At 43.4% G+C, this 125765-nt stretch overlaps 2 protein-coding genes across 6 annotated transcripts; one reads left to right on the top strand and one right to left on the bottom strand.

Moving 5' to 3' along the window:
- Positions 1-4074: 4074 nt before the first annotated feature.
- Positions 4075-67227, bottom strand: Farsb (phenylalanyl-tRNA synthetase subunit beta). The gene is made up of 17 exons (XM_006972125.4): positions 67088-67227; positions 59485-59540; positions 57083-57237; positions 55167-55236; positions 53969-54084; positions 50471-50621; positions 48440-48548; positions 46593-46663; positions 44926-44987; positions 43996-44047; positions 40015-40076; positions 39585-39792; positions 39065-39145; positions 34773-34865; positions 31372-31489; positions 19961-20116; positions 4075-4627 (listed from the first exon to the last, which is right to left on the bottom strand). The coding sequence occupies exons 1-17, from the start codon at positions 67143-67145 to the stop codon at positions 4476-4478; spliced, it is 1770 nt and encodes a 589-aa protein (XP_006972187.1). The 5' UTR covers positions 67146-67227; the 3' UTR covers positions 4075-4475.
- Positions 67228-67440: 213 nt separating this feature from the next.
- On the top strand, positions 67441-113087 carry Mogat1 (monoacylglycerol O-acyltransferase 1). Of its 5 annotated transcripts, none has more exons than XM_042260056.2 (6): positions 67441-67657; positions 97198-97376; positions 98036-98240; positions 101885-102059; positions 104150-104349; positions 112865-113087. In XM_042260056.2, exons 2-6 carry the CDS (start codon positions 97218-97220, stop codon positions 113017-113019), a joined length of 894 nt encoding a protein of 297 aa, XP_042115990.1. In that variant the 5' UTR covers positions 67441-67657; positions 97198-97217; the 3' UTR covers positions 113020-113087. The 5 variants fall into 5 exon arrangements, with proteins under 5 accessions (XP_042115990.1, XP_042115989.1, XP_076406104.1 ...); XM_042260055.2 differs by having other exon boundaries at positions 67441-67849; XM_076549989.1 differs by lacking the exon at positions 67441-67657 and adding an exon at positions 73630-73990.
- Positions 113088-125765: the final 12678 nt, after the last annotated feature.

The following is a 125765-nucleotide window of genomic DNA, read 5'->3' as shown; positions in this document are numbered from 1 at the left end:
GGCTGTGCTGAAGGCTCTGCTGTTTCAAAGTCATATGGCAATTCTTCATTCCTCGCCAACATAAGACTTTAATAAATTAGTTTGGACTTCCTATACATCCGTTGTTTTCTTAAAGTGGGGGCACACCTGTAGTACAGACTTCCACACTTACATGCATACTAAGAACGAGAGCTGAATGTGGGCCATGAATAGAATGTTAAATTCTTAAAAAACCATAGCCACATGAGACAAGCGAGCTCCATGGAGCCAAAAATTCCTCTTCCCTTCTCCACGCCTGTCTATGTGGCGTGCAAAACCAAACAAGAAAGGCGACGGTGGCGTGAGGAGTCCCGGCTGTGACGCTTTTTTACCCACTCGACACATCTGCCAACCTTGCTGCTTCTCCTCTTGCTAGGACGCCAGGGTCCCCTTGGCTGGAGCAAAGCCAGATTCTTCCCGTGAAGGTGTTCAAAGGCGGCCAACACTTCCCGTAGGAAGCCCGACTCGGTCCTCTCCTGGAGGGCAGGGTAGGGTGACAACTTGATGCTGCCTTAACACCTGGTCTCGCAAGGACTTCATAATGTGCCCAAGAAGCCGTGGCCAAGAGAGGAGGGGCCGCTCGGGCTTCTGGTCTGCGGCAGCTGTCACCTGGAAGCCATATGGGTGGCCCCGAGGGGGACAAATTATGCAGAGCCCCCGAAACACACACCATCTTGCCCATCTCAGTTCAACACTGATAAAAAGCTGTTGGAGGGCTGAGATCAAAGAAAGACATCCATTGCGCCCTATACAGATCCTAGCCCTGCGCCTCCTAGTGACCCAAACACCCAGTTTTCGTTGAGATCTTGGGGTAACACCACCCATTTCTGTCCGGGTGTTAACTCCTTACCTGCCCAGAACCAAGCGAGTAGTTCACCCAGACTTGCCTCCAGTGAAACTGCCCTCTCGCTGGCTCTCAGGAAGGGCTTGTTTGAAGGAGACCACCATAGTCTCCTCCTTCGTGACACAAAGTGGCTGCTTCTGGGAGGTGAATTCCTTTGCTACCAAGCTTAGTATCAAAAGGGCTCCTTGTGTCCTTATCGTCACTTCTGTCTGAAAGGGCTAACTTCATAAAGTCTGACAAGGCCTCTGATTTCTCCCTCAGCTGCGTCCCCCACCTCCCCACATTCTTGAACTAAGCTGTTTCTAACACTTTCTAACACACAGCCATGGCACAGCCCTAGGCTGGCATCCATCCATAAACAGAAAAAAAGGGCAATCCTGGAAGACACTCGACTCAGCACTGAAGTACTCCCAAGAGTAACCACATGAGCATGGGTCTTGCTTTGGCCAGACATGATTCCACTCGACCCATTGCTGGAGGTAATTCAACCAAGTCTGGCTGCCATGTCCACCGCCATCCTTTCTGCTTTCGGGAAATTCGGAGCCAAGCAGACTATCTGAACTCACAGTCTGTCACGGACACTGGGCCCGTTCTGTGCCCACTTGTCATCTTGTTCAGCTTGTCACGAAGGGTTTCATTCCTCTGCTTTTGCCCAAGGAGACCATGCTCCCCACAGCAACTTCCGGCAGGTGTCTTAGGGAGCTGCTGGTGTTCCCAGAAGTGGACCGCTACCCTGAGTTTTATAATGCAGGCCAGTCTCTACTTCTTTTTATTTCTTCACCTGCTGAGGCCGCCAAGATAGCACAGAGACAGTGGCTCATAAAGAACAGAAGTTTCTTTCTTACTGTTCTGGAGAATGAAGGTTCAAAATCAAGGTGGCTTGTAGGAGCCACCATCTGGCCTATGCACACAGGACCTCTTTTTCACGTATGCATGGGGCAGGGATGGGAAAGCAAGTTCTCTGGCATCTCTCCTGAAGGTTGCTAATCCCACCAGGAAGGCTTCATCCTCAAGACCTCACCTAGCCCTAACTATCTCCCAAAGACCTCATTTGTAAGAACCACCACACTAGGCATATTGGAGAAGGGCATTGGGTCCACAGTAATATACATCAAGCTGCTCCAAGTCCTAATAACGTAACCAGCCAGATCTCGGGGGTTATCAGATGGGTCAAATGCTCTAAATGCAAAGTTCTATTTTGCTTAAGGCAATTAATGTCCCTTTTCAGGTCATTAGCCTCCTTTTGGTAAAAACATATGCAAGAGTCAAAGTCAATACCAAAGCATCGGGGTTGTTGATACCAAACAAGTCCAGTTAAGAGGTCAGTACAAGGACAACCCTCAGCAACGTTTCCCTCCCAAGCCACTGCGCCTCTCTTGCTTAGAGCAGAGGCAGCAGTGTGACTGGCTGGTTTCTACTCAATGTACTCCTGTTCAAAGGTTTAGATACTCATTATGTGTGTATCTGGTACCTGAGCCGGTCAGAAGGTACTGGAGCCCCTGGAACCAGCTTGCAGACAATTGCGAGCCATCACATAGCTGGAAATCAAACCCAGGTCCTGGGCAAATGCAGTGCTCTTAGCCACCAAGACATCTCACCAGCCCCCATCATCTCTTTTGATTCCTACATAAATGAGACCACGTGCAGTCTTTTATGTATGGCTCCTTTCTCTTAGCATGCTTGGACTCATTTGTGCTATCAGGAATTCATTCCTCTTAAGAACTGCATGCCCTTCATAGAGTGGGCTATGTGGTCTGTGGCTACTATAAATAATACTGAGTATCTTGCATAAAAACTGTTGTATGATCACATGGATGAAATAGCTAGATGATGTTTCAGGTTTCAGGAAACTAGTAAACTACTTTCCTGGCTGGATCATTTTATGTCCTCAACAGCAGTGCCCAACAGTTCCACTTGTACCACTACCATTTGATCCATCATTTAAGCATGAATCTTTAACATTTTTTAAAAATATGTATTGGTGTTTTACCTCCATTATGTCTGCATAGCAATTATGTGCCTGGTGCCCTTGGAGACCAGAAGAGAGTATCAGTCTGGAATTACAGATGGTTGCGAGCCGCCATGTGGGTGATGGGAAATAAACCGAGAACTTTGCAAGAGCAGTCAATGCTATTAGGACCTCTCCAGCTCCAACATTAGCCATTTTAATGAGTATGAACAGTTTATCAATGTGGTCTTTATTTGTATTTCAATGAGGGCTAATGGCGCTGGATTTTTTTGGGCTGCCAGCTCACAGAAAATGACACAGAGACTTATTATTAATTATGAAAGCTCAGCCTATAGCTTAGGCTTGTTTCTAACTAGTTCTTATAACTTAAATTAACCCATTTCTATTCATTTACGTGCTGCCACGTGACTCGTGCCACTTACCTCTCTTCCTGCATGTCTTGCTCCCTCTGCGTCAGGCTGGCAACTCTACCTTTCTTCCAAAGACCTCTCTGTCCCCAGAAGTCCTGCCTAACCTCTTCTTGCCTAGCTATTGGCCATTCAGCTCTTTATTAAACCAATCACAGTGACACATCTTCACACAGTGTAAAGGAATATTCCACAACACATTAATAACTTTATCTTACTAAGTTATAGAAAAATGCACACACATATGTATGTATACACATGTGTGCATGCACACACTGTGCTGACTGGTTTTTATGTCAATTTGACATAGGCTAAGAGTCATCAGAGAGGAGGGAGCCTCGATTGAGTAAATGTATCCATAACATCAGGCTTTAGGCAAGCCTGTTGTGTGTTTTCTTAATTAGTGATTGATGTAGGAGGGCTCAGTTCATTGTGGGTGGGGTCACCCATGGGGTTGGTGGTTCTGGGTTGTGAGAAAGCCTTGGTGTTGGGGGTAAGCCAGTAAGCAGCATGCCCCACCACCCATGGCCTCTGCATCAGCTCCTGCCTCCAGGTTCCTGCCCTGTTTGAATTCCTACCCTGACTTCCTTCAGTGATGGGCTATGATGTAGAAGTATAAGCCAAATACACTCTTTCCTCCCCAGCTTCCTTTCGGTCATGGTGTTTCAACACAGCAACAGTAAACCTAACTAGGATGGACAGGACACGGACACATGGACACACGGACACGGACACACACTACAGTCATATACACATATATTCACACATAAATCAACTTTAAAAAAAAAAGACAACTTGAAAGGCTGCCACTGCTTGACCATAACGGATTCTTAAAATTTTTCTTAAAGTACTGATTTTATTGATTAATACATGTCAAGTGTAGAAAAGGCTTAAACATGTACAATGTGTGTTTTATCAATCACTTGTTTCATTAATAAGGAAAACATGGAATCCTGCTACACTGGAGTCATGAGTAACAGTGAGACTCTCATGTCCAAGCAATACTTCCACTTGCAGAACTCACCCTGCCTGTCCAGGGCACCTCCCCCCAGTGCAGTGCGTAGATACACACTGGCTGTTCCACAAGCTGGCCTAATGCAGCTACTCCAGGCGCCAGCTAGCACATCTCACTTTATTAAACATTAAAGCACAAATGGATGCTCCCTGTAAGAGGGCCGAAGGACACCACAGGAGGGAAAGGGACAGTAGAGGCAGAACCGCACAACCGAGACCAGTTTCACAAAAACGGCTCTATATTGATTTCTAGAGAGGAACAGGGCATGGTCAGCTCAAATTTGGTGATAACATCGGGATGAAGGACGCCAAGCTTCCCGATGCTTTGACCCCGGGCAAAGATTTCAGCACACCGCCCAGGGAAGAATGCAGAACCTGAAACAGAGGGAGAGAAAAATCAATGTTTCTTCTGGGGGAAAAAGTCAATAGCCATTGAACACTAAAAGCCTACAGGTCTCCTTTAAAAATAACCATTCTTCTTAAAGCCACTGGCTAGGAAAATGTGTCCTCACACTTTCTAGTAGTAAGAAGCACTTACTGCGTTACACCAAGAAACTCCTACAGGAAAAAAACAAATCAGGAACAAATATGAAAATGAGAGCCTATACTTCTGATCATGGGGGCTGAGCTGGGAGGCTGCAGGAGTATCACCAGAGTCTTAGGGGAACTAAGTCCCAGAAAGGACACAGGGGAAAGCAACATGAGCCTGCACGGATGGAACACGCTGAGAAGCAGGCTTTCCCACACCAGTACGCACGTACTCCATTCTCTCCTTATGTCACCCTTCACCTTATTACACAAGAAACCCACGATGAAACACCACCGCCAGAGATGTGCACACGTGATCACAGGCCTGAACAGAGCCCCCTCCGCATGTTGGGAGTATCGTCTGTAAAGCCCCAGTGAAGGCCCACCCCATGCCAGCCCCACACCAGTCCTAGCTGATTCTTGTTTTACTTCAAGGCAGCAGAGAGCTTTCTTCATCTGCTGCCAGAGCACGGCTCCAGCCTCCCACCCAGTAACCATCCTTGAGGCTCAACCAGCTGAAAATGAACCAACAAGCCCGGAGGTCCACTCCCAAGCCACTAAATAACCAGTGCCACAGAAGGCTTATCAGCGCGCTGGACTCTGCTGTAGTTCAAAACAATGCTGATTCATTTCTCTCAACACCCACTTGAAAAGGGATCAGGCCCAAGGCTCCTGAAGGATTCAAGCAAAATGTTTACTGGCTTGAACTATAAATACCCAGCAGAGCTGAGCCACAAGCCTGCAGCCTGCCACTCAGGGCGAGTGCATTATTTATGGGGGAGCAAACTGCTGTGTCTCTAATAGCTCCAAGGTCAGCATAATTAACACAGAGTTGGATGGGCGGATAGGGGAATCTGCTACTGTTGAGTTGATACCATAGAGACAGACTTACACAGACTGCCCAGCACGGAGAGATACTTGTTTCTATTCTCAGCAGAGGACAGGAAAACACTTCTGTCATTCTGAACCCCAAAGCAACAAGGCTAAGTTTTTTTTCCCCACATCTCATCAAGCTCAGTGACTGCTTCACAGTCGAAGCAAGCTGTCCATTTACGTGCTGCAGCTGGCTCTGTGCACTATCCACACCCAGAGAGGGGTGAGGAAAACAACGTATAAAACAACTCAGAACCCAAACTGGACAGATAACAGAGAGCCTGGCAGGGACAGTAGTTCCGCTTGAATCTGAAAAGATGACACACTTTCATCCTGTCAAATGAAAATATAACTTAAAAGACAACACTACCCATTACTAACAAAATTAAAAAGACAAGACTGTCAACTCCACCCCAACAACAGGAAAATGGGAAGGGAGGGAGGGAGGGAGGGAGGGAGGGAAGGAGGGCTCGCTGTCCTAGAGGTGGAATGAAAAGGACTTTTCAAAGCACCCCAGCGCTGCGGTGTGCCCAGACCACTCCTCCCTGGAGACAGAGCTCTAAGCACACACGCACTACCAGGCAAGGGCTCTGGCCTGTTCTGAAAGGCCACCAGGAGAGGAAATGCCCAGACCTTCCTGACAGCCTTGCTGTACCAAAGGTTCTCTTTTTATCTATTTTCAATTCCAATTTGATTGGATTCATTTTTACTGAAGCATAAAACCAAACTATTTTAGAATCTAAGCCAGATGTGCTGGTTCTGACAATGTTAGCAAAATAAAGCCTAAGATAAGAAATCAAACTTTTACCTCATATAACATTTTGATTCAGCATTTTTTTTTTTTAAAGTAAAATTCAGTTATATTCTTCAGTTGCCAGGTTTACTTCGCCTATAAATTTGGACCAATCAGCTAGGTACATAGTAACAAAAATATTTATACCAGTAAATGTAATTTTCTCTTTTTCCAGAGAAAAACAAAGAAAATTCATATTCAAAGCTAGGTAACATGTTCCTAAGTAAAGAGTATAAAAAATGGGCCAAAAGTCACAAGTGCTGCTCCAAGGTCCTCGGCCACCAGGCTCCCCACTCACAGCAGCGTCGAGCAGCTCTCTCTGTCCTGCCGAACTGCACCCCTGGACTTGTGGGGACGACTCTGTCTTGCCCTGCCATTTTCCATTCTCCACTTCTAACACGTTCAGATGACGGGTGAACACCTACCTAGGAGTCGCATATTCCCGTTCAGTTAGCTCAAGCTGAGGTTCTGTTCTCCCAATACACAAAGTAAAAAGCATGCAAAGGGGCCTTCTGACACCAAGGGTAGAGAGGACCTTAAGAAACAAACCCTCCACTTGACTGATGGTGTAGGTGAACTAGAAATGTTGGTGTAGGGTAAAATTACAAAAGCCGAAGCATTCTCAGTATTTTTAAAACTTAGAGAGCAAAGCAAACTCCACAGGCAGAACTGCCTCATAATGAAAAAGGGCACGGAGCCCACGTCAAGGGTCCCAGGCCTTCTAGATGTGAGAATGCCGTCAACAGAAAAGACCGCACCTCTCATCTTAAAAGGAAGAAGACACAGTTTATTCTGGAGCATTTTGAGTGACCATTGCCTGGGAACACAGATTTACGTTACCCCAAATTCCATGTTTTAACATGGAAGCAGTTTCACAGGGTTTTTATAGTTTTACAGAACAAAGAAAGTCATAAATCAAGGCAAGCTTAAAATGTATTGGTGGGTACACCAGAGAGATGGGTACCTCGAGATGGCGGAAGCTTTTCTATAGGCCTAAAGTATTACCTGATGACACTCTTAGCATTTGGATTGGTGGAAGCTGGTGTTCTGTTAACAGCTTCTAAGAGGTTTTGATGTATTACCATGAGGTGTTAGTTCAGATACAGAGGTGGGCATGGAATGGCTGCTCCAGAAAGCTAACACTAGCCCATGATAAAGTAATTAATTAGCCTCTGAATCTACAAAAATTCCAGTCTCTTTACACTACTGAAATTCCAATTGGTCCACAAGTCTGCAGACACACAAACTCCTTGTGGGAGTTTTTCATTTACAGCCAGACAGTTTCTTCTCGGGAATTTTCATTCACAATGCCCACTGCTGGCCAAAGGAAGTGGTCCAGCTCAGTACCCAGGTAGATGGATATGACCCAAAAGCTCCAACTAACCTAATATATCATCAATTCTGTCTGAAAAGACATAACATCACATCTGAAGGCCACGGCCTAGGCTTTCAGAAAGTCAGACCTGGACTGCAGTCAAAGCCGCCTTTATCAAATCACACACACAAATGTGTTTCTGGAGAAAAGGTAACATGCTGTGTTTACAGCAAGCACACTGCCCACCACCTGTGAACGGGAACTAACATGCAGAGGCTGGGGTCCCCTCACTCTCTTCTACTGTGTAAGAGCACGATGAAAAGGTCCAGTGCACCAGCTCCAACCCACATCTGCGTGAATTCCATGCCACGACAAACGCAAGGCTTTACGTGAAATCTGGCCCGGTTATCACTTCTAAGGCAGAACACATTTCGGGAAAATGTTGCTCTCTATTGCAACACACACGGAAGCCCAGATAAAAGAAACACCAGTTAGGCACAAAGAAGAGCTTAATTTCCCAAACTTAGTGGGGTGTGAATAAGCCCCTTAATTAAAGTCTTTGTGTCCTTAGGGTCATCCCTGGGCCCATAATCTAGCGCAGCACCCCGTCTTTAGCGCGTTTTCTGGCTAACTGACCATCAAAGCGTTTGGGAGTGCCTTCTCTTGCCCGTTGCCAAACACTTTCCACAGTTTCCTTTCGCCCCCATCATTTCAGAGCTGTATTACAGCCTGGAGTTGGCAGGAGCTTTCCACACGCTCCCTCCTTCCTTTAATTTCATGAAGCATCGGAAGTAGAAGCTTTCAATGATAACTCAACAGACCCCTCATCTGAGAGCACCAAGGGGTGTGTGTGTGTGTGTGTGTGTATGTGTGTATGTGTGTGTGTGTATGTGTGTGTGTGTGTATGTGTGTGCACACACACGTGTGTGTGTGTGTGTGTGTGTGTGTGTGTGTGTGTGTGTGTATGTGTGTGTGTGTGTGTGTGTGTGTGTGTATGTGTGTGTGTGTGTGTGTGATACCAAGCAGGAGGCCCTCCTCCCACACTCCTGCCACTGGTTACTCCTTAACATTTTATTTGACATGCTCTGAAATATCAGCTGCTCATTTAATTTCACTCTTCCTTTTCTTCATATTGTCAATACATACTTTAGGATTCAAGCTCACAAGTGACTGTAATTGGGTACTTATTATCCAAGTGTAAAAAAAAAGAAAAGAAAAAGAACATCATCAAACAACAAAATGAACAGGCAGAGAACGCTGGTAAAGTAGTGTGCTGTTGCTAATAACAGAAATTATCCTCATTAGCTTTCACCACACATATCCTCAGATTCAGGTATGAAATGGAAAATGTATTAACTGTAGATACCAACTGAATATTTCTTAAGTCTGTTCAAAATGACTGATTATATAATATGGATAAAAGAAAAAATATGTTACTAGTCTAACAACTTTATTGTTGGTGCCTATCCAAACCCTACGCACTTCTCAAAGGGTAAGTAAACAAACAAACAGATAAATAAATCCTACTCAATTACACCCTCCACGCATGCATGCAGAATTTCATTCTTGTGGGGCCATTGTTCTCAGGTTTTAGAACAAGCAGATTTTTGAGGACATGACAGAATCATACGAGGGGAAAGAGGTTCACCATAGGTAAGTATTAATTTGTAAAAGAAAAGGCTTTAGGGCTCTAAGGAGCCAAAGCATCCCAACCAAGATATGAACACAAAAAACACCTTTTTCCCCTGATCTCAGTGCACTCAGGAGAAAAGGCCTCTGCAAAGACCATTTAATTTGTAAAGGGAGACTGAATAATTTCCGACTGGTAATATAAAACACCCATTTTCTCCCAGATGTATACAATTCTTCACCTTGCATTTGAAGTGAATATTTATGGTACCTAAAGTCTATAAAGAGAGGGGACCTAATCCTTTGAATTTAATGGCCATCTTTCATCCCTTTCTGAAGATCAAAAGAAAGAAAAACCCCTTACACAACTTTACAGTGCTAATCCCAACACACCTGCAGACACCATTAACTCTTACAGGGAGGCAGTGGGACTAGAGAGAATTGGAACTTACCAACTCATGGCTTGGGGAGGGTGCCAGGATCAAGACCCGGCACCATGTGCTCTACTACAAATGAGGCCAGGGACCTGGGACCTTATTCTTAAAAGAAATCAGCAAAACCCAGATGAGAAATGTCCTCAACAGAGAACCATCTTTTGTCAGGCATGGTAGTTCACACCTGTCTTCACTCAGGAAGCAAAAGACTGCCAGGTTGAGACCAGTCTGGACTCCTCAGTGGACAATGTCAAAAGGATATATGCCCCTTTCATTCACTAAAATCTTCTTTTAATGAAATATTTCAAATTCTAACACCCAATCCAGTCTTTGCTTCCATGGCTGTCACTTCCTAAGAGTTAACTTTATGAGCAGAGAGGGGAAGGTGCTGGATCCTTTCTGCTCAGACAACCCCCCCCCCCCACACACACACACACCATGAGAGTAAGATGTCTCAGAGTGTGGACCTGTCCAAGCCCTTTGCGCAATGTAAGTTACAGATGGGCAGAAGAGAAGCACCAGGAGATTAGGAATCTTGCCCAAGGCAAGCAATACCAGAGGCTGGAGTGCAAGCCAAAGGTGAAAAAGGGCCACCGGCAGATGAGGCTGCAGCATGATGCTCATAAGCTGCTGGTCAAGCTGCCCACCACCTCATGTCTGCGAACATCCTCTGCTTTCCAGTAAGTAAATCCATAGAGTTTAAAGAGGGAACAGAGCAGAATGACAGTGTGTCACCTCTAACCTTAGCACATACCCAGTACACTCTGTAATGCTATTAATACAACAGAATACTAGCAGCATTACAACCCACAGCACTCATTTGGGGAAATAAAATTACATTTAAAAAAAATACTGATTTTTAAAACTTGTAAATTAGTGTTTTACCTGCATATGTGTAGGGACACAACATTCATGTCTTAGAGGTCAGAAGAGTTACAGAGAGTTCTGAGCCACCTTTGTGGATGCTGGGAAACGAACCCAGGTCCTCTAGAAGAGCAGCAAGTACTCTTAACCGCTTGAGCCATCTCTCTTGCCCCAGAACTGCATTTTTTTTTCTTTTCCTTTTCTTTTTTTGGTTTTTCAAGACAGGGTTTCTCTGTGTAGTTTTGGTGCCTGTCCTGGATCTTGGTCTGTAGACCAGGCTGGCCTTGAACTCACAGAGATGTGACTGGCTCTACCTCCCAAGTGCTAGGATTAAAGGCGGCTCTGTGCCCTTCATCCTGGTATGAGTCGGGTCTTTATTGTACTTCTTACCTACTTTTCACTATAATCATCTTTCCTTTTGGACCTCTCCAATTTGACTGAAGGACCTTTCAAAGTTATTTTGCCTTTTAAATATACAAGTGGAAGGATGATCATAAGATACTGTTCCCTCAATCTCTTCATGAACTTCAAAAGGCATTTACAATAAAATATGGGAAATTTTGGAAGTTAATTAGTACAATTTAATAAAAATCACAGTAATAACTGCAAAACGGTAAGCACAAATAACCTAGGAAGCACTCTGTGAGGAAGCTGAAACCCAGTCTTCGTTACTGTGGTCAGAGTAAGCAGCGACTGTCTGGGAGACTGGAATGTGCTGCTAATGGGCACATGGGGACTCCTTTCTGATCTCAGAGTGGGCAACACTTCCCAACAAAGAAAGTCAGATTCCAAAGGAAAAATGAATAACTGACTATATGATGTTTAAAAGTTGACATAAATGTGAAACTATGTTAACATTTGTTCATACAAGGTCCAGGTCAAAAGTTAGTGAGATGCCATTTCCCATCTATGAGACTGGACACAACAGAAAAAAAAACAACCAACCACAGGACCTACAATTTCGTATAAACAAGGTCTTCTTGTCTACTGCACCTACAGTGTGAGAATCAAAGGTCTAACAGATGGGTATCTAGCCAAACTTAGTGCAATAACAACATACCCTTTGTCCCAATAACTCCATACTTCCAGGAATTATTCCCAAAATCCACAGGAAAATCATCAGAAAGCACGAGCATAAGGCTACAGTGCAGTACTGACTGGAAACAAGCCACTGTTCACCAACAGAGAACTGGTCCAACTCTGGACCACGGAAAGGAGCAGTTCACCTGAGCCAAAGAACAAGACCCCACAGGCTGCCTCTGCATAGGCTGCTGCTGGGACAAGAAGTCAGCTATGGAACAGTACACACAGCATTGCCCGCTCAGGTGAGAAGGCAGAGGTGTATACACGTACATGTGCACTTATGTCTGAAAGCAAACCACACAAGGATAAAGGAAAAGAAGAAGGCTGAGGTCAGTGGAGCACACATGTAATTCCAGCATCTGGGAGGCGAAGGCAGAGGAATCATGGGTTCAAGGCCAGTCAGTTGTGGCTATGTAGAAACACTCTGATTCAAAAGACAGAACAAAAGCCTACCAAAAACCAACAACGGCAACAACAAAAAACACAGGCTTGGAAGGCAGGAAAGGAATCAAAGATGGAACAAAAGCTAAAGATGATTATCTAAACATACTTATTCAGTAGGTTACATTCTGAGAATAAAAAGAAGTGACTAGTTTTTTTAAATTATTTTAGCAGTCATACAGTTAATACTACTAGAATTTTCATTTTGAAACTATAATGACATAAATAGCCAGATGAGTGTAAGCCAGCAACGATGAATATGTGTTAAGAACCCAGAGTTTCAGTGTAAACTAGAGGAACTGTAAAGTCAAGTATATTCGTAAATGTCCTCAAGTGCTGAATGTGAACTGAGAACACCCATGCTGGGGTGAGGATGTAGCTCAGTGGTAGAGTTCTTGCCTAACAATCTGGAAGTCCTAGGTTCAAGGCCCAGAACGAAAAGGCAAACAAAAGTGTTCTATTTGAAAAACTTAAAACTAAAAGGAACAAGTATTTTCTGCATCTCCATAATCTCCATACACCAAAAAGCCCAGGAACAGAGCTGCACTCAGAAGCAGAGGACAACGACAGCGTGCACACATGGTGACCTGAACTTGATCTCTCACTAAAAGGAGCCAGGGACCCTTGGACGCGTAGCTGACTCCAGTCCAAGGTAGAGCTACTATGAAAAGGGGTCTGGAAGCATCCTATTTCCTTCCCCGTCACAAAAGCCTGGCTGCACATGACCATTCCCCTCCATTTATAGACTTCCCTTTCTGTTTCCCATACAGTGTGGCCCTTACATGGATGAGGGAGACAGAAAAACCTATCTGGATTCGGCAGAGAGGGATGCACTCAAGGTCTCAGATGAGGGACAGAAGGCAAGATGGCACTCGGGACGAAACAGAACCCTGCAAGAACAGCTGGTGCTGGGTAGTGCAAACTCCCCAGGGAGAAGAGGGTGCTGAAGAAGAGTTTGTATAGAAGGTATTGATCTCAAGCAAGGCAAGAATAAGGAGGCCAGGTCCCCTCAGTCTCCTGTTTGCCTCCTTTAAAGCTAAGGTCAGCTTGACAAAAATTTGACTCAATGTTTAATTCCTCTCCCTGGGTTTTCACCCAAGCAATACTGACATGGAACACAGCAGATGTATGCAGTAGTTGTGTTACAGAATCCAGAAATATGTGACTATGATGGGAAAACTACCAAAACTGTTCTATATCGAGGCCACGCTGAGCTGATCATGGTGGCACAGGCCTGCCTGTGATCCCAGCTTTCAGGAGGCTGAGAAGACGGTCACAAGCTCAAGGACAGCCTGGTCTACAAAACAAGATTGTGTCTCAAAACCCAAACAAGACAGGAAATGAGACCCACTGAGAGGAAGCACAAACACACTAAGGGACTTCCCTGTCCTGTGTGGGCGCTTCTGTTTCTTCTGACACCTTTATGTGTGCCTTAGGCTTTGAGACCGAACTAAAAAGTTCGTATTTTATCACTTCATTTAAAAAGTTCTGAATGTATATTTGTCAAATGTTAAAAACATAACACTACAAAATATCTATCAACTAATTCAATTACTTTCTCATTTATTATCATGGAGATATTCATACTTTTATGAATTGCATAGGTAATTTGATACACTGTTATTTACATGAGTAAATAATATTTAAAAATTTCAGAAGAGGTCTGAGGACAAGCATGCAGTGACCTGGGCTCAATCTCAAGCACCCCATAAACTAGGCATGGTGACACATGCCTATAATCCTAGTGCTCACTCAGAAGGTAGCAGCAGCAGGACCTGGAGTTTGGGCAGGGAAAGGACTCAGTGGGTAAAGGTGCTTATCACCAGGCCTGATGCCCTGAGTTTCATCCCCAAGGACCCACACAGGGGAAAGAGAACTGATTTCTACAACAGACATTGTGGTATGTGTGCCCCAGACCTCCCACAAGAATAAGTAAAGAAAAAATATAGTAGAAGGATCAATAATTTAAGATCTTTAGCCCAAGCAACAAGTTTAAGGACAACCTAGGCTATGAGACCTGCCTCAAAAATCAAAACCATGCAACATTAAACAAAACAAAAATAAAAACCAAACTTTTTCAGCAGATATAAACCTAAAAGTAAGTAGTTTTTAAATTTGACTTCCAAATTATAAGTTTAGCTTGGTGGTGGAGTATTATCTACCCATAAAGAAAAATGGAATTGATCATTCACCAGATAATGGATTGAATCTCATTTTAAGTGAAACAAGCGAGATTCGGTAAGATAAATTCTGCATGGTTTCTCATCCACAGAATCTAGCTTTTAAAGAAGATCAAAGTACTTTGTGTATTGGGCTTGTACAAAGATGCATAATCTATTGTATAAATAAACAATTTTAAAAGTTTAAATTTGTTTGGTCAATGTTAACTCTCCACTGAACAAAGCAAAGCAAGTTTTACAGAGCACTTGCTTAGTATGTGACAGTCTGTAGGTTTGACCCCAGTGGTGCATGTATCCACATACATAGAATTATTAACTCTTATAGATTTTATATACACAGCTATACATACAGCACATAAGCAATACACACACAGTATATCTACAGTATTAAAATTTAATCAAATTTGAATAAGAAAAAAAAATGTCTGGCTAGTAACTGGAGAGACTAGAAGGTATTCTTGATGCAGAGTCAGTCCTGGGTAGATCTGGGCAGCACCAATTCCTTTTCTCAAGCTGGGGTATGCTAATTCTCTTCTTTGTCTGAGGATAGTTAAGAAAATCCATCAGCCCAAATGGATGCACTTCCTCATTTAGGATCACGGTATGAACACTGGGGATTTGAGACCAGTTCTCCCTTCATTAAGTACAGCCACTGAAGCAGTTTCCTCCTGAGAGCCTGGGACCTGATGAAGGGAGGCTTTACCATCCCCAGGAAGAGCATTTCCGACAAAGGCCTGAGAGAAACCTCTTATTAACAGAAAAGATCTATGTGCTATGTATCTCTGTGTCATACACAGGAGCTGGCCTAAGCAGAGGATAAAGAAACAGTTCTGAATTTTGGAAAAAAGAGAATGTCTAAAAAAGTCTTTAGGAGATATAGTAATAATCATAATAATCACAACAACAACACAAAGCTTGCCACACTGTGTTACAACTGTATCAGAGCACTGAACTAAGCCATTCAGTGTGGGATTTGTGATTTATACAATTTTCAGAACAAGAACACATTGAAAGAAAGTTAAGTAAGTGTCCATGAGTGGGGAGACCTTTACTTTCTGCACAGAGGTGAGGCGGGAACAATGAACACTCATTCACAAGTAAGGCAGACTGAGTGAGTCCTGAGCGGGTCCTGCAGCCCTGCTGCCCTGCGGCCCTCCCAGTCTTTCACCACTTCAAAGCAAATGGACGGTGCAGGACTGGGAACCTCACCTGCAGCCGTAGACAACTGCAGAAGAGGTCCCTTTGTCGTAAGATCCCAAGCTTTTAAACTTTTTACCAAAGCCAATGCCTTAACAGACTAGTCTTGGCTGATGGTACTGAGTGTGGGTATGCTCTCTAGAACCCCTGTATTATACCCCAGGATGCTCTGTGTAAACCAAACTATAAACTGAACACCTTGACTTCAACAAGCTAGTCAACAGGTACTTTCCCACTGAATTTCCAAGCTCATATTACACTAAGACAGAGTGACAAGGGAAACAATTTCACCCATATATTTTAGCATCTGAGATCTTTCACAGGTGTCCTGAAAGGGGAATAAGGTCATGACCTCAGGTCAAGCCAATGACCACTAGGTGTTACTGTAACAGAAGGCACCTAATAACCAGGGTGAGTACATATGGTGCTGGGCTACATGTGGGCATGACAAGGTCATTTTTCATTTCCTGAAATCAATTCTGAGCAGCATGAAAACTCAAGACTGTCAAAACTAAAGCTCTGAAACCTGTCTGTTCATCAAGGATCTTGTCTCAAGCTAAACTGAACTTTCTGCAGAATTGTAAAAAAATCAAAACTGAACTAGGTTAACAAGCTAAGGAGGAAAAACCACATGCTGGAGTCAATGAGGCAGTCACAAAGCCCACCACATTCGACAAGAAATTATTTTTGCCACTGATTTGCCCAGCAACCACATTACTGTTCTAAACACAAATATGTTGAGAATTTTCCTTGCCCAGAAGTGGTTTTTTAAAAGGCTAAGTGCATCTTAACATACATAATTTAGTTTGCAACAAACCACAGAAATGAAGGGAAAGCTGAAAAAAATAAAAACATATATTTGCTATAATGATCTGATCAAATGCCACTAAAAAACTCTGTGCTGAACTTCTGAAACCCTTAAAATGCTCTGTAGTCTGCTAACAAGTAAAGGCTCTTTTTTTTCCCTTTCCACTCAACTTGACCCCATTCTATCATCCACTTGATGATCGACATCACGTTATGGTGAAAATGAGAACTCTGCATGATTAGCAACCATGGTTTTTCCCTCTGGCTGCGGAGCTGCTACTACATGATCATTTGGTTACGGTCTATCATCATCGCCTTCCTCGGGATCGATGTGATGATCAGCCAAACGAATTTCCAGATTTCCTTCTCTCACAGTGGGCAGGGCCAACTTTCTTGGAAGATTAAGCTCTACTCTACTTACCTTCCCAGCAAAGCAGCACAAAGGGAGCTTGGTGGTACGCATTAAGAGACAGAAAGAGATAAGGCCCAACTGATAGGAGGAAGAAACTCTACTAAACTGACTAAGCCAAATTATAACTGCAAAGCCACTAGGGATCTTTAATTATTAAAAAGTAAACCATATGCTGGAGTAATAGAAGACAGCTCAATAATCAAAACTGGCATGAAACAGTAGTTCTTACTCTGGCCGCACCTGCCTTCCTCTGAAGATCCTTTCCTAACATATACATTTTTCCTACCACATATACACACACATAGATAGGTGTGTGTATGCACATATATATGCATGTATATGAAAAATAACAGTAAGCTTGAAGAAAACATATAGATAAAAATATTCCAACAACTAAATCCCTGTGCTTACAGACTGACTCTGGAGTCTGGAAACCAGTTCTTGTTCCTTAGTTGTGGTTTATGTGCATACATATCACAGAGAGGACAAATCCTGGCTTTCTGCTGACTTATTTGGACAAGCCATTTATTTAGACCTTGATTTTTCTGACCATAAAAAAGATAATCAAATTTGTCATTAGATAATCAAAACAGACTAAGAAATCCCTATGAAAAACAAAGAACCATTATCTAAAATGGCACTAACTGTCCTTGGCTTGGTGGCTCTTACAAAAAGCATCCTAAGAAAAGGCACCCAGGAACTAGGCCCATGCCCCAGAATCCAGGGAGCTGGATGTGGCCACTGATGGTGATAGTAAACAAAAGTAATTTCCCTACTCTTTGCAAGAAAAGCAGTTAGACACGTTAGAAAATACTGATCCAGGCTACCCATGTACAGAAGTTCTATCAAAGCTTTTCAAAGTCATAAAAGTTTAAACTTTGGCATTTGAGAGCCAAATGTAGATTCAAAAAGAGAATTAAATCTGAGCCTTAAATACTCATGAAAAAAAAAAACAAAACAAGTAAGCTAGGTGTGGTTGCTCCTACCAATCATCTCTGCACTCAGGAGGCAAAGGAGAGAGGGAGGGCTGAAAATTTAAGGCAAGCTTAGGCTAAGCAAGCAGATCCTGCATCAAAAAGCCAAGGGCTGGGGGTGCAGCTCAGTGCAGAGACTTTGCTTCAACAGCCCAAGGTCCCGGGTGTATTCTCTAGCACTGAAAAGAAGGAAAAGGGTAACAATTTACCCTAATCAAAGGCACATAAAGACTTACAAGTAATGAAGAAAGCTGTAATTGCTGGGTGGGTGTGGTGGCATACACTTTTTATCCTAGATTCAATAGGAGGGAGAAGAAGCAGATCAATCTCTGAGTTCAAGCCAGACTGGGCTACATAGTGAGTTCAGAGTTACACAGTGAGACTGTCTCAAAAAATGAAAGAGGGGGCGGTTATAACTTATGGATGCATTTTGTAATTTAAAAACAATTTTGGGCCAAAATAGCAGATTATCTGCTATTAGGGAAGTTAGATGCTGATAAGTTCTCTATTGCTTGAACTTTAATATTCACAGGATTCAAATGACCTAAGTCTAGAATTACAAAAATGTAATGTTCAGATCAACAACTGCTGGCTTGTCACACAGGGCTCTCAGTGGTATGGACTATGACTATGGACTAGGAAATCTCCAGCATCACACTGGCCACTGCTGCTCTTGTCTTTAGTGGAGCCTCCATCAGGCTTCTCAGTCACATGGAGCACTCAGCACTGCTGTATAGCACACTGCAAAGCCTCCCCACCATTTCTTCACCACTCTCCACGCTCCTGACCCAGCCTCATTGCTGACGCATTAACCCCACTGAAGTGCGGACATCTACCACTCACCTGCTTCAAAAGAATCAGTAGCTTCAACACTTCCCTCTAGCTAGCTGAAGCCCCTTGCCAGCATGTAGAAGGCCTTCCCAGCTTGGAGTCAAACAAATGGTACTCTACGACACACACATCCCACAGCACCCACCTGTAGACCCTGGCTCCACCTATTCTTTCCTATCCCTATCACTTCCCACAAGCTCACTAATGTTTTGATCTTGGAGTAGATTTTTAGAATGGTAAGCTGCTGACTGACCATGGACAATGAACCCTGGAGGCAACTGGTAGAGAAGTTTGAACACAAGTAACCAGGCCCAACTCCTACAACTTGCCTTCCCTTAATTCCTTCACTTGTAAAGCCCAGATGTTACACTGGATGGACTCTATGATCCAGTCCCAGCACTGGACTCTGTGATGTAAGCATAACACATCTTTACTGGGTCATTTCTGATGAAAATGCCTAATTTCTTCTACTACTAAACCTCTCAATTTAGCTGAGCAAATAACCCAATATAGCTATATATTTCAGAGCTATTTTCAAAACATGGCTCAAAATAAAAATGAAAACAAGCCACAATTAAAAAAAAAATCTGAGGATTAAGAAAAACAAATATAGGTAAAACCCCAAAATATTTACTCACCAAATCTCACTATAAATAACTGCTGAGTAATACTTTAAAAATGAAAGTTGTGGTGGCAAGTTAGGATGCCAAATGCAGGCATAAAAAACAGCAAGGTGAAGAGCAGGAATAAGTGATCAAAAATATTTTTCTTCAATTGTTTCTAGGTCTCTTGTCAAAGAAAATAAACTTAGATTCAAGCTACAGGACGAGGAGAAGCAAAAGCTTCCGACCTCCTCAGACAAGGACAGGCCAGCACGTGAGGGCACATGTAGTGTTGAGTTGGCCTGGATGAAAGGGATGAAAGCCAGAGACTGGCCTGGGCTTTGGGCAGCAGATCCCACCTTGCACCTTGATTAATGAGTGACATTTTTCGTAATAGCTTTCTTTTCGCCTTGTCTCAAAGCTTCAGCCATGCAGCTGAGTACAGACTGCCCCTCAGGCCATCTGAGCCTGCGGCCCGGGCTTTCTGGCTCACCAGTGCTGGCAGCACAGTGGTGCCGGGGTTACTACAGCTCAGCTAGTGCAGAAGCAACACTGTGCAGCTCCTAGCAGTTCTGAAAAACAACTTCCTGAGGTGCTGCAGGAAAAGGGAGGGAAAGTTTCTAGCAACAACTAACAGTTCATTAGAATAAAGTTCTCTCCCCTTTACTGCCCATCCTCTCTAAATCAAAAGCAAAAGAAACAAACAGGACTTTATCAACAACAGGATGTGGCCTTTGCATCTTACCTGTGGATGCTTTGATCACATAGCCCCCCTTCTCCTCACTGGGAGGCACATCGAGCAGCTGCATAATTCTGTCCAGCAGCCCGTGGATGATCTCAAACCCAGGGTTCTTGTTGTAATAAACAGCACAGAGATGCCTGTAGTTTTTCGCACCTACATCTAGAAAAGCAAAAAGGGATTGATCATCAGGTCACGGTAACCATTACTTAAGAAACTGGCTTATCCCAACCAAACGTGAACAAAGCTAACAAAAAAGAGGTAACAGATTATTCGGCATGAAGAGAAGCATTCAGCCTCAGAAATTCACGGTCAGATCAAACTTTTCAGCCACCAAATTCTCAAAGATGTTTACTTTGGAGGGGGAGGAGTGTTGGCCCCAGGTCCAAAGCTTCACTATAGAACCTGCTTGTAAAACTTGCTGTAAACACTCTAGCAAAATGTACCAGTTATTGCTTTATATTCTTTATTCATGATACCACCTAAATAATCATACTAAATACCAAAAAGGCTTCTGCAGAAACACTTCCTATATTATTTCCAATAAGGAACTAGAGACATAGACAGGGATGAAGAACAGCAAGTCACTTCTCAGAGTATTTTGGTGGCTGTGAGGAAGCCTTCTGTGAAAGCTTATCTTAATGGACAAGAGCAAACACTTACAATAATAATATAAACAAAAACATGGAGACAGTGTGCCAGGGGCTGAACTTAGGACCCCTAGATCCTCTATTTTTAAAGAAGGCCAACCAGTTAAAAAGGAGAGCAAACTAAATTATGTTGTTAAAAGAACCCACATAGGTTGGAAAACTATGAAGCAGAGCAAGGCAATGGCTATCGGTCAAGTTAGAGGGAGGCTGCCCCAGGATAGGGAGGTACTGTAACAGATGCATCACACCAAATGCTGAGGCCCCCAGCAGTCCACCTCTTAGCCAGGTTGGAGTTACAGTATTGTCTGTTTTATAACCTTTAAAAAGCTGTGTAAGTTACACTTATAAAATTCCATATAAACCTTCACAATTAAAATGTGGAATGAGAGGCTGGACAGATGACTCAGTGGTTAAATGCACTTGTTGCTCTTACGGAGTGTGGTTTGGTTCCTAGCACCCACATGATGGCTCACAACCATCCAGAACTCCAGTTCCTGGGAATTGGACCCCCTCTTCTGAACTCCAAGGGCACCAGGCACGTATGTGGTGCACAGACAAACATGCAAGCTAGACACTCATACAGATAAAATAAAATAATCTTTTCTTTACATGGAAGCAGTAAAACAAAAGATATGAAGCTATTATGGCAAGAGAAATAGCACAGCAGGACAAAATTACATGAACCCCTATGTAAGGTATTGAAGTCTTCTGTGTGCAAGGCAAGGACACTACCACAAGCTCACACCTCACAGTCACATGGTCACAGAAACAGAGTGAGAAGGTGACCTCCAGGGCTGACGGGAAGGAAAGTGGAGAACTACCACTGCTGGTCACAGGGCCGCAGCCAGGGGCGATGAGAAAGACCCAGTGGTCTTCCACACACGAGTATGCAGCACTGCTGCTGTGACGTGCACTTCAGAGCTCAGGAGGAAGGTAGCTTAGCTGTGTTTTAAACAACCACAACAACTTCTACAAGCGTGGGAAGGATCAAACTATACAAACATAGCCATAATCAGACAACGCCACATACTGGGGAAAAAGACTCCAAAGAAACAGATCTACAGGTTATGTTTGAATGGGATCATTTTTTTTCCACTTCTATTTCAAAATCTTTCCATGATTAATACAATACCTTCTATAAAAATAAGACAAATAAGAATCACAACTCGAGATGAACCCCAATGAAAACTGGATAATGAACCAAAGTAGTAGAAACACAGTGAGATACTAACTACCACTGGTAAATCCTCAGCAACTGTCAAGGTCTTAACACGCGGCTGACTAGCTCTCAGAGGCACTGTACTGAGTGAAAGCAGCCAGCCACAGAGGCTGGAGGATGCATGATCCACCCATGCCAAGGTGAGCAAAGCAGACTTGGAGTAACTGAGACTGGACGGCAGCTGTGTGGAGTAAGATGTGGCGAACGTGGCTAAAATGGGAAAACATGGGGGGGGGGGGTTTCAGGGGGATGCTGCTGGGGATTTCACAGTGGTGCTTTAAAAAGTACATAGCACATAAAGGAAGATTTAAAGTCAACAGCATCATTTAGCTTTAAAACTGGCATATAACTTAGGTATATACCACAACCCTTCAACAGATCCTAAAGCCACACAGCTCTTACAAATTCTGAATGCATTTGGCCTCACTGTGCTTTTTAAATTAGGGAAAAAGAAAGAAGATAACATCTGTCTTTGGAAATCAAGTGAACACAACAAGCTGCTTGCTTCCTGTGCACATGGACTGAACAAAAGCTCTTCTACAGCTTTTCCACAGGGGAGAGCTACTAGCCATGGCTGGCACAAACAGCAAGACACTGCCACATTCACAGCACTAGCAATCTCGGGCCAGGTACGGAGTGTCTATCAGCCAACCCTCAGTGTCGTTATTTAGCTCAAGACCCTCCTCAGCCAGGATTACTACTGCTGGGGAACAGATGGAAGCCAAACCTCAGGCAATTAAGTCAAGTTGCCCGAAGTCAAGCTATAGCGAGGGCTAATCATTATCAATTCCACAGCTATGAAGTTACAACCCAGGCCCTGCTCAGGACTGACTAAAACCCACACCCTCTCCACTACCCTACAGTGTGCCATAAAGGCTTTAGAAGGGAAACGGTATAAGGGTAAATGCATGTGTGACCATATATAGCTGTTTATGTATGTATAGTCAAGGATGTGCATTCTTGAAACATTTTTGGTACAACGAACAGATGTTTTACTTCTCCAAAGTTTTCGTGATTCTCAAGAATTTCATTTAAGTCACTAAAATAAATTATTTTTTTTATCTGGAATTTGTGTCCATCAACAGTACGTTAATTTATGAAGATTATATTCTGAGTAAACTTCCGAGTAAATAGACCCAGAGAAAGAACTGCTTCTCACCATTTAACACCTCTTGGTGCACACTATGCTTAAGGCACTCTAGTTTTCCTTAGATAGTGGAGGTCAATGGCACTCTGGGGCTCACACAAACTCAACACTTATTTTCTGAATACACAACTAAAGTTTGGAAAAAGAGGTCAGCACAGGGAAGCAACTACCGCATCAGGCCAGGAGCACAGAGTGGGCATATTCCAAGGCAACACAAGGGACAGCTGAGGTAATGTGACTCCATATTGCCACCCCTCATTGTTGTTTCCATCTTCCAGGACAAAGAACTCTGCTATCCAAAGTCTATAATCAAAGGTGCGAAGAGAAGGATCAATATTAAAGGCAGGCAGGCAGAAATGCCGGGTAACCCAGCAACACGCACAAACTGAAGTGAGGTCTAATTCTGCTGCAGGAACGTGAACACACACACACACACACACACACACACACACACACACACACACACACACACATTCTGTCTCTCTCCTCCTGAAGGGAAAAAATTAAATGAAACAGAACTAAATTATCCCTTTCATACTACTGACTTGCTTCTGGGTATTCCTGCCATGTGGTACCCATTTGTTGGTGTCACATGCTTCCACTTTAACACACAGGCACGTATTGAAACGACTTTGTAGTTCCATATTCGCTGTGAGAGCAGGCCAACAGTAAGGCCACCATTCAGAGAGCTTACCAATGCAAACGAAAAGGCGCTTGGTTTGGGGAACCTTTGCCTTGGACTACTTTTTCCTAATTTCCAAATTATTTAAAATGAACATTTCTGATAACAGTCAAATATCTAGACCAAAAACATAGAATTTTTTAAAGCAAATTAAGTGCTTTGAGTGACTGCAGAAGAAAAAAAAATTTAAAAATTTAAAAAGTTTAAAAAAAGAGCTGGAGATGTGGGTGGTACATGCCCATCAGGGGCATGAGAAGATCAAGGTTATTCTTGGGTACACAGTGAGTTTGAAGCTATCCTAAGCTGCGTAAGACCTTGTCTCCAAAAAGATAATAATTAAAATCAAAGCTTATTCCATTTAATAGAGGTTTCAAGATGTTTACAACATACCTGTAGAAACATTAACTTCTAGGTTTAATTTTGCAATAAGCTTACAAAAAGCCACTGACTTTTAGGACTATGTATTAACCTCATTATGGAGGTGCCCCCTCCCCACTCCACCGCTGACTGCTTTTCACGTTCCTCAAAGGTCCGACCCTCAAATTCCCACCTCCTTGCCTTCTGCGCAGAGAGGCCATATTACATCACTGGAAGTACCGACCGCATGCCACAAAGTAAGAGCTATTGAGACTTCGTGCCGAAGCTAGGGTTTGCTGGAAATGCCTCAGTTCTTTATAACTCAGTTAACAGACCTCTTGTGTCATGCCATCAAACAATCTGCTTTCTCAATGGGCCTGCCAAGCATGTCAGCCTAAATTATACGTGTATTTCACAGACTTCAAAGCACTGCCCGGAGAGAGCGGATCTAAACCACCCAAAGGAGGATGGCTAGATGCAGTTCTGTGAGCTCAAAGGATACCAAACAAATGACTTTTTTTTTTTTTAAAGAAAAATAAAAGGGAATGGTACATGATGTCTCTAGCATGTGACTTACACAAATTTTCTAGGCTTTGGCATAGGCTCCCATGTAGTATATATCCTGTCTGCACCAATGGTTAGAGGTGAATTAGTGGTTTCTGGTAGCATATTATCCAGGGCACAGAGTCTTCCTTACTCTCACATGTACCCAGAAGCCTAAGAAAAGATGTTGTTAGAAAGAAAGTGGATGTGGAGAACAAAAAAAGCTTCTAGAATAATCTAGGGCTGGATATTGTGCTCAAGCTAGAGATGAACAGTTAGCTAGCCTTGGAAAATGAAGCAGATCACTCTTTTCTAAGTCTGGCCTACCTCTGACATTTCAACACCAGCACCTACAGAACCATACCTCATGCTACAAGTTTACCTCCTAAAGAATTTGAGCACAATCTAAATGACCTACAAAAGCCCCAAGAATCCCACGAAAACACAACACCTTGAAAAACCACAGCTGACACAGGGAAACAAGAACCCTGATATACTCCTGATAGGACTATAAATAAATAAAATGAAAACATGGAAATGCAAGAGGCTAAATGGGGAGACCGGCAGCAGTGAGACAGGGACAAGCAGCGGTGGTCTGAAAACACATTGCACGCATGTATGAAAATGGCATAATGGCCTTTAGTCCCAGCACTTGGCAGGCAAAGGAAGTCAGATTTGAGGCCAGCCTGGTCTACATAGCAAGTTCCAACCCAGGCAGAGGTACGTGTTTCAAGAAGAAAGGACAGGGAGGAAAACAAGAAGAAAATGGCATTGTGAAGTCCATTCTATAGGTATAATTAATATATTCACTATAGTAACATATGCAATGTATTAATATATGCTGGGTATACTGGTTCACACCTGTAATCCTACTACTCAGGAAGTGGAAGCAGGTTGTAAGTTTGAAGAAAGTCAGGGTCACATAGAAAGATGTATCTCAAACCAACCAAAACAAAACAAAAAAGAAAAAGCAATCAGTTAAAAATATTTTAGAAAAGAATTTACTAAATTGTCAAATATTTAAATGTGTACACTTAGGGACTAGCAAATTGCATTTCTAAAAACATGTATTTGTACAAGAGAAAATGATACTCATTGTAAGACATACTTTAGGAAGTCTTGTAATCTATACATTCATCCTCATAGTAAGAACATTCTCTGCTTCCATATGGTAGAATATTATGTAAGAATTAAAAACAAAATTGATAGCATGCATTCAGACAGGCTAGACCATGTAAGACCACATTTGTGTCTACTATAAAAGCTCTACAGCTACACACAGAAGTGCAAAATATGGCTGCAGGTATGCATGAGGTCTGGCAGTGAATTCTAGGTGTGGAACAAGGGAAAAGTTGAAGAATCTCCCTCCCCTCACCCCCGACTGTAAGACAAGGTTTCTCTCTATATAGCCTTCTGTCCTGGAACTCGCTCTGTAGACCAGGCTGGCCTTGAACTCACAGAGATCCACCTGCCTCTACCTCCCAAGTGCTGAAATCAAAGACATGTGCCACCATTGCTTGGTGATCTTTTTTTTTAATTAAAAATTCTTAAATCAATAACACACATTCATGAAAATGTAAGAATATTATAAATATATGTTCAATCATAAAAAATACCAACAACTTCCCTAAAATGCCTCTATATTGCAGCACCAAAAGTCACACTTTTCTTTTAAAATGATGCTGAAAAGCCAAGAAACAAATATGAAAAGAAATCTCTAAAATTCTCAGTGCATACAGGGAAAAAAATTATATTCCTGAGGGTTGGATTTTATTTAGTTAACATAAACCTGGAATGGATTTTTATCTATTAAAAAAATATAGTACTGGATGCATGACAGGGTACATTATACTCACGTTAGCAGATCTTAACTATGTGGAACCAAGCACACTAAAATAACTTTCTATATTAAAAATGATTTATTTACACAGCTAAGATGCCATCACATATGCGAAGGATGCTACTTCAAAAATTGTTAACGTCAGTCTCCTTACACCCATGTTTTTTGAATTATTAATTGGAAATTCTACATGCCAAAAATATGAACTGGTGAAATTAAATTAATCCAGACTGATGACATAAGCCCTCTTCAGAAAGCCGCATTCCACATGTGGATGCTGGATAATCTTCCATTATCTGAAGCTCCAGAATTGATGGACAATGTCTCAGAAGACAGGAACTCACAAGCCTATAACAAAATGTTCTTACTGAGCCTTTACAAACACATAGTTATATCAAAAGTTCTAAAGACCTGACCTGTTCCTTCACTCCGTTAACCAAAGGCCTTATGTCTGCACCCTATATTTAATATTCTGTAATGCAAGACAGAAGACACTCACACCCATGTTTGCATGTGTATGTACAGTAAGCTGAGGAAACAAACACGTAGAAAGACCAACAGTTCGGTTCTGTGGCAGCCATGGTGCTCAAGGGAGGAGGAAGAAACGAGAACCCTGAAACAGATCTTGCAATTAAAGGCTTCAACCCAAAATGCTCTATGTCCACATGCATTGAGGAAGGTAAGGAAAAACAGACCATCCTCTCACTTAGAGAAGCTTATGGCACAATGTCAAAGTTTGGGAACTATTTAACTGGAACCTGGAGGCAGGGGAATGGAGTTCAAAGCAGGATTGCTAAGCGCTCTTGAGGATGGAGGAAGAAGGTCTAAGTAAGTCAAAACTTAGAATGATCATGCTTCGAGAAGAAAAGAAGGGTATCTAGAGCCCTGGGTAAGTGCTCTAACCCACTCCACTGAGCACAGCAACTACTCAGATCCAAACTTTCTGAAATGCTGCTGCTGAAACCAAGTGTAGGCAACTGATTCTGAGATTTGGCCACAGAGGCATGCCACACTGAACCGTGGATTAATAGATCCTGCTGGTCGGATCTTGCTGGTAGAAATCACTGAGACCCTTTACAAAGCCCAGCTCATGTTCTTAGGCTCTTGTTTCATTTTAGACTTAACCCTCTTTAACCTAGAGACCTGCTTTCTTTGGTCATTTCAGTGAGATTCTGGCAGCTTCCCTGAGCACTGAGGGACGATCTGTGGCTGCAGAATTCAACTTTGTTTAAAAAGTGGAAGACTGGATTGTGCAAAATGAGCTAGCTTTTCCAGGCAGACGGTCCTTTGCTTATCTCTGCAGTTTTTCTGGCTTTTAAAAATACTTTGTTTACAATATGGTTCTTCCTGGCATTGAAATGAATGCGCTATTAACGTCTGAAACCAACCGGTAACTCACACAGCAGCCTCGCATGGTCTCCATTGCTACCCTCCCTGCTCCAAAACTGAAAAACTTACCCCAGGGCAAGAGTCTGCACTCAAGTTTCTTGTTCCAAAAACACATGCCACTCTGCCCAACAAAAGGGATAAATCAGCTTAGTCCCCTGAGTCATGACTAATTTTTAAAAGTGTTACAGCAACTTCGGCTCTTGAGGCTCAGCAAATGCAGTGGCTGGCTCGGCCTCAGACAAGCCAAATGGGCCTGATTTACAGGGGAAGTCTTAAGGCTTGAAAAGTGTGCCTGAGTCAGTTGCAAAACTGGCAGCCTGACAGCCTCGTTCATCACGATGGCTAGTGAGAGGACTCCACAGGAGAGGGAATGTTCGACTAGGTCAAGCAGGAAAATGGCAGTTGTCTTTTGCCTGTTCTCAGAGGAACTTGAGACAGACAGGAAAACATGGAAATCCACACAAGACTCTACTTCCATTTTCATTTCAGAAGCCGTTTGCTAAGCAGACACTGACGTGAGGTTTAGGAGTGCTAGGGTTCCTGGCAGATGGAGCTCCATTCTCTACATTCCCAGGACAGTCTGCTCATTCCCTCCAAACTGAGCTTGGCTAAGCTGGGTGCCCTGTGAGCTCCAGGGTCCTGCCAGTCTCTGCCTCCTTCGCCCTGAGACTACAGGCACAGGGGTTCTGAGGATCCAAACTCAGATCTTCAAGCTTGCTCGGCAAGCGCTCTTAAAGTCGAAAATAGTTTCTACTTTTCTATCACCATGGTGAATGAGACAACCTGGCTCATGCTTGCTACACATCTTCACTAATAATTTGGGGATTGCTCACTAAGGAGAATTTGGGAACTTTCATATTAACTGGAAAATCCCTTGATCATTTAACTATTGGTGGTTTCAATTTTTTTTACTAAAAAAGTTTCATTTAGGAACACATGGCTTAGCATACATCTAAGAGAGAGATGACTTCTAGCTTGTCACCCAAAAAATAAAGAGAGAGAAACATCATAAATCACTCCAAGAACAATATTTCTGTGATTTATTTTTAAAAGTAAACTCTTATATTAGTATGAAAGGTAAAAAAAAAAACAAAAAAAAAAAAAAACCCACAAAAGAAGAAAATCCTATGACACAAAGTCCCTTAGAGGTTAGGATAAAAATCAAACTCCATTGTCTGAACAAAGCACAGTAACACTGCTGGCCATCCTGGACTTTCAAGCATATGGCAAAAAATGGGCATGACCCAGGCCAGCAGCATCTGGCCCTGGGACGGCCACCACCCTAACAAGAAGAGCAGCCACCACTTACTATCTGGCTGAAACTTTCCAAATGCAGTTTCGCTGGATCCTTACAGCAACTAATAAAGTAAGGGCTGTTATTACCCCATTGTACAGATGAGAAGACAGCCACAGAGTTCAAATAAACTGTACACCACAGGAAGCCTGACTAAACTCACGCCTTGCAGCTGCAGTCTGCAGAACCCAGAGTCCCTGCTGCCCCCGCTCCAGATGCTGTAGACCCTTTCCTGCAGGCCAATGACTAGGAGAGAATCCACATGCACATATTTAGAATACTGCATCAGAAAAGGTTTTGTTATGAAATAAGATCCAGGTCCACTTAAACAGAAAACATACTTCATCTCAATGAAAGGAAATGCGTTTTCACGATCGAGCAATTTACTTCCCTTGATTTCTCAAATGCTATTGATACGATGGAAAATATTAAAGAAAAAGAATAAGCCAATGCAAGACAAAGGGTCAAGTTGCACTGAATGGAAATGAACCATGAAGAAAACAGTAGAACAGTTTTAACTAAGACAGGCACAACAGAGGTTGGCTAGAGAGACGTTCTTCCTGATGAGAAAAAGCTCAACAGAATGCAAATATCTGAGCTAAAACACATAACAACAAAAGCCATGTCAGGCACACGCACCCAGTCCTAAAACACAACAATGTACTCCTCCATGGCTACAGGCAAACTGTGCAGCCAGTGCGGGATCCTCACTGCCCCTCACTCTCCCCCTCGGACTGTGAGCACACCCAGCCCTGAAGAGCCATTAGTGAGCCCCGTCAGTCACTGCAAAGGGCCCACTGCTGAAAGAGTGTGGCTACCTAATCCTGTATTTATAATTACAAGGACCCCAGAGAAGATCAAGGCACTATGAGGCTCAAAGAATAAATGTGGAAGAAAACAGTCAGAATGAACAGATAAATGCAACCCTGCACTTTCACTGCCTATACTCATGGGAAGCTCAATTCTCAAAACTCTGCACCTAACACTAAAATAATAATAATAATAATAATAATAATAATAATAATAATAACTTCCTATTTTTTTGTATAGATTTGCCACCACAAGAAAATTCTACAGACTACAGCCTGGACTTAAGAACCACTCATAATCATAAGGACTGATGTATGAAATCAAAGAACCAATGAAGGCTAGCAGCAAAGCAGTCACTTGAGGCACTGCTCACCCAGGGACCACAGCACTTATAGGTCTAGACAACCAACTGAACTTGAGTTTGCATTAGAAAGACAGACTTCAGGAAAATCAGGCTTCCAAAACTCTTAAATTTATATTTATTAAATAACCATGCATTCTAAGTGTTGAACCAAAATACTCGCAGACTAAGTTAAGAACTCTGAACTTAGATATTTCAAAGGGAAAAACTATAAAACGCATTCACAATCACTGTTACAACAACAGTGTGGGGGCCATCAAAGCCCGACGACAATGCCATGCTGTGTGCCAGAGTGAAGGAAAGAAAGTCTTCGGAGTGCTCTGGTGACCCTCTGTCCTTCCTTCCTTCCCCCTCCCAGAGGGCCGGGGAGAGGGGTGTACTCAGGTGAGTTCAGGGACCCATGCATATTCACATCACGTGTTGCCACTGAACTACATTTCCTGTTCTCTCTATGGTGTTTTTTAAGGTAAAGTTTCATTAGGGCTCCTCATAATTATTAAATTCATTTTTTTGTTGGTTTTTGTTGGTTTTCGAGACAGGGTTTCTCTGTGTAGTTTTGGTGCCTGTCCTGGATCTCACTCTGTAGACCAGGCTGGCCTCGAGCTCACAGAGATCCGCCTGGCCCTGCCTCCTGAGTGCTGGGATTAAAGGCGTGTGCGCCACTGCCTCCCACAAATTAATAAATTCTTTAAGAACATGTGCTTTCCATTCCAGGAAACGAGAGACATAACCACCAAAGCCTAGGCACCAAAGCCTAGGCACCAAAGCCTAGGCACCGCAAGCATTCAGATTCAAATAAGTCAATCACTAAAATCAACTGATCAAATGGCGGGAGGGGGGCCTGGGACACTTAAATGGGGTATTTAATAAGAGTGTGACTTTTTTATTTAACAATAAACATACAGCTGTGGTAGAGCTTAGGTTTAGAACTGCCATCTCAAGACTGTGCTGATAAAATGATGTACTAACTCAATTGACACTAAATACTAGGAGGAGGGTGATAGCAACGTGGAAGAAAGACACATGGTTGCATGTACATGTGTAAGCATGCTAACTTCTCCACAGAGCTGAAATTCACACAATAAAAATGCTTAAGTATGCAAATCACAGGTAGCTCACTCTTACCTTTGCTAGAATCTTTTACTACAATGTCAGAGATTTCAAACAGTTTGAGAGGAAGTGGCATCTTCCGGTTTGCTGCAATGGTCTTTAGAAGGCCAGGAAGAAGGGTAGTACGCGCCACCTACAGGAAAGATGGGAATTTGCACTGACTTGAGAACAACCAACAAACTCACTGTTGAAGGAGACAAAGCAGGCCAACTCCCTGGCTTCACAGGAAAACTCTTTTGGACAGAGCAAAGCCTAGATGTCTGAGTCACTTCAAATTTTCAAATCCAACTCACTGAAAGAACTGAAAATATTCTCCATTCCAAATTAACAAAATAAACACCAATAAATCTGATTAAAATCAAAGTGAGAAGCAAACACAACTCAATGACTATTCATACCTAAAAACTGGTTTTTCATTATAATTTTAAAAATTAACCTGAGCTCTCAAGGTTGTACATATGAAAAATTTTATATCCTATCTCCTTCCACAAAGTAACTGAAGTAGCCCAGGCTGGACGCTCACATTCAGTCTATACATGGCTCTTACATGATTTGAACTAGCTCGCTCAATCATTCTTACTGAGTCTTTTACTTCATAATTGACCTTTACTTACTATTCTCAGCTTTCCTCTCTTTCCCATCCGTTTATAGTAAATGTAAAATAAAAAAATAAATGTAGTTCTCTGATCCTGGCATGGTTATAAGCCTGTAATCCCAGGGCTTTGGAGACTAGATAGTGGGAACTGTGAGTTCAAGGCTAGCCTGGGCAACACAGTTTAAAGTCAGTTCAGCTGCTTAGCAAGACCTTGTGTCTCCAGCCTACCATAGTCAAGAACACAGAATCCCTGCACTGGAAAGCTGAGCCAAGGAAGAAGACTGTGATGAGTTCATGAGCAGTCTGGGATATACGGTGAATGCTGGGCCGGGAAGACCCTCTCTCAACTAGGAAGCAAAGTGGTTTCCTGACTTTTAGCTGTTGGACCTGCTTTTTACCTCTCACACTGGAGTACCCTCCTTTCTACATAGGATGTGTTCCAGATGCTCTAGTATCTTGTATCTGATATCAGAGACCAAGCCCATACCTTGGTACCAATAATGACACTTAGCATCTCTGCTGGGCATAGTAAGAGATGACTTAGGAAGATTAATGGCAGCGTAGTAAAGGTTAGTTAACACAATCTCTTGTTTCAAGATATCTTACATTATTATAGATCTTAGCAAACTCATTATACTGTTTCTTGGGTCTAGGGTATTTTACTCCGTAAATTAGAAATTGTAACCTTTTAAAGGAGTATTAACTGTCTGGCCTATTGACCATGTGGGTACCAGGGATCAAACTCAGGTTGTCAGCCTTGCTGGTACGCTTCCACTGTGCCATCTTGCCAGCTCAAGTACTACACTTAAAAGATAATTTTTCTCTAACCAGATGTGCTGGTGTGTGTCTGTAATCTCAGCACCTGGAGGTAGAGGCATGAAGATTAGGAGGTTTCAAGGTCATCTTCAGCTCTTACAGCTCGGCCTGCCTGAGCTACATGAGTGACTTAGAGTTTCTATTGCTATGATAAACACCATGAACAAAAGCAGAGGAAAGGGTTTCTTTCTTTTCACACTTCCAGTTAACAGCCCATTGCTGAGGTAAGTCAGGGCAAGAACTCAAGCAGGGCCTGTTCTTTTCCTGTGTGATTCTTAACTGTGGGTTCTTCTCCGACAGTGGATGTGCTATAGAATGGGCAGGAGAAGAGAAACATTATTTAGGGAAACTGGATTTTATCCCGATTATTATAAACAAGATTATCAAGTATCCTCCCTTGTCCCGGGTTAGCAGTGACACTTGATAATCTTGTTTATAATAATCGGGATAAAATCCAGTTTCCCTAAATAATGTTTCTCTTCTCCTGCCCATTCTATAGCACATCCACTGTCGGAGAAGAACCCACAGTTAAGAATCACACAGGAAAAGAACAGGCCTATACCCAAACTGCAAGCCACTTTACACTTAATTTCACCATGAGCAAGAACAACCTGCTCAGTGCACTGGTAATGGCAGAGTGGGAGGTGAAGCAGGCTGACGCAAAAGCTGCCAGTTTTAAGGATACTCTGTCATCTCCAGAGTACCTATCCAGAAAAACTGACTCCTGAGTGTGCTAAGTTGCAGCTATTTATGGCAGCAGCTAATGCATCTCTGATCTGCTGTTCCTCCATTTATATAAAGCAGAGCAGACAGGACACAAACTCTGAAGAATGTAACAGTTACAGAAATCTTGAGAAATACAAAATTTGTGTCACACTCAATAATGAAACTGAGGGAGGGAAATACATTTAGCTTAAACAAATAAAAATGCACCCAGATTCAATGAAAATGTGCTGAGTAAATATCTGTATAGCTCATTTGCCAGAACTGCTGGTAAGCTTAGGTGACAGTGAAAGACACAAAGCATAGTCCCATGTCGCGAGATATTTGTACACTGTGAAAATGCAATGCTTTATTGGTGTAATAAAAAGCTGAACGGCCCACAGCTAGGCAGGAGAGCTAGGTGAGACTTCCAGGCAGACAGGAACACTGGGAAGAAGAAAAGCAGAGTTAACAGCCAGATGCAGAGGAAGCAGGATGGGCAATACAGAGCAAAGGTAACTGAGCCACATAAAAGAATGTAGATCAAAAGATACGGGCTAATTTAAGTTATAAGAACTAGTTAGGAACAAGCCTAAGCTAAGGCCAAGCTTTAATAATTAATAGTAAGTCTCTATATTGTTATTTGTGAGCTGAGAGCACCAAAAAAAAAAAAAAAGAAAAGAAAAAAAGAAAAAAAAAATCCACCTGCAGTCAAAAACTAGCGTAATGGCTTATGGGGATTGAAGGAATACATTTTACTCCATTTACTACAAATAAATGGGAAAGAGAGGAAGCTGAGAATAGTAAGTAAACATCAATTATGACGTGGAAAATGCAGGTAAGAGTGGCTGAGCCAACTAGTTCAAAGCATTTAAGAACTAAGAATAGGCTGAATGTGAGCAGTTGGGAGTCCAACCTGGGCTATGCAGTGAGTTCCAGGGCAGCCTGGGGTACAGTGTAAGACACCATCTCAAAAACAATAATAATAATAATAATTAATAATAAATATTATATATTTTTTAAACAAGCCAACTTCTACCAAGCACAAGGCTCTAGACTCAATACTAATACACACACACACACACACACACACACACACACACACACACACACGGGGGGGGGGGGTGGGGGGTGGGGGGTGTCAGCAGGGTAGGGCTGACCAACTGCAAATTATCTAAAGAAAGTTCATTAAAATGTTCTAAGGATTCACCCCAATGTACAATAACTGAAGAAGAGAGCTTTCCTATGTCCTTTACCACAAACTTGACTTTTACCCCAATTCTTATCTACTTAAAATTCTTACCTGGAACTCAGCAGTTTTGGGATTGCTTATGTGAACTGCCTTTGTTTCAGAGATATCCAAGCCGAGTTTATCAGCAATATCTTCTTGGGAGCACTTAAGAACATGTAAAATAGATTAGTATGGGCAATGGCTAACTCAAAATTTAAAAGTATTTAATGCTATCATTCAATTTACAGTGGTTTCTTAGCAATGCACCTTCTTTATATAAATCAGTAAGTTAATAATAAGCTAAGAGTCTTATCTATTAGGTCTGACAATAATTTATCATTTGTAATTCACCAAGCTTAGGCCCACAGAAGATACAATTAACCACGAAAAGCTCTCTATGATGAGCTATAGCCACAACATGGAGCTGGTTAACATTTCCTGTAGAGATGAGGGTTTAACCCACACCCAGTCCTTTTTGTACTAGGCCCGCATTGACCTTTCCAGTCTAAGTTCCTGATTCCTATCTGTTTTCTGAACACTACATTTTTGCCTGCCTTTATGTAGGCAAAAATGTCCCAGTACCACATTCAGGCCAACCCAAGGCTCTAGCTACATAAGTGACTTCTCTTGCACCTCTTATGTAAAAATATCTCTAGCAGTACCATTAAGAGTCCCTGTGGTGGTTTGAAAGAAAATGGCTCCCAAAGGAGTGGCACTATTAGGAGGTGTGGCTTTGTGGGAGGAAGTGTGTCACTGTGGGGGCGGGCTTTGAGGTCTCTTTTGCTCAAGCTTCCCTCAGTGTGACAGCCAGTTGACTTCCTGTTACCTCTAAGTCAAGATGTAGCACTCTCAGCTCCAGCATGATGTCTGCTTGCATGCCGCCATGTTCCTCACCATGACGATAATGGACTAAACCTCTAAAACTATAAACAAGCCCCCTCAATTCAATGTTTTCATTTCTAAGAGTTGCTGTGGTCATGGTGTCTCTTCACAGCAATAGGACCCTAACTAAGACAGTTCCCTTCCTTGGTTTCCTCAGGCTTCCTGACTCCCAATGCAATCCCAGAAAAGTCTGCACTGATTTGGGGCAGGCTGTGGAACTGGGAGAATTCACATGACTGAACTCTGCTCACTGTTCTTTGAGATGCTCACCATTTAACTTTCCCTACACATGGCCCATGTAGCTCCTAAGACAAGTAAACTGCTTCATTCTTATCCACGGGCAGAAACCAGAGCAGTAGGCAGACGTTAGAACAAAACTCACTCTTAGATCCAACAAATCTAGTGAGGATCAAGATTTAGAAATAATGTATCTCCAAGGCCTGACAGAAAGTACTAGAAATATATATAAAATGATCAAGTGATGACAACAAATCACCACAAAAAATAAACAATTACCCCATTTTTAAAAATAATTAAACACTTAACATGAAAAGCTAGTGCCGCCAAGTTCCTCGAGGCTTATCCAAACTTTAGGCAATATTGGTCATGGAACTGTTCTAAAAGGCATCTTCAAGTAGAGGCCTTCAAAGCACTAAAGAGCTGTTGTTTGCCAGGCACTGGACCAGTAGGAAGCCTGGAGCTGAGAGAAGGTAAACAGCCAGCTCACCTGAGAAGAATTCTGTCTTCACTGCATCCTAATGCCTGCCCTAGCAACTCCTGCCTGAGCTCACTCAAGGCCCGGGCTGGCACTGATTACCATCCTACCTCAGCCTCCTCAGCGCTGACATTACATCTGTGCTAGTGTGTACCGCCAGACCCAGCTCTGCCATACTTTGTTGAAAAAGTCTTCAAACTGTAACAGAACAGAGTCCACACTACTGTGCTCCAGAGAGAAAGCCTGAACCATACTGAAAAAACACCACTTTGTCCAGTGCAGAGGGGAGTTTTTGTAACAAGATTTAAATACATTGTGATCAGTCATTTTACAAATGCATTTACATTACCTACCGGCTCTCAAACAGAACTAGCTCTGGCTGTGTGAAAGGAAAAAAGGCTCCCCAGACACAGGTCAACATCCCAATGCATCTGAGTGACCTTGTGCTTCATAATGTAATGGGAAACAATCAAGACAATCTGAAGCATTTTCAATAAGCTTCCCTCAAGTGATAGTAGCTAAGGCCTAGGAAGGAAGATGGTCTTCAATATTAGCATTTATGTGTCTACTATAAGGTTAGGGAATAGAACAAGTATAAAAGCCATAATCATAGCCGGGCGGTGGTGGCACACGCCTTTAATCCCAGCACTCAAGAAGCAGAAGGTAGGCAGATCTCTGAGTTGGTGGCCAGCCTGGTCTACAGAGTGAGTTCCAAGACAGCCAGGGCTACACAGAGAAACCCTGTCTCGAAAAACAAACAAACAAAACCCACAATCATAAGTGTTACTCTTAAGGTTAAAGTAGACATTTAATTCTAAAACTGAGTCAATTTATAAAAGAAAATATTACACCTAGTATGCAGTATTAGTAAAAAAAAAATCCTAATGCTAAAAAGTGAACTGCTTGTTAAGAAGTCAAGGACCAGCTTTGGAAGACTGTCATCACTCTTGGGCAAACTGGATTTAACAATACAGACTAGCAACGTTGAGCTGTTTAGAAAATGCAGAACTTTATAGATTTTTAAATTTGATTATTTATTTGTTCATTTTATGCACATAGGTGTTTTGTCTTGCATGTGTGTCTGTACACTACATGAGTGCATGGTGCCCACAGAAGCCAGAAGAAGGTATTAGATGCCCTAGGACTGGAGTTACAGATAGTTGTGAGCTACCATGGGGTGCTTGAAATTGAACCTGGGTCCCCTGCAAGAGTAGCCAGTGCTCTAAACCTCCAGCCCCTATAAAGACTTCTAACAGGAAACTTTATGTGAGATCTGTCCTCTCCAGCCCCTCACTCCTTTCCTCCCAGACAATGAACATAAATGTGTGACTGGACAGCTGAGCAGACTGCTCAGTATGACACTCGAGGGCTATAATTCAGTCACAAGCTTTGGCTCATACCAGGCCTGGGCTGGAATCTTGGGCGCGTACCTGTGGTTGCATGGGGGATGGAGGGACTGACAGAGAAGTTATTCTAGCTGCTATGGAGGATAGGAACACTTCCTGAGAAGAACTGGTACCATGTACATACAGTCATCAGTGGGGGGTGAAGCCTCCCTGCAGAGCAGGCCCTAGGCAAGAGGCAGCTTCTGTGCTCCTATAAGATACATGGACTCAATCACAAAATCAAAAGGCACTAATAGAAGGCAGTGAGAACTACAAGCCAAAGTCTTAACTGCAGTTAGTTTGGGGAAAAAGAACAGAATCACAAGTGGAAACAGCAACTTTGTATTTTATAAAGTTGAAATCCTTCAAAATGATAATGTATTGTTTCCTCTGTCACTGTGTATTTTAAAAAAGCACACACATTTCTCAATGCTAAGTTTTATACGTCACTGTGTGTAAAATGGTGACTGCTCACAAATGGGAATGAATGTCTACCCACGAGAGAGAGGCATGGCACTCTAAGGCTAGTGCACACGAGCTGAGGGGTCAGGCACTGGGCCCCCAGCCCTGACTCTGAGGACTGTTGTGTGCACTGTGTCAGCTCTCCCCTTTCCAGCTCCGCTTCCCACAGGTGCAGTGCCTGCTAACAGATGCTGCCTCGGACCCATCACCTAATGTTCGGAAGGGTTAGAACCTCAGGGCTAGGGCTGGGCATCAGGAAGCGAGGCAGCTGCCTCATCCACAGGTTGTTAAATCGAGCTCATTGGGCTAGCCAAGAGGAGTCTGGGCACCGCGGACATTCTCAGCCAGGGGAAACCATACAAACTACAGGCACATTTACTGCTTTCAGTGGTCAGCCTGAGGAGAGAGAGAGAGGCCAAGTTCCTTCTGATTCTGTAATAACATTCATTTCCTGATTTAGGCCTTTTATGTCAGTTTTTCAACTCAAAGCAAATGTTTGTGAACATGTTCAAAGACAAAGAAATAAGTCTAATGTGGAACAGTTCCCAAGACCTTAACCAGGGCGGCATCTAGTGGGTACAGCCACAACCAAATTAAGACCGAATATTCTAACCTAACAAATCTTTTTATGAAATTCATTGTGCACCTTCCACACTTACATCAAATATAAAGCACATGGTCATCTGTCCTTCGGATTTTTTTTTTCCCTAGGCTTTCACAGTCTTCTATGACTAGTCAAAGAAAAACTCCCCATTTTTCTTTACTAAAAATTGTACGATCTCAAGGAACAAAGTTTCTCTTTCAGAATCTGGAAGTTTCAGCAGGCTAGACTTTATAGATTCACATAAGGAATCACAGAATAGACAATTCAGGGATTCCAGGAAAACAGTCAGCCAGCCAGAAGTGAGTTGAAAACGTACCAGAGCAAAGGTAAGTGCCTCAGTGAAGCCGGCAGCCGCCATATCGAGTCTGAGGAGTTCTGTGAGCTTGTTGATAGGAACCTGAGAGGAAAGCAACACACCACACATCTCCAACCTGCTGTTTTCTTTAGCAGATTCCTGCAGAACACACCCCTCAAAGGAACCAACCCCTCCCCTCCCCAGCTAACACCCCCATCACAGCTAGCCAACAGCCTCCCACCCCGCCTCGCTCACAGGACAGCATCTGCCTTCGGGCCCAACTGAGAAAATGAATCTTCCCGTTAAAGAGATTCAACAAGAGCGCCACACTTGAAAGCTGTCCTTCTTCAAAGAACTAGTCATCACAGGTTCTCTAATCATCTGGGCATCTGTTTCGTGTCCTTCCCCTAGCAAAGGCCTCCCCTAGCAAAGCACATCCAAATGCTGCTTAATTCCCGGGTTCTGTTTGTCTCCAAGCCTTCCTGGCATTCAACAGTCAGTTGCTAACAAGAGGAGTGTTTATTTAAAGGTGCAATCTTACTTGATTAGCTATGGTGTATGCTTTCGGCAGAGTCATCTGAATGTTGTTATATCCATAAGCAATAGCTGCGTCCTCCACAATATCACATGCATGGATAACGTCCGCTCTGGTGGGAGGAATTTCAACCTCAATCTGATTGCCATCACCTATGACTTCTGACTTCAGACACATCCTGGTCAGGAGCTTGGCAAGGTTTGCAGGAGATTCCCTAAAAAAAATGCACAAACCATAAGCTTCACTGGAGTAGGTGAAACACGCTTACATTCTGTTCCAAGATAGTTTCGACCTGAAATAGTAACCTCTCTTTCTGAATTGTTAGGTATCAAATATCCTAGCTTACTATCAAGCATTCTTTCAAGAAAAATAACTCGCTGTATACTTTATGCTTGAATTCTCTTCTCTCCCACCAGAAATAAGTTTCAAAGCATACCTGATTCCAACTTTCTTATTAATGAAATCAGCTCTCACCATCTCCTTTCTGTAAGCCAGCTCCTGAGAAAGAAAGTTTGAAAACTTAATCATCAGACGCAGTTTTCTAGTCTTTCTTAGTCAGTCAGTTGTTGCAGCTCTGTTACCCATCCAAGAGACTGCTCTTAGAGCCATACTCTGAAATAAACCTGAGGGGGTTTTGTTTCAGTTTTGAGAGACAGGGTTTCTCTGTGTAACAGCCCTGGCTGGCCTTGAACTCCGCTTGCCTCTGCCTCTGTGCTGGGATTAAAGGCATGTGCCACCACTGCCCAGACTAAACCTGAGGTTTCGAAATATTATTATAGAACCAATTTGTTAAACCTGATTCATGTATGAATATTTTCCGTCCTAAATTATTTTTTTACTGTTTGGAAATAATATAAATCCCGAACATTTTTCTTTTACAAGGTCATCCCACTCCTACAGTGCAACACTATCATACTGTATCATTTCTAAGATGTTTACAAATGTTTGGTCTTATGCAGTTAAAGTATATGACCAAGGGACAACAATCCAACTGTCATAATGTACCATTCATTGTACTAGTGAGACCTAGGGAGCACATATCTCAGGTCAGCCAAATGGCTCTGTGAGTAAAGGAGCTTGCTGCCATATCAGATGACCTGAATCCCACACGATAGGAGAGATGTCTCCTGCAAGATGTCCTGTGACTTCCACTTGGGTGCTATAGTTCATACACCCTAAATAAACACAATCAATCAATCAATCAATCTATCTATCTATCTATCTATCTATCTATCTATCTATCTATCTATCTATCTATCTATCTATCATCCATCCATCTATCTATTTCCTGGAACTGAGAGTCTGCTCTACCACTGAGCTAAATCCCCAATTCCCATAATTAAATTTTTTAAAAGAATAAATTTCTGTTACCATTTCCCAAGTAGAAAACCACTATGATGTCCCCAGACCTGCCTATCAATCTGCTCCAGGAGACAGTACAGTGGCTGGGAACATGTCATAAGCTGCCATTCACTCTCCTTCAAATGGCACACAACCTTACTATCTTCAGTGAAAGCACACATGCATGAACCCGAGGCTCTCCACCACCTTTGCAAACAGCTTACGAACACTTACCCACATTATCCTCGATGTGCACACTGTTAACGAGTGCACACAGTGCACGCATGAATAATGAAGAGAGGAGGCAGACTAGCTTCAAAGCTCACACTGTTAATTACTGACCTCCAAACCCTTACTCCTTTCTAGGTAGCAGCAAGACTAGTGAAAGACAACAACCTCCACGGTATCACAGACAGAAGGAGTACTGCCCCTTGGGACATCTTACTCTGTGAACAACCCCCACCCCCACCCCGCTCTGGGGTAAGTTTGCTTTCATGAGGCTATCTACACAAGGAAAAAGCAAACAAAACTTTATATTTCTCCTCTTCTTTACAAAAATATATACTGTTTTATTAAAACCTGATAATTCCTCATATTAAAAAAAAAAAAGAAAGGGAACTTTGATGGAAAGATGATCTTCACAGGACCCAAGTTCAATCCCCGGCATCTACATGATGGTTCACAACCAACTGTAACTCCAGTTCCAAGAGAAGAGATTTGATGTCCTCTTCTGGCCTCTATAAGCACTGAATGCACATGGTGCAGATACACATGCAGGCAGAGCTCCCATACACATAGAATACTTTTTGTTTTTTGAACAATGTTCTTCAAATTAGACATTTAAAAAACCATTATGAAGTTGTGCACACCTGGGTCACAGCACCGAAGGGGCGAAGCAAGAGGATCATGAGTTTGATGCCAGCATGGGCTAAGGTTCTGGTCTCAGGAAAAAAAAAAAAAGCAACCAGAAATTCTTCCTTTGTCCACATGCATGGACTTGGAATGAAGCACTGAAGATTTTCCCACCACACAGACGCCACCTATTTTTTCATTTCACAAACCCCTCAGATCCAGCCCTGGGGCTGGATATCCTGTTGGGACGGCACTGGACTTGCTCTCTTATAATGGGTAGCCCTGAAATGTCATCTTTAAAAAAACCTAAGCCCTTTTCTGTCCCTCATCTTAGCAACGCTGCTGTGTTGCTGCTGTTCCAAGCTCTGCCCTGGCACCCATGAGGCCATGTCCCAGTGAAAGCCTGGGCGCCCTTTTTTTTTCCTTTTTCTTTCTTTCTTGTTTTGTTTGTTAATAAAAGTTAACCAACAATCACCATTACAATGCAAATCAAGTGAACATCTAGTTCAGTAGTTTAGTCCTTGCCTTACATTTGTGGTACCCTGGGTTCCATGCCCAACATTAGAAAAAGCCCAAATAGAAACTACAGAATCTCGCAGGGCAGCGGTGGCACACGCCTTTAATCCCAGCACTCGGGAGGCAGAGCCAGGCGGATCTGTGAGTTCAAGGCCAGCCTGGTCTACAGAGCGCGATCCAGGACAGGCACCAAAGCTACACAGAGAAACCCTGTCTGGAAAAACCGGAAAAAAAAAAAAACAACTATAGAATCTCTAAATCAACAAAAGCTGATACTGTGATTTCAGCTGTATAGTACTTACCCACTTGCTCCATGATAATCTAGAAATAGGATGTTGGGGCAGTGAGATGGCTCAGTGGACAAAGGTCCTTGCTACATCAGCCTGGCAAACCCCAGAATCCACGTAAAGATGAATAAAGAGAATAACTCCACGACATTGTCCTCCAGCCTCCACAGACATCGTGCACATGTGCGCACGAGTGCGTATACACACTAATAATACCAAAAATTTCTAAAAGAATACCATACTAAACACTAATGTTTTGAGGAAGGGTAATGTTTTTATCTTAGCAGACATTATCACACTTATAAAACTATTTTACTGGCTGGGAGAAGTAGAGAAAGGTACTTTCCACCAAGTCTAATGACTTAAGTTCTATTCCTGGTATCCACGTGGTGAAAAGAGAATCAACTTCTATGAATTGTGGGGCACGCACACTCATATACAAATAAATGTAATCAGGGGCTGGAGAGATGGCTCAGGGTTAAGAGCACTGGTGCTCTGGGATCCAAGTTCTGTTCCCAGCACCCACATGGCAGCTCACAACCATCTGTAACTCAGTTCCAGGGATCTGACACCCTCCTCCATAACACTCATTAAAATTTTTCATTTAAAAAAAGCAATTTCATGTTCTGATTCACTTCATAAATGACAGAACAGTTTAAAAAAAAAGAAAGAAAGAAAAAAGAAAACTCTCAAAGGAACACAAGCTGATCAGAGAATTGTCTCACCGAGCCAGAATTATAACTAAACGACTGTGATAACATTCTATTCAAAATGACCACCTTACAATGGATATGGTGTCATACTCCAGTTCTTGGGGAGGGAGACAGGAGGATTATGAATTCAAGAATAGCTTCAGCTACATAGTGAATTCAAGGTCAGCCTCAGCTACAAAGCAAGACCCTGTCTAAAAAGCAACCAAAAATAAAAAATAATGTCTTAGGTGTTTTCTACCAAGACCCAATGTTTAACAATAACTGCTTACTTCTAATCCAGTCTGAATACATTCAGAGTCACTACAGTGACGGTCCTCAGCAATTTACAGATTCCAATGTGAACATACTAACCGAGTAATCATAAAAGGGATGAGACTAGAAATCACCCAGCTACCTAGGAGATCACAGTATTATGGTACCATGTAATACACCATGAGGACAGCTACAGTCAGGCATCTGCACTTAAATCCTTGCCACACTTACTAACAGACACTCTATTAAACATTCCAGGCCTCACCATCTCTCTACAGAAAGGCAGCACACCACTCCCCCACACTGAGAACTGAATCCCTGAGACACGGTGCAGTGTGTGTTGCAAGGCTGAGTAGATGTACAGATGGATTAGTCAACACAGAGAAACAAACACTCAACAACCACAATGGGTAATATAGCCAGGACTACCATTATCATCAACTTTTAAGAACTTACTGGAAAGGTACTTGATTTTCCATTAGGAGAAACTACTTCAACTGCTTCAACTCTAAAAATAAAAGAAAATAGGTCAGAAATAAAATGCTTCATAAATGAGCTATAAATTCTTCAAATGCTTATGATTACTAACTGTTTTATAACTCCAGCCGCAACATGTTTGATCACTCACATCCTAACGTCGTCATTTTGACCAACCTTCCTACATACTATATTCTTCTACCACTCCAGGCCTCAAAGCTCCCTTCCCCCATCCCTTTAGGCAGTGGCCACCTGGAAAGCCTATTTCCCAGTGTGGAAGACATGCATCCTACATGGACTCTTTAACAACACTGATGTATACCCCAAACTTGACCAGGATACTATGCTGCAAGACAGGAGCTAACACATAAATCCCTGAAATACAAATGATAAAAAAAGAAAACTTCCTAACTTCAGTCATTTTTATTCTTACACATTTACTGTGAATTATAACTGAGAGTCTAGAATAAGCTGATGCTAATAGATAGTAAGGACATGCAGCTCTGTCATATACTACTATACCTCTATTTAGCTATTCCTCCATCTTTCCATTCTCAAGCCTACTGGTCGTTAAATACCACTTAAATTTCATTGCTTCCATGAGGTCTTGCCAGACTGGCCTTATAAACACCAGAACGCATACTGTTTAGAGCTCTGTCATCTCCCCAGATGTTCTAGCTACAGGAACCACATCTAAATCTACGCACTGACAGACCTTAGCTGTATTCATTCCTTGAAGCTTATATCTACGCTAGACATATAAGAGTAAAGCCTATGTCCCAATCAGGGTTTTATGTATGAATGTTTTGCCTGCATGTATATATGTATACTAATTGTTAAAAATAGTACAGGAGGCGTTAGAGCCTTGGTTTCAGAGGACTGGTCAATGATGGTGCTGAGTCAACTTACGTAAACTGATTTTCACAGTATTCACTGAACATGGTGACAATAACGTCAAGCACGATTTTTGCCTGCAAAAGAAAACATAAATATTATGGCAATTTATAAGTATATTCTCACTCAATTCAGATGTAATGAATATTTATTATAATTTAGTGTTCAAACACCTAAAAATGAACCCTTATATACACATTCTAAGAAAGGAAGTAGAATAAAAACTTAGGAACAGGCTTGTTCTTATCTTCAGGTGTTCTCTATTTATGCAGCTCTCTGAGAGTTACAATCCATGACTGAGACAAATCGTTTAGTTCCCCCAACCCCAACCCTGGATTATGAGGTTTCAAGAGAGACAAATGGCTAGTTACTGAAGTAAATGTTATCAATTTCGTAAGTCTCTGAAGCCAGACTGCTGGATTCCTGGCTCAACCACTTACTAACAATGTGACTTCAGATGATCTACTTTATTCTCTCTGCATCTCAGTTCTCTCACTGGTTAAGTAGAGATAGTAACAATTCCGACCTTTGTTAACTATAAGAATGAACACACAAACACAAAGTACATGGAACATCCCTAGGCAGTAAGGCCCTCTAAGTTCTTGGGCTAAACAAACCTTACGGGGGCTGGAGAGATGGTTTAGTAGTTAAGAGCACTTGCTGCTCTTACAGAGCACCCAGCTCAGTCCCCAGCACCCACATGGCAGTTCACAACTGTTGAAGGCAAGTCCAGTTCTAGGGAATCTGGTACCATTTTCTGGCCTCTGCAGCCACCAGGCATGTATGCAATGCATATATACACATGCAGGCAAAACACTTGTACACATAAGATAAATAAATCTTTAAACAACAACAACAAAGGCAAATAGTACACACAGTTAAGAGATACAAATCAAGTGCCTCCAATAGTCTCCAACGCTGCAGATCTAGGGGAGAGTCTCCTCAGGGTCCTGTTTCCACATGCCAGTCTCCTAATGCTACAGGATCTCTCTTCATTTGCTTACTACATACTCTCTCAGCTTTACTTACCATGTATAAAGAACAAAGCTTTCCTAGCAATCGAATCCAACATTTGTAGGAATTGAAAGTGAGCAGACAACTAGTAAGCTACACAGTCTAGATAGTCAGGGATGTCAGCTATGAAGTCACTAGGGATAAAAGTCCGTTTTACCCAATTCTTCTGGTTGGTTGGTTGGTTGGTTGGTTGGTTTTTCGACACAATGTCTCAAGTAGCCCAGGCTAGCTTTGAACTTATGTAGCCAAAGAAGACCCTCAGTTCCCTATCTTCCTGCCCCTCTCAAGGGTTGGGATTCTGGGCATACCACTTTCTTTTTTTGAAGAAAAACTTTCCACGTACACAAGAGCACAGACTATTCACTTAAATTAAGCTGATGAAGTAATACAATTGCAGACTCTCCAGTCACAAGTCCGTATTGCTAAGCCAAGAAGCATACACTTATTAAGTTCCTAGCACTGGAAAGACATTAGTTGTTCATTAAGCGTTTGTAAATTAATGCAAGTACCATAAACAAGCTGTAGATTATCCACATCATTTTAATTTTTTAAATTTCAACAATATGTTCCCACCTCTTATAACATTTTAAACTTTAAAATCAGTCTTGGCCTAGAAGTAAAATGTATCTTGTCTAACGGTATATAAGTTAACAAAAGATTTAATTTACCTTAGTGAGGTCAGTTCCTGTGCATTCAATAAATATATTCTTAGTATTTACTGTTATTTTTGAATGATTCCCTGTAAACAATAACAAAAATTTCAGAGACATGAAATAATACAAAACTTAATTTAAAAAAAAATCACTTTTAAACTTAGAAAACAATCTAAATACCCTAGAAGTAAGGGGATATACAACTTTTTTCCTTTGATTTTTATAGACAGGGTATCATTAGCCCAGGTTAACCTAGAATTCACTATACAGCCCAGGCTACAGTGATCCTCCTGCCTCAACTTCCCAAGTACTGAGATTACAGATAAGAGCCACTATGCCTGGCTCTAGGATATGTCTATTTTCTTTATACAATTATTTATTTAGTGTGATGCCATGGCACATGTGTGGAGGTCAGAGGACAGCCTCAAGAGTTGTTCTCTTTCCACCATGGAGCTTCCAGGAATCAAACAGAGCTCAGCAGGTGGGAAGCCAAGTGCCGTCATCTTCCACTGAGCCATACCACCTGACCTGGGATATGAGACTTTTAGGCTCCCATTGCAAACTGGAAAATACAGATAATCTTTACCATCCTATAACATAATTGCAAACAATCCCAGTACTCAGGAAGAAAAGGCAGGTGGATTTCTGGGAGTTTAAGGCAAGCCTGATCTAGACACCAGTTTTAGGACATCCAGGGTGATGAGGAGAAACCCTGTGTCAAAATAGAAAACAAACAGCTACAAACAAATCACTAAGGTTCAGAAAGATTAAACTACCCAATCATGATCACAAACTATGAAGCATAAGGTTAAGATGAGTTTGGATCTAGTTAACTTGGTCCACATCCTTGACCAGGGACTGTGGGCATCTGCAATCTCAACAACTCCTTGTCATCCCGAGTCAGCTAACCCTCCTTCTGGTCTCCCCAAAGACACACATCTGCAGCTTAGCCATGACTAAATCCACTAAACACATTTAAACTGCTTCATGAGCTCCTTCACAAAGGAATTAAGAGTACAACATTTAAATAACAGTTTTAGTTTATAAAATTACAAATCAGAGCTTGAGTTCAACAAAGAGACTTGCTGTTAATACTGAAACACCTAAATAAAAGTAAACCAAAATTTCTCTCTTTCTCTTCTTTTACCCAAAGGACCAGTGCACTTGCCACTTAAGCCTGGCAGCCTGAGTTCAATCCTGGAACCCACGTGGTGGGAGGAGAACAGACTCTTAAAAGCTGTCCTCTGACCTCCGCATGCCATGGCATAGATGCTCATGCACAAGCCCAGCTACATACGATAGCCAGACACTAAAAATATCTAAAACCCTGAAGAATGGGACAGAACCCATAGATTAGTATCAGAACATCCTTCACATGCATAAATATTTTTACAGTTACAAATTAAATGTACACCCTATGTCATTCTAAATAATATCGTTTACATAAAAATCAGCAGTTAAACTAAAGGTTTGGAAAAATATATACAAAAAACTTTTAAAATAAAATCTATGGGGCCGGAGAGATGGCTCAGTGGCTTAGAGCACTTGTTGCTCTTGCAAAGGACCTGGGTTCTGTTCCCAGCACCCGCGTGGTGATTCATAACCATCTGTAACTCCTGTTTCAGAGGATCTCTGTTCTGGCCTCCAAAGGTACCAGGTACAAATGTGGTGCAGAGACATACATGCAAGCAAAACATTCAAACACATAACATTTTTTTTTCATTTTTAAATAATAACATCTTCAAAAGACCTGAGATTCAGATCTAAAGTTAATGACTGCCTCAGTCAGCCTATTGAGAATTCCACAAAAGCACTAAACAGAAGAAACTGCAAAGATCCATGCTCTTTCTGAACTTACTCACCATTTATAATTGGAGGCATCGAGAGGACCACACCATTGCTGTCATAGATAACTGGGTACAGGGGCTTATTTTCAATGATATGTAAATAATGCTTAAGGTGGTTGTCAGTCTGAAAAGAATTAAGTCAAACAAAATGATTTATTTCTACTTTAGCCAGCTGACATTAATCTGTTATTAAAAAAAAAAGTCAGAAAAACATCAAAAATGTTCCAAATGACAGGAAGCTATAAACTTACAAACTTTTCCAGTATAAATGGGTATCTTAATGTTTGCATACAGTCTCTCCTACTGTGAGATGAGGAACTGGTCACTTTCCCAGAGTGAAAATAGATTGGCATTGGCACTGCTAAGTCATCACAAACAAAATGCAGCCATCACAAAATTCCAAAAGACAAATTAAGTCACTGGTAAGTTAAGAGAAATTGTACAAGATCTACTTGTCATTTTCAATGTTAAATGATGGCTGAATCCATCCTCACTGTTGAAGCTCTAAGATGCTAACAGGGATAGATATTTTATAATGGTATTCCTCACATACACAAAATAGCTAAATTTCTAATTATACACACAAGAGTGTTAATTCAACACAAATGTGAAAATTAAAAATAGAATATAGTTTACTTACTGGCTCTCAGTTCTTGAATAACCCAGACATAGCGGCTTATGCCTTTAGTCTCAGCATTCAGGAGGCAGAGGCAGAAGGATCCTCATGAGTTCAAGGCCAGCCTGGTCTAATAGTGAGTTCCAGGACAGCCAGGGTTATATATATAGACACTGTCTCAAAACAAACAAACGAGCAAACAAAAAAAACAAAAGCTAACAATAAACAAAACCAGCCAGGTGGTGGTGGTGCATGCCTTTGATCCCAGCACTTGGGGGGCAGAGGCAGGCAGATCTCTGTAAGTTCGAGGCCAGCCTGGTCTACAAAACAAGTTCCAGGGCAGGCCCCAAAACTACACAGACCCTGTCTCAAAAAACAAAACAAAAAACAATAAACAAAACCAAATTGTGATCCAGGCCACAGCTACTTAAACTGTGGGTTACAACTTTATATGGGCCACATGACTGAATATAGATGTTAACAAAAATTTGGCAACAGTGAAAGGTTTTTAAAGACACACCAACCAAAAACTAATTCAAAATCAAACATGTGATGAATGTGATGTGTTTCTGGCAGCGCTTACCCAAGCTGCCATGCCTTCAATGCAGTCTGGCTTCAGAACACATAGAAAGTAGGGGCATAGCATCCCATATGCACCTCAACCCAGACTCACTACTATTGCATGCTATGATCTGCAGTGATTACACTGAACACAGAAAATCGGATCTTGTAGAAACACAATAGTTTAATTACGGAGAACAAAGACTTTATGAACTTGAAGGTTTCCTGCCTCTGCCTCCAAAATGCTGGGATTCCACACATGCACCCCTTGCCAGCTAACAAAGACCTAATATTTTCTTGTTATTCCTTAGCCCATATTAAATTATTTATCCTTAGATTATACTGTGTCAGAATGAATTCTGGCTTAGGAATAGAACAGGATTCTCAAACATTTCTTAAATTTCTTAATTCTCTGTCATTCTGTGTTCAACATTTACATGAAGCATTGACAATTATAAATCAAAATATCAACTCTGAAAAATACTAAGATGCTCCACATCCTACAGTATCAAATATTTGATACTTTATTTGTAAGGTAAGTATAGTGACTCCCTCAAAACCATTGTTGTAAGCCATGTATGTTAACTGCAAATTGAGAAGGAACACACGAATGTCTATTTTATTTTTGGTTAAAAAACAAAAACAAAAAGATACTGAGCCAGTGAGACGGCTTAGCAGGTAAAGATGCCTTCCTCCTACAAGCCAGGCAACCTGAGTTCAATCCTCAGAATCCATTCTGGAAGGAGAAAACCAACTTCTAATAGGCCTCTCTCTGACCTCTATATCCAGCCATGGCGTACGTGTACACACACACACACACACACACACACACACACACACACACACACACACACGGAAGACTTTTTTACCTTGTATATATTCATTAGTTCACAAGCTGTATACTCCTTGGTCTTACTAAGAGGCTTGAATTTGATATCTGAAGGACGTTTCGCAGTGAAGGTAAATGGGCCTGATAAAGTGTCCAAGTCATGAGTGCCAATAGCGACCAAGGCTCTTTTTCTAAACGTTCAAGGGCAAAGGAGGAGGAGAAGGAAATGAGAGCGGGAGATCTTAATATTCTGAAGATAACAGACCATACGTTTAAAATTGTATTTTAAACACTTCCGTAAAACAGCCCATCGCTGCTCTACATCTTCATTGCAGTATAACAAATTCTCAGTCATTAAAATAGTGAGAACAAAACGTTCAATAGGAAGCACATGCTTCCTCTAATTATTACGTTCAGATAAAATGTATAACACTAGATAAAGCTGGGGGTGTAGCTCATGGGCAGAGTTCTTGCCTTGCATGCATAAAGCCCTGGGCTGAAGCCCAGTACTGAACCAAAACAAACAAACAAACAAAAAGGTATAGGTAATTAAAAACTGGAATAACTATGGCTGCACTGGGCAGAACTACTAGCAAGTAGAAAGCATTTGTTATTCAATGAGTTAGTAATAAACACAGAACTACCATATGATGAAATACATGGGTCAGTGAGTTTAGATAAATGAACAATTGTCAAACCCATGGATAACAAAGTAGAAACCAATCAGACTTTAAAAAAAAAGGAAAAGGACAAGGACAATGTTTGATCTATGAAAATCAAGGGTGGGGGGCAAGGAAACCTTTAGTCTGTGAAAGACTAATAAAACTAATAAGCTTCTACACAGACCAAAGTGGGAATTGCAGAGGAAGCATTGCAACAGACAGTACAGGCATCAAAGACTAAGGGGGCATTAGAAACAACTTCGTGGCAATCTGTGATAACCAGAATGTCAAGTTCCAAAACTCTCTGCAGACATTACTTAGGAGTTACTGACTGGCAGGAACTGACTCTGTCATGCCTGAGGATTAGGAGGTGCTGCTCTCTTCTCCCAGGTAGTTAAAGTTCACCATTTCCAGAAACAGTAAGTAAGACAGAGGTTGAAGTGGAATAAAATAAAGCAATGCCTCCTGACGCTGAAGAGATTTTCAGCCAAGTACAGGGGTTCACACCTCCAACTCCAGTGCTCAGGAGGCTGCAGTAGAAAGATCAAGGCAAGTTCCAGGCCAGCCTGAGCTACAACTCCACAAAAAGGAGGAAGGGAAGGAGGGGAGAATTTTATAGTAAATATGTCCAAAACACAGAATCTGCCAATCACTTCCTAGCTTTCACTCTTGTCAAATCTTGTACCTTTTCTTTAAAAAACATCTTCTACTTTGCTGCAGGCAGGCTGTTCCCATTTTATTGTCCTTGCCTGCTGCATTCTTACAATGTACAACAAACTTTTTCTTCAAAATAAATTCAGTTTATTTCCTATGATTTTGCTTAGTAATGACAGATATCAGCAAGCTCATACATAGATTTTTAATATAAAAGAGTAAGAACATTATTTGGGATCCTAGGAACATGTTTCTATTAACTGAGCAAAGACATTTTACAAAGAAGAAAATACCTAAGTACTAGCTGCCAAGTTTGATTTATAGTTTTAAGCATTTTTCACCACTGAAGAAAATATCTAGAGTTCTCTTCCCATATATACCACATATACATCCCTTCATGTCAGTGCAGCTTGACGAGATTCAATTATTAAGAAATAAAAATTTGCTTTTCTATCTTTTTCAGTTATTTATTTAAGAATATGTAATGTAACTGTCAGTATTATCTTTGGATCAAAATAATTTGTTTCAAGATCAACACAAATTAGCTAAAACTACAGTTTCTCACCATTAATAAATACGTAATTTTCTTTTTGGTTGTTTGTTTAAACAGGGTCTACCCACGCAGTCCCGGCTGGCTTGGAATTAGCCTAGCCTTGAGTAGACAACGAACTTCCTGCCTGTCTCCTAAACGCTAGGATTACAAATGTGTCCCACCATACCCGGCTATGAAATCCATTACACTTCCCCCTTTTCTAAGACAAAGGCTCCCTATGTAGCTGGCCCCAAACTCAATCCTTAGACCGGACTGAAGTACTGAAATGACTTCCAGAGCTCCCATTCTTACCTTCCCTGACTGCTAGGGCTGGGGACTAAAAGGTTTAAAGATCACTGCACTAGAGAAAGCGGCACAGGAAGCGATGTGCCGGAGCAGCTCAGCAAGGCTCAGGCCAGGATGTTCGCCTAACACGAGTGAGGCCCTGGGACTGGCATGCAGCACAACCAAAACAGACAAAATAAAGCAAACTCTTGTCACTTAAGTTCAGGTTGCTTCATTTAATTTTTTTTCTAGTGTTGTGATCAAGCCTAGGCCCACACTACATGCTAGGTCTATGTTTACCCTTGCTCAAGTTCTATGTGTCAAAATTTAATCATACTTATTCAAAAGTGGACCAAGCAAAGAAACTTTTTCATGTTCTAAATGCCAGACTATCCTTCCAATTACCATGGTTTCCATTTGGTAATGGAATCTATCAATAAGGATCTGAACAAGGTTGGGGGAATATAGCTCAATAGTAGAATATTTGCATGCACATGGACCTTGGTTTGACTTCCAGCATGCATAAACAAACAAATCATACTTACAAACATAATTTTTAAAATGATTTGAAAGAAAATAAACAAGAAAACCTCTAGGAATAAAAATCCTCTACATACCACACATATACCACTCTTACTATTTCTCTTTTTATTTATGTTTTATGCATGTCTCTGCATATACACAAACATGTGTAGGCTCCAAGCAGCCCTGAGCTGTCAGATGATCTGGCGCTGGAGTTACAGCCTCATGGGTATAAGCTGCAGCATGTGGGTGCTGGGAACCAAAAGCAAGAGCAGCAGGTCCTCCTACCACTGCACCATCTCTCCAACCCCACACATACCAGTTTCAAACAGTAACAAACATCTATCTGGTACACAAAGTGAAATCTCCCGTGACCTCCTTTAGAACTGTTTTGAAATATGATCTGCAGAAGAAGGCAGTGTGGTGGTTGGAATGAGAATGGCCCTGTACGCTCACATGTTTGAGTGCTTGGTCCCCAGGTAGTGGAATTATTTGGAGAAGATTAGGAGGTGTGGCTGTGCTGGAGCACATGTGTCTCTGGGGGTGAACTTTGAACTTTCAAGAGCTCATGCCATGCTCAGTCTCTCTCTACTTGCTATCTGTAGACGAGGATGTAAAGCTCTCAGCACCATGCTTGCCCGTCTGCCTGCCATCATGCTCTCGACATGATGACCACAGACTAACCCTCTAAAATTGTAAGCAAGCCCCCCAACTAAATGCTTCCTTTTACTGTAAGTTGTCTTGGACATGGTGTCTCTTTTCAGTACTACAATAGTAACTAAGACAAGTAGATCCATGAGACAAGGAGATGGGAAACAGAAGGGATGGAAAGGAAGTAGGAGAAGGGAAAGACCAGGAGGAAACAGGACGAAGCCCTACGAACCTGCAAATGTTCTGGTGTAGCTTCTCTTGAAGTTCAATGAAGCTGTCATATCGATCTTTAGTGAACTTGATATTCCGGAGAACTGCAGCTACCGCAAAAGGGCGTACTTTAGCTGTCTGGAAATCAGAACACCATCAGGACAGTTAGTACTACAGCCTTCCTTTGTCGACATTTCACCACAGAAAAGTGGTTGCACTCCTGACAGGGTCACAAATTTTGATTCAAACAGACATATATACATGTAGTCAATCAATGGGGAGTTAGGTGGCAAGCAGGAGATAAAGATACTATACAAGCCAAATTTACATTTCAGTACAATTTCTGAATACTATATAATCAAGAAGAAATAAAAATAATTTGTTCATAGGCCTTACTTTTACCAAAAGAATCCCTCATTTTACCTTTATAAATTTTATTAATTATATTTATATTTATAAATGTGGTAAAATTAATTTACTACAATTTAAACAACTATATCTGAAATATGTCTTATCTGTTTAATCAAAATTTTCTTTTTGTAGCAGACACTGAACAGGGCATCTCTCAGACCAAGCTAGTGCTCTACCACTGAGCTACATACATCCCAACCCTCATGCTTTTACTTTGTTTTGGTTTGGACTTTTCAACGGTTTCTCATGTACTCAAGGCTAGCCCCAAACTCACTGCACAGATGATGCTGGCCTTGAACTCATCTTCCTGCCTCCATCTCCCAAGTTCTGCAATTACAGGCTTGCACCACCACACCTGGCTCTCAAATGTGCTTTATAATAGCAATTGACAGTGTTTTCTTTCATTTCTTAGTAGTAAACCAACAATCTTTTATTTTATTTGATATGTACAGGTGTTCTGCTGCATATATGCCTGTTCCTCACATGTATAGTTGGTGCCCACGAGGCCAAAGAGACCATCAGACCCCTGCAAATGGAATTACAGATGGTTGTGAGCTGCCATGTGGTGCTGGGAATGAAGCCCAGGTCCTGTGGAAGAGCAGCCAGTGCTCTTAACTGTTGAGCCGTCTCTCTAGCCCCGTAAACTGACAATTTTTTAAGGTTGAGAAACTGAAAACACAGCAGTCTTAACCCCTGACCACAGGAAATGACACTGGCAGAAAGGCTGGTCTTGCTGCTTTTTCCTTCACACCTTATTCACACATTCATAAAGTGGGGGTTCAGGGAAAAATAAGAACTTTCCTTATTACCTCTTCTGTGATAATCAATTTCTGGATTTCTCCCTGAGGAATTACTCGTTTATATACTGGAGCTTTTATCCTAAAATAGTGTTAAAACAAAGTTACTCAAAACAATAAGACTATTTGATAATTACATCTTATGCTTGTAAATATGAAGAAGTACATATATAAAATCAATAGAACTGGGGATATAGGTTATAGTAAGTCAGCTTTGCTGAATATTAAAAACAAGGAAACAAAAAACTGCAAGCTTCCTCACATTTACAATTGTCCAAAGATGCACAGAATACTCATGGTAATGAGTCTCTCACTGGAGTCCCAGCAAAGACCACAAGTCCATTAACAGAGCCACTGCTCAGGGGCCTGGACTAGACCATGTTTAAGTTTCATTGCAACCCAACATTCTCAGTTCCTAAGAATACAGAAAGCTCATCGAAACTGAGAATAATGCACCCCAGTTCTGTCCAAAGTTACTGAGTCAGAGAAGGCAGTGTGACAGCTTGGTAACTGGTGCAGTCTGAAGGCATTTCTGGGCACCTTGTGTCACCTGAAGCCAGGTACTGCTCTAAGTCAGTACCTCTACAGCCCACTGAGGAGTTGGTTGGAGCTCGGATCCTGGCTCAATGGGTCCTGACGGCTGAGCCTACACTTGTAACAAGCTTTCTTGTGACGGAGATGCTACTGGCTTATGGGCCACACCAGTAATTGCAAAGGCTGAAATCGTGTCCTAACTTTCTCTAGACATAAGCATTCCTAAGGTGTTTATTGAAAATACAGACCCTCGACAGGAATGGCTGCACGTGTGTATAATCCCAGCATCCAGAAGGCAGGGACAGGAGGACTACCATGGAAACAAGGCCTGCCTGATGTGCATACTAAGTTCCAGGCCAGTCAGGGATATATTAAAAAAAGACACCTTTTTCCACACATACACATTAACAACTATATCCATGAATTATAAATAAATAAATAAGTAAATAAATAAATAAATAAATGATCCTGACCCATAGTCCTAAAATCCAGTCATTTTATTGTCAAGTATGAAAGCAACTGAACAAACCCCAAACTCAAAACACTTAACCAATTAACCAATCATCATTTCAAATATCTACATTCACCCAAACACTTTGTAAGTTCTGAATGTAGCCCAGCAACCAAAGGCACATTCTCTTTAGCAACTGACGAGATGTGTAAGTAAATAAAAAAAAAAAAAATTAATTCTGATGGCTCTATTTTCATCTTCTTCATCTTATATTTTTATTGCCTTTTATATTGCATGCTGGGTTTGAAGAGCCTTAAAAATCTTCATTACAGCCAGGCGGTGGTGGCGCACGCCTTTAATCCCAGCACTCGGGAGGCAGAGGCAGGCGGATCTCTGTGAGTTCGAGGCCAGCCTGGGCTACCAAGTGAGTTCCAGGAAAGGCGCAAAGCTACACAGAGAAACCCTGTCTCAAAAAACCAAAATCTTCATTACACATCAGGAGACTAAAACTTAGAGAAGCCACAGTTAGCCTGCCCAAGTCCATAGACCCACCATAAGATATTCACAATTCCCACAAGGGTCTCTACCCAGGGCTCCTTATGATTATTAAGGTAAAGGGAAATAAAGTCCACTGTCACCTCTACTTTCCCCTCATGCTTCAATAAATCTAATGAACTATCCGCTGCACCAGAATTACTGAGGGAAACCACAGAACCCTGCTGAAGGACTTTCAAGGCAACCCTAAGATCATGTATTCCCAGCTTTAAACTGTTTCCCAATTTTGAAATGGCTACAGTCCACATGACTCTTATCTTCCAATCACCATTTATGCTGACCTAAAGCTTTGTTACCCATATGAAGTTTTTCCTAGAAATTTAAGCCTGATTGCTGATAACGAGGGGAGAAAAGAGGAGAGTCGATTTAGAAATGCACAGTTCCTTACCTTTCTTTGAAGACTTGGAGTCCCCGAGCCAGTCCTTCCAGACACAGGAGATCGTATCTGTTGGCAGGGACGTCAACCTTGTAAAGTACAACATCTGAGGCCCCCTGTGCCTTTACATTACCTTGCTCCTTACTTATGATTTGCTTCTCAGAGGTCTAAAACAAACCAAAGAAGTTTAATAAACTACAAAATATCTTTTCTGCAACAAAACAAAAAATGCTGCACATGTCATAATCACAGCAGACAGAAAAATACTGTTTTTTCACCCCAGAACACTATAATCCATCTAAAGCAACATCAGCCAACAGTGGCCTACCCGCCAAATCATGTACCTCACCTGTTTTTGCAAACAATGTTTTACTGGAACACAAATAAACACAATTACATATATTATTACCTACTATCATACACTGAGACAACTCAGTTATGGCAGAGACAATAACCTCTAAAGCCATACGGTATCTGCCACATCACACACAAAGTTTTGCCATCCAAAGGAAATGGAAGACATCGTCCAGAACACAGAGGACAAAATAAGCGTCCAAAAGGTCCAGATGAGTCACATGACAGAAACAGCACTCCCGCAACACCCTGGCAAGTAGCCCCACAGGCACACACGCCTAGAAGGAACATGAGGACAAGAGTGACAGTCCATCCAGAGAGCAGAGCTGTGTGAAAACTGGAACGACAACAGAAGCAATGGGAAGCCACAGAGGGGGCAAAAGGAAGGAGCCAAGGAGTTCACCACGGCCCGATCTTGATGCAGCAGCAGAGCTTTGTAGACCTTAGGCATGTTACAGCAGAGAACAACAGACGTTTGAAGATGATGGTCAGCCAAAAAGTTAAATTCCACTCCTGTTTTTATATTTATATTTACAACAGCAGGGCACTATAAATACATTTAAGAAATTTTCAATCATACCGACTCAAAGTTAGAGTCAACACGTGACCTTAGCCAAAAGATTGAACAGTGGTAAACGTTAAATTTCAAGCGTTACTGTTAGCCTTTATGTGGAAATCCTACTTAATGGGAATCCCATCAACAACCTGCCAAAGTAACAGAGGGAGTTCGGCAACACGCCATGCTTTTTGCTTGATATGACACCTTCCTGCGGCCATACACAGACTATTCAAGCCTGTCCACAGTAATTACAACCTGTTACCTGGGGAAAGGAAGATCGTCAGCAAGCCGTGCAGAGGGGGACAGAGGAGGGCGATGCACAGTGACATATGTATGAAAATGTCACAATGAAACCCACTGCTTCATACTTAAAAACCGGGGGCAGGGGGGGGATAATTACAATCTGTATTTACATGGGTGGGGGACCTCACTTTGGCTACTAGGAACTGTGGGCTTTGTCATCCTTGAGAAATCCATGGGTCCACACAGTGCTGGGACTGTTTAAGGTTGTTCCAGGCTCTAAAACACATCTAACCTGGTACTCAAACTTAAGAGGCAAAATTGAAAAACAGAGAAAATGATAAAAATGAGGAAAGAAAGAAGAGGGGAAAGGAAAGATGAGAATGGAGAGAGGCCAAAGAAAAAGAATTAAAACTGAATCATGTTTGATTGAAGCAGTAATAAGATGAATGTTTTTCAGTGAAGAAAGCTAAGATACCCTGCCGGGATGGCAGATACCAGAAGAGTTCTAAATGAAGAAATAACATGGTAACCAGAGAATTGAAGGTATCTGAATAAAAAGTAGCCTGATACTTGCAGGGGGCATCAATGTCATTTTCAGACTCGGTTCATGAAGTTCATATGTGAAGGCTAAGCTTGGACTACTACCTGACAGAAATCAAAGAGCCTGCAATACATTTCAGAGCTGGAAGGGGTGTATGATCATATAAAGCAAATCATCTGTTTCTCAAAAATGAGGCCTGGCAAGATAAATTGTGAATTCAAAAAGGTAAGTAATCCTCCCGAAATCCCCACATTGCCAGAGTCAAAATATAAGTCAATAACATAGCAAACTCTTAAAAAAAAAAAAAAAAAAAAAGCTCATACAAACCAATTGGTTTTTCCAGTATCCTGAAAGCAAATACATACAAACAACATTATACAAAGTGAGGTTGTATTTATATATTTGGAAATAAATGTATGTGTGTGTATACATATATGTATGTAACAACAAAAAAATAAGCCATGTATTTAAGAGAGGAAGGATGGATACATGGAACAGTTTAGAGGGAGGAAAGGGAAGGCAGAAATGATATAATTCTACTATCATCTCAAAAACAAGAAATTATTTTAAATAAAGCTTTTCTTAAGGGATAAAATTTACAATGCAAATTTGTCAAACAACAACAACAAAACCTCAGGGCTTATTCAACAGAAATAAGAAAATACTTTTTAAAATGAGCTCATATACAGAATATCTTTTAAAAAATCTTATACATACAATTTCATCAAGTTCCAGGCCAAATTCAAAACATAGTTCGTCAAATTCTTCATCAGCTAGAAAGAAAAAAAAGAATGTTAATTTTAATGTGTTCTGTATGCATGAAAACTGCATATGAATCTATGACTCTCACCTACTGCTTAATTTCCTAACACTGAACATTCTATCAGGCATCAGCTATCACTATAAAAACAGAAAGGGGGGCTGGAGAGATGGCTCAGAGGTTAAGATCACTGACTTCTTCCAGAGGTCCTGAGTTCAATTCCCAGCAACCACATGGTGGCTCACAACCATCTGTAATGAGATCTGGTGCCCTCTTCTGGCTTGCAGGAATACATGCAAGCAGAACACTGTAAACATAATAAATAAACAACATAATAAATAAATATTTTTAAAAAAAGCAGAAAGGGTTGCCTGTGGGTTTTGTTTTTGTTTTTTTATTTTGTTTTGGGTTTGTTCGTTTGTTTTTTATTTTTGGAGGGGTTTTCTGTGTAGCCTTTGCTGGTCTGTAACTCACTCTGTAGACCAGGCTAGCCTTGAACTCAGAGATCCACCTGCCTCTGCCCCCTGGGTGCTAGGATTAAAGGCATGCACCACCACTGCCCAGCTGCCAGGGTTTTTTATAAAGCTAAGAAACATACTTAATAGCCTGAAATAAAATGGGTCTATAACTGACAAAATTCTCTTATGTGCTTTGCTTTTTCACCTAATATAGCATCTCCAGGGTTTTCAGGTTATCGAACACTGAACACACAGCTTCAAAGCCACCACATAATAGTGAAAAGCTGGAGAGATGTCTTAAGTTCCAAGGTAAAGGGTCGGACTTAGGAAGTCAGAGGTTCTGAGCCCACTCTCTAGCATCAAAACATTAAGAAAAAATTTGCCTGATGCAAACATCAAATAAAACAATTAAAGGGCTGATTACTCTATAGTAATATCAACTACAGAATTTGGTTACCAGTGCTGAGATGTCTGTTCAGAGTCGGGGTAAAAAAGGATCATTAAGCAGAGATTAAAGGAGAAAGCAGACTCAAAATCACAGGACCTATAATTACAAAAGAATGCCACTAAATCTTAGTATTCATTTAAGAATCTCTCAGGTAGCCTGATACTTGTTTTTGGAACCACACTAACCAGGGTTTTGACTTCTACCTCACTCATGAGGAGGACTCAGCACCTCACGTAAACGTCACCAACACCCTAATCTGTAAAGCAACCTTTTGCCGCCATTTTTAGCATGGAACCTTAAAAAGATGTAAATGGAGCTGGTATAGTACCCTGAAACACAGTGAGTCTGTAAAAACTAATACTTCACGCTGGGCGGTGGTGGCGCACACCTTTAATCCCAGCACTTGCGAGGCAGAGGCAGGCAGATCTCTGTGAGTTCAAGGCCAGCCTGGGCTACAGAGTGAGTTCCAGAAAAGGTACAAAGCTAAACAGAGAAATCCTGTCTCAAAAAAAACAAAAAAACAAAAAAACAAAAAACAAAAAAACAACTAATACTTCCATGCCTTATTTCACTTTGCTCTAATACAATACAGCATTTTCAAGATCTTCATTTATCCAACATTGAACATACATCAATTACCACTATATTCTAGTGAAGAACTAGATGTCTTTGATTCCCTGATCCAGGACGAGAAGTTGGCCTCGGTGGCATAATGAATGTTCAGTATGTCACAGGCCCTAGGTTCAATTCCCAACATCAAATTAAAACAACGAAAGACTTGTCTGATCTAGACATCAAACTTCAATTCAATTTAACAAATATTTACTGCCATTACGTGCCAAGCAACAGTACTAGATGCCAGGGCTACAAAGATAAATTACAATTCCCGCCTGAACTACTTCCTTCTCTTGCAAAGGAATCCTAAGTGTATATAAACATAAATAAATACACCCAGTCCAAGGCGCAGGGGTAGCACAGAGATCCTCTTTGGTTCACTTAAAGCTACATAAAGGATGTCTTCACCAGTCAAAGCTTGGAGGGAGTGAATCAAGTGCTTTCAATATAGATAAAGAATCAAGTCTGTGTTGGGAAGAAAGAGGATACAAGGAGGAAAAGGCAGCTCCTGACATGCCAAGGGACTTGCCCTCTGTCCTACCTGCAGGCAATGGGAATTGCACTCAGGAGCTTTTCAGATGGGCAAAACGGGATTCGATTTGGTTGTTTTTTGTTGTTGTTGTTGTTTTGTTTTTTTTTGTTTTGTTTTTTGTTTTTTTTTTTGCTTTTTCCCTTTTTCATCCTTGGCTCTAGATCTTCATTTTATTTTTTTTGGTGTTTTTCCGAAACAAGGCCTCACAGGTAGACCAGGTCAGCCTGCCACTTATATATACCAGGGCTGGCCTCTGACTCCAGATCCTCCTGCCTCAGGCTCGCATGTTTTTCTATCAGTCGTGAGGCACCAAGCTTGGTTCCCTACATCTGCACTAAGACTGGTGGCAGGGTGGAGGATGACTGAGGGAGCCTCCTACAAGTGAAGTGCAGAGGTATTCACTTAAGCCAACAGTGTATAGAGAAGAAGGTACATAAGAAATGTTAGAAGCTGAATGTGTAAGGCTCAATGGTTGGCTAATTACTGGAGGAACAGTGAGTGAGTGAGCAAGACTAGGATGGCTCCCAGCTCTCTGGCTTAGGTGAAAAGGGTAATGCCACCATTAACTTGTGTATGTAGTAACTGAGGTAGCTAGCCTCCAACATGGCCTGCAACGATCCTGCCTCTGTGTGAACTTACATATGATGCAATCACATGAGTTAGCTAGGAAGCAGATGCTCAGGCTCAGCCAACCCTTGAGGTGACTGCAGTTCTAGATGACAGCTTGCTTGCAACCTAGCAAGAGCCCTAGAGCCAGAATCACCCAGCTAACCCCCTGATTCCTGTCACTCAGATATTGTGGGAAGCAACAAAGGCATATTTTTCCTACTCCTAAGAACTGGGATAATTTGTTATGTAGCACCAGGTAACTGATACAAATCTTAGTCTCTGAAAGGGAGTAGTCCTCTAACAAAACTGTGAGAATGACTCTGGAATCAGATGACAGGCTTTGAGGACTGCATGAGAAAAGCCAAGGGCCTCAGAAACACGATTAGCTGAAGACTCGTGGGCACGAGTCAGGATGCAGGGAAAGGCAGGGAGGACAGTGAGGTAGTACTGCAGGAAAACAGAAGGGACTCTTGTTACATAAGGGAGAAATGTGACCGGTACCATTCCTGCAGGTACATGGACTAAGAAAACGCACTTACCTGATGTAACTGAGACTTGGGATCAGTGCTCCAAGAGCAGCCTGTTTGTTGACTAGTTTGATTTTTACCACTTATGTAAGAAGAGATTAACATAGGAAGAGCTATTAAACACAAAGAGCCAGGATGTTGATCAGTAAAAAGTTGGGCCTTCCAAATGTAAAGCAATCCTAAAATTAAATAAGTTCTGGGCAGAGACCAAATCCTAGGCTTAAGATAGAATCAAGGGTATGACTGAAAACCTTCAGTCAGATCAAAGGCACAATTCATTCAAACAAAAGGTGCAATAAAGAAATTAAGGATGCACCTCACAAATCCGATTAATAAAACAATAAAGCTTAATTAAGAGCACGGTATGAAAAAGCCCAAAGTTCTGAAACAGCTAATTTCAGAGGTTTTTGGAGTCTGTGGTTTTTAACTAATGAAAAGGAATCCAGTAAAAATTCACCAAAGACCCAGAAAGTTTTCAGAAAAAACACTTAGGCAGACATAGCCTGCTTGAACTGAAAGGGGCGGAAACAAGACAAAAGGAAGTCTTTGAGCCCCTAAAATTCTATTAACAGGAAGTAGACTGAGAAAACTAATCAGCTGTGAAGCACATGCTTTCTGGGGATACTCAGAGAGTGGAAGCAGAGCCTAGAGGGCAAGGAACAGCGCCATGGAGAATTATCCCAGGCCTGAGACCTAATCAAGACCATCCAGCATTTGCCATCCGATTTCAGAACTGCCATGGACCAGTGGCTCCTTTTTGAGTTCCAATTTCTTCCCTTTAGTAGTTACCCCAGGCCTGTCCCTCTATGGCATCTTAGATGGATGAAGGACAACCTACCATAGTGCTTGAGCTTCTCAGATCTCTAGTTAACTCATCACAAGATGCTAAAGTCAGAGAACTACATCCCCAGTCCCTTATCCATCTGAAATGATGTGATTGTGAACTTTGAGCTGCTGCTGTAAGATGACACTTCTGGGCCAAGCACGCTTTGCATGTGGATGAACATGAACCACATGGTGGTCAGGGGAGAGATAATGATACCAGTGATACCTAACTGCTTATCTAGTTCCCTTTCACACCAGGTCAGGATTGGTCTGTGTGAGCAAGAACATATGGGGAAAAAACAGCACTTCTGAGCAATTATCACTCATTGAGGATACTAGTTGAGCTCTCCCATCCACCTGCTCTCTCAGAGTTCCCCTTCTGGGACAAATTGACAAAAGCCAAGGTAGAAGGAACTGAAGCCTCTGGCCAAAAGTCAAGAGATAAACAGGGCCTGCTTAAGAAAACTTAGGGGGCAGAGAGATAGCTCAGCAGTTTAGAGCATCTGTTGGTCTTACAGAGGACCCAGGTTTGATTTTCAGAACTCACATGGTGGCTTACAACCAAAAGTAACTCAAGTTCCAAGGGATCTGCCTTCTTCCTGCATCCACAGGCACCAGACATGTTCATGGTGCCCAGCAAAACACTTATATACATAAAATAAAATGTGTAAGTCTAAACGATAATAATAATAATTTTAAAAACAACTTAGCTGGGTAGTGGTGGCACATGCCTTTAATCCCACTCAGGAGGCAGAGATAGGCAGAAGATCTCTTAGAGTTAGAGGGCCAGCCTGGTCTACAGAGGGAGTTCCAGGGCAGCCAGATCTACAGAGAAACCCTGTCTCGAGAAACCAAAAAAAAAAAAAAAAGAAAGAAAGAAAAGAAAACAAACACACGACAACAACTTAGAAGCAGTTTCTCCAGCCCCAATGAACTCTTGACCACAGATCTGCAACCTGGAGTAAGATTCAGACCAGGATCTTGATTCTTGACCATCAGAAACTAAATAACAATTATTGTTATAACATGCAAAACTTTTGTCAGCTAAATGGCAATGAATGAGGCAAAGCTATTTCCTCTATTTCTAAGGATGTGGGACAGTTCCTGCTCACAACTGTAACTGTATCACTTGGGAGACTGAGTCAACAGGATGGCCACAAGTTTAAGGCCAGCCTGGACTACAGAAGAAGGTTCTGTCTCAAAAGAACAACAAAAACCTACAAACAAGCAGATCAAGATTAACAGGGAATGGGTTATATCTGAGAGTACATCTTTAGAAAACTTTTTCAAAAGTTCAGTTGCACATATAGATCTATTAAAATATACTGAATCTTAATTATGTCTTATCCCTTTAAGCTATATATATTTTTAATTTAGACAAAAGAACAAAAAACAAAGTCATGAATAATTTCCTCCAATAAAAATGGTAGACCTAAAAAACTATCTGCTTGTGTGGCACACAGATGGCTCTGGCAGTACTTACTACATACCAAACTAGAAGAGGGCCCAAACTGGGAAGCAATGACAAGAAACCACTTGCCAAGAAAATGAGTAGCAAAAGAAAACAACTGAACAGAAAGGCAATCAAAAGATCAAGACCGACAAAAAAAGACAGCGCTGCTCCCAGGAAGGCAGAGGAGACAAATGCTAAGTAACAAAAAAACGAGAGAGAAATGTGCTCTACGAAAAAAGACATGGAAGGTGACAGTGACGGCTGGAAATAACAATGGGATTTCAGATGGAGAGCGACATTGGCGGGGTCTAAATGAGGAAGGGAAATGTAAGAGCACCAATGAGACATCTGAAAACAAGAAGAAAGAGGAAAAGGAGGTAGACACAGGGGGGACCCACACTTCATTTGCAAACTAGATGGTTTGGTGAATGGGCTTTTCCAACTCCAGCCGCCATTCGACTGGCACTTAAAGAGAAAAGAACACAGTGAAGAGTCCCACTAACCCATCTGATGTACATCTCAATAACATGAAGGGGAAAGAGTTTCCAAAGATCCTATAGTTAACAATCTGTGTGGAAAAACCAAGCTGATTTGATCATTCACCATTTGAAAGTGGGGAAAAAGCAGACAGAGAATTCATTTAAATATTATCTGACAATGGCAAACAGGTTATAAGTCCCATTACCTTTTAAAAATTCAGATAATTTCTTACTTTTCCAGAGATAAGGACCTGGCTGGGAACTGATTATAAATGTGTGAAACTCACCACACACCATCTTGTGTAGTTGAGATACAGCAAATACCACTAGAGAAAATATGGTGTAGGGTAAGTGAGAAATATAAAAAAGCATGGAAAGTGGTTAAGAAACTAGGGCCACGTTCCAGAGGCAAGCTATTTCCTCTACTGCTAAGGATGTGGGACAGTTCCTGCTCACAACTATAACAATATCCCTGTTGGGAGAATGAGTCAAGAGGATGGCCACAAGTTTAAGGCCAGCCTGGACTACAGAAGAAGGTTCTGTCTCAAAAGAACAACAAAAACCTACAAACAAGCAGATGAAGATTAACAGGGAATGGGTTATATCTGAGAGTACATCTTTAGAAAACTTTTTCAAAAGTTTAGTTGCACGGTGTCAGTACTATGTTCTTAAGAGCAGCTGTACCCCTTGCTAAATACATCATTAAATACATTTAATACCCCAAAAAAGGGCTCTCATAAGTCACTTGTTATGACCTTTAAAGCTGATAATTACAGGATGGGGCAGATATCATTTCAACTACTACATCTGTGTAGGAAATGATAATTTGCTTAACATTTACCTCCCTTTTCCTCCAATGGTTGAGTTTAGAACTGAGAAAGAAATGAAGTGTATTGTGAATACTAAGTCCACAGAAGAGGCTCTGTTCGGTTCTCAAATGAACGTGACCTGTCAAATGCTGCTCCCACACACCCCATGGTTTCCTTTCCTAGAAAACACTCAGCATTTCCAATAAACCGTCTTACTGGCGTACTGGTTTGTCAAAATGAGATCTCGCGTGGCATGTGCACAGCTGTACTCTCTACCAGTGCCTGGCACGCAACGGGAGCCCGGTCAACACTACACAAAGCGGATGCCGGGCTTGGTGGCACACGCTTGTTATCCCAGCACTCGAGAAGCTGAGTTCGAGGAGGCGGGTTCGAAGGAAGGCAGCCCGGCCCACGACTTTCTCAAACGTCCCCCCCTTCGCTGTCCATCTGTGGTTCCAGCGAGCTGGCCCACACCGGGGGTGCAACCCAGGGAGGGCATCCTTCCTACTCGGTGTCCCGACACCACAGTCGGTGCTAAGGCACGCAGTAGGAGCTCTCTCTGAATGGATCACACGGAGCTCCCGACACGGGCGGATGATGATGCAACGGCAGCCGCGGGAGAGCGGGTTCCGAGAAGCTACTCCAGCCCCAGCCCAGCTTCCTCGCCCGTCAACCGCACCCCTGCGGACTCCCGCCCGGCAAGACCCAACCCCGCGTGGCGGCATCAGCGCCGCCAGAACGCCCTTCCGCCGGGCGAGTCAGGCTCCCCCAGGCGCCGAGCCCCGGCCACGGGGCGGGCACTCACTGTAGCTCCGGCCCAGGGCTTGGAAGAGCAGGTCTCGCTTCACGCTGACAGTCGGCATGGCGAATCGCGGGCACTGCGCCTGCGCCACGTGCGGGGCCTCAGCGGCCGTAGGGCGAAGGACCCGCCGCTCCTCTTTTGGGCTGCCTCACGAGATGCCTGTGTGAACCCAACAATTTGCACGCCCGTTTTTTCAGCTGGATAGAAGAAAAAATGCCACTCTCTGGGTCATTGAATATAGATGTGTTATGTTGCTAACTGAAAGGCTTGGAAAATAGGCATAATTGGGTGAAATTACCTCTATTCCGACAGGCAACAGTACGGATCGGCCCGGATGGGGTGGGCGGAGTGCTGGAGGGGCGGGTACAGAGGTGGCCAGGGCTCCCAGGTAGAGAATCCTTCCCTGAGGTGTTGAAAAGCGAGTTAACCCGGTGCAAGGCTTTCTGGAAAGAAGAATGTGCAAATACGGATGGCAAGATCTGTGAACAGGCCAGTGTGGGCTTCGTTCTCTAACCTTGAAACTCTACAGATGTTATACCCGAGCTTTGCTTGAACGCAGCAGAAACCTTAAAGGTAGACGCTGTCAGAGACCCCAGAACTGCCCACTGTCAAATTCTGTACTCAGCCTAAGGCCAGCACGAGCAGATTTCCTCCCTAGATCAAGCCTGAGTCAGAGTAGATTAAACAGCGGCACGCAGAGATGTCAGGACTTCATCCCTGGAGCCTGCAAATGCTACTTTATGTGGTACAACGCCTGTGTGGAGAGTAAGTTAAGGGTTTTGAGATGGAGCTTAGCCAGGGTTATTAAGATAGGCCGTAAATGCAAATACGTGTAGCCCTGATAAGTGGAAGGCAGTAGTTGGAGTAAGGTCACTATAACAGTAATCCCAGCACTCGGGAGGCATAGCCAGGCGGATCTCTGTGAGTTCGAGGCCAGCCTGGGCTACAAAGCGAGTTCCAGGAAAGGCACAAAGCTACACAGAGAAACCCTGTCTCGAAAAAACTAAAAAATTAAATTTTAAAATAAAATAAAAATTTAGTGACTGTCAGAAACTGGAAGCGACAAGAAAAGGATTATTTCCTAGCAAATGGAACAGCCCCCTAAACACTTTGAAACTGCTTTTGGGTTTCTGGCCTGCTCCAGAATTGAAATACAACAGATTTCTGTCTTGTTTTATTTATTACTGTTTTCATTTTGAGACAGAGTCTCAACTCTGTAGCTCAAGCCATCCTGGAACTCATCCTGTAGCCCTGGCCGGCCTGAAATTTTCAGTCTCCTGCTTCTATCCTGTCTTGAGACGGCAGTATGAGTCACCTCACCTCAGGCTCAAGTTTCTATTTGAAATCAAGTTTGTGGTACTTTCTTTCAACATCCATAAAAAACAAATACAGCAAAGCAAAGTACTAATAGTACCTCCCTTTAAGAGATAAACAGGCATGGACTGTGGGACTCACCCAACCTGTAAGGCAAATCAGAGACCTTGCTTCCTCAAGGAAACTCTGCCCTTTCTACCATGCAGCAAGGGCTTCTGCTGCCCATTTCTTGAGGAAGCAGAAGCAGGACCAGATTTAGACCACCTTGACTCTTACTAGTTTTTCAATGTAGTAATTTCCACTTACAGCAAGTACCACGTGTAGCTTTCTGCCCCCAAGGTACTGCATGTTAATATGTTCTTTGGGACACTCACTGCAGAATTTTCCATGGCCATAACCTCAGTTGTCTTATCTATAAAATAGAGATGGTTATACATACCTTAGAAAATTAATGTAAGGGTTAGAAATGATTCTCCTAATTAACTAGCACAGATCTTAAGTCATTGATCCTGGAAATAGGTCAGGCATCATCTTTTTTATCTTTCCTCATCAATTTCCTGCTCTCAAAATGTCTGTGACAAAATCTGTCTCCATCTGTCATCTCTCTCCAATAATACATCACGCCTTTTCTCATTACATACAGTTACTGTGTGCCTTCCTTGTGACTAAAAAAGTCATTAGAAGACTCTAGGGAAATAAACAAAAGTAGCACATGAATGCTCATCACAAATGACATTAGCTGACTGATAGACAAGATAATTGGGGAAAAAACTGAAGTAGTACATCACAAAATACAAATAGGTGTCGTTGTTTTGGGTCCAACCTGAAAGATGAAATGTTGTTACAGTAATAGGCAGTGAATGCATGAACATAAAGATATATTTTCCAGCATATATAAATGGTGGAGCTGTAAGATAAAATAAAAGCCTGTAGCAACAAATGTAAACCAGTTAGTTCTGAGTATGATGGAATGAGTGAAGCCTAGGAAGGTGAGCAGTAGTGTTCACACGGAGAAATAGAGTGAGCAGATAGAGAGGCAGGATGGACAGACAGATGTAGTGGCCCACGCAAATAAGGAGGCCGAGAAGTTCTACAATCTGTTGTCTACAGACTGGACACCCAGAAAAGTGCATAAGTTGGCTTGAAGGTCTGAAAGCAAAGAACCTCTCTGAGGGTTTGAGGAACCCCATCTGAACATCTGAGGCCCAGGAACACGGAGGGCTGGAAGAGGTCAGTGTCTTAGCTCAGTCTCGAAGAGAGTGATTTCCCACTCCCTCAGCTCCATGTGCTGTCCAAGCCTTTGATGAGTTGAACGGTGCCCACTCACATTAGACAGTACCTACTCCACTTAGTTCTCCAGCTCAAATGCTCGTCTCTCAGAAGCACACAACTAAACATTGGACCAGTTATCTAGGGATCTCTTAACTCAGACATGTGACCATACAATTTACCCTTGGGCTAGAGAGATGGCTCAGCCGTTAAAGGCTAGGCTCACAACCAAAATTAACCCTCATAATAAATTAGAGGTTTAAAAATACTGCTTTGTTTTACCTGATATGTTACCATAGGTGTATTTTAAGAAATTATAGGTGGGTATGGGCAACAAAGGTCGTAAATGATGCTATTTGAGGAGTCAAAGAGGGGTAATTCTTGATATTTTTCTTTTAAGGTTTGTTTCCCCACAGAGAGTTATTTATAAAGTTTCAGCCCAGTTTAAATTATTTTTTCTATTGATTCTGGATTTTAAGTTGTATTTCTAAAAGTTTTCCTCCACACAATTTGTTTAAAATCATGTTTTCCTCTTTGAGTACAACAGTAGAATTCTTTTCCATTGAAATCTCAGATCTTTTTTGAAATTTGTTTTGGTTTTTGGAGTTAATGAACAAGCCGGTTTTATTTTCTTTTCAAACAGAAATGCCAATACCACGTATTAAAAAGCTTCTTTTCCCCCTCCAGTTTGTAATATTGCATATTAAATTTCCACATATATTTGACTCTACTGCCAAAGTGTCTGTTTCAATGCCAGTACCAAGCTATTTTAATGATTATGGTGTCATTTTCCAAATCCCTCCTGGGAACCAATTCCAAAGGCCAAAGAACCACATTGTCATTTAGTTACACCAGTGACCCTCCTTCTCTAGTTACTTTTCACATTGCTGTGACCAAAACTACTCAACAGAAATAATTCAAGGGAGAAAAATTTAGTTTTGGCATGCTTTCAGAGGGTTCAGCCCGTCATGGTGGGTGAGGCATGGAGAGGCAGTTCAGTTAGCTTCATAGAGTGCCAGGAAGCAGGGAGGGAAATGTAGGTGCTCTCTTAGCTTTCTCCCTTCAGCCTTTCACTCTGTCCAGGTCTCTAGCCCATAGAATGGTGCCACCCACATGCAAACAGATCTTTCCCTCTCTGGAGTCAGCCTTCACAAGCATAGCCAAAGGTGTGCCTCGCCATCTCCTAGGTGTTCCAGTCAAGTTAACAATGATAATAACTTTCTTAAGCATGTTTCTCTTTCATCATGAAATTCCAGTATTGGAATTATTCTAAAGAAACAAAATAGTGCCAGGCAGTAGTGGTGCATGCCTGTAATCCCAGCACTCGGGAGGCAGAGGCAGGTGGATCTCTGTGAGTTCGAGGCCAGCCTGGTCTACAGAGCTAGTCCAGGACAGGCTCCAAAGCTACACAGAGAAACCCTGTCTTGAAACACCACCACCCCCAAAAAAGAAAAGAAACAAAATGGTATCATTTCTTGGTAATATAGGAAAAAACCTGAAACAGTGGGAACATCTAATGGCGTGGCTTGATTAAAAGTATTTTGGTACAACCTAATATGAAAACATTAAAAATAATGCAGAAGGCCATGGATTCAGCTCAGTGGTAGAGTGCTTATGTAGCATGCATCACATCTCTGGTTTGAAGCCCAACACCCCAAAGTAAAATATAAGTAGAATAATGTTGACTATTGGGGTGGTCAGTGTTGTCAACATGACAGAATCTGGATGGGCCCCTGAGCATGCCTGTGAGGGGTTATTGACTGTGATGTAGAAAGACCCATCTTAACTGTGGATGGGACTATTTCTTGGGCAGGGGATTCTGGACTGTATAAAGTGGCGAAAACCAAGTGAGCAATTCATCCCTTCCTAGTTCTTAATTAGGGATTCCATGTTACCAGCTGCTTCAAGCTCTTACTGGCTTGACATCCTGTCTTTGATGGACTACCTTGAACAGTGATCTAAAATGGACACTTTTCCCTTAAATTGCTTTGTCAGAATATTTTATCACAGCAACAGGGAAAAAAGTAAGATAACCATGTGCTTGTGGTACACACATGCATATATTATGTATGTGTATAGTACTGGGAGACTTTTTTTTTTTTTAAAGAGAGGGTCACTCTATGTAGTCCTGGCTGTCCTGGAACTTGATATGATAGAGCAGGTGACCTGGAGCTCATAGAGATCCACCTGCTTCTGCCTTCCAAATGCTAGAAGCAAAGGCATATACCAACACAACCCGATGTATGCTGAGAAATTTTTAATGTAAAAAACTCTTCAACAAATAGTATAAAGACAATTATTAAGTATTATGCTTAAATGATTAATTTTGTCTAAATGTATGAATATGACTGAAAATAGACTAGTGCATGATATACACCTATGTGTTATTAATAGCTGTCTCTAGGTGGTGCAATTATTTTCATTATATATTTTATAGTTTACAGAACTGTAGTTAATAGTTATTGCTTTTATTATGAGGAAAAGTGTCATCATGAAATACAACACAATCATGCTTATTTCCTTTCCATGCCCAATCACTGGTAGACAGTCTCGGTCTCATTGCCACATAGGCTCAGGGACTGATTGGTTTTGCCTGTCAGTGATTTAATATTCATAGAAAACATTGCTGACAGGAGTGTGTAGCTGTGATGCTTGTGGCTCAGAAAGTAGTTGAGAAAGTGATACTGTCAGGTATGAACTTCTTTCTGCATAGGACCTAGAACACAGTACATTTTAAACTAGAGCAGAAGGAGATTAACACAACACAGATACTGCATATGTTTTCATGTGTGTGGTGTCCACTGCCAGCCTTCATTCCCTCGTTCATAAAAAGGACACAGCACTTCCTCTGATGACAGTCAGAGGAAAGTATGTAGAAACCATTTTAAACTTGCAAAGTACTATTTGACTATTAGATATTTACACTGAAGCCAACAGTCCAAGTGATCCAAAGCTATAACCTCTCTCTAATGTTAAGTCAAATGGAACTTGATCTACTGTCTTCCAGAAGTAAGACGGTGCAGGCAGGTTATACAATTTACTCTAATTGTGTAGTCTATACTCATTGTGTATCCTTACTACCGGTAATCAAAACCTCACATGCTCTATTTTCTAGGCATGTAACTCAGTAGTAGAGCACTTACTTCCCCAGCAAGTATGAGGCCCCCATTCCATCCTGAGTACCACAGACAAAAACAACCTATGCACATTCCCTTAACCCCAACTACTCATTCAGGAAGCTACAAGACTGTGATTTCAGTGTTAGCCTGGGCAACACAGTGAGGCCTTGACCCTAGAATAAACCCCAAACTAGTTCTCAGTGGGAGAAAATGACTGACAAGATAGAAGGCAAATGAGTGGAACCTCTTTAAAAGGCTGAAATCCCTGGCAGTTTTTAAGACATGTGTATCCCTTTATGCTTCCTGAAACGTGCTTTTTCAACAGGAAGATGTTCAGAGTGATAAAGCTTACAGCATTGCCAGCTGGAAAGTTACAGTTGAGAGTCAAGAAATACATAGATAGCCTATAATGTGGGGGTCCAAAACCATATTAAACAGTTGAAGAGCAGGAGCAAGGGCTCAAAGGCTAAAAAGTCTTGCTGCCCTTCCAGAGGACCCAAGTTTGGTTCCCCGCACTCCTGTTGGAGTGCTCACAACCAACTGTAACAGCTCCAGAGGATATGACATGGTCTCCTTCCAAAGGTTTGCATGACACACATAAACACATAAACAAAATTAAGTCTTGTTTTAAAAGTTGATACTTTGGGCTGGAGAGATGGCTCAGCGGTTAAGAGCACTGGCTGTTCTTCCAGAGGTCCTGAGTTCAATGCCCAGCAACCACATGGTGGCTTACAACCATCAATAGTGAGAGCTGGCGCCATCTTCTGGCATGCAGGCAGAATACTGTATACATAATAAATAAATAAGTAAATCTTAAAAAAAAAAGTTGATACATCATCATGAGAGAATTGGACAGAAATTCTAGGATTTTTTTTGTAAGCAACAAGGTTAAAATTTGGTATTTTGAAAAACTCACAGTAATCATTGTTATCATGTCTCATCATTCTAAGCAAAGTACCTGTGGTGTTTGGCCTATTTGGTGGAACTGTTTGGGAAGTATTTGGAGGTATGGACTTGTTGCAGGAGGTGTGGTACTGGGCTGGGCTTTGAGTTTTCAAAAGCCCAGGCCAATTCCTGTTTTTTCTCTCTCTGCCTCATGGTCGTATTTCAAGATATAAGCTCTCAGCTACTGCTTCAAAGCCATGCCTGCCTGCCTGCTGCCATGCTTCCCACCATAATGGTCGTGGACTCACCCTCTGAAACTGTAAGCCCCAGATAAATTCTTCTATAGGTTGCCTTGGTTGTAGCAACTCTTCACAGAAATAGAATAGTAATTAAGATGATTCCTGGCATAGGTTTACATTGGCTCACAACCCCAGAGCATCAAGCTCAAGATCCAGCAGGCCCTTTTGTTTTCTGGTGGGAGTGGCAACTCATGGGAGAGGGCAGGAGTCTACAATGAGGTGACAGTTCACATCTTGAGTCAGGGAGGTGAGGAAATAGCCAGGGTGCTACTGTTTAAATTTGAAATGTCCCCTAAAGGCTCATGTTTTGAACACTGGATCCTTCGTTTATGGCACTAGTTTGAAAGCTGTGGCGCCTTCATGAGATGGGACCTGGCTGGTTTGAAATAGGTCCCTGAGAAAGGACCTTTGAAGGTATGCATTCCTGGTTAGACCCTGTGTTTTCTGCCTCGTATTCTGGGCCATGTGAACAGTCATCCACAGGAGTTCTTGCTCCAATGCCTTCCCAGCCATGATTGACAGACATCTCTTAACTAAATAAACCTTCCCTCTCTTAAGTTATTTACATTAAGGATTTTGTCACAGTATGTACAAAAGTAAAAAAAAAAAAAAAGAAACAAAACAAAAACAGAAGGTCTTACAATCTCCTTGGAATTTATGCCACAATAGTTAGAGACGTACCAGACCTTACTTCTTCAAGGTCTAGGCACCTCCCTTAAGTATTCCGCCCCCACCAGGAACCAATTCTTTAACATGGATCTCTGGGGGACATTCACCCATACCATAGCAGGTATACTATGGAAAATAAATCAGGAGATAGTTGAGAGAGAAAATTTCATGGTGGGGAGACAAGTGAGGAGGTTGCAGTAATATAAGGGAGAGATGATAGTGGCCAGGACATGGGGGAAAATATGTGTAGAAGAAACACAGCCATAAGATGATGATGGTGGTGATGGTGATGATTTTGACGATGATGGAGGGGCATCGGGGAAGGCAACAGTTCATATACAAGAAGACATAAACAACCAGAAAGACACAAGCTCTAGTTCAACCCCTGAGGGAGCTCACAGAAATTTCCTTCTGAGAGCTGAGTTTGCCTGACACAGCAGAGCTGCATAAGGGGATGATTTGACCATGGACAAGGCTGCCAGGTGGTTGGAAGGGTCTGCACGTGGCTGTGCCTGGGGGGAGGTTTTTTGCGCTTCCCCTTGGCGTTCTTTTAAAAGCCCTTTGGCAGAGACAGTCAGGGCCCTATGGATTAGGATCCAGGCCCTCCCAAGGCTATCCTGTGTTTTGTGTTTCTCTCTAGCTATATTTCTACCTAACATTTCCTGCTGCTTTTGCTCAAGAATACCCTGGGGGAAAGTGGGGGTGGGATGGCCCCCCACAAACCTCATCTTCTGGATTGGACTGTGTCAGATGGTTCTGGCTGCTATATCAATGAACCATAGGCATAGCAGCGGATAAATAACAAAGTTTATTCATCACAGCTCTGGAGGCTGGAAAACCCAAGATCAAGGTGCCATTGTTGAGTTCTGATAAGAGTCTGTGGGTGTATTGCATACAGCTGAGTTCCTCATGAGTACTCACACAGAAAGCATAAATGAGCTCCCTTAGGCCTCTTTCTTTGGGACAATATCCCATTCATAACGACTCTTCTCCTAATTGCTAATCAGTAAGATTGCTCAACAGGCGCCTGACACCAAGCCTGACAACCTGAGTTCAACCCCCAGAAACCACACGGTGGAAGAAAAGAACCAATTCTTCAAATTGTTCTTTTATCTCCAAATATATGCAATAGCATGTGTGCACACATAAACATGCATACACAAAATAAAATGTAATAATAATTAAAAGACATAATTACCTCCCAGTTACCTTCACCTCTTAATACTATCAACTTGGTAGGATTTCTGTGTGAATTTTGAGGGAGATGCAAATATTCAGACCATGAAGCAAACCTTCTCAGAAGCTAGAACTAACAGATGGCGGCTGCTCTGTCCCACAGCTGTTTAGTTACTGGCTGCCGGTCTCAAGAATGTGCCTGCACACAGTTATGCCTCCCCAGTCTCTCCTTGCCCCTGACTTGATTGGCTTGATGGTGCTCCAAATTCACAGGTCTAGTATAACTAAAAGTGGTGTTGTCATGGGAAGAATGCAATGACCATAATAATTTTTAGGAGTCATAGCTTATAGTGCCATGATATATGATTTAAAAGAGCAACCAGGGATCGGGCGTGGTGGTGCATGCCTTTAATCCCAGCAGTTGGGAGGCAGAGGCAGGAGGATATCTGTGAGTTTTAGGGCAGCCTGGTCTACTTAATAAGTTCCAGAACAGCCAGGACTACATAGAGACTGTCTCAAAAAGAAAAAGGCAGCCAGGGAAGGACATGCTTTGTAAAGTGGTCCTCCTGGTATTAGCAACACGCTAGTTGAGGAAACAACTGAGGCTAGTCCCTTGGAGCTTTCAGAGGAGCCGTGAAAAGGATTGGGATTGAGGATCTAAGTCCTCGTGAGAACTCTAGCAATAGAAAAACACAGACAGAAAGACAGATTGCTACAGAGAAACCCTGTCTCAAAAAAAAACAAAACAAAACAAAAAAATAGAAACATGGTTCTGTTCTTTCCTATCTTAACCCATCCTGGGTGGAGATTTGCTGGGCTTTTCAACTCAGTTTCTTCATTAATAAAAGGAATAAACTTTCTCCAGAAGGTCCCTATAGGGTTGAAGTCAGACATGTGTCGTAAAGCATGTGGCACCATACATGGAGGTGTAAACACTCAGTGATGTTCATATGTTGGATTTTGAACTGCAACCCCCTCTTTGAACTGCATTTCTCCAAATATCGAGCCACTCACAAAATAAGATCAACACCCAAGAAAGAAAGAACGAAGCAGTGGTTCTTGCCAGACTCAGAAAAGCTGAAACTGTTGGTGGTTATTATATGTAGGTTTCATTTCACCAAAAATGTGGTCTCCCAAAGGAGGAAGATGTGGATTTGGTGGGAGTCGGTGTCTCTGCTGGTTCGGCCACAGTTGCTTTGCTTCACTTTATTTTATAAACTGGAAGGTTTCAAGTGTTAAAAAATATTTCTGTGGGAGGAAAAAAGGTCTGAAACCAGTGTCTTAACTTTTCTTAGCTTTTCTTCTTATCAATTCTAGTCCTTAAAAACAGGGCTTGAAGGGCTATAAAGAGATCTAAGCTTACCAATGACCAGTAAGTAGCTGGTTGTTCTGGCCAAACAATTCAGTTTCTATGCTCTCAGCTTCCTCTTCCATCAAGTGTGTAGCTTGGAAGGATGATGTCAAAGGTTCTTGTTGAAGGATAATATCAAAGGTTGATATTTGGTGATAGGGGGTGTTGTTTGGTTTGTTTTGGTTTTCTTGAGACAGGGTCTCATATAGTCCAAGCTGGCTTCAAAATTATTACATAGCCAAACATGACCTTGAACTCCTGATCTTCCTTCCTCATCTCCCAAGTGCTGGAATTACAGGCATGTACCACCACGCATGGCTTCCTATTAGTGTTAATTCTACAGATCAAGGAAACGTATAAGCAACAATTGTTTGAAGAGTTAAAACCTTCTCACCATTTCAACCCAGTAAACACCCAAGTCCAGTGCGTACACAACACAAACACAGATGGACACACACTGAATGGCCAAAGACTGAGTAATGATTTAATTGTTGATTAAAGGAAGATGGAGTCAGGTGTAGCAGCACACACCTTTAATTGCAGCACTTAGAAGGCAGAGACAGGTGGATCTCTGTGAGTTGAAAGTCAGTCTGGTCCACATAAGTGAGTTCCAGGCCAGCCAAGGTTATATAGTGAGACCCTGTCTCAAAAAACCAAACCAACAACATGATGATAGGCCGATGAACTGATTGGCCCTATTAGTTCTGAGGATAGCTCCAGTGGACTGTGATAATATGTGGTTGAGCTGGAGAATTTAAAAATAGTTGCTGCTCACAGTATCCATAATAGCCAGAATCTGGAAACAACCTAGATGCCCCTCAACCAAAGAATGAATTAAGAAAATGTGGTATACAGTGGAATATTACTCAGCTGTTAAAAAAAAGAAACAATGACATCGTGAAATTTGCAAGCTAATGGATAGAACTAGAAAATATCATCCTAAGTGAAGTAACTCAGACTCGGAAGGACAAACATGGTATGTACTCACTCATAAGGGATAGCCAGACTACAACCCACAGCTCCAGAAAAGCTAGGAAACAAGGAGCATCCTAAGAGGGATGTACAGATCACCTTGGGAAGGGGAAACAGAGGAGATCCCGAAGAGTAAACTGGGCATGAGGGGTGGACAATAGAGGGTAGAGGATGGGGGATGAGAACATAAGGGAATGGAATGGTCAAGCTGAAGGAGGGACAGAGTGGGAGAGCAATGAAAGAGATATCTTGATAGAGGGAGAAATTACCGGGTAAGGGAGAAACCTGGTGCTAGGGAAATCCCCAGGAATCCACAAGAATGACCCCAGATTAGACTACTAGCAACAGTGGTGATGGTGCCTGAACTGGCCTACCCTGGTATTCAAATTGGTGAATATCCTAACTATCATTATAGAGCCTTCATCCAGTAATGGTTGGAAGCAGATGCAGAGATCCACAACCATGCACCAGACCAAGCTCTGGGAGTCCAGTGGAAGAGAGGGAAGAGGGATTATATGATCAAGGGGCCTCAAGACCATGATGGGGAAATCTACAGAGACAATTGAACCAAGCTCAGAGGAACTCACGAACTTGAGACTGACAGCTGTAGAACCAGCATGGGACCAGATTAGACCCTCTGCATATGGGAGACAGTTGTGTAGCTGGGTCTGTCTGAGGGGCCTCTGGCATTATGATTAGAATCTAACCCTGGTGCATGAGCCAGCTTTCTGGATCCCGTTACCTATGGTCAGACACCTTGCTCACCCCTGATAAATCGGGGAGGGGCTTGGTGGTCCTGCCTCAACTGGATGTCCCAGGCGTAGCTGTCACCCTGTAGAAGAACTTACCTTGTTGGAGGAGAGAATGGGGGGGGGGAGCAGGAGGAGGGATGAGAGGGGATCTGTGGTTGGTAGGTAAAGTGAATAAATAAATAAATTGCTGCTCTACCTGAAGACTTGGGTCCAATTTCCAGTACCCATATGACAGTTCACAGCTGTCTGTAACTCCAGTTCCAGAGAATCTAATGCTCTCTTCTGTCTTCTGTGGGCACTAGACATACATATAGTGCACAGATAGACAGGCATGCAGGCAGAACACCTATAGACATAAAATCAAAATGTAAAAAATCCATTCACACTTTTAAAATAGAAATAAGTCTTTTAAAAAATATAATGGTTCTTGCTGATCACTACGTTGCACACTGGTAGCCCCTTAGCACTAGGGAGACAGAGCAGGTGAATCAGGAGTTCAAGTCCATGAACACATGGAGTTCAAGGCTCACTTAAGCTACAAGAGTCCCTCTCTTAAATCTGTCCCCCATACTCAACAAAAGATTTGATTGTTATTTACCAGCTGATTTCTGTGGGGTAATGACAAAGGCATTGTCAGTAATATTCTAAGTGATTAGGACCAGGATTTTTAGGTGTTCGGCTTCTCCTACTGTTTGTGTTTTTCATCCTTGTCTCAATCCATCTCTGTTCTGCCTAATTTCCAGGACAGGGTAAGCCATGGTCTTTAGCACTTGCCCTACAACAGCCCCTGACCCCCCCACACACAGGTCGTTTTAATTTTTGAGACAGTATCTGGTGTAGCCCAGGCTGGCCTCTACTTTGAGCCCTGATTTCCTTAGCTGCAAAGCAGAATGGATACTTTGAAGTTTTGCTACTGAGCCAGGTCCGACCTAGCAAGAGATCTTCACACTGTGGGACATAGTTTATAATCACAGTATCCCCACCTAGCATCAAAGATGGTTTAGAAAAAAATCAGAGAAGAAAACAACTCTTCAACCAGAAAAACAAAACAAAAATAACAACAAAACCAATTTTGCCAGCAAGAAGTCATAAGTGGCTCCCTTCCTCTTTTCCAAGGAAGACCTTTGCGCACACATTTCTCTTTGCTTGGCAGATCTCCATCAATTAATCATTTAAAACTCAGGTCAAGGGCTGGAGAGATAGCTGAATTGTTAAAATGCTTGCAAGCGTGAGGATCTGAGTCTTGTGCCCAGAATCAGGTAAAAAGTCGGGCTGGGGAAGTGATAACAGAGGATTGGGGGGCTTGTTGGATAGCCAACGTAGCCAGCATAGCCTAATTGGGTGAGCCCCAGGTTCCAGTGGTGCTATCTCAACAGTAGTCTTGAGAAACGTATCTGAGGCTGACTGTTACTCAGGTAATCGCTAAGAAGGACCGGCAGACACAAGAGGTCAAGTCCCTCCAGATTCTGGATCTTTCAGTCTTGTGCCCATAACAGGGTCTTGAAATTATATACTATTCAGTTGTGTGGTTATTTTGCTTAGATTTGTCCTTTCCCCGAGAGTTATTTTTCTCTGCGAACAAGATAATGGTAATTTGGTAGGCTTTCAGTAAAAATGGATTGAGAGAATGAATGAAAGAAAATTACCCAAGATTTGTGTAAGAATTTTAGGACGCAAAAGAAAGCACACACACACACACACACACACACACACACACACACACACACGCACGCACGCACGCGCGCGCACACACACACACACACACACACACACACACACACACACACCGTGAGGTGAGGGTAGTGTGAAGACCTAGACCAATAAAATTAAGTCCCATGTCTACCTCCAGCTGGTGCTCTAAGCCCCAAACAACCAAACTAACCATTCCCCAGTTGCTAGGTTCAAAGGAAGGGGTGGGTTTAAGGGCGGATTCTGGAGCCCAGCGGGGAGTGGTAGATCACATGAACAAATGGGCAAAGCCAGGTGGAAACCCAGGCCCTAGTGGGAGGGTTTCCCACACACACAAACACACACACACACACACACACACACACACACACACACACACACACCCCAACCCCCGCCCGCTGGAGCCACCGCCTCCGGGTCAGTATCAGTACCGCAGACCTTGTGGAAGGTGCTGTCCTCCGGGTGAGACCATGAAGCTCGAGTTCGCCCCACTCAACATCCCGCTGGCCCGGCGCCTGCAGACCGCTGCGGTTTTTCAATGGGTCCTGAGCTTCCTCCTGTTGAGTAAGAGCCCGGTCGGTCGGTCGGTCGTGTCGCCTTCTCTTCCCATGCACAGTTCTCACCCCACTGGTTCCCCGTCAGCCAGATCACATAGGGCATTCACCTCCAACGGTTTGGATTCTTTCTCACTTATGACAAATAACTTTGCCAACTTTCTTTTTCTCTTCCCTTCTTTCCTTCCTTCTTTCCTTCCTTCTTTCCTTCCTTCTTTCCTTCCTTCCTTCCTTCCTTCCTTCCTTCCTTCTTTCCTTCCTTCCTTTTTTCCTTCCTTCCTTCCTTCTTTCCTTCCTTCCCTCCCTTTTTTTGGTTTTTCGAGACAAGGTTTCTCTGTGTAGCCCTGGCTGTCCTAGAACTCTTTGTAGACCAGGCTGGCCTCAAACTCACAGGTCCTCTATCTGTCTCTGCCTCCCAAGTACTAGGATTAAAGGCATGCTCCACTATGCCTAGTTTATGCTATTTTATTTATAAAGTGAGGTGTGTCTTACTTACAACACAAGACACAGGTTTTAAATATACAGCTGGGTGAATTTGCCTAATTATAATCCCCCAAATATAGCCATGACCCTATCTAGAAAATGGGTGTTATAGAAAGTTGCATTTTAGCACCTCAAAGGCTGTCAATTTGTTTCTGGATCTCGACTCTTAAATGGGTAAGTAATGCCTCTAAGGTATTTAAAACCTGAAGTCTTTGCCTCCTCGATCTCAAGACAAAGAGCTACAGTTAGTTTTCCGTGTTTAGCCTTAACTTTTCCAGTTACATCGGCTCCTGGGTGCAGAATCAGGCTTTTCTGCCTCGACCAAACTACCTGGTTGGGTCGGGTTGTTTGTGAGTCCCCTGTTTAGAAACAAACCATCCAGGGTTGCGTTCCGGAGTATTCTCAGGCTAAGGCAGTACAGGAACCAGATCTCTGTGGACAACTCCTGGAGGAAGCCTGTCCTTCCTGTGCTGTGCTCTTGGAGAAAAAGAGGACTAAGAGCTTCCATGGCTAAATTTGGCTAAAAGCAGAACTCGTTCAGATGGGCTAAGACAGTGAACTGCACACTGGTTGGGCCAAGTGATAAGAACAACATTCATTGCATTCTGCTTTTGCACATTGAAAGTCGTTCCATTTGCTCAACGCACTCACAGATCTCAACTGTGACTGCATATGAGGATCTCTTTCAAAAAAAAAAAAAAAAGCTCCTTAAACACTGGGGTGCCCAGGTGCCAGCCCTGGTATTTCTAGCTCATTTGTCTTGGAATTCAGTCTTCACTGAGACTTATAAAAACAAAAACAGAAACAAAACGCTCCAAGCTTGCAGCCAGGGCTTATGAAAAGGCAATTCAAAGCATTAACTAACTCGTGAGGTCCTCAGAGCCCAAACCCCCAGAGGCTGGGCTGGTGACAGAGCATTCCATTCTGCTCTGGACCAAGAGCCGGAAGACATGCTGGGGACACTGTATCCAGCGTTCAGTACTGCCACTAGGTCCGCAGGCACCTAGGCATGCCATCCTCGCAGTTAGGGTGAGGCAAGGATTCTTTGTGCTGTCTACACAGCAATGGCAACTGAGAGGCAAAGCAAGTTCCTCCAGGTCACACAGTAAGTGAAAAAGCTGGATGCAGACAGGATTTTTCTGCCCTAAGCCCCTGTCCCGCCACGGTATGCCTGGCGCTCAGAGAGTCCACTGTCCTTTCCTTTCATGGCCGTTATCATCGGTCGCATTTGTAAATGTCTGCTGTTGTTTGAGAGACGTCTATGTAGCCATCCCAGTGGGCAAGCCCAAAGAAGGAGCACCCAGCAGCTGCCTGACCAGGGATGCCCAAGAGGACTTGCTTCGGGACTGTTTCCACCCGGTCAGCCAAAGTAGAAGCCACCATCCACATGTCTGAAAGTGTGGCCTCATGTCATCTCCTTAGCGATCCAATAAGGGTGGGATTGTCGCCTTTCCTCTTGTCCCAACTATTGCCCAGGGTCATGGGGCTTGGTTGTTTCAGGGAGGACACAGGTGCTACATGCAAGTAGATTGCATTTTCAGACACAGAAGGTAGAGAGAAGGAAGTGGATCTACCTAAGTGTCTTTCTTTTTATTTGCCTGGTTTTGCTTTTTTTTTTTTTTTTTTAAATTTAGATTTGTTTGTGGGGGGGGGGGCACACATGCCACAGCATGAGGTGGAGGTCAGAGGCCAGTCTTTACCTTTCCACCATGTTTGAGGGTGTCTCTTTGCTGCTCTAGGGTCAGGCTAGCTGGCCCGAGAGCTTTGGGGAGACTCGCTTGTTTCTGCCTCCCATCTTGCCATGGAGCCATAGTGCTAGGATGACGGATGATTGCGATATTGCATCTGACTTTTATTTGAGTTGGGGAGGGGAGGGCATTGCCGCTCTACACTGGGAGTTTTTACCTAGCCAGCCATCCCCTCAGCCCTAAATTATCAATCTTTTAGAGATTGGGTCTGAATGAAATGGGCACTGTAAAGAAACCCAAACAGCTACTTCATGGATAAAAAGGGGGAAAGTTCATTCCAAATGTCTCTCCGGAAAGCAGAGGTGGGTGGAATTTGGGGGGTGGGGGGGTGGATTTCCAGGGCTTTAAGGGAACAGGTACCTGGGAGGAGGGGAACCTGTGAGCTGGGGTGGAGGGCTTTGAAGTGTATTACAGGCACTTGACAATGGGGTTTGAAGGAGCCTAGAAGCTAGCATAGACCTTTATATGTTAAAAGGAACAACAGGTGTGTGATCAGAGATAAGGAGAAGGATTCCTTTTAGCAGGTAGGGACTATTTTCTCAAGTCCCTGAGGAAATGCTGGCTCCTGTCTAAAGGCCAGACTTTGGGAAAAGGGATTTCGTGGGACCAGACAGTCCAGCCTTTTGTTGATAATAAATAAAAAGGGGCCACATAATCTTTACTATGGCTACTTCCTGCTGACATTGGGGTATTGTTGGGGGCCCAGGAAAGCTGGAACGCTGGCCAAGGCCTTGGAAGAGCAAGTTGTTTCACTCACTGCTCTGGCTCTGCTGGACCGTCTGGGGTTAGGGAAGTGCGGGCCAAGCTGAGGCCCTCTATAGGTTGGACCTGGGGACTAGCCATCCTGGATGCAAAGGCTCAGGATGGCAAGTGATGTCAGGAGGCCTGGGGAGATTCTGTCAGAAGCATCTGGTTTACTAACCATCAGGTGGTTTTGCTAATTCTTTACTGAAAGAACCTGAAGAGACAGGAAGTGATCATAATTACAAGGGGCATGGAAATCAGTGGGCCAAAGAGATTTAAGAGCCAGGGGCCCCCGGGTGATCAAAATGAGACCTCTGCAAAGGAGCTGGCCCTGGAGGCCTTGGAGACCTTTCTGGTTGTGTAAGTCTCTAATCAGTTCTTCCCCCTGGCCAGACTGGTTGACATGGTAGCAGCATCCTTCTTTGAGGAAGAGATAAGTGCCCCACCCCACCTTCAGTAGTTAGTAAGTTGAGGGCCCTTTGATTTTGAAGGACCACTGAGGCCAGAGAAATGAGCTGGTTTGGGAGTCATTTCAGAGTCAATATTGACTCATGGATGGTATGTGTTAGCTGGGTGGATATCTGTTGAGATAGGTACAGACTGTGACCCAAGCCGCCCACAGCCAAACCTGTAGCAGCCAAACTAATCCCAGCCACAACAGGGGAGAAGGGGCTATGGCCTGTCAATCCCTGTGTGAAACTCTGAGGAAAGTAGAGAATTCTCCTTCCGTGTGTAAGGTGAGCTGGGGAGTAACAGTGGAGAAGCAGGGACCACGAGTGGATTTGTCTATACACTGGTAAAGCTTGAATCAGCACCAAAAGAGAGCTCCTTCAGGGGCTAAGAAAGTTCCTGAAGTTGGTACTGATGAAGAGCAGGACTGAGAGCGATGGTCACCTGGTATCTCCAGAGAGCAAAGAGGCACCAGAGGTGATGAGGGGGAGGAAATGGTTTGGGGGTTACAGAATGTAGAGTTTAGGGTTACATGGGTGTTGCTGGAGGTTACATGGGTGTTGCTCCAGCTTCCACCAAGCCCCGCAGTCCCACAATCCACGTATAAAATAATCACTCAGATGCTTATAATACTTATAAACTGTATGGCCGTGGCACGCTTCTTGCTAACTGTTCTTTTATCTTAAATTAACCCATTTTTATAAATCTATACCTTGCCACGTGGCTGGTGGCTTACCAGAGTCTTTACATGCTGCTTGTCCTGGCGGTGGCTGCAGTGTCTCTCCTCCTTCCTGTTTCCCCAATTCTCCTCTCTCTTTGTCCCGCCTATACTTCCTGCCTGGTCACTGGCCATCAGTGTTTTATTTATATAGAGTGGTATCCACAGCACATGGGTGAGGGATTGTTACAAGGGAGCACAAAGAAAGCATGAAGGTGCTTTAAGGGCCACCGTTACTGCCGTAGATGAGGAAGAGACTCGGGGACTTCCAATTTAAGAGAATGGGGCAGGGGGAGTGGCATGCCTTTAATCTCAGCACTCACAGAAGCAGGCAGGTCTCTGTGAGTTTGAGGCCAGCCTGGTCTACAGAGCAAGATCCAGGACAGGCACCAAAACTACACAAAGAAACCCTGTCTCGAAACAAAACAAAACAAAAAGGAGAATCAAGTTACTCTGGATTGCTTAATGAGATAAAATGGAAAAGAGGGCTACATAGTCATGTAGTTTGTATAGTGTTTTCTTATTTCAAGCCAGTTATACTTAGAAAATTTAAAAACTACTGTGTTCTATTTCTGATATAAACTGTAGAGGGCGCAAGCAGTGTGGAGAATTGGCTTTCACTGAGACAGTCGCTGGACAGCGAAGCGGCAGAGCAGGTCATGTGACTAAGGTGTTTCCGCACAGTGGTCTAGTTTGTTACTTTTTGTCCCATGAAATAAGTGAAAATGTGGGGAAATGCATTGATACACATTTACAGAGAAAATGTATTAGAAACCCAAACGGCCAAAACTAAGACAACGGTTGCATTAGAGCTGACAGCCATTGCAGTATTTTCATTAAGTATGACACTGGTGAAGAAGTTATAATACCAGACTCACCAAACAGCTGGAGTAAGAATATCCTAATTCTTGTTTAGTTAGTGTTATCCCAAGGTATTTTATATTACTTGTGGCCATTGTAAAGGGTGATGTTTCTCTGACTTCTTTCTCAGCCCTTTTATCATTTGTGTATAGGAGGGCTACTGATTTTTTTTGAGTTGATCTTGTATCCTGCCACATTACTGAAGGAGTTTATCAGCTGTAGGAGTTCCCTGGTAGAGTTTTTGGGGTCACTTATGTATACTATCATATCATCTGCAAATAGTGAAAGTTTGACTTCTTCCTTTCCAATTTGTATCCCTTTGATCTCCTTTTGTTGTCTTATTGCTCTAGTTAGAACTTCTAGTACTATATTGAATAGATATGAGGAGAGTGGACAGCCTTGTCTTGTTCCTGAATTTAGTGGAATTGCTTTGAGTTTCTCTCCGTTTAATTTGATGTTTGCTGTTGGCTTGCTATAAATTGCCTTTATTATGTTTAGAAATGTTCCTTGTATTCCTGATCTTTCTAAGACCTTTATCATGAAGGGGTGTTGGATTTTGTCAAAGGCTTTTTCAGCATCTAAGGAGATGATCATGTGGTTTTTTTTCTTTCAGTTTGTTTATATGGTGTATTACATTGACTGATTTTTGTATGTTGAACCATCCTTGCATCCCTGGGATGAATCCTACTTGGTCGTGATGGATAATTGTTTTGATGTATTCTTGGATTCGGTTTGCCAATATTTTGTTGAGTATTTTTGCATCAATGTTCATGAGGGAGATTGGTCTGTAATTCTCTTTCTTTGTTGCATCTTTGTGTGGTTTGGGTATCAGGGTAATTGTAGCCTCATAAAAAGAGTTTGGTAGTGTTACTTCTGTTTCTATTGTGTGGAACACTTTGAAGAGTATTGGTATCAGTTCTTCTTTGAAAGTTTGGTAGAATTCTGCACTGAAACCATCTGGTCCTGGGCTTTTTTTGGTTGGGAGACTTTTGATGACTGTTTCTATTTCTTTAGGGGTTATTGGTCTATTTAAATGGTTTATCTGGTCTTGATTTAATTTTTGTATGTGGTATTTACCAGAAAATTGTCCATTTCTTCCGGTTTTCCATTTTTGTGGAGTACAGGTTTTTGAAGTATGATCTGATGATTCTCTGGATTTCCTCGTTGTCTGTTGTTATGTCTCCCTTTTCACTTCTGATTTTGTTAATTTGGGTGCTCTCTCTTTGCCTTTTGGTTAATTTGGCTAGGGGTTTGTCTATCTTGTTGATTTTTTCAAAAAACCAACTCTTTGTTTCATTGATTTTTTTTTGTATTGTTCTCTTGTTTTCTATTTCGTTGATTTCAGCCCTCAATTTGAGTATTTCCTGCCGTCTATTTCTCCTGAATGAGTTTGATTCTTTTTGTTCTAGAGCTTTCAGTTGTGCTGTTAATTCATTGGTATGGGATTGCTCCATCTTCTTTATGTGTGCATTTAGAGCTATGAATTTTCCTCTTAGCACTGCTTTCATAGTGTCCCATAAGTTTGGGTATGTTGGACTTTCATTTTCATTGAATTCTAGGAAATCTTTAATTTCTTTCTTCATTTCTTCCTTGATCCATTGATGTTTCAGATGGGCATTATTCAGTTTCCATGAGTTTGTGGGTTTTCTATAATTTTTGTTGTTGTTGAGGTCTAACTTTAAGGCATGGTGGTCTGATAAGATACAGGAGGTTATTCCAATTTTTTTGTATCTGTTGAGATTTGTTTTGTGGCCAAGCATGTGGTCAATTTTTGAGAAGGTTCCATGGGGTGCTGAGAAGAAGGTATATTCTGTTGTGTTAGGATGGAATGTTCTGTAGATATCTACTAAGTCCATTTGAGTCATAACATCTGTTAGGTCCTTTATTTCTTTGTTAAGTTTCAGTCTGGTAGATCTGTCTTTTGGTGAGAGTGGTGTCTTAAAATCTCCCACTACTAATGTGTGGGGTTTGATGTGCATTTTAAATTTTAGTAGTGTTTCTTTTATGAATGTGGGTGCTTTTGTATTTAGAGCATAAATGTTTAGAATCAAGACTTCATCTTGGTGGATTTTTCCCATGATAAATATATAATGTCCATCCTGATTTCTTTTGATTGATTTTAGTTTGAAGTCTATTTTATTAGATATTAGGATAGCTACACCAGCTTGTTTCTTAGGTCCATTTGCTTGGAAAGCCTTTTCCCAGCCCTTTACTCTGAGGTAGTGTCTGTCTTTGAAGTTAAAGTATGTTTCTTGTATGCAGGATGGGTCCTGTTTTCTTATCCATTCTGTTAGCCTGTGTCTTTTTACAGGTGAGTTGAGACCATTGATATTGATGGATATTAATGACCAGTGATTGTTAATTCCTGTTATTTTTTGTGGTTGTGTTGTGTTGTCCTTCTTTGGTGTATGTTGGTGTGGGATTATCTATTGCTTGATTTTTCATGGATGTGTTTAGCTTCTTTGGGTTGGATTTTCCCTTCTAGTGCTTTCTGTAGGGCTGGGTTTGTGGACAGGTATTGATTAAATCTGGTTTTATCCTGAAATATTTTGTTTACTCCGCCTATGGTGATTGAGAGTTTTGCTGGGTATAATAGTCTGGCTTGGCATCCGTGGTCTCTTAGTGTCTGCATAAGATTTGTCCATGATCTTCTAGCTTTCATAGTCTCTATTGAGTAGTCTGGTGTTATTCTGATGGGTTTGCCTTTATATGTTACTTGGTCTTTTTTCTTTGTGGCTCTTAATATTTTTTCTTTGTTCTGTGTGTTTAGTATTTTGATTATTATGTGGCGAGGGGACTTTTTTTTTTTTTTTTTTGGATCCAGCCTATTTGGTGTTCTGTAAGCTTCTTGTATCTTCATAGGTATTTCTTTCTTTAGGTTAGGAAAGTTTTCTTCTATGATTTTGTTGAATATATTTTCTATGCCTTTGAGTTGGTATTCTTCTCCTTCTTCTATCCCTATTATTCTTAGGTTTGGTCTTTTCATGGTGTCCCAAATTTCCTGGACGTTTTGTGTTAGGACTTTTTTGTCTTTAGTGTTTTCTTTGACTGACGAATCTATTTTCTCTATTGTGTCTTCAGTGTCAGAGATCCTCTGTTCCATCTCTTGCAATCTTTTGGTTATGCTTGTTTCTGTAGTTCCTGTTCGTTTAGTCAGGATTTCTATTTCCACCATTCCCTCAGCATGTGTTTTCTTTATTGTCTCAAATTCATTTTTCAGATCTTGGAATGTTTCTTTCATCTGTTTAATTGCTTTTTCTTGGCTTTCTTTTATTTCTTCCCATTTTTTGTTCATTTTTTCTTCCATTTCTTTAAGGGAGAAAAAATATTATTTCCTCTTTAATGGAGTTTTTCATTTCCTCTTTAAGGGAAGTTTTTATTTGCTCTTTAATGGAGTTTTTCATTTCCTCTTTAAGGGAAGTTTTTATTTGCTCTTTAATGGAGTTTTTCATTTCCTCTTTAAGGGAATTTTTTTTATTTCCTCTTCAAGGGAATACTCATTTCTTCCTCTGCTCGGTGCAGGTGGTGTCTGTGTCTGAGAGTGACTCTCTTGTTCTAATTTTTAGTCTTGGTTCAGTAGGAGTTCTTGGTTAGATTGATGCTATTGGGCTGTTTCTTCAGGGGCAGCTGGTCTCAGTCGGTGAAGTATCTACTTATGATTCTGGTGATCTGATTTGGTGGCTGGGCAGTGTCTTCTTCTGTGTTCCCAGGTCACGTTTTGTTCATTCATCAACTCCTCAGCTGATCTTGTTTCTTCAGACTTCAAACTGTAGGCATCTGAATCCTCTCCCAGATGGGTTTCAGCTGAGCAGGGTAGTCTCACCAACACCTCCAAGTTGTTGGGTTTCACAGGATCAGCAGCTGGGCCCTGGGTTGGCCTCAGACGGAGTGTTCAGATTTGTTCTGCTTCCGTCCCACAGAGATAGCTTCTTCCCTGGGTGTTGGAGTTAGAGCCGTCCCTGTTCCAAGCTTTTGATTAAGAGTTTGTTTTCATTAGCTCTTCAGTGGGTAATAGCTCTGTTTCTGGTCTTTATTGTGACTGTGTTTCAGCCGCTGCCTGCTGTGCCTGCCTGCCTCCACTCTGGGCCTGCCTGCCTCTGCTGGGTCAGTCTACCTCTGCCAGCCGCCGCTGCGGGCCTACCTGCGTCCGTTTGTCTCCACCGCTGGGCCTGTCTACCTCTATGGGTCGCCACAGAGCCTGTACGTCTCTGCCGGCTGCCACCGTGGGCTTACCTGTCTCTGCTTGTCACCGCCGCCGTACCTGTCTACCTCTGCGGGCTGCTGCCATGGGCCTACCTGCGTCCGCTTGTCTCCGCTGCCGGGCCTGTCTACTTCTGCGGGCCGCTGCCGGGCCTCTATGTCTCTGCCGGCTGCCGCCGAGCCTTTATGTCTCTGCCCTTGTTTTGTTTTTTGAGACAGGGTCTCTCTGTGTAGCCTTGGCTGTCCTGGAACTCACTCCATAGACCAGGCTGGCTTCGAACTCAGAGAGATCTGTCTGCTTCTGCCGCCTGAGTGCTGGAATTAGAGGTGTGTGCCACCACTGCCCCAGCACATCATTAGACCATGTAGTAATTACTCTGCACTGAGACAAAGTACCCACCAGGAGTGACTTCAGGGAGCACGGATCTACCTTGGCACACAGCCTGAGAAGGTGCAGTCACCATGGCTGAGTCATGATGGCAGAAGCATATGGCTAGGGCTTTTTACTACATCTTGGTGGACCAGACAGCAGAGAAGGCTGGAGCCACATCTAGGGTGGGCTATAACCCACTTCCTCTGGGTAGACATCACCTCTTAAAGAGTCTACAACTTTCCAAAACAGCACCGCTATATGGGGACCAAGTGTGCAGACACATGAATGTGGTGGTAATCTAATTATACTGAAATATGATTTTGATTGTATGTTAATAAATAAAGTTGTCCAGGGGTCAGAGCTATTAGAGCCATAGCAAGAGTGTGGCGGTGGTGGCACACGCCTTTAATCCCAGAAAGCCAGCCTTTAATCCCAGGGAGTGGTGGTAGAAAGCAAAAAGATATATAAGGCGTGAGGACCAGAAACTAGAAGCATTTGGCTGGTTAAGCTTTCAGGCTTTGGAGCAACACAGTTCAGCTGAGAGCTATTGGGATGAGGACACAGAAGCTTCCAGTCTGAGGAAACAAGACCAGCTGAGGAACTGGTGAGGTGAGATAGCTGTGGCTTGTTCTGTCTCTTTAAATAGACTAACACACAGGAAAAGAAGCCCTCATTCGGGAAGCTGGGACACCGCAGGCGGAAGGGTGAGATTTTGGCTCTGAGCTCTGACCTCTCGGCTTTCTCTTTTGCATTATTTCTGTGTTTCTTATTTAATAAAACAGTTGGTTACATCCATATCTGGCGCCCAACGTGGGGAAGAATCCATTGAAAACCACTTGGCTTGGCGGCGGGTCCGCTTTCCCGCAAGGGCGGCAGACCGGGCGGCCGGCTTCCTAGTTCGAGCTGCCGGTTACCTAGTCCGAGCTGCCGGCTTCCTCGTTCGAGCGGCAGCTTCTGGCCCGGGCCTAGGTCTGTGAGCAACTTGCTTAAAGCCGGTGCTACAAACAACTCAGACCTGCCCTGCCGAACAGGGCCCTGCCTGTAAAGTCAACGCAAGTGGTCAAAGTTTAAGGAAGCCAGACCCAAGCCTTGACTCGGCACAAGAGGGAAAACGTGGCTGCATTTAAACTTTAGCCAGCTACGCTTTCTTGTTCTCTCTCTCTCTCTTTTTCTCTCTCTCTTTTTTTTGCATTAAAAAAAAAAAAAAGGGACTAAAGAAAAAGGACAAATGAACAGGGATAAAGGCCGGTGTTATGAAAAAAAAAAAAATACTAAAGACAAAGTCCCTTAACCAAGAGGCGCTCCAATAAAGTGTGATCTGAGAAGAATCCTCGCGTGGTGGTAAAGAGGATTCAGAACTCAACACACGGAGCGGTGACGTCGGTAAGTTCTCCAGGAACGGTGACGTCGGTAAACGCCCCACAGTTCCTAATTCTCTCTCTCAAATGAGCGGCAGCCGCCGGTTTGAGTTACTGGCGGGTTCCTGGTGTGTGTGCTTAACCTGCAGTAAGGCGGAAATGAGGCCTCTGCAAATGGAACATTAAGCTGCGTGGTGGATTTAGCCTTTGCTAGTAAAAAATAAATAAATAAATAAATAAAAGAGGTTTCTGGGCTACACGCTGCTTGGATAAAAGTGTAGACCCACTATTTCTGAGACTTGATAAGCCATGTAAAGATGGATATCACACAGAGAGTTTGGATTATATTGTCTTTGGGATTTTTAACTGCAGAAAAACATTTGATCGTAAAAGATGTTGAGTTAAACCAATATGTATATATTAAAGATATTTTGACTTTAAAATTTGGATATAAGGATGTGTTACTTTGGAAAGGAGACTCTGCTTTTGTCTCTACAGAAAGCCAGAGGCTATGGATTTGTTCCAGATTAAGATACATCAGGTTTGATCAGCCAAGACCACCTGAAAGGTCTCCGATGACACCATGGCCCAGATGATCCAACATCCAGAATCGTTTCAAGGCAACTGGCTCAGACGATACGGTCTCACAGACTACTCCATGATCCTAAAATTTTCTTTGCATCCCCATAAGATACAGCGCCCCCCTCCAGCAGGAAGTAGTTAAGAGAAGCTACGCCCAAATTCCCAAATATACCAAGCTGGCTTTGGAGATGTGTAAAAGTTAAAACCTTCCTTTTAAAAAAAAAAAAGAAAGGGGAAGTGCTGTGGGATGTTCTGTATGTCCTGTGGGAGCCCATTCTCAGGTTCTTTGTGGCGTTACCCAGCAGGTCCGTATAGAGGATGATTAGGACCATGGGCCTGAGTGCAGGTGTTTGAAATGGTCTGCACTTGGCTGTGCTGGGGGATGGTCTGTATGTCAAGTTGCTTTGATTGGTTAATAAATAAAACCTGATCGGCCGTGGCTAGGCAGGATAAAAGGACAGAAAGGCAGAAGGAGAAGCTGCAGCCGCCACAATGACCAGAGAGGCTGCAGCCGCCGCCATGACCAGAGAGGCTGCAGCTGAGGCCATGACCAGCAGCATGTGAAGACGCCAGTAAGCCACCAGCCACATGGCAAGGTATAGATGTATGGAAATGGATTAATTTAAGATAAAAGCACAGTTAGCAAGATAAGGACAGTTAGCAGGAAGCCTGCCACGGCCATGCAGTTTGCAAGCGATATAAGTGTCTGTGTTTATTTGGTTGGGTCTGAGCGGCTGTGGGACTGGCGGGTGACAGAGATTTGTCCTGACTGGGCAAGGCGGAAAAATCAAGCTACACATGAGCCAATGGAAGACACCCCACATTCTAGCCTGGACACCTGTGGGGTGTTTACCCACCAACCCCACAGTTCCCCAGAGTTTTCTTGAGTACGAGCAGCAGGAAATATTAGATAGAAGGATTTAGATTGTGGAGATAAACAGATAGAAAATAAAGGATAACCTCGAGAGGGCCTGGAACCTATTCCAACGGGCCCCGACTGTCTCTGCCCCAGGGTTTTTATAGAGACGCCAAGGGGTGGAGCAAAAGACCTCCTCCCCCCAGCACAGCCAAGTGCAGACCATCTCAGACCCCTGCACTCAGGCCCATGGTCCTAATCATCCTCTTCTATGCGGACCTGCTGGGTAAAGCCATGAGGAACCCGAGAACGGGCTCCCACAGACACCCACTTCACAGGCGGAGGCACTGAGACTCAAGAGGTAAAGAAACCTGCCCCAGGCTAGGCAGCCTGGTCAGTGGTGAATTCTACCACAGGAAGTCCAGTTTCAGACTCACCACTTAGGTACTGTGCATATGAAATGTGTGATAGATATGAACGAGATCTGCGGGGTATATTCAAGTGGAGCCTGTGCAGCTGGGTTGGGGTACTCTGCATTTGAAGCAGGGGGGTGGTGGATCTGTTTCTCGACCTCTTTTTGGATACCTCTGCAACTGAAAAAGGAAGTCAGTTTACTATTGAAGGCAGTTTCTCCATATTCGTGGAAACAAACACACGTTTCTATGTGCCTGATCCTTTATGCTATGAACCCACATATGAACTGATAACAAATATGTCTAAGCTCAAGGACTCATGGGGAGATAGCGGTTTGGGTGTTTGGTGGTTTTGCTTGGTTTGGTTTGGTTGTGGTGGTGGTGTTTTCAGTGCTCAGATTTAGGCACTAGACAGACCCCAGGCCAAATCCTTTGGAGAGTCGCATTCCAATGGCATCCATTTTCACAAATGTAGAATATGAGCAGCAGTGTGAACCTTAAAGGAGGAAGAGATGAGTTCCCTTATGAACTGGCAGGACTTGACTCCCACCCAATCCCGGCTCTTTCCTTTCCCGCTTCACCTTAGCTCATCCACTAGAACTCTGAACACAGAATGAGCTGTGTTTACGTGTCTTGTAAATCTTTCACACACCTTACTGAGATAAAAAGAAAATTAACCAAAGGTAGTGAATTTTCAGTACTCCAACCCAGGTGGAGAGAAGCAGATGAAGTAAAAATGGAATGGTCCTGCTAGGAATGTGAGCAAAGGGCAGCCTCTCTGCCCTGCTTCTGAACACACTCTTGGTAGTTCTAGAAAGCAGTAAGACAGCGCAGAAGTGGAAGAGAACACAGGCCTCCTCAACCTTTAGTCTGTTGACATTTAACATTGTTCACATTGGAGACCAGTAACAAGCCAGTCCTTGACCACATTCACATGTATATTTTGGTCAAATCCATAGTGGGAAAAGCAATGATATATATATTATAATATATATTATAGGAAATAGAAATAAAATTCTAGTTTGGGTCATATATATCCATATATCTGTGTATTTATGTATAGTATGTAGTAGCCCCTCCTAATCTATGTATTTATATGTAGTTTTTACTTCCCCTGGTTTTAATTATCTAGTATCAACTAAGGTCTGAAAATATTAAATAGGAAATTCCAGAACAAAAGATTAAAAGGAATAAATGAATTAAAGATGATTAATTTGCTGTGGAACAATCTTTTTGTACATTGTGGGTATGTATTACTGTCATTGGTTAATAAAGAGCTGACTGGCCAATAGCTGGGCAGCAAAAGGTTAGGCGGGACTTGCAGGAAAAAAAAAGAGAGTGGGGGGAAGAAGAAGGGCAGAGTCATGGGACTCTCCAGGAGACATGGAGAGAAGCAAGATCAACATGCCATGCTGAAAAAAAGTACCACCATGTGGTAGAGCATAGATAAGAAATATGGGTTAATTTAAGATGTAAGAGCTAGCTACTAAGCTATTGGCCAAACATTTATAATTAATAATAAGTTTCTGTGTGGTTATTGGTGAGCTGGTGGTCCCAATGAAAAACTCTACCTACATTAATTCTTGAATAATATTTAATATTTTGGTGTATTGCTTTTAATTGTTCTGTTTTATTGCTACTGATTTTTGTTAGTCTCTTACTGTGCCTGATTTATTAGTTGACTTTTTAGCACAGATATGTATATGTTGGTAAAAGCAACTGGCCAGCAGCCAGTAGCTTCAGGCAACCACTAGGGGTATCCCTACACATTGGGTCATAGAGAAGAAGGAGCTGTGGTGTCTCAGGGTGAGATCCAGTGGCTGTCACCAAGACACCGTGATGTATCTTTGGTACAGGACTCTTTTTAATAAGGTTGAAAAAGGAGTAGACAGGAGTTTGGGGTCTGGAGAGCCCTCTAGCTAGGAGGCCTCACTGCATAAGAGCAGGCTGAAGAGCAAGCTTCCTAAAGGGTCCTACATTAGTGAATAATCATCATCTACTAGGTTTTAAGCTTTAATTCTGCCCTTCTCTCTCTTATTGATATATTTCTTCTTCTTATTCATTTCAAAACAGGGGTTCCCTATGTGGTCTAAGTTGGCCTGGAATTCAGTCCTCTTACCTCATTCTCCCAGGGACGCAGCACCACACCTGGCTTATAAATGTGTTCATCTATAATATATAAGTCAAACATTTAGAACTATATTCTTTGTGCCAAGTGTGGTGACACACATGTTTTAATCCTAATACTTGGGAGGCAGAGACAGGCAGAGCTCTGTAAGTTTGAGGCCAGCATGCTCTACATGATAAGTTCCATGCCAACCAGAGATACATAGTAAGACCCTGTCTCAAAAACCAAAAGTATACCTTAAACATAATGGATTATTGTAAAGTTATCTTTTCTTGTTGTCAATATTCAGGTCAAGTTTTCTTCACCCCCTCCCCATGTTTTTAAGCAATATTGTTAATACCTAAAAGATTGGAATGACTCTCATAAAACAGAGCAAGAACTCATAGACACTAGAACCTGAAGTGCGCCCTTTTATGTGTGTGGCACTTTAAATGCGAATGGCCCCCATAGGCTCATCTGTTTAAATACTTGGTCCTTAGTGGAACTGTTTGGGAAGGACTGGGAGGTGTGGCCTTGTTGGTGGGGGTGTGTCACTGCCAGCAGGTTTCTGAGGCTCTCAAAGCCAAGTGCTAGTCCCGGTGTACCCTCTCTGCCTCCTGCTTGCAGAGGTGAGCTCAACTGTTCTTGCCTCCAAGCCTTTGCTCCCTAATCATGGCCTGAAACAATAAGATCCAAACGAAACACTTTCTTCTATAAGTTCACTTGGTCATGACATTTTGTCACAGCAATAGAAAAGTAACTAATACATTGCTATTTCTGTTTCTGACAATAGAGTTCTTGAAAATGGGGGCTGTGGCCCACATAGGCCTTCTTTTTTTTTTTTTTTTTTTTTTTTTTTTCTTTTTTGAGTCAGGGTTTCTCTGTGTAGCTTTGTGCCTTTCCTGGAACTCATGCTATAGCCCAGGCTGGCCTTGAACTCACAAAGATCTGCCTGCCTCTGCTTCCCAAGTGCTGGGATTAAAGGTGTGCGCCACCACCGCCCGGCAACATAGGCCCTCTTCAAGGGTACATGAACTATGCTGTAGAGCCAAAGTAGGAAGAAAAGATTCCCTACAGTAGCGAATCTTCTACTTTCCATGACCAGTGGTTGTGAAGTACAGGGAGCAGTGACTGATGGACCGATTCCACCTGACTCTTCCCTCTCTTACAGCGGAGGTATGTTTTGGGATCATGGTGATGCTCATCATATGCAACTACTGGTTCCTTTACATCCCATATCTGACTTGGCTCTACTTCGACTGGCAAACCCCAGAGCAAGGAGGCAGGAAATCCAACTGGGTCCGAAGCTGGACTGTGTGGAGGCATTTTAAGGACTATTTTCCGATCCACGTGAGTAGAACTGTCTTCTGAAGTATTCTTTTGAGTTGGGAGGACAGTGGGAGTGGGATTTCATCTTGTGTAGCTCCACCTTATTCCTTTCCAGACAGAGTGCTCCTCTGTCCATTTTGTGCTCCTATAGTGAATACCAGAGCTTCAGATCCACATAAAGAAAATGTATTTCTCACAGGTCTGAAATCTGGTGGCGGGGGGGCGGGGGGGGGCGGGGTGTCCAATATTAAGGTTCCAATATTCAACCAGTATCATCTTGCCCCATGATCTCATGGCAGATACAAAAGGCAGAGTAAGATGGGTCCAACTTGTCCTTTTAGGAAGGACCCATCCACACCAGCAGTAAGGGGTTGGTCTCTGCTCTCTCTGTTCTCATGCTCTAGCCACCCCGCCTCATGAAGCCTCACATCCCTACACTGTTGCACTGGAGAGTTATCCTTGTTTTGTGGGTCTTAAGCTAAGTTGACAAAGTCTGGAAGACTGTGTCTGGGCCCTGGGCTCAGTGGATGGTTTAGAAATGTCAAAACATCTGTAACCCAGGAAAGTAAGATAACTCAGGTTCTTCATTTCCCGCTGACATAAGGAGCAGAGGGGAACCCTTCCGCTTCTCAATGATGGGGGTCATTTCATTTCCTTATCTCAATGTGAACGTGCTGTAGCTCATCAAAACCCAGGATTTGGATCTAGGGCACAATTATATATTTGGATTTCACCCTCATGGAATACTCGTGCCTGGAGCCTTTGGAAATTTTTGCACAAATTACTCGGACTTCAAGAAGCTATTTCCTGGTTTTACGTCATATCTCCATGTGACCTCCTGCTGGCTCCCGACCCCATTCTTCCGAGAGTATCTGATGAGCTTTGGTAAGTGATGGAGCCACTGTGTCCACAGCACCCAGTGACACAGCCACTGTGTCCACAGCACCCAGTGACACAGCCACTGTGTCCATAGCACCCAGTGACACAGCCACTGTTCCCACAGCATCCAGTGACACAGCCACTGCGTCCACAGCATCCAGTGACACAGCCACTGTGTCCACAGCACCCAGTGACACAGCCACTGTTCCCACAGTGCAGCAGTGCTCTGGGGTGGCAACGGCACATACAGCACCCCCTTGATTTTACACTCCCTATGCTCTGTGGATTTTCCTCACACCCCCCACTTCTGCCTTTTATTCTTCTGTCCATCCCAGGTATTTGGTTTTGTGATAGGAACATAGGAATTTTCAATAAACACTAATCCAGTGGAAGAATACATTGGTAATGCATTTTAGTACGTTCAAATGTGAAAAAAAAAGTCATCTATCAAAGAGAGGATAAACCATACTTTGGAGAGACACTTTGCATACTCTTATGGATGTTAGAACTGGAAAATGTCCTCCGTTGGGTCTCGCAGTATCGATAGTGACATAAACTGCTCTCTGCTGGCTTGGTCATCCCAGGTCGTCTGTGTCTCCTGGGGCTGTGGATGTTGGTGGTGGTACAGTGTTTATCTAGCATGAACAAGGCCTGGTTCTACCCCCAGATCTGTAAGGAGGGAAAAGAAAGGGGAGGGGGGAGGAGAAGGGAAGGGGAGGGGGAGGAGAAGGGAAGGGGAGGGAGGGGAGAAATAAAGTAACCCCTCCACAGCCTGGTCTACAGAGGGAGTTCCAGGACAGCCGGGGCTACACAGAGAAACTGTCTCAAAAAAAAAAAAAAAAAAAAAAAAGGAACCTCTCTGCTGTTCTGCTGTTTGGTTTGGGTTGGTTGCAGTTTGCTCTTGTTGAGACAGAACCTCACTCTATAACCCAGGCTGGGCTTCTGGCCCTGAATTCCCAACAGTACCGCTTCTACCTCTACATTCTGAGATTGTAGGTGTGTGTCACTACGCCTATGAGTCACTGGAATCACTAGTTCTGAGAACTGAATCAGTCTGGAATGCTTTAGCGATGCTTTATTAACACATAAAGAAGCCTGAACGCAGGCCAGTAGCCTTCATTTTCAGCTCAAGAGACTCTCATTTGCTTTCCCAACTTGACCGGCTTCCCGACTATGCACTTCATGACTATGCGCTTCAGTAGCTTACAGAATATTTTACACTTGTCAAAATTATGTAGGGTGGTTGGAAATAATTGCGTTTGCAGCTCCTGAGTATAAAGAAAAGCGAGTAGCCTTTTTGAGGAAATTGTAACTTCAGTGTCTATTAGTAACAGAGTTAGTTTCTTTTGCCTTCCAGATTGTCATGGCTTCCTCTATAGCCACTTCCGTCATCCTTAGGCATCTCTTTGGAGATCTTTACAACACAGAGCACTGGGATCGCCCTGGCTTTGCAGGGACTGTGCCGGTTTGCGGCCTCAAAGGCAGAACTCAGTCCAGTGAGTGCTGCAGGGCACACTAGAGGGCGCCCTATCCCCCGAACTACCGAGTGCTCTACCATATGGCCTCTAGAGGGCGCACTGACACCCCAAAACTACCAAAGAAAAGGACCTCTTGCGTGGTAGACACTGGGTTAGAGTTTTATAAAAGGAACAAAATTAAAGATAAGGTTTTAATTTCCAAAACGTCACAGAAATAGATTTCAAATTTACTTTTTGCTGATTGAAAGTAGAATCACCAGTAAATTTGAGTAGTCGAGAACAGGTGTGGCAGAGACAGGCGGGCCTTTCCCTCTCCATGGCCACGTCAGACACAGTCTCAGAGTCTTTCTTAATAGAGTGATCACAGCCATCCCTGTTGACTAGAGCTGGTGCTGTGATTAAATCTGTGTGCTATGGGCCATCATTAGCGTATTTACTTATTGGATCTTTTGAGACTGGGTCTCTCTGTAGCCATGACTGCTCTGGCACTTGCTGTGTAGACCAGGCTGGCCTCGAACTCACAGAGATCCGCCTGCTGTCTGTGTGTGTGTGTGTGTGTGTGTGTGTGTGTGTGTGTGTGTGTGTGTGTGTGTCTTAAAAGCCAAATATCCTTATCCTTACCCCAACTTGTAGCCAATGATGAATTAGGCTGTTACTGTCTACAAATTCTCAGCGGCATTTTCCAGTACCAGCTCCCGAGGACAGTGTGTGGTCCAAGGCTTCCTCCTGTGACCTACCTCCCGCACGTGAAGTTTCTATGGCTACAGATTCTCTTAAACCCTAAGTACAACCCATTCCTCTTGGCCCACTTTGGCGGGTAGGCAACCACCAGATGACAGCCACACTAGTATGTGTCTCCAGACTTATATTCTATCTGTGTGCCTATTAAGCTGGGGCAGGTAGCAGGGACCGAGTCACAACGGCCTCTTGCCTCATGCAGAGGACTTTAGATTTTACCCTCCGGGTAAAGCCGCAGGCAATCTGTTGAGGGGCTTTGAGCAAGAAAGCTATCTGTCTGTCTGTTTTGTGATAGAGAGATCTTTCACACAGCAGCATGGAGGCTGATTAGATAGATGGGTGGAATCTGAACACTAGAACAACAGAATAGGTCTATGGTAGAGATCGGGGAGACCCAGTGAGGGCTACATTGGCACAGTGCTCTGATGGTAGAAATCCAGATGGGAAGACTGTTTGATAGAGTACCAAGACTTCACATGTGAGTGGTCTTCGGGTAGACAGCAGCTGTGTATGTATTATCATTATTATCAGCATGTGATATTACAAGCAGGTGTCCAATAAATGCTTTGGAATGAGTGAGTGACCAGTCAGCTGATGGCCGGCAGAAGGGGCTTTGTACGACAGACTGATATCTCAACCTGGAGGACTGGATGGGTGACGGAATTCTTTGTCTTGATTGTTAATGTTAGAGCAGGACCTGCTCTGGGGCATAGTTTGATACACTGGATTTGGAGACATGAACTTGGGGTGTCTTTGAGCTCTCAAAGTGGAGATTTCCACTTGACCATTGGCGCGGTGGACCTGGAAGCTGGGGGATATATTCCAGGAGATGGGTTTCACAGAACTCAGCACACAGAAGTGGTAGTTGTGTTCATGGGTCTAGATGAGGCTAGAAGACAATAGAAATAATGAAGGGACGCTCAGAAACTGCGGCTTACAGAATGGACCGGAAACGGAACCTAGCAGGACACAAGAAATGGCTGGGAGAGAGCTAGAAGTGTGGGGGTGGGGCTGTCTGCGAGAGAAGAGATGTCTTAATTGTCACTCAGGTTACTCTAAGCTAAATGACACGTCTTGATCTCAGGTGAAGTTCCAAGCAACCCAAGCAGGGTCAGATTCTCTCGTCCTGTCACTCATCAGTGCCTGCCTTTTCTCTCAAGGGCCATTCAAAGCCAGATGTGACACATTGGAGGCTGAGGTAGAGTGATTGCCGGGAGGTTGGTTTGAGCTGAGGGTAATGAATTCAGGGCCAGCAAGCCTAGTGTGAGCCTGTAGAGAAAGAGAGAGAGAGAGAATGAGTCATTCAGAACCTTATGTTTCTCTAAGGGTAGGGAATCGTAATTAAATCATCACCATTGCTGTAGAATATTATTTTAAAAAAAAATAATTCTCCGGAAGGAATGGCTAGTTATACTTTCTGTTTGTTTCACTAAGGGATGGTTTCCGTTTCTAAGAAGAGTGTGTCCCATGTGTTGAGCAAGAGTGACGGTGGGAACATTTCCGTCATTGTCCTTGGGGGTGCAAGGGAGTCACTGGAGGCCCAGCCAGAAAAATGCGCCCTCTATATCCGCCAGCGCAAAGGATTTATTAAGATGGCCTTGACCCATGGGTAAGTGGCTTTTTTTTTTTTTTTCAGTTTTGTTGGAGACAGGGTCTTGATATGCAGCTTAGGCTAGACTGGAACTCACCATGTAGCTCAGGCTGGCCTCAAATTTGTGGTGAGTCTGCTGCTGAGCCTGTCAAATCCTGGGATTACAGGTGTGAGCCACCCACCCTGGCCTAGCCAAGTGGCTGTTTGTTTAGGGTAAGTATATTTTAAATGGATAAGACATTAAATGAGGGCAAAGAATGATGATACATTTTCTAGTCCTTAAAGAACATTCTCCACGTCAAGGTTCCAATAAAGACAAGTGGACAGGTTCTGGGGAATGGAGGATGAGCTTTCTACCAAGGCAGGTGGAATGTCACAGCATAAAGCAATTAAAAAAAAAAAAGCAGTAGACACAACATTTTGCATACTCAGTGCAAATTTACAACAAAATGAACAGAAGCCAACTGTTGCAAGAATTCTAAATGGTCTTTTAGTAAAAATCCAGAGCCAGATATTCAGGTAAATGCTGAGAGATCAGAGAGACAAAGGAACAAGCCACTAAAGAAATTTCTCCCCACTACGGAATCCTCAGGCCGAATGGAAGGCAAGAACCTATCACCATGAATCCTCTGACTGAAAGCCTCTGAGTTGTCAGCCTAAGAAAGGCTCTAGTTCTGTCTCTTCACTCCTTACATACCTTCCTCTACCCAGCCATTTCACTTCCTTCCTAGTGCTGGGTTAAAGGCATGTGTGCTTCCAAATACTGGTAGCAAAGGCAAGAGCTCTCAAGTGCTGGGATTAAAGGTGTGAGACTCCCAAGTGCTGGGATTAAAGGTGTGTGCCACCACTGCCTGGCTCTGTTTCTCTCCTAGACTGAATCAATCTCTTGTAGTCCAGGGTGGCTCCCGAGTGCTAGGATTAAAGCTGTGTGCCACCACTGCCTGGCCTCTATGTTTAATCTAATGGCTGGCTCTGTCCTCTGATCCTCAGGCAAGCTTTATCTGATACACAATATATCACCACAGCCAATGAAAAGAATAGTGCACCCCAAACTTGGCTTCCTACAGAATAAAATTCTGGCCATGCTAGCTTGCTGGAGTACTTCCTAAGGATTTCAAGTATAGCTTGCAGTGTTTTGAAGTTCATGCAGCTTCAGTGTTTCAGATGTGGATGGGATACAGCGTGGAAAGGCTTGGACACTGTAATAGTTACTTTTCTCATTGCTGAAAATGCCTGACTAAAGCAGTTTGAAGGGGGCTGGCGAGATGGCTCAGTGGTGAAGAGCACTGGCTGCCCTTCCAAAGGACCCGGGTTCAATTCCCAGCACCCATATGGCAGCTCACACCCATTCCAGGGCTTCTGACACCCTCACGCAGGCATACATGCAGGCAAAATACCAATGAACATAAAATAATAAAAATAAATTTAAAGCAGTTTGAGGAAAAAAGGTTTTACTTAGGCTTCCTGTCTCAGGGGTTACAGTCCAATTTTGTGGGGAAGGCATTTGGGGAGCGGGAAGCCGTTGGTCAGGTTGGATCCACTGGTCATGTTGGACCCACAGACTACAGGCAGAGAGCAATAAACAATTGGTCTCAAATCACCTTCTCCTTCCTTCTTCTTTATTCAATCCTGGCCCCACGGGATGTTCCCACTTATACTCAGGGTTCATCTTCCCCTCTTCATTTAAGACTTCGCAGACACACCCAGAGGTGTGTCTTCTAGGCGGTTCCCAATCCAGTCGAGTTAAGAATGAAGATTCAGTGTCATTAGCGCGTTTAGAATTTGGGAGGTTTTCTTTAAACATCTGGATGAAAGGAAATCATTTATTTAAATTCATATCCTCGAGGCTGGAGAGATGAATGGCTCCAGGATTAAACGGTGCAATTATGAAGACTGGAGTTTTAACTCCAGCACCCACCTAGCAGGCCAGGCATCCTGCAAAAGCACAGGGCGCCAGCTCTGAGGGAAGGACGCTCTCTTTCAGCTTCTCCGCATCCCCACGTGTGTGCACCTGCAGACACATTTGTGCACACGCTTGCACAAGCAACCGGACCAACATTTCGCATCTGTTGGTAAAACCTGTATCCTTCCTTTCCCTGTTTCTCCAGTGCCCATTTGGTCCCGGTGTTTTCTTTTGGTGAAAATGAACTTTACAAACAAATTAACAACCCCGAAGGCTCATGGCTTCGGACGGTACAAGAGATAGTCCTGAAGTTAATGGGATTTCCCCTGCCACTGTTCTATGCCAGAGGACTTTTCCAGTACAGCTTTGGCCTAATGCCCTACCGGAAACCAATCCACACCGTTGGTATGTACATGAAACAAATAAAATGATCTTACCTTGTACAGTGTTTACTGTTATTGTCTAGGGGCTAATAATTCAAAAGTAGCCTTGAGTTTGAATTTCCTAATGTCTTCGACCAGTGGTTCTCAACCTTCTTAATGCTGTGACCCTTTAATACAGTTCCTCATGTGGTGGTGCCCCCCAACTACAAGCTTATTTTCGTTGCTACTTCATAACTGTAATTTTGCTACTGTTATGAATCACAATGCAAATGTCTGTGCTTTCCAATGGTCTTCGGCGGCCCCTGTGAAAGGGTCACGACCCATGGGTTGAGAATCGTTCTTATACCCTAATTGAACTTTAACCATGGTATGGACATCTAATAAACTATCTCTATTTCATATTTGTGTGGGAGTTGGTCACCTTGTATACTTCCACTGTTGAACTAGAATCCAAGTTTAGACGCGAAGTTTCCAGTGCTCCTCAGTGGGCCTGTTTCTCTGTCGGTGCCTATGACACATGTTAGTATCTGAGTAGTTGACTGATAGACAAATCCGCTCAGAGGCTAATAGCCACACCCAGCCTGACACCCGTTTCTTACCAAAAGCATGCTTTGTGCCACTAATTTTGCTTATATGTGTTCTAGTATCAAATGATTTTATTTATAAAAGGTGCATGTTTGATTGACTAGAGATGGGGAGAAGAAGTGGAAAGGGAAAGGGTAGAGCCCAACCAGGTGATGTGCGTTAGTGTCACCTGCTTGGGATACTGAGGCATAAGGGACCCAGGGTCAAGGCTAGCCTGAGCAACACTCAAGGCTGTCTCAAAAAGTAAACAAGTAGCCGGGCGGTGGTGGTGCACGCCTTTAACCTCAGCACTGGGGAGACAGAGCCGGGCAGATCTCTGTGAGTTCAAGGCCAGCCTGGTCTACAGAGCGAGTTCCAGGACAGGCACCAAAGCTACACAGAGAAACCCTATCTTGAAAAAAACAAAACAAAACAGTAAACAAATAAATAAATGGCAGGAGTGAAGTAATTTCCTTCTGAGGCTTGGAAGAGATGAGGAAGTTGAAAATGAGGACATGCCAAACCATGAAGAATTAGCCATAGCTTTGCATTTAATATGAAATGGAAATAATATTTTTACCTCAATAAGCAGTAACTAAAATCTGAACATAGTGGCTTTTTTTTTTTTTAGGTTAGTGTCACTAGAAGAGGACTTCTTTCATTCCTCCTTCTCATTCCTCCTTCTCCTCTTCCCCCCTCCTCCCCTTTCTTTTTCTCTTCATGACAGAGTTTCATGTAGCCCAGGCTAGCCTGACTCACTATGTAGCCACGTGATCTTGAACTTCTAATCTTCCTGCCTCCCCAGGAACCCCTTCTGCTAGGAGTACACACATAGCTTTTTCTGCTGTCCGTTTATATGAGCTTTGCAGTTCAGATGGCATCTCACATGATGCTGTTTTTAGCTGCCGTATTTAACTCAGATGGAATGCAGCAGCCTGTTGGTTCGTTACTCCGGGGAACCCTGAGATGCGTTTCAGAGTACAACTGTACTCTCACGATCGGCTGGCTTATTTCTTTGGCATCGTATCAGTTCACCATTTCTGTTCCCTTATGTTGTGCTGTTGATGTGGGGGAGAGATATAATGGAAATTACAAGTTACGATTTGGGGAATAAGTTTAATTAGATGTAGTGCATATGCGCACATAAAATTGTAAATGCTGAAAATAAAGGGCATTCTGTTGAGTTAAATGACTGTAGTTATTATCTTATTGCATTAACTTTTTTTTTTTTTAAGTGGAGTGACTTTGGTATCTGATGTCATTAAATTGTGCCTTTCCTGACAAAGCCAGAGTCAAATGGAGTTGCTGAATGTGAGCTAGATGTCAGGACATTTTCATTCATTCTGTGTATTGTGCTCCTTTCGAAGACTCAGAATAAGGGGACATGCCATCAGCTCATCCCTCTGCTTACTTCCAAGGGTTCTGAGTCTGAGGTATCTCCAGCAGCCTGTTCTTTTTTGAAACCTTTAAATGAAACTAATAATATGAACATTTCATAAAGGCCCAGCTGTCATACTCTTAGGACAACAGAGGAGGAACCAAAGATTCTAAACAGCCCGACTTGTGGGAACCAGACCAAGCATGGGCCTGTAATCCCAATGTGTAGGCAGCTGAGAAAGGAAGATCACAAGTTCAAAGCTGACCTGGGCTGCAGAGTGAATTCAAGGCCAGCCTGGACATAAGCTACATGGTTAGATTCTGTATAGTTTAGTGGTAGAGGACCTGCCTAGCATTTGAAAGACAGACTCAGTTCCCAGTACTGCAAGAAAGAAGGATAAGAAAGAGAGAGGGAAGGAAAGAGCAAGAGATAAGGGAAGGAGGGAGGGAGGGTAGGAAGGAGGGAGAGGATGGTTCTTGGTAGGCGTGTCATAATGGACTGTGTCTAGCACAGCCCCAGCTGTACACAGAGTAATATTGACATTAAGAATGCACACTATAGGGGTTGGGGATTTAGCTTAGTGGTAGAGCACTTGCCTAGCAAGCGTAAGGCCCTGGGTTCGGTCCTTAGCTCCAGAAGAAAAAAAAAAAAAAAGAATCCACACTATGCATCATGGGGGTGGGCTGAAGAAAGTGGTGAGGTCTGACTCTGAGTTACTCAGAGTGTTTCCTTTTCTCTCAGTCTTAGAGTTTCTAATTCTAAGAGAGAAAGTACCTGTAACTGGCTTATCTTCTCTTGGGCTTCTCCAGGGATCACATGTCACAGTGTGTGCAACACTGTGCCACCCCAGTGTTGGGAGAGGGAGGCAGATGCATGGTCAGAGCCTTCACGACCAGCTTGCTGACGATCCCCAGTGTATTGAGTTTTTCCTGAGCAGGAATTCCTGCCACAATGTTAACCCGAATCCAAGTGTGAGGAAATAGACACACGGTTCATTTAAAAAAAAAAAAAAAAAAACAACTCAGCTTCTGGGAGGACAGAGAGGAGGAAACACCCAGAGACACACAGCTGTCGTGGGGTGAGGTAGCAAATGCAGACATAGCTAATGAAGTCGTTGGCAGAGTTTGAATGTGGATTATGTGTAAAATGTCGCATGACGGTATGTCTCTGCGGGTGTGATCGTGGCGATGTGTAGGATACTGTTCTCATTCTTAGGAAATAAAATAGTCAGGGGAGATTCATATGACTGAGTCAGTGCCATCCATGCCCTACAGATGCTGTTAGAGATTAAAAAGCAGGCCTGGCGCTGTGGTACATGTCTACAGTCCCAGCAGCATTCAGGAGGCAGAGGCAGGGAGATTGTTTCAAGCTTAAGGCTAGCCAGGGCTACATACAAGATCCTGCCTCAAAACCAGACAGACAAATGAACAGACAAGCAAAAGCTCTAATAAGGGACATGGTGGGTAACTTGGTTGGTGGAATGATTGCCTAGCAAGCACAAAGCTTAGATTTGATTGCCTGCATAAAACAGGTAGGGTGGGTGAATACCTGTAACCCCATCACTTGGAAGTTAGAAGCAAGAGGATCCAAAGTCCGTGACCATTCTCAGCTACATAATGAGTTCAAGGCCAGCCTGGACTGAATGAGACCTTGTCTCAAAAAAAAAAAAAAATTAAAAAGATAATAATCCCTATGTATGTTGATGTACATATGTGTGCTTATGCATGCAAAGCACACATGAATGGTTGAATGTAGCTGAAGGGATGCAAGTGCTTATGGTAGCCTTGAGTTTTTCAAATAAAAAAAGATAAGGAAATAAGTTTTATTTTAATAAAACTGATTCCAACTTCATATACTGGTGGGGGAAGCATGGGCTAAGGGATTTCTGAAATCGAAGGAAAGGAAGGGAATGTAATTTGTTTTATTTATAAAAATGGGAGAGACTGAAAGAGAATGATGTCGTGAGGACAAGGCAGAGGAGGTAAAACTCCCTCTGAGGTTTTAGTGTTCCCAGAAGGGCCCAAGCTTTCGCTGGCATGAGCCGGATCCACAGAAAAGCATTCAGAACTCCCATGAATGAAGGGCCCCACGGAAGATGAAGACTCCCAGAGTGGATAGGGGACACATTTATATGCCAGGTTTGCCAAAGACAGGCAGTGATGGACAAGTAGCTAAAATGTACACAGAGACTATAGACAGGGAAGAGTTCTTGTTATGGGGTCTGCAGGGGTCTCTCTTGGCTAACGTCCCCTGTCTGCTGAAAATACTTTCTTTTTTCCTGGTCTAGGAGAGCATCATTTACAAGGAAGCTTTAGTTTCTTCTCTCAGGAAGAAAAGGGAAGCCCACAATGCCCTTCTCACATCGCAGAAGTATCCTCACAATGTTTTCAGTGCCTTTACCTCAAATGATCCTTGTGCCAAAGTGGCGTATCCCACGGCATATTTAGGGCACTCCAGTGCCTAGTACAACATGCTGACTGTTCAATGAAAGCTCATAAGGGAGCGTGTATGTATTTCCATGCACACAGAATGCATATATGCATGCATGTACATACACAGGCCATCCTTTGAACTTCCATCAGAGACTGGATCTGAACTCGGTTCTTCCAGCTCCCAAGTTTCTCCACAACTCTTGGTCACACATGCTCACCTGTTCTTTCGGGGAAACTTCCTACAGGAGACTAGAAGAGTTTTGCCTAACCTGATGATACAGGTTTGTAATCCTGATGCTTGAGAGACTGGGGCAGTTTGAGGCCAGTCTGGGCTATTAGTGAGTTCAAGGCTAGCTTGACTACATAGAGAGACTATGTCTAAAAGCAAAATAACCCATGAGGGTTCTAAACTCAGTGGAATCTTTCTACCTACAGACAAACAGAATAAAGATGGTCCTTTTTTTGTTATTTTTTTTCCAGAGCTGAGGATCGAACCCAGGAGCGCTCTACCACTGAGCTAAATCCCCAACCCCGGTGTTTTTATTTTGAAAGATTTATTCTTCACTCCCATGAGAAAAAAATTAGCATTCATTTCAACCCCTCCTGCCGCTGTCTGCACTGGCTCGTGAGACGCCTCTTCCTCTGTCCTAGGTGCATGCTGCACAGTGGTAGCATGGATTTGAAGCAAGATAGGGACCCCTGGAGTCACTGTCCCCTGGGCTTTTCCCCTTCTCTACCCCAGAGAAACTTAGCATGGCATATAGAAACGACTGCTGTGCAAGACCACAGATGAGCAGCCAAACTCCAACTGTCGCACAAAATCAGATGCTGCAACATTGGAGCGTGGCAGCCACAATGTAATGAGAACTTAGAACACACCAGGTGGGTTTTTTCCTCCATTTTTCTGAGCCCGGGCCCCACTCTGGAGCCCAGGCTGGTTTGGATCTTGATCCTTTCTTATCTGTGAAGCAGAGACAGCAGTGGTAACCTCCTGACTTAGTTAGGGTTTCTATTTGCTGGGATAAAATACTATGACCAAAAAGCAAGCTGGGGAGGAAAGGGGTTTATTTGGCTTACACTTCCAGATCATAGTCCTTCATTGGAGGAAGTCAGAACAGGAACTCAAGCAGGACAGGATCCTGGAAGCAGGAGCTGATGCAGAGGTCATGGAGGAGTGCTGCTTACTGGCTTGCTTCATATGGCTTGCTCAGCCTGCTTTCTTACAGAATCCAGGACCAACAGCCCAGGGATGGCCCCACCCACCATGGGCTGGGCCCTCACCCACTGATCACTAAATGAGAAAAAGCCTTACAGCTGGATCTCATGGAGGCATCTCCTCAACTGAGGCTCCTTCTCTTCTGATGACTCTAGTTTGTGTCAAGTTGACACACAAAACCAGTCAGGACACCTCTCTAGGTTGTTCTATATTTGATTGAATGACATCTGATAGACACCCATAAGCATTAAGGTTTCCAGTAAGGGCCTAGGTCATTTTCAAGAAGCAAGAGTCCAACTGAACCCAGGCAGGAGCTTGGTCCCACTGCTACTGCCTGGGTGTTTTCACCTCGTAGCTGCCAGATGAACTTCCTTGAGTTTTTAGTCTAAGTATGGTCTCAATGATTAATTTTTTTTTTTGCTTTGTTATCTCTAGCTTATTCCTAAATAGCAATGGAGACTTTTTTTTTAACCTTCTAATAATGCTCAGATTAAATGTTGACTTCCTGGAGGTTGGGGGGGGGCAGGGTTTAACATCTCAGAGAAAGACAGGTGGGCTATGAGCTTCTTACAAGAGAAGGTCTTATGTTAATTCACTAGAAAAGGGCATATTTCCAAGGGCACCTGGAAGAACCCACTGAAATCTAAAGAAACTTCACTGGGCGGTGGTGACGCATGCATTTAATCCCAGCACTCAGGAGCCAGAGGCAGGTGGATCTCTGTGAGTTTGAGGCCAGCCTGGGCTACAGAGCGAGCTCCAGGAAAAGAGCAAAGCTACACAGAGAAACCCTGTCTCGAAATACAAAAGAAAGAAAGAAAGAAAGAAAGAAAGAAAGAAAGAAAGAAAGAAAGAGAGAGAGAGAGAGAGAGAGAGAGAGAGAGAGAGAGAGAGAGAGAGAGAAAGAGAGAGAGAGAGAGAGAGAAAGAGAGAAAGAGAGAAAGAGAGGGAGGGAGGGAGGGAGGGAGGGAGGGAGGGAGGAAGGAAGAAAGAAAGAGAGAAAGAAAGAAAGAAAATAAACTTCACAAGAAGGGAATAGGACTGAACCCAGCCATGGTGTCGTTCTTAGGGAAGAAGATGCCCTGATTCAGAGATCACAAACCCCGGGGCAGCGTGCTGGGAGCAGCTCACTGGCCCACAGTCTTAGACAGCACTGGCTCTCTGTCAGTCCCCACTGCATCCTGCGCCTTCACTCAGTGACCTCCCTCACTGAGACACTCTCACTAGCAACTAGAGCTATTTCTATGAAACTGCAAGTTCACCGTCAGTCTGGGTGTAGATTTTTCCGTTTTCCTCCCTCAAAGTTCAGAACTTCGAGGAAACTTTGAGGACCTTCATTTATACTCTCTCATCCCATGCCCAGGAAAATCTCCACCAGAGAGAAAGCTCAGATGGACCCAGGCTACCCCAAGGCTGCTCTGGAACTCCTGATCCTCCTGCCTCTGCCTCCTGAGGGCTGGACCCACAGGCATGCGCCCCCCACCCCACTCCACACACACACCTGCCTGGTTTATTTCATCAGAGGGCTGATGTCTACTGTGCAGAAATTTGACTTCCAAACGATCAAAGAAAACCCGTCCATGCGCGTTTGAGGGCTCCATCCCTTGAAACATTCCTTTCTCTGTGCCCCTCAACTCCCATACCCATGCTCTTCATCACTAGCCGTTCGTTCTATTTCTTCACATTTGTTCAGCCTTTTCTTAAATAACCACCTTCTGTTTCTGACACCGGTTCACCCTTGTATGCAGCTTGGAGAAGGACAAAGGGGGGTCCCTCCCCTTGTGTGCTCGGATTTTCCCCCTTACAAGTCACATGCACAGGCCTCATGCCCAACCTAACGACTTTAGAAGAATTCTAAATTTGCAGTTTGCAATGAGGATTGAAGTTGACCCTGCTCATCCTGGCCTTGGAGCAGTAGCAGCATCGGGCCAGCAGATGGCGCAGTGTATACAGGCGCCAAAGACTTGCAGTTCCGAACTCTTTAAAATTCTGAGGTTGCTTATTATGTAAACATCTTTTAAAATATGTGTACAGAAACCGCTTTTAAAATATGTACAGAAACCGCCAGATTTATTTACAACTAATCAGTATTTTTGCAATTATACAGGTGAAGTGCTTTTTTTCTTTGTAGAACATTCATAAGATACAGATAAGATGAATCTTTTTCCTATCTCTGTCTCCTTCACAGGGAAATGTTGATCTTCCCAGATTTTTTTTCTGTGCACTAAAAATACTGATGCACCTAGAAATATAATTTTTTTTTCATGGACAAGATCACACTTTATTTTGCAACTTTTCTTTGACATTTTAGACATTGTGCATCCCACATTATTTGTTGTTTCTTTTAAAAGGATAGCTTGCCTAGGATTCCAGGGAGTAATGTCGCTCAACTTATGTAACTGTATTCCTATTGAGCTGTGGTTGCTTTCGGTTTTATGATGATAATGACTTTTCTCTCATACAGCTGCTTCCCTTAAAGATTCGTGACACTTTCAATTGTTCCGAACGATTTAAAAAATAAAAATAAAGATGAGTCAGACTAGAGGGGATGCCGCGTGACCTGAGCATTTCAGTCAGTCATAATAAGAACACTGTGGTCTGGCTGCTGTCAGCTGTGTGCCCAGAGGAGAATGAGGGTGACGTGGCACCCAGCAACGCCCACTCTGCTCACAGCTGCACCCCGCACAGCAGCGCCTTTGACTCAGAAGTCAAACCCCCGGGAGAAGCACAGCCCAGTGTCTGCTGAGAAGGGAAACTCTTTATTTTTTTGCTGTCGAGTGGGATGGTGTGACTGAGGCAGGCAGCCAGTGAGCTGGGGAGAGGAGCGGAGCCAGCCGGCTGGAGGGATGTTGATTGGCAGCCCAGCCCTCAGCTGCCCACTGGAGACCCAGGCTGGGGGCCGAGCGATGGGTGTTGTTCCTCGAGGGTGATGTGCGCTCTGTTTTCACAGTTGGCCGCCCCATCCCTGTCCGGCAGACTCTGCACCCGACCCCAGAGCAGATGGAGGAGCTGCTTCAGACCTACATGGAGGAGCTGAGGAAACTCTTCGATGAGCACAAAGCGAAGTACGGTATTCCAGAAAACAAAACTCTGGTTTTTAAATGACTCTCCTCCTCCAAGGCATAAAGGAAGACAAGAGAGCACTGAGAAAATAAATATTTTAAATAAGTTCACTGTGGAGGTTTTGTTTTTGTTTGTTTGTTTTTCTGTTTGACTATAGAATCGAATTGTAACTGAAAGATATTAGTCGTGGAGACAGCTGCTGTTATTTTATACTGTGGTAAATAAAAACCCAGTAAACGGAGGGCTGGGGTGGTAGCCCAGTGGTAGCATGCTCACCCAGCATGGGCAAGACCCAGAGTTTGCTCCTTAACACTGGAAAACAAAAATACGGTAGATGATTGCAGGATAGGATTGAAGATGACTAAGAACCTTCTGAATTTAGGGAGACTGGGTTGTTCTTCAGGTTCCTAAGAGGGTTAGAATTACTCATGCACTCAGAGCAAAAGCAAAATACCAACTCCAAAGAGACTCCAGCCTCTGTGCACCACTGTGGCTTGGGGTGGGAGTCTTCACGGAGCCTGGCAGCTGATGCTCAGCACAGCTGAACATTTAGAGACCGTGAAACTTGCCACATAGAAAGCCGAAGAGGCAGGCCTCCACTTAAACACAACATCTGTTATTGACTAATGCCAATTTTTTTTTCCTGGTTTTTTGAGACAGGGTTTCTCTGTGTAGCTCTGCGCCTTTCCTAGAACTTACTCAGTAGCCCAGGCTGGCCTCGAACTCACAGAGATCCTCCTGCCTCTGCCTCCCAAGTGCTGGGATTAAAGGCATGTACCACCACCACCACCACCACCACCACCACCACCACCACCACCGCCCGGCCCTGACTAATGCCAATTTTAATACTAGATGATGTAGATCCTTCAGGTCATATCAATGCTTTTTGGTTTGGGTGGGTGTTTTTTCTTTTTTCTTTTAATCAGCGCAGAATTATGCATTTCTGAGGCAGGATGAGTCTAACACTTAGAATCCCGTATGGACGAGAGCCTATATCATTTCTCTCTGGGTATTTGCAATGGAAAAGCAGGCCTGTATTTGGAAGACGACATTCTCTCTGTTTTAGGACTCATTGGAGGGATGCTGGAGCTATGTGGCACAATAGAAGTACTTGTCACTCTCTTCCCCAGGTGGCCTTTTCACTTAAGACAAGCTCTGAAACTGCCCTCTGCTGCGTACTGTCCAGTTCAGTTGACCAGAGTTGAGTCATCTTTGTTTGCTGCTATCTCCCCGGTGCCTGGCACAGATAGCTTGGGGCAATCAGAGGGTATAGAATAAGTACTGGCCCAGTGGGTGTAACAAATACCGTTGCTATAACGTCAAGATTTTTCCGAAGCTGGTCCATAGTAATGAAACCTGTTATAAGCCAAGACCGACATGAAATAGGATCATTTCCTGTTATCTAATTGGCCCACAGCAATAATCAACAATCCCACACACTGCCGTAAGTAAGCAAGTCAGGTTTCTGCTCTTCAGTCACTCGGTGTGGGGTAAGAATGGCACCCAAAACCACGCCCTTTCCAAACGCCTCCAGCACTGGGTGTTTGTTTCTTTATTTTCTGCACAGTAGCTATGTGGCAATCCATCCAATCACAGTTCGTTCCTATATCTTCAGGCTTCAAGTTCTGCTCTTTATCCCTAAAAAACAATGGAGACTTTTTTTTACCTTCTAATAAGAATGCTAGGCTTCAATATTAACTTCCTGGGGGTTGGGGGGCAGGGTTGGAACTTTTAGCATCTCAGAGAAAGACAAATGGGCTCTGGGCTTCTTACAAGAGAAGGTTTTGTGATTAATTCACTAGAAAAGGGCACATTTGAGTGCCTGGAAGAACCCACTGAAGTCTAAAGAAACTTTACAAGAAGGGAATAGGACTGAACCCAGCCATGGTGTCGTTCTTAGGGAAGAAGATGCCCTGATTCAGAGATCACAAACCCCGGGGCAGCGTGCTGGGAGCAGCTCACTGGCCCACAGTCTTGGACAGCACCGGCTCTCCATCAGTCCCCACTGCATCCTGCACCTTCACTCAGTGACCTCCCTCACTGAGACACTCTCACTAGCAACTAGAGCTATTTCTATGAAACTACAAGTTCACCATCAGTCTGGGTGTAGATTTCAAGCATGAGAACTTGAGCTCTCTGCACCCAGAGAATGCACATAAAAAGCCAGGCACGGTGGTGTGTGCTTGGAATCCCAGCCCTGAGGAGATAAAGACAAGTAGACCCCTGGGGCTGCCAGGCAGCCAAGTGAAAGATCTCAACTCAGAAAACCCGGTGATGGCACCCATAGAAGGGGAGCGGAGATTGTCCTCTGGTCTCCACGTGCATGCTACACACACACACACACACACACACACACACACACACACACACACACGCGTCCCCATGCATGCATCTGTACACGCATGCATTTTGCATGTAAAAAAAAATCATGCCACTCAACAGCAAGAGTAGGAAATATTTCACATAGGAGAACATGATCCTTCCAGTCGTTCTGAATGGGCAGTCTGAGAATCCATTGCCCCAAAGCTTTGGAATCCATTATTTTTGCCAAAGCAGAGCCTTTAAGTTATTACAGCGGGCGGTGGTGGCACAGGCCTTTAATCCTAGCACTTGGGAGGCAGAGCCAGGCAGATCTTTGTGAGTTTGAGGTCAGCCTGGTCTACAGCGCGAGATCCAGGAAAGGTACAAAGCTACACAGAGAAACCCTGTCTCAAACCGCCCCCCCCCCAAAAAAAAAGAAGTTATTACAGACCCAGGATCATAATTTCTCAATTTCAAGGAGGCCTGAATTTTAATACCACATTTAGTGAAGAGGCCGGGCTGATCATCCATCATTAGCTGGGTTACCCTGTAGGCAGTTGAAGCGTAGGCTTGGTAAAGCAGAGTTTGCAAATAGAGGAAAACACTCCTTTGTGCATTCATACAAATTTTCATCTTCAAAATGTAGACATAAATGACTTGAAACCTGGCATGTGGAAAATGTCATTTTCAGTTTATATGGAAGAGGGTAGGCTTCCGTCTCAACTTCTTAGGGTCTCCCGAAGACTTAATCAAGCCGTGCCAGTAGGCGTTCAGGTACGTAGCGCACAGCGGGAAGTTCCACGTAGGTTTTTGGAAGTCTGTGTCAAAAGGTAGGGCATGAAGCCAGGAGCAGTGGATCGTTCCTGTAATCCCCGCCTAAGAAGCCTGCTGTGACATCATTTATTGCCTGTTAGAATCCTTTTTTAGGGGTGATGAACTTCTATATTTCCTACATTGCATGTGCTTCTGGGGATTTCTAAATATCTCTCTGATGGTAAGGGTTTAACTAAAGTTCCACAAACTTTAAACTAAAATTAAAAAATGTGTTTTTATGCCCAAGTGATAATTGTGTTTGTACTGGTTTGGGTTTTTTTTTTTCTTCTTTTCTTTTCTTTTCTTTTTTGGTTTTTCAAGACAGGGTTTCTCTGTGTAGTTTTGCGTCTTTCCTGGAACTCACTTTGTAGACCAGGCTGGCCTCGAACTCACAGAGATCTGCCTGGCTCTGCCTCCCGAGTGCTGGGATTAAAGGCATGCGCCACCACGGCCTAGCTTTGGGGTTGGTTTTATAATTGTTTTTAAGACATGCTTTTATTTTTCATTATGTGTAGTGCTCTCTCTCTCTCTCTCTCTTTCTCTCTCTCTCTCACACACACACTGTCTTTGTGTGTATGTATATGAGTACAAGTGCCTGTGGAGCCCAGAAGACCAGGTTGGACCCCCTGAAGCTGAAGTTGGGTGAAGTGAGAACCGCCTACCAAACTCAGGCCCTCCTGAAGAGCAGTAATGCTCTTAAATGATGAGCTATCCAGGGAAGAGTTCAGAAGACAGGGCAGGAAGATAATAAGAGACAGAGAGGGGACCAGGGAGTTTCCTGTGAGACCGAACCTCTCAAACAGGAGCTGAATGAGGACAATGTCAGACATGCAAAGTGGACAAGAGAAAGACTATGAGGCCTCAACCCTACAGAAAGCAGTAGGTAAACTGAGGAACGCTGTCTTAGTTAGGGTTACTATTGCTGTGAGGAAACATCATGGCCAAAAGCAACCTGGGGAGGAAAGGGTTTATTCGGTTCACACTCCCACATCACTGTTCATCACAGAAGAAAATCAGGCCAGGAACTCAAACAGAACAGGAACCTGGAGGCAGGAGCTGACACAGAGGCTATGGAGGGCTGCTGCTTACTGGTTTATTCCCATTCCCCATGGCTTTGCTCAGCCTGCTTTCTCTTCCTTCTTTCTTTTTCTTTTCTTTTCTTTTTTTTTTTCTTTTAGTTTTTTTCGAGACAGGGTTTCTCTGTGTAGCTTTGTGCCTTTCCTGGAACTCGCTTTGGAGACCAGGCTGACCTCCAACTCACAGAGATCCGCCTGGCTCTGCCTCCCGAGTGCTGGGATTAAAGGTGTGCGCCACCACCGCCCGGCTTCTTTTTTTCTTTTGTTTTGTTTGTTTTTTGTTTTGGTTTGGTTTTCAAGACAGAGTTTCTCTGTGTTACAGCCCTGGCTGTCCTGGAACTCACTTTGTAGACCAGGCTGGCCTCGAACTCACAGAGATCTACCTGCCTCTGCCTCTCGAGTCCTGGGATTAAAGGCGTGTGTCACCACTGCCTGGCTTCAACCTGCTTTCTTATAGAGCCTAGAACCACCAGCCCAGGGATGGCACCACCCACCATGGGCTAGGCCCTCGCCCATCAATCACTAAGAAACTCCCTCCCCTACAGTCAGATCTTGTGGAGGCATTTTCTCAATTCGAAGTTTCCTCCTTTCAGATGACTCTTGCTTGTTTTGAGCTCACATAAAACCAGCCAGCACATGAGCTATCCTTCTAGCACCCTTGCTTGTTTTAATGTGTGCTGTACTAGTTTGTGTGGGTGTACGCAGGCATGCATGTATGTAGATGCTTACATGTGTTCAGGCATCTTTCTGTCTTCACACTCCACCTTTATTTTTTTTGAGACAGGGTCTCTCACTGAATCTCAAGCACATCTAATTAGCGAGACTGCCTTGACCTGCCCTGTTACATGAATAGGCTGCCAGCCCTGGCTTTTTAGACGGGTCCTGGGAGTCTGAACTCAGATCCCTGCTGCTCAAGATTGCAGCCCACCATGTCCGGACAGCTCTCTGGGCTCAGCACAAAATGGAGGGCTCCCTTCCCCCAGCAGCAGGGCCTCCTGCTCCCGGCCTGACCTTATTTAGAAGCCGTTCCCGAGCTTGGGTGCCTGACTTATCTTAAGTGTGACCTTTGACACAGTTCCCTGCAAATGCCACCTCCCTGTGGACTACAAGATAATTAGGTGTTCTGCTCCAGCTGTGTGATAGGACCACACTGCCCTGGCTACTGTCCTCATCCTATAACTTCCCCTCACTCTGGAAGAAAGTTGAGCTGTTTCGCTGAGGCTGACTGCCCGGAGGCTATTTCTGTCATAGTCACAGCTGTCTGAACTCGGCTCGCAGCTTCTGCTCCCTCCTCCCTTGGGGACCAGTAGCCAATGATGCCCCAGGAGGAAGGAGACCTGCATTTCACTTAGGATTTCTGTTGGTGCGATGAAATACCATAACCAAAAAAGCAAATTGTGGGGGGCAGGGGGGGGGGGGCGGAAGGGTTTAGTCTGCTTGCATTCCCACAGCACTGTTCATCATCCAAAGAAGTCAGGACAGGAACTCATCCAGCAGGTGAGGAACCTGGAAGCAGGAGCTGATGCAGAGGCCATGGAGGGAGCTGCTTACTGGCTTGCTCTCCATGGCTTGCTCAGCCTGCTTTTTTATAGAACCCAGGACCACCAGCCCAGGGATGGCCCCACCCACAATAGGCTATGTTCTCCCCAGCAATCACTAATTTAAAAAATGCCCTACAGGCTTGCAAAAAGTCCAGTCTTAAAGAGGCATTTTCTTTTCTTTTCTTTTCTTTTCTTTTCTTTTCTTTTCTTTCTTTCCTTCTCTCTCTCTCTCTCTCTCTCTCTCTCTCTCTCTCTCTCTCTCTCTCTCTCTCTCTCTCTCTTTCTTTTGTTTTTTTTTTTTTTTTTGAGACAGGGTTTCTCTGTGTAGTTTTGCTGCCTGTTCTGGATCTTGCTCTGTAGAGTAGGCTGGCCTCAAACTCACAGAGATCCGCCTGGCTCTGCCTCCCAAGTGCTCAGGTTAAAGGCGTGCGCCGCCGCCGCCGCCGCCGCCGCCGCCGCCGCCGCCGCCGCCGCCGCCGCCACCACCACCACCACCACCAAGCCAAAGGCTTTTTCTTTTCTGAGGTTCCTTTCTCTCAGGTGACTTTAGCTTGTGTCACGTTGACATAAAACTATCCAGCACACTCAAGCTTTCGTGGCAGGCACTTTAGCAACCAAGGTGTCTCCCTAGCCCTTATTTTTGAGATAGCATCTTGCATATCCCAGGCTGGCCTTGAACTTAGCTATATTCTTGTGTAACTGAGACTGACCATGTATGATCGTCCTGTGCTGCCTCCTGAGTTAGGCAAGCACTCAGCCAACTGAGTACCAGCTAGGTTAGATACTGCACACAGGTCTGGGGCTGGTGCTCGGTCGGTAGAGCACTTACCTAATTAACCCTTCCTAAAATTTCTTCATGGTGAATAGCTAATCTTAGGAAAGATATGTAAATTAGCAGTTACATAGAAAAGATCACTTGGGGCTAAGGATGGAGCTCAGCCGGTAGACTGTTTTCCTAGCATGCCCAAAGCTCTGGCTTTCCATCCCCAGCCCTGCATAAACCATTAAGGGTGGTGCATGCCTGTAGGTCTGGTACTCAGGAGGTAGAGGCAGAAAGATCAAAAGTTTAAGGTCATCCACAACTACAGTGAGGAATTTGAAGCCAGACTAGGATGTGGGAGGTCCTGTCTCCAAGCAAACAAACAAAATGAATAAAATGTCACTTAAACTTTTCAGTAGTTGTTCATATTGGGAGATCAGCTCGCTTGTTGATTTTAACCAATCTTTAAAAAAAAAGCCAAACATGCCGGGCGGTGGTGGTGCACGCCTTTAATCCCAGCACTCAGGGAGGCAGAGCCAGGCGGATCTCTGTGAGTTCGAGGCTAGCCTGGTCTACAGAGCTAGTCCAGGACAGGCTCCAAAGCTACAGAGAAACCCTGTCTCGAAAAACCAAAAGAAAAAAAAAAGGCAAACACGCTATTTGCAAGAGAACATGTGGGTTTTATTGTTTTATAGATTAAAAAGCACATTTGTTTGTTTGTTTGTTTGTTGGGGGCAGAGCAGGATGGGAGAAAGGGACATGCACCTGGAATAAGAATGGAGGCCATGGCACACCCTGGTAGGGGGACCGAGAACAGCTTGCAAGAGTCAGTTCTCTCCTTCTATTGTGTGGACTCTGGGGATCCAACTCAGGTCATCAGTCTTGGCAGCAGCCTGATGGTGTTACCCACTGAGCCATATTTTTGGCCCCTCCAGAGGATATGGGTAACACCATCCGGTGGGCTGGGGTCCTGGAGTGAATACAAAGGGAGAAAGAAGAAACACAGTCTTAAAACCAGCTGGCTGGGAACTCACCATCCTCCAGCCTCTCCTTCTAAAGTGCTGGGTTAGAGGCATGCACTACCACACCTGGCTGAAATCAGCTTTTTAACGTGTTACACATGTGTGAGTATGTTTCCGAACCCCTCCTACACTAGGAACCCCATGGACGTGCCAGCCACCCTCTCAGCTCTGGGAATAGCACCTGGGCATTCACTTGGGTAGCAAAATGTTTTGTGCACCCCTAAAAATGGGCAGGGTGAATATTTTTCACAAGTGGACCAATTTGTTGATGAAGCTAAAATGTGCAGAAAGAAAACACATGTTTGGTTAAAAGCCTTGATTTTTCCCTCAGCCAATATTGCACCATTAGTTAAGGAAAGTTCCATATTTTCCAAACCACATTTTAAAGTTCATTTTCTCTCCCTCAAGTATATGTACATTTCCAATCACCTTCTGATACTCTCTTTCCACAAGACAACGGCTCCATATTCTAGTTTTTCAAAAGGGATTCTCCTGTTTCGTATGTCCTTCCCTGCTTTCCAGGGACAGCTTCAAAGGCTCTCTGGGTCAGGGACACTCATCCTTCAGTCTGACACGGCACTGACACATTTTTGTGAGACCAAACTAAGGGAATGCTATATTTTTTTAAAGTTGGTTTGATGCTATGAGCAGGGTCATAGAATTTGTCATTTCAAATTGCCCTAAGTTTTAGATAACACTAAATCCACACATACAGCACTCTTAGCAGGATTCGCCTAAAGGTTTTTACATTAAATATACCTCTGGAACGCCTGGAGAGATGGTTCAGCAGTTAGATCACATACTGTTTTTACAGAGGACTAGAGTTCAGTTTCCAGCACCCATGTTGGGAGGCTCACAATTGTCTATTACTGCAGCTCCAGGGAATCCAATGTCCTCTCCTGGCTGCTCTGTACATCTGCTCGTGCACAAACCTACACTTAGACATATACACACATAATTAAAAACAAAACATATCTTAAAAATAGATATTTGTAATTCTGTACACAAGGGTTAATGCTTTATGCATTCATACAGTATGTATGCTATTATGCAGTTAGATATTATTCTATACACTGTGATGATATATAATACTGATAGAGGTGGAGATAAGTAGACATATATATTTATATATCTGTGTATACACAACACTGCTTATTATTGAAAGAAACTCAAACAAAGGAATTCTGGGAATAAAGTAAATGTGCTTCGTTTAGGATCTCACTGCAACTCTTTGTTGCTTGGTTTTCCTTCTTTTTCTCTTTTTAGGCAGAGTTTCACTTTATCATGGAACTCATTTTATGCAGCCCCGGCTGGCCGCAAATGCACAGAAATGCTCCTTCCTTAGGTTCTCGAAACTGGGCTGACAGGTGTGAGCCACCATGCGGAGCTGGATCTAACTAAATCTAATTGGATCTAGCAGGATCTAACCACACTCCACACTTCGAAACAGGATCATGGAAAGCTGAGCATATCTGAGGCTCTGGGTTCAATTCCCAAGCACGACCAATCATGATGATAAAAAATTAAATTTCAGGGCTGGAGAGATGGCTCAGAGGTAAAGAACACTGGCTGTTCTTCCAGAGGTCATGAGTTCAATTCCCAGCAACCACATGGTGGCTCACAACCATCTGTAATTAGATCTGTGTGTAAGCAGAACACTGTATACATAATAAATAAATCTTATAAAAAATTAAATTTCAAAAGAGAAAAAAAAATAAGAGGGGGGAGGGAGAGGGAGAGAAGCGAGGGAGGGAAGGAGGGGGGAAGAGAGGTGAGGGGCTGACTTCTAGTTTAGGCCAGAAGCAACATGTCTGGATATTTTGCCTCAGGACACAGTTGTGCCAGGACAGCGCCTCAGCCAGAGACAGTGGGTGAACTTGCTATCCAGGGAGAACTTTAAAGAAAGGTGTCCACCCACCCTGCATCTCCTTTTCAGCCTTCTCTTATTCTTTGCTTACTCTTGTTCTTTGCACACTGCTGTCTGCTCTGTCCATAGTCTAGGATAGAGAGAGATGAAAGGGGGGTTGGGGATTTAGCTCAGTGGTAGAGCGCTTGCCTAGCAAGTGCAAGGCCCTGGGTTCGATCCTCAGCTCCAAAAGAGAGAGGGAGAGAGAGAGAGAGAGAGAGAGAGAGAGAGAGAGAGAGAGAGAGAGAGATGAAAGGAAGGGGAGAGGGGAGAGAGTGGGCAGCAGATCGCAAACGCTGTTTTTTGTCGGATGTAAAGTCAAGGACGATGAAGGCGGGGATGAGGAGGGAGGGGCACATGGTGAGGAGCAGAAGGCATCTGGGCTTTATGCGTTTTACATCGACTGTTACACATTTTCCATGAAAGAACCTAGCATGTCCCTTCCCACAGTGCCCTGGTCTCCGGAGACGTTCCTCTCAGACACATATGATAGGAACACACTTGGTGCTACCTGTGTGAAATGTTCTTAATGTTTTTTTTCCCTTTTGAAATTAAATGTTTTGCCAACCAGTAACTGGTCCAACAACTTGAGGCCCACCCCACAAGAGGGAGCCCACCCTGGATACTACCTGGATGGCCAGGAACCAGAGGCTAGATAGCCCAGAGACCCAGGATAGACCCAAACATGACTGGCCTAAATTAATAAATAGATAGATAGATAGATAGATAGATAGATAGATAGATACATAAATTTTTAAAAAAATCAATGAAATGATTCCTAATGATATTCTGATATACTCATAGATGAGTGCCTAGCCCAATTGTCATCGGAGTAGGTCATCCAAGAACTGATGGGAACAGATGCAGAGACCCACAGCCACACACGGGGCAGAGTCAGAGGAGCCCCTCAGAAGAGGGGTCAAGGACACCACGAGAGCGTGGCCCACAGAATCAACTAAGCAGGGCTCCCAGAGACTGAAGCGGTAATCATGGCGCCTGCATGGGTCTGAGCTAGGTCCTCTGCCTATACATTATGGACTCTTCTTACTCCTGCTGGGTTGCCTCATCCAGCCCTGCTATGAGGGTTTGTGCCTCGTCTTATTGTAACTTGTTGTGCCATGTTCAGTTGATACCCCTGGGAGGCCTGCTCTTTTTTTTTTTTTGTAGGGGAGGTGGAAGGGGAGCAGATCTGCGGGAGAGGGAAGGTGAGGGGGGTGGGGTAGAGTGGAGGGAGGGGAAGCTGTGGTCGGGATATGGTGTATGGGAGAAAAAATTAAAAAATATAATTAATTTTTTATCATCATTATTGGTCATGCTTGGACATTGAACCCAGAGCCTCATATATACCAGACAATCAACCTACCACTGAGGTGTCTCTTACCCAAATGTTCCTACAGAAATGGTTCCCCCCATGAAGGAAAACATGGCCTCTGGCTGGCCCTTTCCCAGCTGTCTCCAGGAGCAGTTCCTTTGTTAGAAGTGGAAACTTAGTCTACGAGGTCACTACAACAAAGGGTCTCCTCTACTCATCCAGTGTGTCAGTCTGCTTTGCATTGCCGTCATGAAATGCTTGCAAGCGATGGGAAGCCCTTCAAGATCCTCTTCTCCAACACTGTGTGAAACCGACCAGTGACATCGGGGCACCCAGTGCAAACCACACGGTCAAATGCAGACAGAGAGGAAAAGTTGTCCAGATATGCGCAAGCAGTGTGACTGTGACTGCTCCAACCCAAGAGAATGGCTGGCGTTAATTGAAAACACCAGGCTTACTCAAGCAACATGACCCAGTGGCCTTCTGTGGCCAGAGAAAGTGCTTCGTGAGCAGTGGTTGATGCTGGGCTTTCAGACATCTCTGAAGTTGCCACCACATCCTCTCCTCAGTGAGGGGTAGTTTCCCTTGCTATACCTTGAGAGTTTTAGAAATTGCCTCTGAAACCATATTGTGTGGGTGTATGTGTGTGTGGTTTTTTTAGATGGAGTTTCTCTGTGCAACAGCCATGGCTGTCCTGGAACCTGCTTTGTAGACCAGGCTAGTCTCGAACTCACAGAGATCTGCCTGCCTCCGCCTCCCCAGTTCTGGGATTAAGGATGTGTGACACCAGGCCCACCTGGAACCATGTTTCAAAGGAGAAATTTCTCTTCCACCTACAATCTTTTTCTGCTTCTGTGACACACACACACACAAGGATGCAGTGGCTTTGGTCTGAACCACCCATCAGGAGCGTGTAATGTGTTTTCTGCCGATTCCAAGTGCTGCCAGGGATGGTCCTCTGCCAGGATTTTTTGGCAGGAACCAGCTGAAAAACTCCTTTCAGCTTTCTTTGCAATGGGAACTTCCTGCAGCTCTAGGGCTTTCAGAGATAGATGCCCTTGGATGTCCAAGACCGCGTTTGAGCGGGGAAAGCCGAGTGTGGCATGATGAAGACCTCTAGGGCGGACCACTGTGCTCCAGCGCTGACTCCATGGAAAGAACGCAGGTGTGGGTCAGGTGAGCTGCCTTGTGGGGCTCCTGCAGAGATCTCGGGTGTCGGGTGAGCAGCGCGGTGTTAGTTACTCTTCTCAAATACCTGATGCAAGCATCTTAAACAAGGAAAAGCTCTGATTGGCTCACAGTTTGAGAGGGTCCTTGTCTTAGTCACCAGTGTTCTATTGCTGTGAAGAGACACCATGACCACCGGAACTTGGGAACTCTTATAAAAGAAAGCATTTAACTGGGCTGGCTTACAATTCAGAGGTTCAGCCCTTTAATATCATGGCGGGAAGCATGGCGGCGCAAGGGCAGGCATGGTGCTAGAAAAGGAACCCAGAGTTCTACATCCAGATCCGCAGGCGACAGCCACTGGGCCTGGATCAGGCGTCTGGAACCTCAAAGGCCACCTCCAGTGACACACTTCATCCGACAAGGCCACACACCTCCTAATCCTTTCAAATAGTGTCACTCCCTAAGCATTTAAATGTATGAACCTATGGGGGGCCATTCTTAATCAAACCACCACAGTCCATAGGTGGGAGAGGTCCTGAAGAGTTCCTGGGAGCCAGGCATGTGGCTGGGATGCCTCTCATCCTGAAGGATCATGAACCAGGGAGTTGTCAGGAATCATACTGTGCTATGAACAGTCAAGGTGACCCACCTGGTCTAGCAAGGCTCCTTCTTGTACCCTGTAGCAGTACAACCAGGACCAAGTGTTTAAGCTTGTGAGCCTATGGGGGAATCAGTGAGAGACTCTGACTCTAAAAATAATGTCAAGATTGATAAAGAAAAGACCCAACATTGACCTCTGGCCTCCACACATAGGCACCCATTCTCACATACAAGCAGCAGTTTAATCATGCAAATTAAAACCAATTAATGTAAGTGCATAGAGATGA

This window comes from Peromyscus maniculatus, chromosome 13, assembly GCF_049852395.1.
Source record: "Peromyscus maniculatus bairdii isolate BWxNUB_F1_BW_parent chromosome 13, HU_Pman_BW_mat_3.1, whole genome shotgun sequence".
NCBI lineage: Eukaryota > Metazoa > Chordata > Mammalia > Rodentia > Cricetidae > Peromyscus > Peromyscus maniculatus.
The sequence above is the reverse complement of the archived record's forward strand: the minus strand, read 5'-3'. Positions and strand labels throughout refer to the sequence as shown.

What these genes read in the sequence shown, in the direction of transcription:
- Farsb (XM_006972125.4), bottom strand. Translation starts at nt 67,145, where the DNA reads ATGCCGACTGTCAGCGTGAAGCGAGACCTGCTCTTCCAAGCCCTGGGC. An exon ending in CAGGAACTGACCTCACTAAG is followed by an intron (nt 44,988 to 46,592) that starts GTAAATTAAATC and finishes TTTCTTTTGCAG; the next exon opens with GCAAAAATCGTGCTTGACGT. An exon ending in GAAAATCAAGTACCTTTCCA is followed by an intron (nt 40,077 to 43,995) that starts GTAAGTTCTTAA and finishes TTTCTTTCTCAG; the next exon opens with GAGCTGGCTTACAGAAAGGA.
- Mogat1 (XM_076549988.1), top strand. Translation starts at nt 81,050, where the DNA reads ATGAAGCTCGAGTTCGCCCCACTCAACATCCCGCTGGCCCGGCGCCTG. An exon ending in CCTGAGCTTCCTCCTGTTGA is followed by an intron (nt 81,144 to 97,197) that starts GTAAGAGCCCGG and finishes CCTCTCTTACAG; the next exon opens with CGGAGGTATGTTTTGGGATC. An exon ending in AAGATGGCCTTGACCCATGG is followed by an intron (nt 102,060 to 104,149) that starts GTAAGTGGCTTT and finishes CTGTTTCTCCAG; the next exon opens with TGCCCATTTGGTCCCGGTGT.